This window comes from Blennius ocellaris (genome assembly GCF_963422515.1).
Source record: "Blennius ocellaris genome assembly, chromosome: 5".
NCBI classification, from domain to species: Eukaryota; Metazoa; Chordata; class Actinopteri; order Blenniiformes; family Blenniidae; genus Blennius; species Blennius ocellaris.
In genome coordinates this window covers 2,151,179-2,284,433 of record NC_137654.1, presented here as the reverse complement: position 1 = coordinate 2,284,433, position 133,255 = coordinate 2,151,179, and the positions used below count along the sequence as shown (strand labels likewise).

The following is a 133,255-nucleotide window of genomic DNA, read 5'->3' as shown; positions in this document are numbered from 1 at the left end:
TTATTTACTGGTTGGTATGTATTTACTTACTGGTTGGTATGTATTTACTTACTGGTTGGTCTATGTATTTATTTACTGGTTGGTATGTATTTACTTACTGGTTGGTATGTATTTATTTACTGGTTGGTATGTATTTACTTACTGGTTGGTATGTATTTATTTACTGGTTGGTCTATGTATTTATTTACTGGTTGGTATGTATTTATTTACTGGTTGGTATGTATTTATTTACTGGTTGGTATGTATTTATTTACTGGTTGGTATGTATTTACTTACTGGTTGGTATGTATTTATTTACTGGTTGGTATGTATTTACTTACTGGTTGGTATGTATTTACTTACTGGTTGGTCTATGTATTTATTTACTGGTTGGTATGTATTTACTTACTGGTTGGTCTATGTATTTACTTACTGGTTGGTCTATGTATTTATTTACTGGTTGGTATGTATTTACTTACTGGTTGGTCTATGTATTTATTTACTGGTTGGTCTATGTATTTACTTACTGATTGGTATGTATTTACTTACTGGTTGGTATGTATTTACTTACTGGTTGGTATGTATGTACATATGAATATTCACAACTTTTTGCAAAAAGTTAACGACCAGAACTCCAGGAGATCTTCTTTAGGGACCGATCCATCTGATCCTGGGCTGGACCAGCTCCCGGAGAGGAAATCTAGAATCTTTCCTGAGTGACGGAGGTCCTGGTCCAGGGTCAGAAGAATCAGAAGCAAAGACGGTGAAAAGTACTGGTGAAAGTACTGGTGAAATTCCAGTGGGCCAAAGAGTCCGGGAAAGGGAGGTGGGAGGAGGGGAGGAAGGCCAGGTGCGGGGGGGGGAGAGGATACATTCCACACTCACATCCAGGAGAGATGAAGACAAAACACAGCCTTGGCGACTGGGTGTCTGGAGTCCGAAATGTAGATTAGCTTTGTTGTCGTTCAGGCGCTTCAGCTTTATCTGTCGACCTTGAGTGTCTCTGGTCTCCGTGCTGCTCCACTTGTGGCAAGATTTTAGCTTCCCAACCGAGTGCGAATATCCTCCAAGATCGATCCAATTTCGCGTAAACGTTCAAGAATCGTACTCTTGAGTTCGTTTATCGCTTGAGTCTGAGCGTTCAAAGCTCGGCACAGTCCCTCAGTGACGACAGGCAGCCTTCCCAATGCGGCTTCCCTCGTCTTCTCAACTTTGATAGATCAGAAAACTGCCAGCTCCAATCAGCAGCATACCTGCTATCATGAATCCCAATATGTAGAGGTCCTCCACATCCTCCATGGAAACAATGGACAAACACAGTTGCCTCCAGGAACCTCCAGGAACCTCCAGGACCTCCAGGAACCTCCAATAACCCCAGGAATCCAGCATGTATCCGGCTGCAAACGTCCCATCAGGACATGCAGGCTCTCCTTTGCTGATCGTCGTGTCCTAAAAATTTGGTCGATCGCATTGAGAGACCAGCTGATCAATTCCATGGTTCCGGTTAAATTCGGATGCGGGTCTGAAGAGATTCTCTTGATAGATCAGACACAAGACAGTACAGGACGAAGCAGCAAGCAAGCAGGGAGGGCAAGTGGGAGAGGAGAGGAGAAAAAAAGCGTCCGCCTTCGCTGAGAGCTGAACTGAGAAAAGTCCTGGTCCCTTCAGTCACTGCATGGTGGTCTGCCTGCTCCAGGGTCCTGGTTCCTTCAGTCATGGTGGTCTGCCTGCTCCAGGGTCCTGGTCCCTTCAGTCATGGTGGTCTGCCTGCTCCAGGGTCCTGGTCCCTTCAGTCATGGTGGTCTGCCTGCTCCAGGGTCCTAGTCCCTTCAGTCATGGTGGTCTGCCTGCTCCAGGGTCCTGGTCCCTTTGGAGCTGACAGAGCAGGACACACCTGAAGTGGACGAGGGCAGCCAGTACCTCAGGACCGGGATCCAGGACCTGAGGACCGGGACCCAGGCCCTCAGGACCCTACCGGACCCCGAGAAGCCCCTCCAGCCTCTTGTTCACGTTGCTTCACTTTGGGTTTGGAAGCAGCAGAGTGTCCTGACCTCTGTCCGTCCTCCCTGCAGTCCCACTCTGTCCTGCTGGGACGATCCCGTCTCCATGACGACCACCTCCACTCCTACCACCCCGATCCCGTCTCCATGACGACTACCTCCAGTCCTACCACCCCGATCCCGTCTCCATGACGACCACCTCCAGTCCTACCACCCCGATCCCGTCTCCATGACGACCACCTCCAGTCCTACCACCCCGATCCCGTCTCCATGACGACCACCTCCAGTCCTACCACCCAATCCCGTCTCCATGACGACCACCTCCAGTCCTACCACCCCGATCCCGTCTCCATGACGACCACCTCCAGTCCTACCACCCCGATCCCGTCTCCATGACGACCACCTCCAGTCCTACCACCCCGATCCCGTCTCCATGACGACCACCTCCAGTCCAACCACCCCGATCCCGTCTCCATGACGACCACCTCCAGTCCTACCACCCCGATCCCATCTCCATGACGACCTCCTCCACTCCTACCACCCCGATCCCGTCTCCATGACGACCTCCTCCACTCCTACCACCCCGATCCCTGATGGCAGTCAGGGTTCCTCTGGCTAGAACATGGGGGACTGTGGGTCCTCCTGGTCCCTGATGGCAGTCAGGGTTCCTCTGGCTAGAACATGGGGGACTGTGGGTCCTCCTGGTACCTGATGGCAGTCAGGGTTCCTCTGGCTAGAACATGGGGGACTGTGGGTCCTCCTGGTACCTGATGGCAGTCAGGGTTCCTCTGGCTAGAACATGGGGGACTGTGGGTCCTCCTGGTACCTGATGGCAGTCAGGGTTCCTCTGGCTAGAACATGGGGGACTGTGGGTCCTCCTGGTACCTGATGGCAGTCAGGGTTCCTCTGGCTAGAACATGGGGGACTGTGGGCCATCCTGGTACCTGATGGCAGTCAGGGTTCCTCTGGCTAGAACATGGGGGACTGTGGGCCATCCTGGCACCTGATGGCAGTCAGGGTTCCTCTGGCTAGAACATGGGGGACTGTGGGTCCTCCTGGTACCTGATGGCAGTCAGGGTTCCTCTGGCTAGAACATGGGGGACTGTGGGTCCTCCTGGTACCTGATGGCAGTCAGGGTTCCTCTGGCTAGAACATGGGGGACTGTGGGTCATCCTGGCACCTGATGGCAGTCAGGGTTCCTCTGGCTAGAACATGGGGGACTGTGGGCCATCCTGGTACCTGATGGCAGTCGGGGTTCCTCTGGCTAGAACATGGGGGACTGTGGGTCATCCTGGCACCTGATGGCAGTCAGGGTTCCTCTGGCTAGAACATGGGGCACTGTGGGCCATCCTGGTACCTGATGGCAGTCGGGGTTCCTCTGGCTAGAACATGGGGGACTGTTGGTCCTCCTGGTACCTGATGGCAGTCAGGGTTCCTCTGGCTAGAACATGGGGGACTGTGGGTCATCCTGGTACCTGATGGCAGTCAGGGTTCCTCTGGCTAGAACATGGGGGACTGTTGGTCCTCCTGGTACCTGATGGCAGTCGGGGTTCCTCTGGCTAGAACATGGGGGACTGTTGGTCCTCCTGGTACCTGATGGCAGTCAGGGTTCCTCTAGCTAGAACATGGGGGACTGTTGGCCATCCTGGTCCCTGATGGCAGTCAGGGTTCCTCTGGCTAGAACATGGGGGACTGTGGGTCCTCCTGGTCCCTGATGGCAGTCAGGGTTCCTCTGGCTAGAACGTGGGGGACTGTGGGTCCTCCTGGTACCTGATGGCAGTCAGGGTTCCTCTGGCTAGAACGTGGGGGACTGTGGGTCCTCCTGGTACCTGATGGCAGTCAGGGTTCCTCTGGCTAGAACGTGGGGGACTGTGGGTCCTCCTGGTACCTGATGGCAGTCAGGGTTCCTCTGGCTAGAACGTGGGGGACTGTGGGCCATCCTGGCACCTGATGGCAGTCAGGGTTCCTCTGGCTAGAACATGGGGGACTGTTGGTCCTCCTGGTACCTGATGGCAGTCAGGGTTCCTCTGGCTAGAACATGGGGGACTGTGGGTCCTCCTGGTACCTGATGGCAGTCAGGGTTCCTCTGGCTAGAACATGGGGGACTGTTGGCCATCCTGGTACCTGATGGCAGTCAGGGTTCCTCTGGCTAGAACATGGGGGACTGTGGGTCCTCCTGGTACCTGATGGCAGTCAGGGTTCCTCTGGCTAGAACATGGGGGACTGTGGGTCCTCCTGGTACCTGATGGCAGTCAGGGTTCCTCTGGCTAGAACATGGGGGACTGTGGGTCCTCCTGGTACCTGATGGCAGTCAGGGTTCCTCTGGCTAGAACATGGGGGACTGTGGGTCCTCCTGGTACCTGATGGCAGTCAGGGTTCCTCTGGCTAGAACATGGGGGACTGTTGGCCATCCTGGTACCTGATGGCAGTCAGGGTTCCTCTGGCTAGAACATGGGGGACTGTGGGTCCTCCTGGTACCTGATGACAGTCAGGGTTCCTCTGGCTAGAACATGGGGGACTGTTGGCCATCCTGGTACCTGATGGCAGTCAGGGTTCCTCTGGCTAGAACATGGGGGACTGTGGGTCCTCCTGGTACCTGATGGCAGTCAGGGTTCCTCTGGCTAGAACATGGGGGACTGTGGGTCCTCCTGGTACCTGATGGCAGTCAGGGTTCCTCTGGCTAGAACATGGGGGACTGTGGGTCCTCCTGGTACCTGATGGCAGTCAGGGTTCCTCTGGCTAGAACATGGGGGACTGTGGGTCCTCCTGGTACCTGATGGCAGTCAGGGTTCCTCTGGCTAGAACATGGGGGACTGTGGGTCCTCCTGGTACCTGATGGCAGTCAGGGTTCCTCTGGCTAGAACATGGGGGACTGTTGGTCCTCCTGGTACCTGATGGCAGTCAGGGTTCCTCTGGCTAGAACATGGGGGACTGTGGGTCCTCCTGGTACCTGATGGCAGTCAGGGTTCCTCTGGCTAGAACATGGGGGACTGTGGGTCCTCCTGGTACCTGATGGCAGTCAGGGTTCCTCTGGCTAGAACATGGGGGACTGTGGGTCCTCCTGGTACCTGATGGCAGTCAGGGTTCCTCTGGCTAGAACATGGGGGACTGTTGGTCCTCCTGGTACCTGATGGCAGTCAGGGTTCCTCTGGCTAGAACATGGGGGACTGTGGGTCCTCCTGGTACCTGATGGCAGTCAGGGTTCCTCTGGCTAGAACATGGGGGACTGTGGGCCATCCTGGCACCTGATGGCAGTCAGGGTTCCTCTGGCTAGAACATGGGGGACTGTGGGTCCTCCTGGTACCTGATGGCAGTCAGGGTTCCTCTGGCTAGAACATGGGGGACTGTGGGTCCTCCTGGTACCTGATGGCAGTCAGGGTTCCTCTGGCTAGAACATGGGGGACTGTTGGTCCTCCTGGTACCTGATGGCAGTCAGGGTTCCTCTGGCTAGAACATGGGGGACTGTGGGTCCTCCTGGTACCTGATGGCAGTCAGGGTTCCTCTGGCTAGAACATGGGGGACTGTGGGCCGCCCAAAGAAATATCTCCTTCCACCATTACTGACCCAATCCGCTCATGCTGGAGGATGTAGCTGCAGTGGAACGTTCTCCATGTAGCTGCAGTGGAACGTTCTCCATGGTGCTGCAGTGGAACATTCTCCATGGTGCTGCAGTGGAACGTTCTCCATGGTGCTGCAGTGGAACGTTCTCCATGGTGCTGCAGTGGAACGTTCTCCATGGTGCTGGAGGATGTAGCTGCAGCAGAACGTTCTCCGTGGTGCTGCAGCGGAACGTTCTCCACTGTGTTGGAGGATGTAGCTGCAGCAGAACATTCTCCATGTTGCTGCAGTAGAACGTTCTCTGTAGTGTTGGAGGATGTAGCTGCAGCAGAACGTTCTCCATGTTTCTGCAGCAGAACGGGTTGTGTTGTGTTGTTTACAGGTTCCTGTAGCTTTTGGAACCGTGTAAATGTGAAGTTGTAAAACTGTTTGAAGGAACAGAAGACGTAGTGTTGTGGAGGAGAACTGCTCTGGCTACGTTCTTTCAGCTTGTGCAGGAGTACAAACAGAACTGCAGTTACAGAACTACAAGGAACAAACGTAACCTTCTTCACAGCGCCCCCTGCCCCCTGCCCACAGTACACATCAACACATCTGGAGCATCATGTGGGTCTTGATACGTTCTGATGGATCTACTTTCAACGATGTGATCCAGAACCCATGTGATCTCTTCCTTCTTGGTCTGGAGTCAATCATTCCATCACATTCAAATGAATGTCCTTCAGCCTCACAGCCAGAAGGTCGTGGGTTCAAGTCCGGCCTGGAGCCTTTCTGTGTTGGCATGTTCTCCCGTTGTGCGTAGGGTTCCTCTTGGTTCTCCGGTTTCCCCCCAGTAAACCTGCACCAAGGTTCCTCAAGCAAGACCACATATATCCATACCTATTGGAGTGAAAACTAGATGTATTTCATCAAATACATTCCAGCCTTGTGCTCCAGGTGGCGTGGAACTCTGAAGTAGCAGGTGTGGAGGACCTGGTTCAGAACTCCCACAGTGCACTGGAGGACCTGGAGGACCTGGAGGACCTGGAGGAAGAGGAGGACCTGAAGGAACTGGAGGACCTGGAGGAACAGGAGGACCTGGAGGACCTGGAGGACCTGGAGGAAGAGGAGGACCTGGAGGACCTGGAGGACCTGAAGGAACTGGAGGACCTGGAGGAAGAGGAGGAAGAGGAGGAAGAGGAGGACCTGGAGGACCTGGAGGAAGAGGAGGAAGAGGAGGAAGAGGAGGACCTGGAGGACCTGGAGGACCTGGAGGAAGAGGAGGACCTGGAGGACCTGGAGGACCTGAAGGAACTGGAGGACCTGGAGGAACAGGAGGAACAGGAGGACCTGGAGGAAGAGGAGGAAGAGGAGGACCTGGAGGAACTGGAGGACCTGGAGGACCTGGAGGACCTGAAGGAACAGGAGGAACAGGAGGACCTGGAGGAACAGGAGGTCCTGGAGGAAGAGGAGGAAGAGGAGGACCTGGAGGAACTGGAGGACCTGGAGGAACAGAAGGAACTGGAGGACCTGGAGGAACAGGAGGACCTGGAGGAAGAGGAGGAACAGGAGGACCTGGAGGAACAGGAGGTCCTGGAGGAAGAGGAGGAAGAGGAGGACCTGAAGGAACTGGAGGACCTGGAGGACCTGGAGGAAGAGGAGGACCTGGAGGAAGAGGAGGACCTGGTTCGGAACTCCCACAGTGCACTGGAGGACCTGGAGGACCTGGAGGAAGAGGAGGACCTGGAGGACCTGGAGGACCTGAAGGAACTGGAGGACCTGGAGGAACAGGAGGAACAGGAGGACCTGGAGGAAGAGGAGGAACAGGAGGACCTGGAGGAACAGGAGGTCCTGGAGGAAGAGGAGGAACAGGAGGACCTGGAGGAACAGGAGGTCCTGGAGGAAGAGGAGGAAGAGGAGGACCTAGAGGAACTGGAGGCCCTGGAGGAACAGGAGGACCTGGAGGACCTGGAGGAAGAGGAGGAACAGGAGGACCTGGAGGAAGAGGAGGAACAGGAGGACCTGGAGGACCTGGAGGAACAGGAGGAACAGGAGGACCTGGAGGAACAGGAGGACCTGGAGGAAGAGGAGGAAGAGGAGGACCTGAAGGAACTGGAGGACCTGGAGGACCTGGAGGAAGAGGAGGACCTGGAGGAAGAGGAGGACCTGGTTCGGAACTCCCACAGTGCACTGGAGGACCTGGAGGACCTGGAGGAAGAGGAGGACCTGGAGGACCTGGAGGACCTGAAGGAACTGGAGGACCTGGAGGAACAGGAGGAACAGGAGGACCTGGAGGAACAGGAGGTCCTGGAGGAACAGGAGGTCCTGGAGGAAGAGGAGGAAGAGGAGGAACTGGAGGACCTGGAGGAACAGGAGGAAGAGGAGGAAGAGGAGGAACTGGAGGACCTGGAGGAACAGGAGGACCTGGAGGACCTGGAGGAAGAGGAGGAACAGGAGGACCTGGAGGAAGAGGAGGAACAGGAGGACCTGGAGGACCTGGAGGACCTGGAGGAACAGGAGGAACAGGAGGACCTGGAGGACCTGGAGGAACAGGAGGAACAGGAGGACCTGGAGGAAGAGGAGGAAGAGGAGGACCTGAAGGAACTGGAGGACCTGGAGGACCTGGAGGAAGAGGAGGACCTGGAGGAAGAGGAGGACCTGGTTCGGAACTCCCACAGTGCACTGGAGGACCTGGAGGACCTGGAGGAAGAGGAGGACCTGGAGGACCTGGAGGACCTGAAGGAACTGGAGGACCTGGAGGAACAGGAGGAACAGGAGGACCTGGAGGAACAGGAGGACCTGGAGGAAGAGGTGGAACAGGAGGACCTGGAGGAACAGGAGGACCTGGAGGAACTGGAGGACCTGGAGGACCTGGAGGAACAGGAGGAAGAGGAGGAACAGGAGGACCTGGAGGAACAGGAGGACCTGGAGGAACTGGAGGACCTGGAGGAACAGGAGGACCTGGAGGACCAGGAGGAACAGGAGGACCTGGAGGAAGAGGAGGACCTGGAGGAAGAGGAGGACCTGGAGGAACAGGAGGACCTGGAGGAAGAGGAGGAACTGGAGGACCTGGAGGACCTGGAGGAACAGGAGGACCTGGAGGAACAGGAGGTCCTGGAGGAAGAGGAGGACCTGGAGGAACAGGAGGTCCTGGAGGAAGAGGAGGAAGAGGAGGACCTAGAGGAACTGGAGGACCTGGAGGAAGAGGTGGAACAGGAGGACCTGGAGGAACAGGAGGACCTGGAGGAACTGGAGGACCTGGAGGACCTGGAGGAACAGGAGGAAGAGGAGGAACAGGAGGACCTGGAGGAACAGGAGGACCTGGAGGAACTGGAGGACCTGGAGGACCTGGAGGAACAGGAGGAACAGGAGGACCTGGAGGAACAGGAGGACCTGGAGGAACAGGAGGAACAGGAGGACCTGGAGGAAGAGGAGGACCTGGAGGAAGAGGAGGACCTGGAGGAAGAGGAGGACCTGGAGGAACAGGAGGACCTGGAGGAAGAGGAGGAACTGGAGGACCTGGAGGACCTGGAGGAACAGAAGGAACTGGAGGACCTGGAGGAACAGAAGGACCTGGAGGACCTGGAGGACCTGGAGGAACAGAAGGAACTGGAGGACCTGGAGGAACAGAAGGACCTGGAGGACCTGGAGGAACAGAAGGAACTGGAGGACCTGGAGGACCTGGAGGAACAGAAGGAACTGGAGGAACAGAAGGACCTGGAGGACCTGGAGGACCTGGAGGAACTGGAGGACCTGGAGGACCTGGAGGAACAGAAGGACCTGGAGGAACTGGAGGACCTGGAGGAACAGAAGGACCTGGGGGACCTGGAGGACCTGGAGGAACAGAAGGAACTGGAGGACCTGGAGGAACAGAAGGAACTGGAGGACCTGGAGGACCTGGAGGAACAGAAGGAACTGGAGGACCTGGAGGACCTGGAGGAACAGAAGGACCTGGAGGACCTGGAGGAACAGAAGGAACTGGAGGAACAGAAGGAACTGGAGGACCTGGAGGAACAGAAGGACCTGGAGGACCTGGAGGACCTGGAGGAACAGAAGGAACTGGAGGACCTGGAGGACCTGGAGGAACAGAAGGACCTGGAGGACCTGGAGGAACAGAAGGAACTGGAGGACCTGGAGGACCTGGAGGAACAGAAGGAACTGGAGGAACAGAAGGACCTGGAGGACCTGGAGGAACTGGAGGACCTGGAGGACCTGGAGGAACAGAAGGACCTGGAGGAACTGGAGGACCTGGAGGAACAGAAGGACCTGGGGGACCTGGAGGAACAGAAGGACCTGGAGGAACTGGAGGACCTGGAGGAACAGAAGGACCTGGGGGACCTGGAGGAACAGAAGGAACTGGAGGAACTGGGGGACCTGGAGGAACAGAAGGACCTGGAGGACCTGGAGGAACAGAAGGACCTGGAGGACCTGGAGGATTCTGTCCCTGACGGCGTTCAGCTGAGCTGCTGTCCCCCTCCTCCTCCTTGACGGTTCCAGTGGGTTCCACTGCAGGCCTGCAGGTTCAGCCTGTACGTTTCCCCACTGAGTGAATACAAACGATGCTACATGGACATTTAGCATCCAGCTAATGGGAATGTTCCCATTAGCTGGATGCTACATGGACATTTAGCATCCAGCTAATGGGAATGTTCCCATGAAGCGTTGTGGAACTCCCGGACTCGGCTCAAGCGGGGATCTGACCGGAGGGTGTGTTTCAGCCTCCCGACCGGAAGAGGGCGACGGTGGCATATGTGTCAGGGAGGAGAAAGACTGACGCTGAGGCCGGCATAGACATAAGAAAGAGTAGACGCCACAGAGGCTACCGCGGAGCAGGAAATACGGCGGCCATCTTGGCCCGGTCGTCCAGTACGTAATAAACACATCCCGCAGCAGCAGAGAATCAAGATACCGGAACCGTGTGAAGTGTTTCTGGACAAATCCACGGACTGTAGGAAGCAGGACTCGGGGGATTACTTTTCACAGGTAAGATGGAACGTTATTACTGTTTGAATTTTGTGAATATAAACTTATTGTACAGTATTTATGTCCGCTAGTGAACTGGTCGCAGCGGTCATGGGCTGTTTACAGATAGTTCATCTGCTATTAGTCCAACTGAGACTTTGTAAATCACATGTTCCACAATACAGACTGAGATTACAACTGACTCAAGAATGCTATTGTAGAAATTAACCAAATATTGTAGGTATAACATGGACCAACCCATTTTACCAGGTGACACAGGCTGGATTGTTCACATGTAATTGTTTCACTCTATAGAAGTAAGATTCTTCTCATGTCTCCTCCTCCACTCTGAGAAACACTGACAACATGTGACTGTAGTTTACTCACACTTTCAGCAGCTTTGGTTTACTATCAACATTTATGCATTCAAATAAGAGTTTTGTTGAACAAAGGTTGTAAGAAACTAGAAGGAAGAAAGAAGGAAATAATAAGCTTAATCTTTTTAAAAAGTTTTTGTTTTAACTCTCAAATCTCCCGTTTTCATTTTTTCAAGGTTTCTCAAAGATGACGATTTGAGGAAGAAGACGGAGGAGGCTTTGAGGAGGAAGGATTCACTGAGTGAGTTCTTTGTGGTTTGCAGGGAGCATTTTAAACTGGATGACTTCGTCCTCCATCTTCATCTTCACCTTCATCTTCACCTCCAAAGAACAGGTGTATCATCAATAGGATATTAGCATTTGTGAATGGAAATATTCTATTGCCAACCACAGGGCAGGTGAAATATTTATCTCTATATACTGTGTGTGTGTGTGTGTGTGTGTGTGTGTGTGTGTGTGTGTGTGTGTGTGTGTGTGTGTGTGTGTGTGTGTGTGTGTGTTGTGTTTTATAAATGACCTATCATAGATCACAAATCAGAACATTGTATTATTATTTATTCCACTGTGAACATCAAAATACACCAAACCATGTGTCCAGTATCAGAAGTACATGTATGAAGTTTGCAGGAAGCGAAACGAGGAGAAGATCAGTTCAGTATTCAGCGAGTTCTGATTGGTTAAACACTCCACTGCTCCTGTCAAGCAGACGAGACTGAGCGGAGCGGCGACCGGACCAAGATGGCTGCGCCACGGCTCGCCAGCGCCAATGGGGAGTAGCGGTCGATGCGGCGTCTACTCTTAATTATGTCTATGGAGGCCGGCATCCGCACAAGAAGAAGTCGCAGGAAGTAAAAAAAAAGAAAAAAAAGTTGAGTTTGGAAGAAAACCGAGAAAAAGTTCCCTCCATCAACACGGCGTGCGGCCCTCGGGGAGGCGAGCAGCGGCGGTCCGAGTGTTTCCTCACGGCTCGGGCTCAGGTGAGACTCCGTACCTGGAACACACACGCGCGCGCGCGTGCGCACACGCACACACAGAGTTTGCGGTCAGTGGGAGTGGGACATGTGCGGTTGCGAGTTGAATCGTTGCCGCTGCCCGTCGTACTTCGTGTGAGAGAGGAGTACCAGGGGCTTGTTTTGGTAAACTGGATAAAACCTCCCAGGTTAAACCTCCCAGATTAAACCTCCCAGATTAAACCTCCCAGATTAAACCTCCCAGGTTAAACCTCCCAGGTTGAACCTCTCAGATTAAACCTCCCAGGTTAAACCTCTCATATGAACCAGCAGTGACTGTTCTCACAGGTTGCTCTCTGGCTCGTGGACAAAGAAAAATACAATCAACTCTGTGTGTGTGTGTGTGTGTGTGTGTGTGTGTGTGTGTGTGTGTGTGTGTGTGTGTGTGTGTGTGAGGCTGCAGGATGGAGGCGTCCACCCGGCTGGCCCTGCTGCAGCACCTCGCCCTGAGCTGTGGCTGGAGCTCGGTGGACCAGAGTCTGCAGCAGCTCTGGAGTCTGCTGCTCCTCTGCCTGGCCTGTCGCCTGCTGTTCAGACTGGGTGAGCTGCACTCTGCACTGCCTCGGAGCCGCTGAGCAACATGGATCCTGAGTGAAGCAGTGACATGTGGGGCTGGAGGAGCTTCATGGTGTCAGTCCAGAGGGAAACCATGAGCAGAGCTGCAGCTCAGACCTCCCCTGCACACTTGAGTTCTTGTGATTGCACTCATGACAGTGAAGTGTGTGACCCTTCCTCTGCTCTCACACTGCTGGGTGGACTGAGAGAGCTGGACCCGGGGCTTCGTCACAAACCTGGACACGAGAGCCTAAATGTTCAATTGATGAAAAACTGATTGGTCACGGTTCAGCCTGATGGTCAACACTGTGGTAGTGGTTGACGTGGTAGTGGTTCATGTGGTAGTGGTTGACGTGGTAGTGGTTGACGTGGTAGTGGTTCATGTGGTAGTGGTTCATGTGGTAGTGGTTGACGTGGTAGTGGTTCACGTGGTAGTGGTTCACGTGGTAGTGGTTGACGTGGTAGTGGTGGACGTGGTAGTGATTCATGTGGTAGTGGTTGACGTGGTAGTGGTTCACGTGGTAGTGGTTGACGTGGTAGTGGTTCACATGGTAGTGGTTGACGTGGTAGTGGTTGACGTGGTAGTGGTTGACGTGGTAGTGGTTGACGTGGTAGTGGTTCATGTGGTAGTGGTTGACGTGGCAGTGGTTGACGTGGTAGTGGTTGACGTGGTAGTGGTTGACGTGGTAGTGGTTGACGTGGTAGTGGTTGACGTGGTAGTGGTTGACGTGGTAGTGGTTCATGTGGTAGTGGATGACGTGGCAGTGGTTGACGTGGTAGTGGTTGACGTGGTAGTGGTTGACGTGGTAGTGGTTGACGTGGTAGTGGTTGACGTGGTAGTGGTTGACGTGGTAGTGGTTGACGTGGTAGTGGTTGACGTGGTAGTGGTTCATGTGGTAGTGGTTGACGTGGTAGTGGTTGACGTGGTAGTGGTTGACGTGGTAGTGGTTCATGTGGTAGTGGTTGACGTGGTAGTGGTTGACGTGGTAGTGGTTGACGTGGTAGTGGTTCATGTGGTAGTGGATGACGTGGCAGTGGTTGACGTGGTAGTGGTTGACATGGTAGTGGTTCATGTGGTAGTGGTTGACGTGGTAGTGGTTGACGTGGTAGTGGTTCATGTGGTAGTGGTTCATGTGGTAGTGGTTGACGTGGTAGTGGTTCACGTGGTAGTGGTTGACGTGGTAGTGGTTGACGTGGTAGTGGTGGACGTGGTAGTGATTCATGTGGTAGTGGTTGACGTGGTAGTGGTTCACGTGGTAGTGGTTGACGTGGTAGTGGTTCACATGGTAGTGGTTGACGTGGTAGTGGTTGACGTGGTAGTGGTTGACGTGGTAGTGGTTGACGTGGTAGTGGTTCATGTGGTAGTGGTTGACGTGGCAGTGGTTGACGTGGTAGTGGTTGACGTGGTAGTGGTTGACGTGGTAGTGGTTGACGTGGTAGTGGTTGACGTGGTAGTGGTTGACGTGGTAGTGGTTCATGTGGTAGTGGATGACGTGGCAGTGGTTGACGTGGTAGTGGTTGACGTGGTAGTGGTTGACGTGGTAGTGGTTGACGTGGTAGTGGTTGACGTGGTAGTGGTTGACGTGGTAGTGGTTGACGTGGTAGTGGTTGACGTGGTAGTGGTTCATGTGGTAGTGGTTGACGTGGTAGTGGTTGACGTGGTAGTGGTTGACGTGGTAGTGGTTCATGTGGTAGTGGTTGACGTGGTAGTGGTTGACGTGGTAGTGGTTGACGTGGTAGTGGTTCATGTGGTAGTGGATGACGTGGCAGTGGTTGACGTGGTAGTGGTTGACGTGGTAGTGGTTCATGTGGTAGTGGTTGACGTGGTAGTGGTTGACGTGGTAGTGGTTGACGTGGTAGTGGTTGACGTGGTAGTGGTTCATGTGGTAGTGGATGACGTGGCAGTGGTTGACGTGGTAGTGGTTGACGTGGTAGTGGTTCATGTGGTAGTGGATGACGTGGCAGTGGTTGACGTGGTAGTGGTTGACGTGGTAGTGGTTCATGTGGTAGTGGTTGACGTGGTAGTGGTTGACGTGGTAGTGGTTCATGTGGTAGTGGTTCACGTGGTAGTGGTTCACGTGGTAGTGGTTCACGTGGTAGTGGTGGACGTGGTAGTGGTTGACGTGGTAGTGGTTCATGTGGTAGTGGTTGACGTGGTAGTGGTTGACGTGGTAGTGGTTGACGTGGTAGTGGTTGACGTGGTAGTGGTTGACGTGGTAGTGGTTCATGTGGTAGTGGTTGACGTGGTAGTGGTTGACGTGGTAGTGGTTCATGTGGTAGTGGTTCATGTGGTAGTGGTTCATGTGGTAGTGGTTGACGTGGTAGTGGTTCACGTGGTAGTGGTTCACGTGGTAGTGGTTGACGTGGTAGTGGTTGACGTGGTAGTGGTTGACGTGGTAGTGGTTGACATGGTAGTGGTTCATGTGGTAGTGGTTGACGTGGTAGTGGTTGACGTGGTAGTGGTTCATGTGGTAGTGGTTCATGTGGTAGTGGTTGACGTGGTAGTGGTTCACGTGGTAGTGGTTCACGTGGTAGTGGTTGACGTGGTAGTGGTGGACGTAGTAGTGATTCATGTGGTAGTGGTTGACGTGGTAGTGGTTGACGTGGTAGTGGTTGACGTGGTAGTGGTTCACATGGTAGTGGTTGACGTGGTAGTGGTTGACGTGGTAGTGGTTGACGTGGTAGTGGTTGACGTGGTAGTGGTTGACGTGGTAGTGGTTGACGTGGTAGTGGTTCATGTGGTAGTGGTTCACATGGTAGTGGTTGACGTGGTAGTGGTTGACGTGGTAGTGGTTGACGTGGTAGTGGTTGACGTGGCAGTGGTTCACGTGGTAGTGGTTGACGTGGCAGTGGTTGACGTGGTAGTGGTTGACGTGGTAGTGGTTGACGTGGTAGTGGTTCATGTGGTAGTGGTTGACGTGGTAGTGGTTGACGTGGTAGTGGTTCATGTGGTAGTGGATGACGTGGCAGTGGTTGACGTGGTAGTGGTTGACGTGGTAGTGGTTGACGTGGTAGAGGTTGACGTGGTAGTGGTTGACGTGGTAGTGGTTGACGTGGTAGTGGTTGACGTGGTAGTGGTTGACGTGGTAGTGGTTCATGTGGTAGTGGTTGACGTGGTAGTGGTTGACGTGGTAGTGGTTGACGTGGTAGTGGTTGACGTGGTAGTGGTTGACGTGGTAGTGGTTCATGTGGTAGTGGATGACGTGGCAGTGGTTGACGTGGTAGTGGTTGACGTGGTAGTGGTTCATGTGGTAGTGGTTGACGTGGTAGTGGTTGACGTGGTAGTGGTTGACGTGGTAGTGGTTCATGTGGTAGTGGATGACGTGGCAGTGGTTGACGTGGCAGTGGTTGACGTGGTAGTGGTTCATGTGGTAGTGGATGACGTGGCAGTGGTTGACGTGGTAGTGGTTGACGTGGTAGTGGTTCATGTGGTAGTGGTTGACGTGGTAGTGGTTGACGTGGTAGTGGTTCATGTGGTAGTGGTTCACGTGGTAGTGGTTCACGTGGTAGTGGTGGACGTGGTAGTGGTGGACGTGGTAGTGGTGGACATGGTAGTGATTCATGTGGTAGTGGTTGACGTGGTAGTGGTTGACGTGGTAGTGGTTGACGTGGTAGTGGTTCACGTGGTAGTGGTTCACGTGGTAGTGGTTGACGTGGTAGTGGTTCATGTGGTAGTGGTTGACGTGGTAGTGGTTGACGTGGTAGTGGTTGACGTGGTAGTGGTTGACGTGGTAGTGGTTGACGTGGTAGTGGTTGACGTGGTAGTGGTTGACGTGGTAGTGGTTGACGTGGTAGTGGTTCATGTGGTAGTGGTTGACGTGGTAGTGGTTCACGTGGTAGTGGTTGACGTGGTAGTGGTTCACGTGGTAGTGGTTGACGTGGTAGTGGTTGACGTGGTAGTGGTTGACGTGGTAGTGGTTGACGTGGTAGTGGTTCATGTGGTAGTGGTTGACGTGGCAGTGGTTGACGTGGTAGTGGTTGACGTGGTAGTGGTTGACGTGGTAGTGGTTCATGTGGTAGTGGTTGACGTGGTAGTGGTTGACGTGGTAGTGGTTGACGTGGTAGTGGTTCATGTGGTAGTGGTTGACGTGGCAGTGGTTGACGTGGTAGTGGTTGACGTGGTAGTGGTTGACGTGGTAGTGGTTCATGTGGTAGTGGTTGACGTGGTAGTGGTTGACGTGGTAGTGGTTCATGTGGTAGTGGATGACGTGGCAGTGGTTGACGTGGTAGTGGTTGACGTGGTAGTGGTTGACGTGGTAGTGGTTGACGTGGTAGTGGTTGACGTGGTAGTGGTTGACGTGGTAGTGGTTGACGTGGTAGTGGTTGACGTGGTAGTGGTTGACGTGGTAGTGGTTCATGTGGTAGTGGTTGACGTGGTAGTGGTTGACGTGGTAGTGGTTGACGTGGTAGTGGTTCATGTGGTAGTGGATGACGTGGCAGTGGTTGACGTGGTAGTGGTTGACGTGGTAGTGGTTCATGTGGTAGTGGTTGACGTGGTAGTGGTTGACGTGGTAGTGGTTGACGTGGTAGTGGTTGACGTGGTAGTGGTTCATGTGGTAGTGGATGACGTGGCAGTGGTTGACGTGGTAGTGGTTGACGTGGTAGTGGTTGACGTGGTAGTGGTTCATGTGGCAGTGGTTGACGTGGTAGTGGTTGACGTGGTAGTGGTTCATGTGGTAGTGGTTGACGTGGTAGTGGTTGACGTGGTAGTGGTTCATGTGGTAGTGGTTCATGTGGTAGTGGTTCACGTGGTAGTGGTTCACGTGGTAGTGGTGGACGTGGTAGTGGTGGACGTGGTAGTGGTGGACGTGGTAGTGATTCATGTGGTAGTGGTTGACGTGGTAGTGGTTCAAGTGGTAGTGGTTCACGTGGTAGTGGTTCACGTGGTAGTGGTTCACGTGGTAGTGGTTGACGTGGTCGTGGTTGACGTGGTAGTGGTTGACGTGGTAGTGGTTGACGTGGTAGTGGTTGACGTGGTAGTGGTTGACGTGGTAGTGGTTCATGTGGTAGTGGATGACGTGGCAGTGGTTGACGTGGCAGTGGTTGACGTGGTAGTGGTTGACGTGGTAGTGGTTGACGTGGTAGTGGTTGACGTGGTAGTGGTTCATGTGGTAGTGGTTGACGTGGTAGTGGTTGACGTGGTAGTGGTTCATGTGGTAGTGGATGACGTGGCAGTGGTTGACGTGGCAGTGGTTGACGTGGTAGTGGTTGACGTGGTAGTGGTTGACGTGGTAGTGGTTGACGTGGTAGTGGTTCATGTGGTAGTGGTTGACGTGGTAGTGGTTGACGTGGTAGTGGTTCATGTGGTAGTGGTTGACGTGGTAGTGGTTGACGTGGTAGTGGTTGACGTGGTAGTGGTTGACGTGGTAGTGGTTCATGTGGTAGTGGTTGACGTGGTAGTGGTTGACGTGGTAGTGGTTGACGTGGTAGTGGTTCATGTGGTAGTGGATGACGTGGCAGTGGTTGACGTGGTAGTGGTTGACGTGGTAGTGGTTCATGTGGTAGTGGTTGACGTGGTAGTGGTTGACGTGGTAGTGGTTCATGTGGTAGTGGTTCACGTGGTAGTGGTTCACGTGGTAGTGGTTCACGTGGTAGTGGTGGACGTGGTAGTGGTTGACGTGGTAGTGGTTCATGTGGTAGTGGTTGACGTGGTAGTGGTTGACGTGGTAGTGGTTGACGTGGTAGTGGTTGACGTGGTAGTGGTTGACGTGGTAGTGGTTCATGTGGTAGTGGTTGACGTGGTAGTGGTTGACGTGGTAGTGGTTCATGTGGTAGTGGTTCATGTGGTAGTGGTTCATGTGGTAGTGGTTGACGTGGTAGTGGTTCACGTGGTAGTGGTTCACGTGGTAGTGGTTGACGTGGTAGTGGTTGACGTGGTAGTGGTTGACGTGGTAGTGGTTGACATGGTAGTGGTTCATGTGGTAGTGGTTGACGTGGTAGTGGTTGACGTGGTAGTGGTTCATGTGGTAGTGGTTCATGTGGTAGTGGTTGACGTGGTAGTGGTTCACGTGGTAGTGGTTCACGTGGTAGTGGTTGACGTGGTAGTGGTGGACGTAGTAGTGATTCATGTGGTAGTGGTTGACGTGGTAGTGGTTGACGTGGTAGTGGTTGACGTGGTAGTGGTTCACATGGTAGTGGTTGACGTGGTAGTGGTTGACGTGGTAGTGGTTGACGTGGTAGTGGTTGACGTGGTAGTGGTTGACGTGGTAGTGGTTGACGTGGTAGTGGTTCATGTGGTAGTGGTTCACATGGTAGTGGTTGACGTGGTAGTGGTTGACGTGGTAGTGGTTGACGTGGTAGTGGTTGACGTGGCAGTGGTTCACGTGGTAGTGGTTGACGTGGCAGTGGTTGACGTGGTAGTGGTTGACGTGGTAGTGGTTGACGTGGTAGTGGTTCATGTGGTAGTGGTTGACGTGGTAGTGGTTGACGTGGTAGTGGTTCATGTGGTAGTGGATGACGTGGCAGTGGTTGACGTGGTAGTGGTTGACGTGGTAGTGGTTGACGTGGTAGAGGTTGACGTGGTAGTGGTTGACGTGGTAGTGGTTGACGTGGTAGTGGTTGACGTGGTAGTGGTTGACGTGGTAGTGGTTCATGTGGTAGTGGTTGACGTGGTAGTGGTTGACGTGGTAGTGGTTGACGTGGTAGTGGTTGACGTGGTAGTGGTTGACGTGGTAGTGGTTCATGTGGTAGTGGATGACGTGGCAGTGGTTGACGTGGTAGTGGTTGACGTGGTAGTGGTTCATGTGGTAGTGGTTGACGTGGTAGTGGTTGACGTGGTAGTGGTTGACGTGGTAGTGGTTCATGTGGTAGTGGATGACGTGGCAGTGGTTGACGTGGCAGTGGTTGACGTGGTAGTGGTTCATGTGGTAGTGGATGACGTGGCAGTGGTTGACGTGGTAGTGGTTGACGTGGTAGTGGTTCATGTGGTAGTGGTTGACGTGGTAGTGGTTGACGTGGTAGTGGTTCATGTGGTAGTGGTTCACGTGGTAGTGGTTCACGTGGTAGTGGTGGACGTGGTAGTGGTGGACGTGGTAGTGGTGGACATGGTAGTGATTCATGTGGTAGTGGTTGACGTGGTAGTGGTTGACGTGGTAGTGGTTGACGTGGTAGTGGTTCACGTGGTAGTGGTTCACGTGGTAGTGGTTGACGTGGTAGTGGTTCATGTGGTAGTGGTTGACGTGGTAGTGGTTGACGTGGTAGTGGTTGACGTGGTAGTGGTTGACGTGGTAGTGGTTGACGTGGTAGTGGTTGACGTGGTAGTGGTTGACGTGGTAGTGGTTGACGTGGTAGTGGTTCATGTGGTAGTGGTTGACGTGGTAGTGGTTCACGTGGTAGTGGTTGACGTGGTAGTGGTTCACGTGGTAGTGGTTGACGTGGTAGTGGTTGACGTGGTAGTGGTTGACGTGGTAGTGGTTGACGTGGTAGTGGTTCATGTGGTAGTGGTTGACGTGGCAGTGGTTGACGTGGTAGTGGTTGACGTGGTAGTGGTTGACGTGGTAGTGGTTCATGTGGTAGTGGTTGACGTGGTAGTGGTTGACGTGGTAGTGGTTGACGTGGTAGTGGTTCATGTGGTAGTGGTTGACGTGGCAGTGGTTGACGTGGTAGTGGTTGACGTGGTAGTGGTTGACGTGGTAGTGGTTCATGTGGTAGTGGTTGACGTGGTAGTGGTTGACGTGGTAGTGGTTCATGTGGTAGTGGATGACGTGGCAGTGGTTGACGTGGTAGTGGTTGACGTGGTAGTGGTTGACGTGGTAGTGGTTGACGTGGTAGTGGTTGACGTGGTAGTGGTTGACGTGGTAGTGGTTGACGTGGTAGTGGTTGACGTGGTAGTGGTTGACGTGGTAGTGGTTCATGTGGTAGTGGTTGACGTGGTAGTGGTTGACGTGGTAGTGGTTGACGTGGTAGTGGTTCATGTGGTAGTGGATGACGTGGCAGTGGTTGACGTGGTAGTGGTTGACGTGGTAGTGGTTCATGTGGTAGTGGTTGACGTGGTAGTGGTTGACGTGGTAGTGGTTGACGTGGTAGTGGTTGACGTGGTAGTGGTTCATGTGGTAGTGGATGACGTGGCAGTGGTTGACGTGGTAGTGGTTGACGTGGTAGTGGTTGACGTGGCAGTGGTTCATGTGGCAGTGGTTGACGTGGTAGTGGTTGACGTGGTAGTGGTTCATGTGGTAGTGGTTGACGTGGTAGTGGTTGACGTGGTAGTGGTTCATGTGGTAGTGGTTCATGTGGTAGTGGTTCACGTGGTAGTGGTTCACGTGGTAGTGGTGGACGTGGTAGTGGTGGACGTGGTAGTGGTGGACGTGGTAGTGATTCATGTGGTAGTGGTTGACGTGGTAGTGGTTCAAGTGGTAGTGGTTCACGTGGTAGTGGTTCACGTGGTAGTGGTTCACGTGGTAGTGGTTGACGTGGTCGTGGTTGACGTGGTAGTGGTTGACGTGGTAGTGGTTGACGTGGTAGTGGTTGACGTGGTAGTGGTTGACGTGGTAGTGGTTCATGTGGTAGTGGATGACGTGGCAGTGGTTGACGTGGCAGTGGTTGACGTGGTAGTGGTTGACGTGGTAGTGGTTGACGTGGTAGTGGTTGACGTGGTAGTGGTTCATGTGGTAGTGGTTGACGTGGTAGTGGTTGACGTGGTAGTGGTTCATGTGGTAGTGGATGACGTGGCAGTGGTTGACGTGGCAGTGGTTGACGTGGTAGTGGTTGACGTGGTAGTGGTTGACGTGGTAGTGGTTGACGTGGTAGTGGTTCATGTGGTAGTGGTTGACGTGGTAGTGGTTGACGTGGTAGTGGTTCATGTGGTAGTGGTTGACGTGGTAGTGGTTGACGTGGTAGTGGTTGACGTGGTAGTGGTTGACGTGGTAGTGGTTCATGTGGTAGTGGTTGACGTGGTAGTGGTTGACGTGGTAGTGGTTGACGTGGTAGTGGTTCATGTGGTAGTGGTTGACGTGGTAGTGGTTGACGTGGTAGTGGTTCATGTGGTAGTGGATGACGTGGCAGTGGTTGACGTGGTAGTGGTTGACGTGGTAGTGGTTCACGTGGTAGTGGTTGACGTGGTAGTGGTTGACGTGGTAGTGGTTCATGTGGTAGTGGTTGACGTGGTAGTGGTTGACGTGGTAGTGGTTGACGTGGTAGTGGTTGACGTGGTAGTGGTTGACGTGGTAGTGGTTCATGTGGTAGTGGTTCATGTGGTAGTGGTTCATGTGGTAGTGGTTGACGTGGTAGTGGTTCACGTGGTAGTGGTTCACGTGGTAGTGGTGGACGTGGTAGTGGTGGACGTGGTAGTGATTCATGTGGTAGTGGTTGACGTGGTAGTGGTTCACGTGGTAGTGGTTGACGTGGTAGTGGTTGACGTGGTAGTGGTTCACGTGGTAGTGGTTCACGTGGTAGTGGTTGACGTGGTAGTGGTTGACGTGGTAGTGGTTCATGTGGTAGTGGTTGACGTGGTAGTGGTTGACGTGGTAGTGGTTGACGTGGTAGTGGTTCATGTGGTAGTGGATGACGTGGCAGTGGATGACGTGGCAGTGGTTGACGTGGTAGTGGTTGACGTGGTAGTGGTTGACGTGGTAGCGGTTGACGTGGTAGTGGTTCATGTGGTAGTGGTTGACGTGGTAGTGGTTCATGTGGTAGTGGATGACGTGGCAGTGGTTTACGTGGTAGTGGTTGACGTGGTAGTGGTTGACGTGGTAGTGGTTCATGTGGTAGTGGTTGACGTGGTAGTGGTTGACGTGGTAGTGGTTCATGTGGTAGTGGTTGACGTGGTAGTGGTTGACGTGGTAGTGGTTCACGTGGTAGTGGTTGACGTGGTAGTGGTTGACGTGGTAGTGGTTGACGTGGTAGTGGTTCATGTGGTAGTGGTTGACGTGGTAGTGGTTGACGTGGTAGTGGTTCACGTGGTAGTGGTTGACGTGGTAGTGGTTCATGTGGTAGTGGATGACGTGGCAGTGGTTGACGTGGTAGTGGTTGACGTGGTAGTGGTTGACGTGGTAGTGGTTGACGTGGTAGTGGTTGACGTGGTAGTGGTTCATGTGGTAGTGGTTGACGTGGTAGTGGTTGACGTGGTAGTGGTTGACGTGGTAGTGGTTGACGTGGTAGTGGTTGACGTGGTAGTGGTTCATGTGGTAGTGGTTGACGTGGTAGTGGTTGACGTGGTAGTGGTTCATGTGGTAGTGGTTGACGTGGTAGTGGTTCACGTGGTAGTGGTTGACGTGGTAGTGGTTGACGTGGTAGTGGTTCATGTGGTAGTGGTTCATGTGGTAGTGGTTGACGTGGTAGTGGTTGACGTGGTAGTGGTTCATGTGGTAGTGGTTCATGTGGTAGTGGTTGACGTGGTAGTGGTTGACGTGGTAGTGGTTCATGTGGTAGTGGTTGACGTGGTAGTGGTTGACGTGGTAGTGGTTGACGTGGTAGTGGTTGACGTGGTAGTGGTTCATGTGGTAGTGGTTGACGTGGTAGTGGTTGACGTGGCAGTGGTTGACGTGGTAGTGGTTGACGTGGTAGTGGTTGACGTGGTAGTGGTTGACGTGGTAGTGGTTCACGTAGTAGTGGTTGACGTGGTAGTGGTTGACGTGGTAGTGGTTGACGTGGTAGTGGTTGACGTGGTAGTGGTTGACGTGGTAGTGGTTGACGTGGTAGTGGTTCATGTGGTAGTGGTTGACGTGGTAGTGGTTGACGTGGTAGTGGTTCATGTGGTAGTGGTTGACGTGGTAGTGGTTGACGTGGTAGTGGTTGACGTGGTAGTGGTTCATGTGGTAGTGGATGACGTGGCAGTGGTTGACGTGGTAGTGGTTGACGTGGTAGTGGTTGACGTGGTAGTGGTTGACGTGGTAGTGGTTGACGTGGTAGTGGTTCATGTGGTAGTGGTTGACGTGGTAGTGGTTGACGTGGTAGTGGTTCATGTGGTAGTGGATGACGTGGCAGTGGTTGACGTGGTAGTGGTTGACGTGGTAGTGGTTGACGTGGTAGTGGTTCATGTGGTAGTGGATGACGTGGCAGTGGTTGACGTGGTAGTGGTTGACGTGGTAGTGGTTGACGTGGTAGTGGTTCATGTGGTAGTGGTTGACGTGGTAGTGGTTGACGTGGTAGTGGTTCATGTGGTAGTGGTTCATGTGGTAGTGGTTGACGTGGTAGTGGTTGACGTGGTAGTGGTTCATGTGGTAGTGGTTGACGTGGTAGTGGTTGACGTGGTAGTGGTTCATGTGGTAGTGGATGACGTGGCAGTGGTTGACGTGGTAGTGGTTGACGTGGTAGTGGTTGACGTGGTAGTGGTTGACGTGGTAGTGGTTGACGTGGTAGTGGTTGAATGTGGGATGTTTCCCTCCCTCTACAATGAGTGTTGTGCTCTTCTTCCATGCTCGTGGCGGACGGACCTGTGGCCTGTGACCTGTGGCCGGTGACCTGTGGCCGGTGACCTGTGACCTGTGGCCGGTGACCTGTGGCCGGTGGCGTGCTCAGACGTGGCGTCTCCTCTGAAGCACCTGCTGTCGGTGCTGACGGGGCTCTGGGGGCTCTTCTGCTTCTTTGAGCAGCTCACGCTCTGGATGCTGCTGCTGGCTGTGGGCTGCTACCTGCTGCTGCTGCTCAGCCCTCACTCCCGCTGCAGAGGCCTCTTCCTGTCGGCTGGCATCCTGCTCTACCTCCTCGTAGGGTGAGAACAATTCATCACACACACACACCTGTAACCTGTTTATTATACAACACATTCTTCATGTACTCATCCTGTGGAATATTCCAATTGAATGGTTTTTCATTTGCCTTTTGAGCTTTTCCAGTGTTTTCTGTCCTGCATGTTGTGGATAAAGGAACAGAAACAATCCACATGCAGTCCTCTGCCGCTCTCTAACATTCTTTTAGTTTAGTCCAAAAACACATTTTCACTGCTGACACTTTCCTCGCTACTTTGGCTTTTTTTGCCACTTCAGAATGAAACAATTTCTATGTAGTTTGTGCTTCTGTGCTTAATTCAATGTCTGCAATGTGAGTTGTTCTTTCATTTCAGAGAGTTGCATTTAATCGACATGGTGTCGTGGCATAAAATAAGAGGTAAATATCACAAATGACCTTTTTCTTCAGGATTTCCTCTCTTGATTTTCGTGGTACTGCTGACTTCTCACTCTCTGTTTGAGTGGTAACGAGGTGATAGTCAGTCAGTCAATTAGTCGGACGATAAATGAAATGAACTCAATAGATAGACAGATAGACAGATAGATAGATGGATAGATGGATAGATAGATAGATGGATAGATAGATAGATGGATAGATAGATAGATGGATAGATAGATAGATGGATAGATAGATAGATAGATAGATAGATAGATGGATAGATAGATAGATAGATAGATAGATAGATGGATGGATGGATAGATAGATAGATAGATAGATAGATAGATAGATAGATAGATAGATAGATAGATAGATAGATAGATAGATAGATAGATAGATAGATAGATAGATAGATAGATAGATAGATGCTTGCCTCTTGGAGCCATAGCGATAAATCCAATGTAAACATTGGCACATGGTACCACGAGAGTAAGGCAGATGGTAGCGCAGTGCAGGCGGAGACCGACAGGCAGATTTCTATAGAGCTTGAAAGGATCCACAGTTCAAATGGCTGAAAGTCAATGGTGTGTGTGTGTGTGTGTGTGTGTGTGTGTGTGTGTGTGTGTGTGTGTGTGTGTGTGTGTGTGTGTGTGTGTGTGTGTGTGTGTGTGTGTGTGTGTGTGTGTGTGTGTGTGTGTGTGTGTGTGTGTGTGTGTGTGTGTGTGTGTGTGTGTGTGTGTGTGAGGCTCTCAGATGGTGATTGCTATGAAGGCCATCTCTGTGGCCTTCGACCTGGACCGGGGCTCCCTGGGCAGCCTCCCGTCGGCAGCGGAGTTCCTGGGCTACCTGCTGTTCGTGGGCACTGCCGTCTTTGGTCCCTGGATCAGCTTCTCCTCTTATGTCAATGCAGTGAATGGCACAAAGCTGGTGAGTGGTGGGCTTCCTCCTGGTGTGTTTGAGCCCTGCCGTGCGTTAACGTGGAGGTGTGCTCGTCAGACCTGGGCGTGGCTGTGGACCTGCTCCCTCTGCCTCCTGAAGAGTCACCTGTGCCTGCTGGTGTCCACCTGCATCGCCCCCTACTTCTTCTCCGTCTTCATCCCCATCCAGGGGAACTCGGCCACACAAAAGTAAGATTCCCTCTCATGGAAGTCCAGCTTCTATCCAGTGGGTGTTTGAGCGAAGCCGCTGCATTGACCACATACTATCTACTGTCTCTGTCCTTTAGCGGAGATCCTTCGTGACCTCAGGCTTCCACTCTTTCCTTCAGGGTTTGGCTGGCACAACGCTAAACAGCTTCTTTTTTAACAATGTGCTCACTTGATCTAGTTTGTCTTTTAGACTAGTTGTCTATTCAGACTTGAGTCGGCTGCTGTAGGGTTGCAGGTTTATCAACATGATGGTTGGTTGGTTGGTCACTTTCCAGATTATACACCTCAACCATTTTACCCCAATTATTCAATATTTGTATCATTTCATTTTGACTTCCTTGATGTAATTTGGTCCCTTTTCTCTAAATTGTGTTAATTTTCTATATTGTTCTCAACAACTGTCCACCTTCCCTGACATGGGGGACAACCTGAAGTATTGTCTTGCATTACAGGGTTGGGTTAGTCGCCCTCCTCTTGATCTAGTCGAAGTGTTTTCAACTCAGCCTTGGTCTCTTGCTTGCCCAAATCCAGCCACTGTATATATTTATCTCCGGACCTGAATTGTGCTTAAGGGATCATGTTTGTGAGGGATTGAAAGAAATACCAAAGTCTTGATCGCACATTAATTTTGATCACCTTGTTGGGCCTTGAGCTGCTTCATGTCTTCAGACGCCTCGAGCCACCTGAGCAGCAGGGTTAGGGTTAGGGTTAGCCACCTGAGCAACAGGGTTAGGGTTAGGGTTAGGGTTAGCCACCTGAGCAGCAGGGTTAGGGTTAGGGTTAGCCACCTGAGCAGTAGGGTTAGGGTTAGGGTTAGCCACCTGAGCAGTAGGGTTAGGGTTAGGGTTAGCCACCTGAGCAGCAGGGTTAGGGTTAGGGTTAGCCACCTGAGCAGCAGGGTTAGGGTTAGGGTTAGCCACCTGAGCAGCAGGGTTAGGGTTAGGGTTAGGATTAGCCACCTGAGCAGCAGGGTTAGGGTTAGGGTTAGCCACCTGAGCAGCAGGGTTAGGGTTAGGGTTAGCCACCTGAGCAGCAGGGTTAGGGTTAGGGTTAGGGTTAGCCACCTGAGCAGCAGGGTTAGGGTTAGGGTTAGCCACCTGAGCAGCAGGGTTAGGGTTAGGATTAGCCACCTGAGCAGCAGGGTTAGGGTTAGGGTTAGCCACCTGAGCAGCAGGGTTAGGGTTAGGGTTAGCCACCTGAGCAGCAGGGTTAGGGTTAGGGTTAGGGTTAGCCACCTGAGCAGCAGGGTTAGGGTTAGGGTTAGCCACCTGAGCAGCAGGGTTAGGGTTAGGGTTAGGGTTAGGGTTAGCCACCTGAGCAGCAGGGTTAGGGTTAGGGTTAGGGTTAGCCACCTGAGCAGCAGGGTTAGGGTTAGGGTTAGCCACCTGAGCAGCAGGGTTAGGGTTAGGGTTAGGGTTAGGATTAGCCACCTGAGCAGCAGGGTTAGGGTTAGGGTTAGCCACCTGAGCAGCAGGGTTAGGGTTAGGGTTAGGATTAGCCACCTGAGCAGCAGGGTTAGGGTTAGCCACCTGAGCAGCAGGGTTAGGGTTAGGGTTAGGGTTAGCCACCTGACCAGCAGGGTTAGGGTTAGGGTTAGCCACCTGAGCAGCAGGGTTAGGGTTAGGATTAGCCACCTGAGCAGCAGGGTTAGGGTTAGGGTTAGGATTAGGATTAGCCACCTGAGCAGCAGGGTTAGGGTTAGGATTAGCCACCTGAGCAGCAGGGTTAGGGTTAGGGTTAGCCACCTGAGCAGCAGGGTTAGGGTTAGGGTTAGGGTTAGGATTAGCCACCTGAGCAGCAGGGTTAGGGTTAGGGTTAGCCACCTGAGCAGCAGGGTTAGGGTTAGGGTTAGGGTTAGGATTAGCCACCTGAGCAGCAGGGTTAGGGTTAGGGTTAGCCACCTGAGCAGCAGGTTTCCCTCACAACAACAAGGATCTTCAAACAAAGACCAAATCACACATTCTGTGCATTCTGTGAATCAGCCGGAGTCCTGGGAACCGGATCGGAGCCTGCTCCTCCCAGCCTGGTCCCAGTGTCAGAAGCTGGTGGAGGAAGTGGGCTCCGGTGACGGAGAACATGTGGAACCACAGAACAGAACCGAAGATTCATCTCGTTGTTACGAGCAGAACACGGTCTGGATTAGTCCCTTGAACCTTCCTGGATCCTTGGAGGATTCCTCACAGCCTCATTGGGCCAGGGGGGCCGCCTGGAGCCTCTGGGGGGCGCTGCTGGCCTGGGGGACAGGATTCACTCCACTGCAGGTTCACAGTGAAGCTCTCAGCCTGCTGGTAGAACCGTCAGACCTTAGTGGAACATACAGTGAGAACTGGGATCTGGTAGAACCATGGGGGGATTCCCTAACGTACAGTCCTGCACACACACACACACACACACACACTTGGTCTCCATCCAGTTGGAAGCTTGTGTGTTCGCGGCTCACAGCTCCGGCCTCCGTTGTGTTGCAGATGGCTGGACGCCTACGAGAACGCAGTGTCCTTCCACTTCAGTAACTACTTCGTGGGCCACCTGAGTGAAGGGACCAGCATGCTGGCTGGAGCCGGCTTCACTGAGGACAAAGACCAGGTCCTGTGGTGAGTTGGTGAAGGATGTGGCTCCACAGCTGCACACATCATCTAGTGTTGGTCAAACACTGACATTGGTCAAGTTCTATGGATGCACATTGTTTTAGAACAAGACGTTCTAAAGTTACACTTTGTAATGGCGCATCACCGACACAGCAAGAATAACATCAGTCTGCATGAAGTTCTTTTCACTAACCTCTGTTCCAGGAAGCAAGGGCCCTCGGACAGTATTACTGCAGTACAGTACACGTGTGTGTGTGATGTTCTGATACCGTGATGTGTGTCAGTGCATCAGTGTGTCAACGTGTCCTGCAGGGACCTGAGAGTGGTGAAGCCTCTCAGTGTGGAAGCTCCCCGCTCCATGGTGCTGGTGGTGACGTCCTGGAACATCCCCATGTCCCAATGGCTGAAGACCTGTGAGCTCCGTCCCTCAGCACCTAGCTCTCACACTAGCAGGTCCAGATGTTCAACCGTGTGGCTTGATCACTGTGTGCTCTGCCTCTTTCACCAGATGTTTTTAAAAATGCCATCAAACTGGGAACCTTGTCAGGAATCCTGGTGACGTACACAGCCAGCGCCTTGCTGCATGTCAGTGAGAGTATTGCTTCTTCTATTCAGGATGCTTGTTGAAGCAGAGTGTGTGTGAGCTGCTGACGGCCTGCTGACTGTTCACAGGGCCTGAGTTTCCATCTGGGAGCCGTTCTGCTCTCTCTGGGATTCATCACGTATGTGGAACATGGTGAGGAACGACTGATCCGATTGGATCTCAATGTCTCTGATCAAGCTGAGGGTTAATGTTGCCTGATGTGGAAAAAAATAATAATTCTGATCTTATTGCATGTGCACATCAGATTATCCGGGCCAAAGCGGACTGATAAAGAGGAACACATAACATTTGTTCAGTTGCTGGACTTTTAAGACGCCTTTAAGGATAAAAAGCTGAAATGGCTGAAAACTGATAAAGTCGCTGAAACTTGAGAACTGGAAGATCCTTGACAAGTTCTGTGGACCACATGTGGCTGCAGAGCCGCATTGACCACCGTCTCCAGGCTACAGGCTGGACTGTCCAGGCTGGACTGTCTAGGCTGGACTGTCCAGGCTGGACTGTAGAGGCTGGACAGTCCAGGCTGGACTGTCCAGGCTGGACTGTCGAGGCTGGACTGTAGAGACTGGACTGTAGAGGCTGGACTGTCTAGGCTGGACTGTCTAGGCTGGACTGTCTAGGCTGGACTGTCTAGGCTGGACTGTCTAGGCTGGACTGTCCAGGCTGGACTGTCTAGGCTGGACTGTAGAGGCTGGACTGTCCAGGCTGGACTGTCCAGGCTGGACTGTCTAGGCTGGACTGTAGAGGCTGGACTGTAGAGGCTGGACTGTAGAGGCTGGACTGTCCAGGCTGGACTGTAGAGGCTGGACTGTCCAGGCTGGACTGTCCAAGCTGGACTGTCCAGGCTGGACTGTAGAGGCTGGACTGTAGAGGCTGGACTGTCCAGGCTGGACTGTAGAGGCTGGACTGTCCAGGCTGGACTGTCCAAGCTGGACTGTCCAGGCTGGACTGTAGAGGCTGGACTGTAGAGGCTGGACTGTCCAGGCTGGACTGTCCAGGCTGGACTGTAGAGGCTGGACTGTAGAGGCTGGACTGTAGAGGCTGGACTGTAGAGGCTGGACTGTCCAGGCTGGACTGTCCAGGCTGGACTGTCTAGGCTGGACTGTCCAGGCTGGACTGTCTAGGCTGGACTGTAGAGGCTGGACTGTAGAGGCTGGACTGTAGAGGCTGGACTATAGAGGCTGGACTGTAGAGGCTGGACTGTAGAGGCTGGACTGTCCAGGCTAGACTGTAGAGGCTGGACTGTAGAGGCTGGACTGTAGAGGCTGGACTGTAGAGACTGGACTGTCCAAACTGGACTGTCCAAACTGGACTGTAGAGGCTGGACTGTAGAGGCTGGACTGTAGAGGCTGGACTGTAGAGGCTGGACTGTCCAGGCTGGACTGTAGAGGCTGGACTGTAGAGACTGGACTATAGAGGCTGGACTGTAGAGGCTGGACTGTCCAGGCTGGACTGTAGAGGCTGGACTGTAGAGGCTGGACTGTCCAGGCTGGACTGTAGAGGCTGGACTGTAGAGGCTGGACTGTCCAGGCTGGACTGTAGAGGCTGGACTGTAGAGGCTGGACTGTCCAGGCTGGACTGTAGAGGCTGGACTGTAGAGACTGGACTATAGAGGCTGGACTGTAGAGGCTGGACTGTAGAGGCTGGACTGTAGAGGCTGGACTGTAGAGACTGGACTGTAGAGGCTGGACTGTCCAGGCTGGACTGTAGAGGCTGGACTGTAGAGACTGGACTATAGAGGCTGGACTGTAGAGGCTGGACTGTACAGGCTGGACTGTCCAGGCTGGACTGTAGAGGCTGGACTGTAGAGGCTGGACTGTAGAGGCTGGACTGTCCAGGCTGGACTGTAGAGACTGGACTGTAGAGGCTGGACTGTAGAGGCTGGACTGTAGAGGCTGGATTATATAGACTGTAATGTAGAGACTGGATTGTAGAGACTGTAATGTAGAGACTGGATTGTAGAGGCTAGATTATAGAGGCTGGATTATAGAGACTGGACTGTAGAGGCTGGATTATAGAGACTGGACTGTAGAGGCTAGATTATAGAGGCTGGATTAAAGAGGCTAGATTATAGAGGCTGGATTATAGAGACTGGACTGTAGAGGCTAGATTATAGAGGTTGGATTAAAGAGGCTAGATTATAGAGGCTGGATTAAAGAGGCTAGATTATAGAGGCTGGATTATAGAGACTGGACTGTAGAGGCTAGATTATAGAGGTTGGATTTAAGAGGCTAGATTATAGAGGCTGGATTAAAGAGGCTAGATTATAGAGGCTGGATTAAAGAGGCTAGATTATAGAGGCAGGATTTTAGAGACTGGATTTTAGAGGCAGGATTTTAGAGACTGGATTATAGAGGCAGGATTATAGAGGCTGGATTATAGAGACTGGATTATAGAGGCAGGATTATAGAGACTGGATTATAGAGGCTGGATTATAGAGACTGGATTATAGAGGCTGGATTATAGAGACTGGATTATAGAGGCAGGATTTTAGAGACTGGACTGTAGAGGCTGGATTAAAGAGGCTGGATTAAAGAGGCTGGATTAAAGAGGCTGGATTTTAGAGACTGGATTTTAGAGGCAGGATTTTAGAGACTGGATTATAGAGGCAGGATTATAGAGACTGGATTATAGAGGCAGGATTATAGAGACTGGATTATAGAGGCTGGATTAAAGAGGCTAGATTATAGAGGCAGGATTTTAGAGACTGGATTATAGAGGCTGGATTATAGAGGCTGGATTATAGAGGCTGGATTATAGAGGCTGGATTATAGAGGCAGGATTTTAGAGACTGGATTATAGAGGCAGGATTATAGAGGCTGGATTATAGAGACTGGATTATAGAGGCAGGATTATAGAGGCTGGATTTTAGAGACTGGATTATAGAGGCTGGGTTATAGAGGCTGGATTATAGAGGCAGGATTTTAGAGACTGGATTATAGAGGCTGGATTATAGAGGCAGGATTATAGAGGCAGGATTTTAGAGACTGGATTATAGAGGCAGGATTATAGAGACTGGATTATAGAGACTGGATTATAGAGGCAGGATTATAGAGACTGGATTATAGAGGCAGGATTTTAGAGACTGGATTATAGAGGCAGGATTATAGAGGCTGGATTATAGAGGCTGTCGCCTCCTCACGGCTCCGTGTGCTCCTTTGGAAACTTCAGGACATGTGACCTCATCTCATCAACAATCGCAGCACAATCCTGACTTCATGCATCATGAGTTTACCACAGCTTGTTTACATACAGTGTATGCATACACACACATTATATATATATATATATTTATTTTATTATGATTTTTTTTTTAACATTTTTAATTGGCTACAGTTTCCTGTTTCCATTTAACATTTCCGTTATGTGTGTGTGAAGTGTGTTGTGTTCTGTTGTTTGTGGCCACGTTAAAGAACTGCCAGCACAGTCGGTCTCATCTCATTTGGTCTTCATGCTTCTCATGTTGTTTCCAGTTCTGAGGAAGAAGCTTGCTTCAATCCTCAGCGCCTGCATCCTGTCTCGGCCCTGCAATCCTGACTGTGGCCATCAGCACAAGAAGGTACAGCCTCCGCTCACTGGCGGGGTTTGACAGCCTGTTTTAATGTACTTTTAGCCTTTTTGGCAAAATGCTTAGTAGTTGTTCTTGATCATTTGACTGTTGTTTTAGCCAACGGAGACCAAGGGTTGTAGTCCAGCTGTGGTCATTCACTTTAGTGAAAAACCAATGACGTTAAAAAATTAAGCTTGGCAAAAATAGACTTATGAAATTGTAATTGAGGTTGACAGGTTGTGTTGTAATTCATAAAGCAACACTCCTAAAACTTTTGTATAAATAGCAAGATTCCTTAGCAGTTTGATAGCGAGAACCTCAACTTTCCTGTTCATGAAGGTGCATGTCTGTCGTTCTCTACCTGCTGATGTTCTAAGAACAATACTTCAAACACAAAGTGGTCGCAGTGAGTGGAATCAATGTGGATCCCATCAGTGAAGAAACAAAACATTCTTTTTGGCTTAACTTTCCTTCATTTTTGAATGTGTGAATTCATAACGGTAAAATTAACATATATATATATATATATATATGTATATATATATATATATACAGTACAGACCAAAAGTTTGGACACACCTTCTCATTCAAAGAGTTTTCTTTATTTTCATGACTATGAAAATTGTAGACTCACACTGAAGGCATCACAACTATGAATTAACACATGTGGAATTATATACTTAACAAAAAAGTGTGAAACTGAAAATACGCCTTATATTCTAGGTTCTTCAAAGTAGCCACCTTTTGCTTTGATCACTGCTTTGCACACACTCTGCATTCTCTTGATGAGCTTCAAGAGGTCGTCACCTGAAATGTTCTTCCAACCGTCTTAAAGGAGTTCCCAGACATGCTCAGCACTTGTTGGCCCTTTTGCCTTCACTCTGCAGTCCAGCTCAGCCCAAACATCTGGATTGGGTTCAGGTCCGGTCCAGCTCACCCCAAACATCTGGATTGGGTTCAGGTCCGGTGCAGCTCAGCCCAAACATCTGGATTGGGTTCAGGTCCGGTGCAGCTCAGCCCAAACATCTGGATTGGGTTCAGGTCCGGTGCAGCTCAGCCCAAACATCTGGATTGGGTTCAGGTCCGGTCCAGCTCAGCCCAAACATCTGGATTGGGTTCAGGTCCGGTGACTGTGGAGGCCAGGTCATCTGGCACAGCACCCCATCACCCTCCTTCTTGGTCAAATAGCCCTGACACAGCCTGGAGGTGTTTGAGGTCATTGTCCTGTTGAAAAATAAATGATGGTCCAACTAAATGCAAACCGGATGGAATAGCATGCCGCTGCAAGATGCTGTGGCGCCATGCTGGTTCAGTAGGCCTTCACTTTTGAATAAATCCCCAACAGTGTGACCAGCAAAGCCCCCCCACACCATCACACCTCCCCTCCATGCTTCACGGTGGGAACCAGGCATGTAGAGTCCATCGTTCACCTTTTCCGTGTCACACAAAGACACGGTGGTTGGAACTAAAGATCTCAGATTTGGACTCATCAGACCAAAGCACAGATTTCCACTGGTCTAATGTCCATTCCTTGTGTTCTTTAGCCCAAACAAGTCTCTTCTGCTTGTTGCCTGTCCTTAGCAGTGGTTTCCTAGCAGCTATTCTTCCATGAAGGCCTGATTCACACAGTCTCCTCTTAACAGTTGTTCTAGAGACGTGTCTGCTGCTAGAACTGTGTGTGGCTTTGACCTGCTCTCTAATCTGAGCTGCTGTTAACCTGCCATTCCTGAGGCTGGTGACTGATGAACTGATCCTCCACAGCAGAGGTGACTCTTGGTCTTCTTTCCTGGGCCGGTCCTCATGTGAGCCACTTTCTTTGTAGCACTTGATGGTCTTTGCGACTGCACTTGGGGACACTTTCACAGTTTTCCCAGTTTTTCGGACTGACTGACCTTCATTTCTTAAAGTAATGACGGCCACTCATTTTTCTTTACTTAGCTGCTTTTTTCTTGCCATAATACAAATTCTAACAGTCTATTCAGTGGGACTATCAGCTGTGTGTCCACCTGACTTCTGCACAACACAACTTATGGTCCCAACCCCATTAATAAGGCAAGAAATCCCACTTATTAAACCTGACAGGGCACAACCTGTGAAGTGAAGACCATTTCAGGTGACGACCTCTTGAAGCTCATCAAGAGAATGCAGAGTGTGTGAAGCAGTGATCGGAGCAAAAGGTGGCGACTTTGAAGAAACTAGAATTTAAGGCGTATTTTCAGTTGTTTTACACTTTTTTGTTAAGTACATATTTCCACATGTGTTAATTCATAGTTGTGATGCCTTCAGTGTCAATCTACAATGTCAATAGTCATGAAAATAAAGGAAACTCATTGAATGAGAAGGTGTGTCCAAACTTTTGGTCTGTACTGTATATATATATACAAAAATGTAAATGCAACATTTGTTTTTGCTTCCATTTTTCATGAGCTAAACTCAAAGATGTAAAACATTTTCTATACATACAAAACACCCATTTCTCTCAAATATTGTTCATAAATGTCTAAATGTGTTAGTGAGCACTTGTGCTTGCCGAGAGAATCCGTCCCAGCTCACAGGTGAGGCCGATCCAGATGCTGACTCAGCAGCATGATTATTGACCAGGTGTGTCTCAGCGTGGCCTCGATAAAACACACTCTGAAATGTGCAGTTTGATCCCACAGCACAGATGTTGAACATTTGGAGGGAGCGTCCGATCGGCCTGCTGACTGCAGGAACGTCCACCAGAGCTGCTGTCGTCAATTGAATGTTCATTTCTCCACCATAAGTCGTCTCCAAAGGCCTTTCAGAGAATTGAGCTGGACATCTAACAGCCTCACAACCACAGACCAGGACCTCCACCTCCAGCATGTCCCCCTCCATGATGGCCTGAGACCAGCCCCCCAGCATGTCCCCCTCCATGATGGCCTGAGACCAGCCCCCCAGCATGTCCCCCTCCATGATGGTCTGAGACCAGCCCCCCAGCATGTCCCCCTCCATGATGGTCTGAGACCAGCCCCCCAGCATGTCCCCCTCCATGATGGTCTGAGACCAATCCCCCAGCATGTCCCCCTCCATGATGGTCTGAGACCAGCCCCCCAGCATGTCCCCCTCCATGATGGTCTGAGACCAGTCCCCCAGCATGTCCCCCTCCATGATGGTCTGAGACCAGTCCCCCAGCACGTCCCCCTCCATGATGGCCTGAGACCAGCTACCAGGACAGCTGCTGCAACAATCACTTTGCAGAACCAAAGAATTTCTGTACAAAGACTCCTCCTCGTCCTCATCAGGGTCTCCACCTGACTGCTCCTCCTCGTCCTCATCAGGGTCTCCACCTGACTGCTCCTCCTCGTCCTCATCAGGGTCTCCACCTGACTGCTCCTCCTCGTCCTCATCAGGGTCTCCACCTGACTGCTCCTCCTCGTCCTCATCAGGGTCTCCACCTGACTGCTCCTCCTCGTCCTCATCAGGGTCTCCACCTGACTGCTCCTCCTCGTCCTCATCAGGGTCTCCACCTGACTGCTCCTCCTCGTCCTCATCAGGGTCTCCACCTGACTGCTCCTCCTCGTCCTCATCAGGGTCTCCACCTGACTGCTCCTCGTCCTCATCAGGGTCTCCACCTGACTGCTCCTCCTCGTCCTCATCAGGGTCTCCACCTGACTGCTCCTCCTCGTCCTCATCAGGGTCTCCACCTGACTGCTCCTCCTCGTCCTCATCAGGGTCTCCACCTGACTGCTGCTCCTCGTCCTCATCAGGGTCTCCACCTGACTGCTCCTCCTCGTCCTCATCAGGGTCTCCACCTGACTGCTCCTCCTCGTCCTCATCAGGGTCTCCACCTGACTGCTCCTCCTCGTCCTCATCAGGGTCTCCACCTGACTGCTCCTCCTCGTCCTCATCAGGGTCTCCACCTGACTGCTCCTCCTCGTCCTCATCAGGGTCTCCACCTGACTGCTCCTCCTCGTCCTCATCAGGGTCTCCACCTGACTGCTCCTCCTCGTCCTCATCAGGGTCTCCACCTGACTGCTCCTCCTCGTCCTCATCAGGGTCTCCACCTGACTCCTCCTCGTCCTCATCAGGGTCTCCACCTGACTGCTCCTCCTCGTCTGAACCGACTTGACTGGACAAATGCTCACATTGGACGGCGTCTGGCACGTTGGACAAGTGTTCTCTTCAAGGATGAATCCAGGTTTTCACTGTTCAGGGCAGATGGCAGACAGACTGTGTGGCGTCGTGCGGGTGAGCGCTTTGCTGGTGTTGTGGATGGAGTGGTCCATGGTGGAGGTGGGGTTATGGTATGGATGGAGTGGCCCATGGTGGAGGTGGGGTTATGGTATGGATGGAGTGGCCCATGGTGGAGGTGGGGTTATGGTGTGGATGGAGTGGCCCATGGTGGAGGTGGGGTTATGGTGTGGATGGAGTGGCCCATGGTGGAGGTGGGGTTATGGTGTGGATGGAGTGGCCCATGGTGGAGGTGGGGTTATGGTGTGGATGGAGTGGCCCATGGTGGAGGTGGGGTTATGGTGTGGATGGAGTGGCCCATGGTGGAGGTGGGGTTATGGTGTGGATGGAGTGGCCCATGGTGGAGGTGGGGTTATGGTGTGGATGGAGTGGCCCATGGTGGAGGTGGGGTTATGGTGTGGATGGAGTGGCCCATGGTGGAGGTGGGGTTATGGTGTGGATGGAGTGGTCCATGGTGGAGGTGGGGTTATGTTGTGGATGGAGTGGCCCGTGGTGGAGGTGGAGTTATGGTGTGGATGGAGTGGTCCATGGTGGAGGTGGAGTTATGGTGTGGATGGAGTGGCCCATGGTGGAGGTGGGGTTATGGTGTGGATGGAGTGGCCCATGGTGGAGGTGGGGTTATGGTGTGGATGGAGTGGCCCATGGTGGAGGTGGGGTTATGGTGTGGATGGAGTGGCCCATGGTGGAGGTGGAGTTATGGTGTGGATGGAGTGGCCCATGGTGGAGGTGGAGTTATGGTGTGGATGGAGTGGCCCATGGTGGAGGTGGGGTTATGGTATGGATGGAGTGGCCCATGGTGGAGGTGGGGTTATGGTGTGGATGGAGTGGCCCATGGTGGAGGTGGGGTTATGGTGTGGATGGAGTGGCCCATGGTGGAGGTGGAGTTATGGTGTGGATGGAGTGGCCCGTGGTGGAGGTGGGGTTATGGTGTGGATGGAGTGGCCCGTGGTGGAGGTGGTGGAGGTGGGGTTATGGTGTGGATGGAGTGGCCCGTGGTGGAGGTGGGGTTATGGTATGGATGGAGTGGCCCATGGTGGAGGTGGGGTTATGGTGTGGATGGAGTGGCCCATGGTGGAGGTGGGGTTATGGTATGGATGGAGTGGCCCATGGTGGAGGTGGGGTTATGGTGTGGATGGAGTGGCCCATGGTGGAGGTGGGGTTATGGTATGGATGGAGTGGCCCATGGTGGAGGTGGGGTTATGGTGTGGATGGAGTGGCCCATGGTGGAGGTGGGGTTATGGTGTGGATGGAGTGGCCCATGGTGGAGGTGGGGTTATGGTGTGGATGGAGTGGCCCGTGGTGGAGGTGGGGTTATGGTGTGGATGGAGTGGCCCGTGGTGGAGGTGGTGGAGGTGGGGTTATGGTGTGGATGGAGCGGCCCATACACCTGCCCAGACCATTATGGTATGGGTATGGATAAAGCGCCACTGACCGCGGTTGAACAGAACGCTGACCGCCTCTGGGAAGCGGAGCTGCCGGAGCGCGGTCAGCGCCGGAGACCAAAGCTCCAGACTCCGGTGTCCCGGACGCACATCAGCGCCACGGCGAGCGCTATGCTAACAGGAAGCTCCAACGCCATGCAAAGTCCCTCCCCCCGGTCTCCCCCTGCCTCAAGTCGCTCTTTCACCACAAACACTAAAGTTGAGCAGCAAAGAAAATAAAATGAAAATTAAAGCTGCAAGCAGCATTGGTCGGGACCTCGAGACTGCCCGTCGGGGGGGTGGCTATGAACGGTTAATTAAAAAAAATATTATTTAAGCAAATAAAAAAAAAAAAAAAAATTTGTACTTTTATTTTGAAAAAACGGCGTCGGAACCAGCTAATTAGCTAGTGATTTGTGACCGCAGCACCCCCATTAGGCCACCTACCAAATTTCAGCTCAATCGAACAATGTTTACAAGCATGCTAACGGGCATGCTATGCCGCAAGCTAGCGGATACACCGGAAAATCTCAGTGTGGTACTCCCCAGGTTGCCCCGATCCCAAATCTGGTCTTACTTCAATTCTAGTGTGAATGACACTGCACTAATGGAACAATAAAGGTTTTTCAAAAACTTCCACCGACATGAATTATATGGCCTCAGGCCAGGCCTCCTACGGAGGTCAGTGTGTGACATGAGAGTGACCTGGTGGAGTGCCGGGCCTAGGAGGCCCGGCCTTTGTCGGCGGTGTGCGAAGGTGTGAATGATGCCATAAAGGTTTTTCACAAACTTCCACCGACATGAATGTGAGGGCCTCAGGCCAGGTCTCGTACAGGTTTTGCATGTCCTCATGACAGGAGAACATGAGACATGAGAGTGAGGTCAGGTCACATGAGAGTAACCTGACCTGAGAATGATTGGTGAGGTCACTCTCAGGTCAAACTGCAGGATATGACAGGCTGTCAATCACACAGCAGTGATGAGCCTGAAGCTACAGGAAGCTGCCCATATATGGAGTGATGCACTGACCAATCACAGTGGAGAATTTCACAGCTGCGCCGAGCGCGGACACTCTGACGTCAGAGTGAGGCAGAGAGGATTATATTAGAAGATTTTGCGAACAACTGCTCTTAATCTATACTTATCGGGGGAGTATGTGGACAAAAATACCATACTTTTGTAGGAATTTTTGTCCTCTTTAATACTGTGTGGGTTTGGAAGCAGTCAGAGGTAAACTTTGGACACCAGGGGGCGCTGTTTGGCAGGAACGGCAGATTTGGCTCCATCCGCTATAGTGTTAAGATTTCGGACGAGAAAAATGTTACTGTGTCGCTTTAACTCGTCATTCTGGGGACTTGTTTTGGAATTTTCCCCACATATGTTACATCCTCTTGTTCGGCAGGGTCTCGTGTACGTGGCGATGCCCTCGGTTTGTGGCTGAGAGTCACGGTTTGCAAACAGTTAAGAGTAGTTCGGGGAGTTCAAAATCGTTGATTTTGGGGGAGAAATTTCCGTCTCCCCATGTTAATGGATGACAGGAGCCAAAAAGGCGATTAGGGGGTGGGGAGCTTGGACGGCTAATAAAAATTAAACTGGACTAGGTAAGAAAATTTCCCTCTAGAGTTCAGTAGTAAACAATCTCCTCTATTTTTGTACATCTCAATTTAACCGATGCGACCTTCGCCCTATGAGGAGTTAAATTTTCCGTTTCTGCCTTTTTTTCCCTTTTTTGGGCGAATACCTTACATTGAAAGGCAAATAGCCGGCTTCCTGTTGTAGTTAGGTCAAAAGTTAGAGCGCGTGAGTCGTAGGGGTCGAGTAGACGAAGAAGTTTCGTATTCGCTATTTTTCTCTACGACATTCTTACGGACCGTGGCGGGTGATTGCAATTTTCTAGGTGGCGCTAGAGAGCCATTTTTGGATTTTTGGGGAATTTTTTGACGTGAGATTGTGGAGTGCCACACTTTTGACGAGTCTCCCAAATTTGGTGAGTTTTTGAGCGTGTTTAGGGGGTTCGGAGGGCCCGCACTTTTGGCGACGACGAAATCCAAAAGAGACCTGCCGTTGGCTGGGCCTAGGGCCCACCCGTTGGCGAGGTCCCTAATAAAAACAACCAGAGCGCAGCTGACCACACTGACAGCAGAGGCTTCAGCCGGCACATTAGCATATTGAGGGCGTGTCGTAAATCACTGACCAAGCAGCTCCTCAACCTCAGACCCGTTCCGTGGTCCTGTTACCCCAACGGAAGGGGAGCGGAAAAGCGGTGGCCTTTGGAGCGGTCTGGAGCGGTTTAGACCGCATTCCTGTCCTGACACGTGAACCGGAGCGGTTCAGACCGGTCTAGGCCGGCACTTTTTGTGCGGTGGAGACGGGGCTTATGTGAAGGAGATGTGTTGCACTGCAGGAGGCAGCTGGTGGTCACACTGGAGACTGACTGGTGTTCTAACCCCCTCCCCCCCCCCCCCCCCCCCCCCCCCTCAATAAAGCAAAACTGGCCTTTTATTGTGGCCATTCTAAGGGACACCTGGTCAATATTCATACTGTCTAATCAGCATCTGGATGTGCCTCACCTGTGAGCTGGGACGGATTATCTCGACAAAGGAGAAGAGCTCACCAACAGATTTGTGAACAATATTTGAGAAAAATAGGTCTTTTGTGTATATAGAAAATGTTTTACATCTTTGAGTTCAGCTCATGAAAAATGGAAGCAAAAACAAGTGTTCCATTAATATGTTTGTTCATTGTATATATATATATATGATATAAATAATTGGTTGAGCTTTAGCTCCAGCACAACTTCAACTGTGACTCCCCTCAGTTCCAGCTCCAACATTAGCTTCAGCTCCACCGACGCTGCTGAGATGGTGAAGGATACGTGTGTGCGAGGGAGTTATTTGAGTCTGGAGCTGGACTGGTGATGGTTCAACACCTGGATGTTGTGGGGCTGTTGCCTCTGTGCGGTTGGCGCTCAGGTTGAGAGAACTGAAGTGTGCAGAATGGTACCGAGTAGCGTCAGTATAATGCACAAGGCCACTGCTGTGGAAGATCTGGTTCAAGGTAGATGCTTTGTGCTTTGTCTCCTCTGGGGCTTCTCATCTTCATGGACTAGATGTCCAGGAGGCACCAGGTAGGAGGCTGGCGAGTGGAGGAACAATCTGAATGCTTCCAGAGTGCCATGAAGTGGTTCTGTGCTGAGTGAGAAGCAACTAGGAGGCAGATCCACCTCAAGCCTTCAGGTGTGGCTGGTACATTCAGCTGCTCCCTCAGATGAAAGGGAAAACTGCTCTCAGTCCATCCACTGGGCGTGTTGCTGGTTTCTGCTACATCATCCTGTGATGATGGTCTGTCTCAGCTTATGTCTTCACTGCAGACATCAGGATGCTCTTCATCGTTTCTCTCTTCAAGGCCTCCTCAGCGCCCCCTTCAGGTTGTCCTCCTCCATACATGGAGGTGTTGAGCGTCTTCACATGAAGCTGATTCCGTTTGGCTTCATGTTCCCTCGCAGCAATAAGGATTGTGTTTGTTCCACGGAAGTGGACAAAATAACTGAAATGCATCATCCAGGCATGTTCAAGATGTTTTCGTTGTGTGATTTTCAGGAGGTCTGGGTGACGGTCCTGAAGTTGGTTTTCAGTGTCGTGACAATCTTCCATCTCACGTACCTGGGCTCCATGTTCGATCCTGGACTGGATGAGCACAATGTAGAAGAGGTGAGCGCCTGGCACCGTCTACACCGGTTTCTCCAAGGTTTACAGTCAAACCTGGAACTGTAGAAGTGAGTGGGATGAAGTTGTTGGCCATCTCTGGGCAACATTTACAAATCTATAGAGTGGACAACATGGAGGTGTACATACAGTTTACACGTAGCAGTCAGACAATACAACACATGTATTTACTGTGTAGAAGCAACTGTAGTAAATATCACAAGTTCATATACCACCCCCAAAAAATGACTTATTCTGAGGCGGGTGATGGAAGTTAATGAGTCTACAATAGATAAAAATGAAAGAAAGTCTGGGCTTCCATGAGAAGGGAGGTTGTGGTTCTGCAGCTGACCTTGTCCTCCCGGTTCCAGGGGTACTCGGCCCTCCACACCATCCAGAGGTGGTCCCATCTCAACTGGGCCAGCCACTGGCTCACGTTGGCCTGCTGGATTCTCTACCTGATCATATAGCCAGTCTCTGTGGACCTGGTATGACGGGGGTTCACGGGAGTCCAGGAGAGGCTGAGTCGTGCTCGGGGTTCTGGCCTCAGGTTCTGGATGTGAAGAAGGAGGAGCTCAAGAAGTTCAGGAGGAAAACATCACAGGCTTCCTGCAACATGTGGAACAATCCTGCAAGACGAGCCAAAATGAACTGGAGAAGAAGAAATGGAAGGCAGACCTGACCAGAACAGACCTGACCAGAACAGACCTGACCAGAACAGACCAGACCTGACCAGACCTGACCAGAACAGACCAGACCTGACCAGACCTGACCTGACCTGACCTGACCTGACCAGACCTGACCTGACCTGACCTGACCTGACCTGACCTGACCAGACCTGACCTGACCAGACCAGACCAGACCTGACCAGACCAGACCTGACCAGACCTGACCAGACCTGACCAGACCTGACCTGACCTGACCTGACCTGACCAGAACAGAACAGACCTGACCAGAACAGACCTGACCAGAACAGACCTGACCAGAACAGACCAGAACAAACCTGACCAGACCAGACCTGAACAGACCTGAGCAGAACAGACCTGACCAGAACAGACCTGACCAGACCAGACCTGACCTGACCAGAACAGAACAGACCTGACCAGAACAGACCTGACCAGAACAGACCAGAACAAACCTGACCAGACCTGACCAGAACAGACCTGAGCAAAACAGACCTGACCAGAACAGACCTGACCTGACCTGACCCGACTGGACTGGACTGGACTGGACCGGACTGGACCTGACCTGACCCGACTGGACTGGACCAGACCGGACCGGACTGGACCTGACCTGACCTGACCTGACCTGACCCGACCGGACCTGACCCGACCGGACCGGACCGGACTGGACTTGACCTGACCGGATCAGAACAGACCTGACCTGACCGGACCGGACCGGACCGGACCGGACTGGACTGGACTTGACCTGACCGGATCAGAACAGACCTGACCTGACCTGACCTGACCGGACCGGACCGGACCGGACCGGACCGGACCGGACTGGACTTGACCTGACCGGATCAGAACAGACCTGATCTGACCTGACCCGACTGGACTGGACCTGACCTGACCAGAACGGACCAGAACAGACCAGAACAAACCAGACCAGACCTGAACAGACCTGACCTGACCAGAACAGACCTGAGCAAAACAGACCTGACCAGAACAGACCTGGCCAGAACAGACCTGATCTGACCTGACCTGACCTGACTGGACTGGACCAGACCGGACCGGACCAGACCGGACCTGACCCGACTGGACCGGACCGGACCGGACTGGACTTGACCTGACCGGATCAGAACAGACCTGATCTGACCTGACCCGACTGGACTGGACCAGACCAGACCGGACTGGCCCTGACCTGACTGGACTGGACCTGACCTGACCAGAACAAACCAGAACAGACCTGATCTGACCTGACCCGACTGGACCAGACCAGACCGGACTGGACCTGACCCGACTGGACCTGACCTGACCTGACCAGAACAGACCTGACCTGACCTGACCAGACCCGACTGGACCGGACCGGACTGGACCTGACCTGACCTGACCTGACCTGAACGGATCAGACTGAACCCCACTGGACCTGACCAGGCCTGACCGGAATTGACCAGACCGGAATAGACCTGACTGGACCTAAAGGGACCTGGCAAGCTTAATGCTGCTTGTATTTACTCCGAGGTCATAGGGGCCCCATGATGTTGGGAACATGGGGCCCCATGAGGAGCATTTCAAAGACAGTCAATCAGTTCTTCTCTTGTTTCACACTTTGAGCTAACAAATGTGAGCAATAAAACAATGTTCAGCAGTTTGTCACTTAAAGTATGAATCCCATCTGGTTCAGGTGTTGGGAACGTGGGGCTCCATCATGTTGGGAACGTGGGGCTCCATCATGTTGGGAACGTGGGAACGTGGGGCTTCATGGTGTTGGGAACGTGGGGCTCCATCATGTTGGGAACGTGGGGCTCCATCATGTTGGGAACGTGGGGCTCCATCATGTTGGGAACGTGGGGCTCCATCATGTTGGGAACACTGGTAGCACATCGAGCAGTTTGTCTATCAATAATGATTAAAAACTGATATATCATTATCTATAGAACTCAATCAGTGTAACAGAACCAACACCTCTTCATGCAGTGAAACAGTTCTCGGTGCTTTCAGAAGTCGCAGCACGGCTGATTTAACAGGGCGACCAAAGTGGGTCATGTGATATTTATACAGATGTTTGAGTAGCATCTTGTGTTTTCCTCCCTGCAGCTGGACGCTGGAGGAAGAATGATTAAACGAGTTAATGAACGTGATGACTCATGAGTCACCATTCAGTAGGCAAGGCAAGGCAAGGCAAATTTATTTGTATAGAACATTTCATACAAGGTAACTCGATGTGCTTTACATGATCGCCGTTTAAAATAACAGCTTAAAAATCAATAAGAACTTTAAAATTGACAGCAAAAACATTTACAATCAGCATTAAAAATGTTAGAATCATCAAGAAACACATTACATCAAAAACATGAGCAGAAATCTCCTTCAATCATACCCAGTAGAGAAAAGGCTTTAACTCTGATTTAAAATGTTCACATTGGATGCTGGTAGTTTGTTCCACTTCTTTGCAGCGTCAGTGTTTTGACTGTAAACTCTGGGCTCCACTATCTGACCTGAGATCTGAGGCCTGCTGGTTGAGACCGGACCACCGGCGTGTTCTGGACAAACCCATTCACGCCTTTATGACACTTCTTCTAAGCGTCTGGCTGGAATGGTTGTTGCTTCAGCCCACTCCTTTTGAGCAGAATGTGTACTGCTCAAATAAATAAATAAATAAAATAAAAAACCATCTATCATCTTGATTGAGGACACTGATTGGCTGGTAACAGTTCATCCTTCCCCTCCGTTGGAATAACCCATATAATGGCTTCCCTCCAAGAACAAGGACTTTTCAGCTGTCAGTTTGTCATGATCCTGTTTTCTCTCCCCTCCTGTGTCCCCCTTAGCTCCGCCCCTGTGTCCCCCTTAGCTCCGCCCCTGTGTCCCCCTTAGGCCCGCCCCTGTGTTCCCCTTAGCTCCGCCCCTGTGTCCCCCTTAGCTCCGCCCCGTGCTCTCCTGCTTCCTCCTCCAGGTCTCAGCTGTTTGTAATTGTCATCAGTGTGTATTTAGTTCCTCTCTTGTAGCTCTGGTTGCCAGTTGGTCTGAGTTCTCACACCATTCGTACCCGCCTTCATGAGGTAATCGTGTTGCCTTTGTGTTTTTTGACCTTCTGCCTGCCCGACCTCGCCTCCTGGATTTCCTCCTCTATCGCCTGCTCTGGTTATCCCCCGCCGTGGCCGATAGGCCCCGAAGGGGGATCTTGAAACAGTCTCCGTCCGTACGTCCGTCCGTTCGTACGTTTCTACCTATATCTCGTCAACCCCTGGGCCCACAGTGACCAAACTTCACATGTGGATACATCTCAGAGGGGGAAGGGATACTATGGTGACCTTGACCTAATTTGCATATTAAGTAGGTCACAGGGTCACGAAGTGCTTAAAAACACATTTTGGGCTCTGGAGGCCTAGGTTTTTGAGCTAGGGCTCTGAAATTTTATACACACATGATACACACTCCAGGGATAACCTCCAGTACACCAAGTGACCTGACCTTGACCTTGAAGATTGGTAGGGTCTGAAGTTTGCTCGTCATGGTTGCACAATACATGTATTTTCATATAAACATTTCTCCTCATTTCTCAGCAGTACCTGGGCCCACAGTCACCAAACTTCACACCTCATTTGCATATCAGGTCACAGGGTCACTAAGTGCATAAAAAACACCTTTTGGGCTCTGGAGACGTATTTTGACATAGCTTATGAAGAAGCCCTTTCAGATTCTACATAATTATCTACTAGGACCCATGGAACACCCTCTAGTGTACCAAGTGTGCTGCCTTAGAGCTGCTTTGTGAGAAAATAGAAAGCCCTCCGGCGGGGGATTAGCCCAGCAACGGCCTTCTTGTTTTGTTCTTGGACTGCCTGACTTTGCTTCTGCTGTGTTTTTGAGAATAGAACACTGTTGAACTGAGCTTCTTGTCTGCCGTGCAGTTGAGTTCACGAACCCTGACACAGTTCATGGCCCTCTGCAGAATCGGGGTTAAAGTGACCTGACATGTTTTAAACCATTCTTCAATGTACAGTCCTGCTCCTGGGGACTTGCCGGGCTTGAGATTCAAAATGGCCTTAATTATTTCCTTTCTGTTATTAAAGCAGTGTTCATCTGTTACTATTGGCAAATTTAATTCCTTTAAATCTTTAATCTTTATTACTTGTTCTCAGTTGAGCATATAGTTTTGTATTAGGCTTCAAATGATTTAGTTCTGGTCTTGTGTTTTGATCCATGTTGCTCTTGTGCGAGGATCTTCTTCACGTTGTTGGAAGTCTGGTTTCCTCGGTTCTCCAGGTCTTTGGTTTTGGCCTCCAGAACACAGATTAGTTTTGATGGCCGCCCTCAGGGCCGTTTCAGTTTCTTCTTGTGCTGTTTCCCCACAATGGGGTGTCAGCCTGGTGGGTGCAGGCCGACCCCCCATGGTGACCCTGACTACTGGACCTGGCCGGAAGGTTTCCACAGCTTTGGGAGCGTCGGAGGAAGTCGGAGTTAGTCGGGGGTTTCATCACCACCTGGAGCTTCAGACGTGCTCTTCAAGTTCCACCAAGTGGAAACATGACGAGTCCACCAGCACTGATGTTCTGGTGCTTCCTGAACGTGGCTGAATGACGAGTCTCTGGTGAGGACGTCCTCCTCTCAGGGTCCAGTGTCGTCCCATGTGACCAAGAAAGGGAGGGGTTGCCATTCACATCAAAAACACGTTTCCCTCCATTCTGCTGCCTCCCTGTCGGTTCACAAACCATTGCAAAGTCTTGTCCTGTACCTTGCTGGTTGTGAAGGTCGGGCTCAGAGGTGTGGTCTGCTCCACAGCGCCCTCTGCCTGCAGTGACTCTCACTTCCCTGCACAATCATGTCGGATTAAATTCAATGAATTTGTGGTCACGGGACTGGAATCCAGACTGGTTGACTGAACTTCAAACCTCCCAATAGATCATCCTTCATTGATCTACTCTTGACTAATGCTGATTAATGACCTGAGCGATCATTGTGCAGCTGCAGCTACAAATGTTCAATTGACAAAAACAAAAATGAAGCATTTCTAGCTTTTGTGAAATAATCTGTCTCATTTTGTTTGGTCCAGAGCCTCTTTCTTTTTTCTTTCTTTCTTTTTACTTTTTTTTGCTTCTTTTTTAAAAGGTCCAGAGCCGCCTCCTTTTTTCTTTCTTTCTTTCTGTTGCTTCTTTTTAAAAAGGTCCCGAGCCTCTCTATAATAATGAATTCGCATGGCAGCACTTTGTTGAGTTCTTTGGGCTCATGAACAAATATTGTCTGTTAACCTGCAGGGCAAAGAGATGAAACAATCCACGCTTCTCACCTGAGACTGTGACTGTTTAAAGACAGGGATGCTGCTTTTATACAGCTCAGGAACAAAAGCACCTCCTTAATGAAACAAGCCAAATTTAAATTATATCTTTCCAAACTGAACAAGAGCTTGAATGATCCTAAAAGGTTTTAGAAAACTCAAATCTATGAATGAACTGACAATCATGTCAACTTCCAAATGATTTGACCAGAGATGGACAGAATCTAAAGGAAAAGGCATCTATGTCACATTGCCTTAACTAGCAGCTGCTTGTCTTTTTGAAACAATCAATCCAAACTTCACAGACAAAATCACAACTCCTGAGGCCTGAAATCCCTGAAACTTGCAGAGATCTACTGTAAATATGCCTTCATTTAATTTGAGCCCTATTACAGCTCTCTGGGTTCACAGAGCATGAAACAGTAGGAAGCCAGGAAAGCAGCTGGTTCACACACGTTCAATTAATTGTTTTTAAATCTGGCTGCTGATTTTATTGCTGAACTTTTATCTCGTGTTTAACTTAAGTCTTTGTTGTAACAGAATTCCTAAAGTCTGTAAAATGACCTTTGTATTTCCACTTGTTAAAGGAGGACATCTCTCACAGGTAAACAACTACAGACTCATTTCTAAACTGCATACTGGCTAACACTTTGAAAAACTAGTCTATGAACAAATGAAGTTGTTTTTAGAAAACAATTGTATTTTAAACCGTTTTCAGCCGGGCTTCTCTGAAAGTTTAAAATGATTTTATTCATGCATTGAATGTTAAAAAATATTGTTTTGCACTTCCTATTGACGTCAAAGTTGTCTTCACTGATTCAACCATGTCTGTGATCTTTACTTGATGCACCGCGCTGAGATGGACTTCGCCCTTCCTGTGACCGTCACTCATTAACTGCAGCTCCTCAGGCCAATAAGGAAATGAGCAGAGGCTGCTGACAATAAACACAGTCGTCCCCTCACAGTTTCTCCAAACCAGCAGCTCTGATTTATTTGACTATATTTATTTAACATGTTGGAGAGAGAATCCAAATGGAGAAGAGGTGCAAACTGCAGCTGGATGGGGCCTGACGTCCCTCTGTCCTCAGAGTTCTTCAGCGGTGAGTAAAGCTCCTGGCTGAGCTGGTCTGGGTCTTTGCTGTGTGGACGTCTCCGGTGGACGTCTCCGGTGGACGAGTTTGGAAGGGATTCGTTCTTTTTCTGTAACCTGCAGCTGGAGCAGCTCCGGGAAGTTTCATGATTTGTAAATAAGCATTTTTTAATTTTATATATGCACATTCTCTTTCTAAATGACTCTTATCCCACAATTCAAGTTGACAAATGTTCCACCTACAGCCAAGGGAGTCTTCTCCCGCACATGGCCTTTCACTTCAGCTGAGAAATGAAGAGTTTCCAACTTCTCCTCTTTGTAAGATAATAGGAAAAAATCCAAATAATGGAGAGAAACAACTTGAAGTTATTGAAAACTCTAAAATGACAAAGTGCTGAACGGATACAGAAAGTCAAAAAACAAAAACCAGACAGTTTAAATAGGAGTCGTCCCCTGGTGTTCTCACAGATTCAATCCCCCTTAGATTGTCTTTAAATCAAATTTTAAAATGTATTAGGAAGGGGAGGGGCAGACCACAGTTAAGTGGCCTGGACCCCCCCCCCACCCTAGGCCCCGTCCACTGGCCCCTATTGTTGAATGAGGTAAGGTAAGGTAAGGTAGGAGGGGCTGAGAGGGAGAAGGTGGTGGGACCTCACTAGGACTTGGCCCAGCTGGACCCCCCCACCCCACCCCCAAGTGGCCGGCCTGGAACACGGGGACCAACACCCACCCCAACAAGGCACCACAAGAGGACCCGGGCAGGAAGCCCCCCCCACCCCACCCGACGGCCGAAGAGCAGAGTCTAGACCAGCATGGCCCAGCACGAGCCGGGCCGGAGGCCAGCGGCTAGGGAGCGTAGACCCCCCCCACCCTCACATACTCACACAAGACGACACCCATACTTATATATAGAACGCACACACACCCCCACACACACTTCCTGGCTTCCTGGTTTTTAAAGGTGCCATAGTTTCCAACATTGACAGACCCAGGAATTACACTAATTTGCCGAGATGCTGCAAAGAACTGATTAGAAGTGGAGGAATGAGCTGTAGTATGGTAAACTGTGCTAAACTGTGTTAAAGGTAAGATCAACTTCAAATAAGACAAGTTTACGATCAGAGAAAACTGCATCACCGATTGCAAATGAATAAATCATAAACCATATGACAAAGATCAAGTGTGTCCAGACACAGACTGCACAAGATTAAAAGTCCTTGAGATTTAAAAACTGCCTCGTCATGTGATCAACGGGGCAGCAGATGTGGAAATTATAATCTGCAACTATAAAGACACGTCGTATTTTAATCTGAGCCAGGAAGTCAGAAAAGGAATTGAAGAAGTTGTTGCTGTATGTGGGAGGTCAGTAGACCAGCACACCCCCCACTGTGAGAGCAGCCCAGCACACCTCACTTCAAACTCTGTGAACACATGAGAGTGATCATTGTCTGCATTTGGCGTTTTTATGAAGCACGGGGGCGAATCCTCCTCCACCACCTGATGTCCGCTTCTGCTCCTTCATAAGGCTGATGGTCTGACTTTTCTCTCTGGAGGACCATCAAAAGTCGAGAAACAGGAAGCCAACTGCTAACTGAGAGGAGCTGAAGGGACAGTCGGAACAGAAGGAGCTGAGCAGGTTTGACAGCGTTCACGTGTGATGATGGTAAAGATCTGTGGTCTCTGTGGTCTCAGCCATCCGGGGCGAGCTGTGGCTCTTCCTGATCCCGGCTGGGCTGGTCCTGATCCTACTGGGGGTCTTCCTGGAGGAGGTGGGCTTCTTCCTGCGCCAGATTCCGTCCTTCAGGCGGAAACGCCTCTACCTGTGGATCTTGGGGATGTACCCGGTAACCTGACACACAGGATGGCCTCAGCACATTGGGCCAGCAGCTTCCAGGTCTGATCTGAGGGTGTTTCCTTCCAGGTGTTTGCAGTGACCTCCCTCATCGCGCTGTACATCCCACGCTCCTCCTCCTTCTGTAACTTCCTGGCCTCTCTGTGAGTCTGCCTCTAATGGCTGCTGCAGTCACATGTTGTGTTGCTGCTGTCTGAAGGTGTGTGTCTGTGTAGGTATCACTCAATCACTCTGCTGAAGTTCATGGGACTAATCACTGATTTCTTTGGAGGAAAGGCTCGGATGCTTTCTACACTGTCTGGAAAGCAGGTGTCCCCGGATCCTTTCCCCTGCTGCTGCTGCTGCTGCCTGCCCATGGTGGCCATCACCAGGTACCCAGCAGCCACCTTGCTCTGCTGAAGGACCTTCTTCCACAACGTCCTGATGAGGATGTTGGTGTCTTTGTTCAGGATGCGACTACCTGGCATGTCAGACATGTAGACTCATGGCTCAGGTGCTCTGAAGCTGTGTGTTCCAGTTCAGATGAGGAAAGGCTGAGAAATGTTCAAATAACACAAACATCTGCAACCTGCAGCTCCTCTAGAGCTCCAGTGACCCTACAGGTCCTCCAACCAGGTTTTTCACCCACGTGACCACGTGATGTCATAAATCCATGTGCCACCATTGTGTACGTACGTGGTAGCAGTAAAGACAATCAATCAAATGCTAACACTATCATTAAACAGCAGTTAGCGGGAGTGATAAATGATTTTTTTCAGAGTGTAAATATTCAATTTAATTCAACTTTATTTATGTAGCACCAAATACAACACTGTCATTTCTAGGTGCTTTTGACAGAGAGAAAGTCAACAGATCCACGTGAGCAGTGTGAACGACGGTGGAGAGAAAAAGTCCTAACAAGGGGAGGAGAGGAGAGGGGAGAGGAGAGGAGAGGGGAGAGGAGAGGAGAGGAGAGGAGAGGAGAGGAGAGGAGAGGAGAGGAGAGGAGAGGAGAGGAGAGGAGAGGAGAGGAGAGGAGAGGAGAGGAGAGGGGAGGGGAGGGGAGGGGAGGGGAGGGGAGGGGAGGGGAGGGGAGGGGAGAACACTAGTTCATCGTTCCTCTATACGCCTGTTAGGTAAAAAACCTGCAAGAATGAAAAGAGAGACAATCCCAGTATGGAGAGCAATAAAGAGTCAAAACAACAAGTCAGCTTGTACAAGGAAGAGAAATGAATCACCTCAGGAGCTGAAGTTCACCGATCTGCCCCCATCTTCATTTCTCTGCCCCGTTTTATTCAAAGTAGGAGGTTACATTTTCATACACAGACAAAGCAGGTTAACACTGGCCTGTGTGTGTGTGTGTGTGTGTGTGTGTGTGTGTGTGTGTGTGTGTGTGTGTGTGTGTGTGTGTGTGTGTGTGTGTGTGTGTGTGTGTGTGTGTGTGTGTGTGTGTGTGTGTGTGTGTGTGTGTGTGTGTGTGTGTGTGTGTGTGTGTGTGTGTGTGTGTGTGTGTGTGTGTGCTTCCACTTCTATATGGTTCACACAGTTGAAGCAGGAGTCTCAGATAAGACGTCCCCCGGCCCAGAGGCCAGAGACCTTGAAGAGTCTCAGAGTGGTACAGTTTCAATAATACAAAGACTCGTGGCCTTGCAGGTGTGAAACAGTGAACAGTGGTTATAATAGACATGCATGAAACAACGATAACTTACATAATGTTAATTCCCATTATATCAAGTACTAATAATAAACATAAAGTACAAATTTACCTAACAACGCCTGACGGGTGGTAGTGATGACGGGCGGTAGTGATGACGGGCGGTAGTGATGACGGGCGGTCGTGATGACGGGCGGTCGTGATGACGGGTGGTAGTGATGACGGGCGGTCGTGATGACGGGCGGTCGTGATGACGGGCGGTCGTGATGACGGGCGGTCGTGATGACGGGCGGTCGTGATGACGGGCGGTCGTGATGACGGGCGGTAGTGATGACGGGCGGTAGTGATGACGGGCGGTAGTGATGACGGGCGGTCGTGATGACGGGCGGTAGTGATGACGGGCGGTCGTGATGACGGGCGGTCGTGATGACGGGCGGTCGTGATGACGGGCGGTAGTGATGACGGGCGGTCGTGATGACGGGCGGTCGTGATGACGGGCGGTAGTGATGACGGGCGGTAGTGATGACGGGCGGTCGTGATGACGGGCGGTAGTGATGACGGGCGGTAGTGATGACGGGCGGTCGTGATGACGGGTGGTAGTGATGACGGGCGGTCGTGATGACGGGCGGTCGTGATGACGGGCGGTCGTGATGACGGGCGGTAGTGATGACGGGCGGTCGTGATGACGGGCGGTCGTGATGACGGGCGGTCGTGATGACGGGCGGTCGTGATGACGGGCGGTAGTGATGACGGGCGGTCGTGATGACGGGCGGTCGTGATGACGGGCGGTAGTGATGACGGGCGGTAGTGATGACGGGCGGTCGTGATGACGGGCGGTAGTGATGACGGGCGGTAGTGATGACGGGCGGTAGTGATGACGGGCGGTCGTGATGACGGGCGGTAGTGATGACGGGCGGTAGTGATGACGGGCGGTCGTGATGACGGGCGGTCGTGATGACGGGCGGTAGTGATGACGGGCGGTAGTGATGACGGGCGGTCGTGATGACGGGCGGTCGTGATGACGGGCGGTAGTGATGACGGGCGGTCGTGATGACGGGCGGTAGTGATGACGGGCGGTCGTGATGACGGGCGGTCGTGATGACGGGCGGTAGTGATGACGGGCGGTAGTGATGACGGGCGGTCGTGATGACGGGTGGTAGTGATGACGGGTGGTCGTGATGACGGGTGGTCGTGATGACGGGCGGTAGTGATGACGGGCGGTAGTGATGACGGGCGGTCGTGATGACGGGCGGTCGTGATGACGGGCGGTCGTGATGACGGGCGGTAGTGATGACGGGCGGTCGTGATGACGGGTGGTCGTGATGACGGGCGGTCGTGATGACGGGTGGTAGTGATGATGGTCACTCTCAACAAGTCCACAATATTAAAATATCTCATCTGTGGTAAACACTCCGTTATTGTTGACGTACGCTGCTTTGCAAACTCTGGTTGTTTGTTGACTCAATGTATTGAAACGTCTTGTGATGAGGTTCAGACTCTTCTCTCAGGAAGAGGAGAGGAAACGGTCCAGCTGAGCAGCAGGAGCACAGAGAAAACAAGCTTTCGGCTTCGCGGAGCTGCAGCAACAACTTCTGCGTTCTTCCAGCCATGATTTTTGCGTCATGATTTTACATTTCTACGTGGTTACATGGCATTCACAACCCCTACATTTGACCGCGCTCTCTGTAGTGGGGCCGCGCAACACAGTTGGGTCTGGGTGCACTTTGCCTTACTGTTTGGAAGTGGGTCATTCCCAAACCTTGCCGTCCTATGCAAGGCGCTCCAATGTTGTCCTTGAGCTTCAGGTTCTCTTCAGCCCTGATCCAGAGATACAGATTCTCCCACTTTCGCCCAGACCTTGTTGTTATTCCAGCTCCTCTGACTTTGCTGTCTTTAGAGTCTCTGAAGGTCATGGTCAACCTGCACTGGGCTACTTGAAATTCCTCAACCAGAGAAGAGAGGGGCAGTTGTAGTTGTCCAGACCTAATGTACAGCCTGACTGATGTGAAACAAGGTGGGCTTCCCAGCCACTTCCAGAGGTGTGAGTGAATGTTGAGCTCCGCTCCTTCCACCACCAGTGGGACGGCGTAAACAGTCAGCAGCCACGTCAATCTACGAAGTAGGCCATGTTGATATAGCCAAGCTTTGAACTTCCCTGGGAGGCCTGCCTTATTGATTTTCTTCAGCCAGACCGCCACTTGATTCTCAGTGGTGCGGACATTGTTGTGGTTCTTGAGCGATTCATCGTACCACTTGCTCAGATGTATAATGGGATTGTGTTTGATGGAGGGTGTGAGCTCACCGTGAATGGCCAGGTTATACTCAACGGAGATGTTGCCCTTTCTAATAATCAAGCTTCTTGATTTCCTCAGCTTGAATGTCATTCTTGCCCATGTGACCATCTCTTCAAGCTTTGATCAGACCCATCGAGCTTGGACATGGGATGATGTTGTAATCGTGAGGTCATCCCTGTACCCTCTGATGGCTGGCTGCCTAATCCCAGTGTCCATCATGGGTCCTCTTGTTCCCTTCTCTCCTGCCTGGAGCAGAAGGTTCATACCCATGACAAACCAGATGGAGGACACAGTGCATCCTGTGGCATCCAGAGAAACCTGGAATACCCCCTTTTCGATGGAGGTGTTAACATATCCGTTTTCGATCATGTATGCTGACAGCCTCTTTGACACAACTGAGAAGAAGATTTTGCATTCAGTACTGAGTATTAAATAATGAATTACGCTTTGCACATTTTTAACTTGAATGTTTTCAAAAGTCTGACACACTTTAACACTTTCACTGCTCCTCTAACAACTGACTGATCTTTGACTCTGCAGCAGTAGCCGTGGTTGGATGATGGCCGCGGTCCTGCAGCTCTCTGTGGTGCGCAGCATCCTCTTCTTCATCACTCTGGTTCTGTGGACCGATGAGCAGTATGACTACGGAGACGTGAGTCCTGTAATACTCATCCACCGGAACTCTTTCTCCACCAGAGATCATCTCCCACACCCAATCCTCAAGTTAAATCTTACTGAGAACTGCAACCTGTGTCCAAAGGTTTTTATCCTTTTACACAAAGGAAACTCATCTGAGGCCACAAAACATGTTCAGCCGTCCCAGAATCTCAGCTTAATAACATTTGAAAAACAACTTTGAACAGTTTATTTATCATCCCTTTGAGATGTAATGAAACTTTCAGCCTGTTTATCACTTTTTGCAGGGTCAGATGTGAGTCAGTAATTTGTGTATTTTGTTCCTGTCAGGAGAACATTCTAGTAAAACTTCAGGAAACAAAGTACACAGGAATCAGACTGAAAGCAACTGAAAAGTTTATTCTTACGATGAGTCAATGAGAGTCAAATGTCCCAGTAAAACCGTGTGTCCAGGAATCTTGCCTAATTATTCCTTCGGCAGATCAGCCTTCAGACTTCATTCTTTATGAGACAAAACAACTTTCTAATAACGCCCCCTCCTGTTTGAACTTGAATTGAAGAAAAAAGATGAAAACTTCCAAGCCGCCTGAACTGTGAAGGTGAAAAACCTGTCAGAGTGACTGATGTCACGTAACAGGAACATTCCCCCAGGCTCCCTGAGCACCCATCCAACCCCAGTGATGCAACACGAACGCCCCGTTTCCACCGCACAACAAGTGTGGGCATAGACCGGTATAGTCCGGTATAGACCGGTATAGTCCGGTATAGTCCGGTATAGACCGGTATAGACCGGTATAGTCCGGTATAGACCGGTATAGTCCGGTATAGACCGGTATAGTCCAGTATAGTCCGGTATAGACCGGTATAGTCCGGTATAGTCCGGTATAGACCGGTATAGTCCGGTATAGACCGGTATAGTCCGGTATAGACCGGTATAGTCCGGTATAGTCCGGTATAGACCGGTATAGTCCGGTATAGTCCAGCATAGTCCGGTATAGTCCGGTATAGTCCGGTATAGACCGGTATAGTCCGGTATAGTCCGGTATAGACCGGTATAGTCTGGTATAGTCCGGTATAGACCGGTATAGTCTGGTATAGACTGGTATAGTCCGGTATAGTTCGGTATAGTCCGGTATAGACCGGTATAGTCCGGTATAGACCGGTATAGTCTGGTATAGTCCGGTATAGTCTGGTATAGACTGGTATAGTCCGGTATAGACCGGTATAGACCGGTATAGTCCGGTATAGTTCAGTATAGACCGGTATAGACCGGTATAGTCTGGTATAGTCCGGTATAGTCTGGTATAGACTGGTATAGTCCGGTATAGACCGGTATAGACCGGTATAGACCGTTACGGTTCGCATTTCCAGGAATTTGTGATTTTCCGGAAACAACCACTCCAAAGGCGGTGCTTTTCCTTTCTTTTTCTTTTTTTTTTTTTTTGTTAAAACATTTTTTAAATACAGTCATTCCTAGGTGCTTTTATGGAGAAAATAGAAAAACCCAACATATCCACATGAGCAGCAGGTTTGTTTGCGACTGTGGAAAGAAAAAGTCCTCCAACAGGAAGAACCTTTGTAGAAACCAGAGTCAGAATGTTTCCTAGGTTTATAGAAACAACGTGTCTTCAGCTCTGTGAACCTTCATGTTGCTTTCAGGTGGATTCGGTCAATCCCAATCTGTACGTGAACGCCATCATTGGTGTGTCCACCATGGTGTCCTTCTACGGCCACCTTCTGTTCTACAAAGCCACCAAGAACACCCTGCACGGCTTCGGGCTGCGAGCCAAGTTCATATGTGTGGTGCTGGTTCTGGTTCTCTGTGGCCTGCAGAGCAGCATCCTGGAGACTCTGGGCGCCCTGGAGGTTTTCCCATGCTCGCCTCCATTTTCTGTCCTGACCAGGTCCCAGCGTGAGTATGACTGTCCAGACACACAGCAGCCTGACACCTGAGTTTACTCACCAAGATCTTTGCTGTCCAACATTACCTTTGCGAAATAGTAAAGAATAAAGAATGTGACATATCTTTCTACGTGAGAGAGAAACAAAGGTAATAACATCACATGGTAAATACATACATAGAGGCTGTCACACATTTGCTGAAAAAATTGTCTCTCATCCTCTTGTTCTGTCCCCTCTGTCCACTCCTGGGTGAGACAGTGTCTCCAGAGGTGAGGTCAAAAGCACATATCTTAAATCAACAGAGTGATGATACTTTTAATCGCCTCTGAACAGCTTTGATTTTGGTGATTATCAACCCATAAACCATCCTAATGTAATATATTACATATTATTAGTTACTGTTATTTGAAAGTAATCATTTGCATTACAATATTACTGTATCTGAATTGCAATGTGTTATACTACTTTTGCATTATGTTTGACGAAAGTAATGAAATAACCACAGAAATATAAAAACATAGTTGATTGCAGCTGATCCTACATTCAGTGGAGAGTGATGGAGCCTCCTGACTGTGGGCCCCTAAAGCTCTTTACCACTTCATATAGTAGACACGGTAAAGGCTCCATGGCACGTTACAACAACCATCAGAATCAACCAGCAGACAAAAGGAACATGGTCTGGTGAGTTAGTCTGGGCTGAATCATATAAACACCACATGTGGGATGTAACCTGCAGCCTGATGACATGGCAAGACACAAGAGCTCTTCATCTGTTCCTTTATTCTCTTTTAATTCAAGCTAACAGCACAAACATGACCTGCACTGAACAGACTTAACAACTCAACTCAAAACAGCCATAGAAAGGAAAAGCAGCTAAAAATAGTTTAAATAGATCAAATCACCAAAAAAGGCCAAAATAGCTGTACAAGTTGTACTTCTGAAACTCCAGGGATGCAACTTGCAATACAGGGTTTGAATGTAAAAGTCATATTAAAAGTCAAACATGTTGTTAAGAGTGTTTAAAATGTTTTCTGAGTAATAAAGGTTGTCGAAAATCTAAATATTTTCTGTGCCGTTTCAAATGAGGAACTGCAGAATAATCTGATATGTGAGCGACAGGTCGACACAACTTATCAGCAAAAAATGTTTAAAGGTCCTGAAATCATCTGTGTCTTGCTGCATTGTCAGCAGTCAAGCCCAGTTTCCCCGATACCGACTCCTGTGTGTTGTGTGTTGGCCTCAGTCATATATCACTACAGTGTCATTGTGGAGATGTTCTGCATCGGCCTGTACGCTCGACACACTTTCCGGAAGGTGGAGCCCGGTCAGCTGGCGGATGTGGAGGAGCCGGTCTGTGAGCTGCAGATGGAGAAGGCCGTTCAGACAGAAGACGTTCAGCTGCCTCACCTGAAACCATCAGAGGAGGGCTGGTCTGCTTCCAATCCTGCTTACAGCAGCGACAGCGAGGACAGCCTCTGCAAGATCGAGCACAAACCTCTGGATGGGTTCTTCTTCCCTCAGACTACAGGAGGTCAGCGCACACACACAGTCCACACCGAGGAGCTGCAGCCTGCAGAGGGACGCCATTGTCACATCACAGCTGAGAGCGAGAAGCAGGATTTCAACAGTGTGACTGTGGTGTGACGTGGTGTGACGTAGTGTGACTGTGGTGTGACGTGGTGTGACGTGGTGTGACTGTGGTGTGACGTGGTGTGACTGTGGTGTGACGTGGTGTGACTGTGGTGTGACTGTGGTGTGACGTGGTGTGACTGTGGTGTGACTGTGGTGTGACGTAGTGTGACGTGGTATGATGTAGTGTGACGGTGGTGTGACTGTGGTGTGACTGTGGTGTGACTGTGGTGTGACGTAGTGTGACGTGGTATGACGTAGTGTGACGTGGTGTGACTGTAGTGTGACTGTGGTGTGACTGTGGTGTGACTGTGGTGTGACGTGATGTGACTGTGGTGTGACGTGGTGTGACTGTGGTGTGACGTGGTGTGACTGTGGTGTGACATGGTGTGACTGTGGTGTGACGTGGTGTGACGGTGGTGTGACTGTGGTGTGACGTGGTCTGACTGTGGTGTGACGTGGTGTGACTGTGGTGTGACTGTGGTGTGACGTGGTGTGACTGTGGTGTGACGTGGTGTGACTGTGGTGTGACGTGGTGTGACGGTGGTGTGACGTGGTGTGACTGTGGTGTGACGTGGTGTGACTGTGGTGTGACGGTGGTGTGACGTAGTGTGACGGTGGTGTGACGTGGTGTGACTGTGGTGTGACGTGGTGTGACGTAGTGTGACTGTGGTGTGACGTAGTGTGACGGTGGTGTGACTGTGGTGTGACGTAGTGTGACTGTGGTGTGACGTAGTGTGACGTGGTGTGACTGTGGTGTGACGTAGTGTGACTGTGGTGTGACGTGGTGTGACTGTGGTGTGACGGTGGTGTGACGGTGGTGTGACGTGGTGTGACGGTGGTGTGACTGTGGTGTGACTGTGGTGTGACTGTGGTGTGACGGTGGTGTGACGTGGTGTGACTGTGGTGTGACTGTAGTGTGACTGTGGTGTGACGTGGTGTGACGTAGTGTGACTGTGGTGTGACTGTGGTGTGACGGTGGTGTGACGTGGTGTGACTGTGGTGTGACGGTGGTGTGACGTAGTGTGACTGTGGTGTGACGTAGTGTGACTGTGGTGTGACTGTGGTGTGACGGTGGTGTGACGTGGTGTGACTGTGGTGTGACGGTGGTGTGACGGTGGTGTGACGTAGTGTGACGGTGGTGTGACTGTGGTGTGACGTAGTGTGACTGTGGTGTGACTGTGGTGTGACTGTGGTGTGACGTGGTGTGACTGTGGTGTGACGGTGGTGTGACGTAGTGTGACGGTGGTGTGACTGTGGTGTGACGTAGTGTGACTGTGGTGTGACGTAGTGTGACGTGGTGTGACTGTGGTGTGACGTAGTGTGACGTGGTGTGACTGTGGTGTGACGTAGTGTGACTGTGGTGTGACTGTGGTGTGACGTGGTGTGACGGTGGTGTGACTGTGGTGTGATGTGGTGTGACTGTGGTGTGACTGTGGTGTGACTGTAGTGTGACTGTGGTGTGACTGTGGTGTGACGGTGGTGTGACGGTGGTGTGACTGTGGTGTGACGTGGTGTGACTGTGGTGTGACGGTGGTGTGACGGTGGTGTGATGTGGTGTGACTGTGGTGTGACTGTAGTGTGACTGTGGTGTGACTGTGGTGTGACGGTGGTGTGACGGTGGTGTGATGTGGTGTGACTGTGGTGTGACTGTGGTGTGACTGTAGTGTGACTGTGGTGTGACTGTGGTGTGACTGTGGTGTGACGTGGTGTGACTGTGGTGTGACGGTGGTGTGACGGTGGTGTGATGTGGTGTGACTGTGGTGTGACTGTGGTGTGACTGTAGTGTGACTGTGGTGTGACGGTGGTGTGACGTGGTGTGACTGTGGTGTGACTGTAGTGTGACTGTGGTGTGACGTGGTGTGACGTAGTGTGACTGTGGTGTGACTGTGGTGTGACGGTGGTGTGACGTGGTGTGACTGTGGTGTGACGGTGGTGTGACGGTGGTGTGACGTGGTGTGACTGTGGTGTGACTGTGGTGTGACTGTAGTGTGACTGTGGTGTGACTGTGGTGTGACGGTGGTGTGACGGTGGTGTGACGTGGTGTGACTGTGGTGTGACGGTGGTGTGACGTGGTGTGACGGTGGTGTGACTGTGGTGTGACTGTAGTGTGACTGTGGTGTGACTGTGGTGTGACGGTGGTGTGACGTGGTGTGACTGTAGTGTGACTGTGGTGTGACGAGGTGTGACGGTGGTGTGACGTGGTGTGACGTGGTGTGACGTAGTGTGACGGTGGTGTTCTTCTCTTTTCCAAGTCCAGTTGATTTGCTGTAACCCCCCAATACCTTGGATGACTTCCTCCACAAACACACCAGATTCCTTTTTTACAGCCTGAGCATTGAAAGAGCAAGGACAATATTGTACCTGAAGGAATTGTAATTGGGACTGAGCCTGAAACGTAAGGACTCCTCTTGAAGCAAGGATCCAGTCCTCCTGTGTTTGCCTACGTCTGTCAACCCCGTGGAGGAGATCTTGTGATAATTAACCGCGAGAAGTGGAAAGTCTCACCGGTGCCTGGACATGTCTATAATAGTAGATCGTTAGAATCCACCGTCTGTGAGCTGTGTGGTCCGAGTCCCCCCCCCCTCCCCCGACCAATCCTGAAAGGCAAGGCCTCCTTTGGAGGCATGTGTTGTAATATTTGTTTCTTATCAGTTTTCTGCTGTGTAAATTAACTCCTATTTGACCCAATAAACAAACCCTAGACACCCATCACTACTGCCATGCATGCCATGACTGGTGAACTATTCAATAAAGTGTAACATTTCACCCCCAGTGTGCCCAGATGTGTTCTCTCGCGCCACCTAGGAACATTAAAACAGCCAACATGGCTCATAAGAATGAGAGATTAAACCAAAACTCAGTTGTTCGTGTCATTAAGACCTACAAACCATCTGCTGACAGCCTGGACCTAAACCCAAAAGGAAGTCTGCACTTTGCCTTTAAAAACAAGATATTTATTGTGTTTATTGTATGGGTTTCCAAACTTTATTCGATGATGAAGGAGACCCTGCTGATGGAAACATCTGAACAAATGTGTTGTACCACCAACATTAGCTGGGGGAGGGTGATCCCTGCTGAGTGCTGTGTGAGCCACAGCACAACATTATTACCACTTTAACAGAATATTGAGCCCACATTTCTATCGCACTCTGACCCCAAAGCTCAGCATGCACCACGTTCCAGCAGGGTCGGTGTGCCAGGACCCGCAAAGCTTGCAGCTTTAGTTCATTTTAAATCTCTGGGATGCGGCGTGGATGTTTGTAGACGGCTCCACGATTGTTTCTTAGTTTTGTTTCAGCCACTCTGTTGGCAGCGTAGGACCTTTGAACCCAGGAATCATCATGATTGACAGTTCCTGCAGCCAATCATGCGCCCCAAACATCCTTACCAGTCAGAGTCTTGCATGTACAAGAGGAAGCTGCGGTATAAAGAAGTCAGAACAAGACCTGTTTTCCTTTCCCTAATACATTTTAAGAATTGATTTAAAAACAATTGAAGGGAGATCTAATCTATCGATCTATCTATCCCATAATAAGCTCAACTGTGGTGACACAGACCTTGACACGTTCATGATGAAGAAAATGGGAACTGATCACAAGACGTGTCTGCACCTGCTCAGCAAATCACAGTGTTTGTTCATGACAATCCAAGGGTTTCTATCTCAGCTGCACATGATCCAGTTGCCCCCAGACTTCATCTGACGGAGGCCAGGCCAGACTGGGCCTGGCGAGGAGCTCCACACACATTCAAAAGAGTAATAGCACCACCTACTGAGAAGAGAACGTTTACGGCAGGCCTATTCAACTGGCGGCCCACGGGCGATGACGTCCGACCGGCCGCGGATCACTTCTGTTTACTTTTTTTTTTTATTAAAAAAAAGAGACATTTTAAAATGCTTGAAAGAAAGGGATTTGAACTACAAGTAGAGATGTCAGAATTTACACAATTATACAGAAAGACATACATAATCTTTCAGATGTTTCAAATATGTGTTTATGGGGCTGAAACAGCCTTTGTTCCAAAACAAAAACAGTATGATGTGTATAAAGTCAGTGATTTGTACTTTTTTGCCATGTACCAAAATAAAAGACTTTTGAATGTGTCAGGTTGAGATCAGGAAGAATAGCTCAGGGAATTGTCCGGCCCCCGGGGCCTTAGCTTTCTGAAAATGTGGCCCTCCCAAAAATAGAGTTGAATAGTCCTGGTTTACGGCATTATGCTTTCATGTACCATGGCCTCAATATATATTTTTATATTTATTCACTTTTAAGAAGCCAACCTGGGGTTAATTCATTTTATCCTGGAAATAATCACAGGGAGGAAAGATGGGCTGAGATCAGAATAATGTAGAACTCAGATTTCCCACCAATATTGAGATTGAATTATTCTGAAATGTTGATTATAGCTTCATTTGACATGTGTGGACAAGGTTTTAAAGTGTGATATGGATTCATTGTAAATATTCCACTGCCATGTCCCTCTGATTGTCAGTGAGATCACTAGTCAGCCTTTGTAAGTGTGTGTATGAGTGTAGAACTACTATGACTTATGTTATTCATGCAACACCTAAACGCTTAAATACACAATAAAAACAATGGAGTTCCATGCAAACATTTTTAACAATATAGGAAAACTCAAAACAATATTTAAAGTTTTTATAATAAAGGCTTATAATAAACATAAAAGGTGCTAGAAAAATGTTTCACACGAGAATATTTTGATAGAAAACTCAAAAACAATACTTAAACTATTAGAAAAATAGATAAAACTACAATAAATTAGAGAAGAAATGGGCATTCAGCCCACTAGTACTCCTAATACAAACTGTACAATAGACTAGTGAACTGTCCTGAGGTGCATGTTGTTGCGTTGTAAACATATAAATAAATACAAATAGCGCTAAGACTGAGGACTAAACTGTCCTTGATGAACAGTAGCCTCTACCTCACCTACAGAAACACGATCAGTCCCTTTGCTCTGAACCAAAACCAAGAACTAAATAAAGGGTCAACAAAATAAATGACATTCACAAAATAATACAGCAGTTCCATGTTTTATGGCCTCTCCTTCTTTTCCTTCTGCAAATTGAGCAAAGTCAGCAAAAACAATCATCTGTGGGAAAAACACCTGGCCACCATCCGGTGAAAATATTGTCTGACATTAAACCGGTCCGCGGCGCCAAAAAGGTTGGGACCGTTGTTCTATAATATATATCGCTCAGGTTCTATACATGTATGTCTATGCTGTGATGCGTCACGTCCTGCTCGACCCGCCGCAACGCTCACAGACCAATCGGAAGCAGCCTGCAGCCCCTCGACCAATCAGAAGCGGCCCTTTCGAAGTCCCACCGACCCATCAGATGCTCGCCCTTTTGGCGGCTGTGCAGAAAACATGGCGGAAAATTTGAAAGGTAATTCCTGTAATCTGAAATTTGTCACGTTTTCTTACATTGTACATGTTCTGCAGTGAAGAGGCTGTGTCGGTTCACCACTGCGAACACTTACACACGGTTTTGTGGGTCGTGTTGGGATTTTAGAACGCAGTTGGAGGGTTTCAGTGACGGAGCTGCGGAGCGACCGTCAGCAGCACGACTCACGCTGGATCCTCGAACAACATTCATTCTGTTCACACGAACCTGGAATAAGTTTCAGCGTCACTGCACACTTTAGGAAACACTATGGAACACATTTAGAGACTATTGTAACAGAGATAAGCTGCTGTGAGGTGACCAGGAACTACCGTGTTGTCGCCGTGGCGAGAGACGAGTCGCTTTAAAAGGCAGTCCGAGTTTAATCCTCCGATTGTAACGTTACGTACGGAACAAAACTGAGCTTTTAAATGGAGCAGGGCACCTCATAAGACACCTGCGCAGTTATACTTACTTCTGATCAGATCTGTATTATTGAAGCGACACAGACAGGGGTCAGAGGTCATGGACTGTTAGAAACTTCCAGACAAACAAAGTGATCAATTTGCTATCAGCTTGTCGGGAGCAGTGAAAGGGCTCCACAACAGAACAGGGAAAAATGAATAAAAATAGCAAAGTTCATACGTTACTACCTGCAAATGCAGCTGCACAGTGGTGAGAGCTCAGCTCACAGCAGGAAGTGTGGGGTTGAAATACTGGCCGGGCCGTTCTGTGTGGAGCATGTTCTCCCTGTGTGCATGGGTTTTCCTCCAAAGTCCCCACAGTTGCAGAGGTTAACTGGTGACGCTGAATTGCCTCGTGGTGTGAATGTCAGTGTGTGGCTGTTTGGCCTCCCGGCCCTCACCCTACACCAGGGGTGTCAAACTCAGATCCTGGAGGGCCGAAGCTCTGCATGTTTTCCACGTCTCCCTCCACTGGATGTCCTGATGCTTCATCAGCACCTTCAGCACGAAGCCAGATAACCAGCTGCTCATTGCCATCAGCTGTGTGGAAGCAGGGACACATGGAGAACATGCAGGGCTGCGGCCCTCCAGGACCGGAGTTCCACACACGTGCCCTAAAGGATTCGCTCCAGTGCCACCCTGGACGGGACAAAGTAGTATGGAACATGGATGGAATAACTGGAAACTCCATTTTTCCTTTTGTTACAAGGAAAAAATACATTAGGTGAATTGATTTCTAAAGCGTGAACCTGTTTTCTCTTCAGACATGTACAGAAACTTCCATTCATACTGCATCCTCCAGACACAACAGGATATACAGTGGAAAAACTCTAGTAGTACGAACAGCACGAATACAATCCCTGTACAGAGGGTGAACAAAGTGTTACATTCAAGGTGTGGCACTGGAAAAGACCACGGAATATTAAAGCTGTAAGCAGCCTCTATGGGGACCTTGCACTTTGGACTGTGGCCCGTGGGGGTCAGCCCAATGATGGCCCCTGGCCCATCATGGCCCCTGGCCCATCATGGTCTCTGGCCCATCATGGTCTCTGGCCCATCATGGCCCCTGGCCCATCATGGTCTCTGGCCCATCATGGTCTCTGGCCCATCATGGCCCCTGGCCCATCATGGTCTCTGGCCCATCATGGCCCCTGGCCCATCATGGTCTCTGGCCCATCATGCCCCCTGGCCCATCATGGCCCCTGGCCCAAGGAAATATTGATCAAATGTAAATGTTGAAGGTTTTCACAAAAAAGGACTTTTATTTTGAAAGCCAACCAACCACTAATTGCCTAATATATATTTTTTAAGATTTAGGGGCATTTTTAATCAAATAAGGGCTTTTATTTGGAAAGCCATGACCAGCAGATTAGTGGCCACAGTTTGATTTCCATGGTCTTGTGTAATACTGGCTGTGAATGATGCAACAGGGTTTTGAGCACCTGCAGTGGATGATGGCGTCAGAGGGGGAGAGATGACGGGTTCCATCCACATGTTTTGGCTTTGGAAGCAGTGGGATGTAAACTTTAGACACTAGGAAGCTCAGTTTGATGCAGACTGGTGATTTTGCTCTGTCTGACTCTGATAAATGTCATTTGGAATTGCGGGAACAAAAAAATGACAGCATTGATTTGTCTGGTCACAAAGGTCATGTTTTATGGAATTTTGCCCACATGTCCCATCGTCTTGTTCGGCAGGTTGTTGTCACGCGTCTGGTCTGCTCGTTCTGTGGCTCAGAGTCCCGGTTTAGCCTCAGAGGGTTCTGTCCTGGCGGTTGTTCAGGAGGCGTTTTGGTTTCCCCGTGTGTTTGAACGAGAAGAGGGAGGAGGCGGGACTTGGACGGGACATGAAAACAAAACCGTTCGACGAGTCAAAACGTTGAACTGAGTTTTTGAGCAGGAGAGTCTCCGCTGTCATTGAATTGTGTTTTGAAGCCGATACGATGTTCGCCCTCAGAGGAGATATGGTTTGCGTGAGGGCCTTTTTTTGGCCGAAAATCTTACTTTGAAAGGCAAATTGTGGACTTCCTGTTGAATTTAGGTCAGCGGTGTTGGCATGTGATTTTTGTGTCTTGATGAGACGAACACTTGAGTTTTGGTTTCCTCCAGGCCGTGGGGGCCGGCTGAGTGCTTCTAGGTGGCAGTAGGAAACACAGTTTGACATTCTTTCTACATTTCCTGAAATGTTTCCACAGTCCTGATGAGCGTTCCAAATGTGCTGAGTTGCTGAGCATGTTCAGGGTCAAATTTGGGCTTAATGAGGCGTCGGGAGTAAGAAGAAACAATGAGAACATAACAAATACAATCGGGTCCTGGCCTTCCGGGCTCGGTCCCTAATAGCAGTCTGATCATAACAAAATGTCATTCATGATAATACAAAATCAGTTCTTTTCATCATTGTTATAAAGTTCTTACTATTGGTAAAATCAAAGGACACATATTTGACAAGTATATACAAAATGTGACACTAAGAGAAGTAATGGGACAATCCAGGGGAATTAAAATGTCATATTGAAAAGACCAAAGAAACAATATATAAACTGCTGCAGTTTGCTATAATTCCTCTTCAGTTCTAATAGTCTGTTTTCTGTTATCTTGCCTCTCGGGCAGAATTCAGGAACAGCAGCTTTTATTGGCCTGCTTTTTCTTTGTTGTCTGGACGGGACCGTGTGCTGGTCTTATTGTAGCCAGTGAGTTGCAGGTTTGAATCCTCCCACACGTTTAATCCACTCCACTGGAACGCCGTGCACATGGTGCTGTTTGGTGTGGTGCTGAGTGTGTGTTTGTCAGGTTGCAGCGTGGCCTGCAAGATGTCCTGGGAGGAGCTGGAGGCCCTGTGTCGCACAGAGAAGCTCTACTGTCCACAGCTCGGCGTCAGCAGAACCAATATCAATGACTATGAGGTGGAGTTCCTCTGTGACTACAAGAAGATCAAGGTACGCCCTGCTTGGGATCCTCATACTTCACAGCCTTTTGTACACAAGTAGTTTGATTTAACCCTTGCATTATAATGCCCAGAAACATTTATGGAATTGTCCTATGATTTCTATGGTCTTCTGGAAATCTTTGCATCCTATTTGTTTAACGTTCCACTTAATGTTTTGGGTAAAATGGGGCCGCATTTACTTTTTCCTTTGTAATAAAACACATCTTAGATTCCCTGAAATGATAGACATACCAGACAGTTCGGGGTGTAACGGTACACAGAAGTCACTGTTCGATATAGGACTGGGCCACTGGATGTTCTTACGCCATATGTATATACTATACATGATATACTGCATGTCATACTGCAATCACTGGTGTGATTCTATGTCCACAATAAAATATTCCTTTCACACTACATGAATATATGCTCATATTTAACTTGGAGGCAATAAGGGGGAAATCACAACAAAGGGAATCAGGAGGGTTCTCCTGCCATTAATTTATTCTGTTCATCAGGCAACTTACTTTAAATTAGTAACTCAGTTACAGCTACGAGGTACTACTTTCAAATGTAACTCATTTACTTTAAGTTACTCGTTACTAGGGAAAGTAACTTAATCTTTTGAACCTGGTGCCTCCTGCCAGTCCTCTGGCAATGCGCCACCTAGAGGCTTGAACGTGCAATGGCAGTGTAGTGTGACTGAGTGAAGGATGAAATGTCAACTTCTAATGTCTGTTTTACTCTTTACATGTATTTCTATTGTCTCCAACCTTCTACACACGTTACTTTGTCTTGTTATGGCAGAGTACTCGAGTAAACAACTGACACATGTGCTCATTGTCCCCAGTGTCACTACGGTGAAGCAGTGGGTCAACAAAACACAACGTACAGTATGGTGAAACTTTTGCTGGGCATATTTATTGTAGCCATTGAAACAGGCAGTATAGAAAATAAACTGGCTCAGAACATTTAGCAGGAATCATCAATAAAAGTGCAAACTGCACGTGTGCTTCACGGTTACCACGGTAACTGCAGTTGAGTTATGCACGTGAAGTAACGAGTAACGAGCCTGTTTAAGTCGCAGTGATGATGAACGCCTTACTGATTCAGACAAAGTAACTAGTTACTGTGATGTGTTACCTAATAAGGCGTTAGTCCCAACACTGCTGTTCATACAGGGGGAAAGAGAAAACACAGCTTCTTGTCGGGGGAAACGTACAAGCCGATTGTTTCTGTGACGTCTTTGGTTTGTGTTCATGTCAAGCGGCTGCTTCTAGCCAACCAGGAACTAGTTGTTGTCTCATGCTCCAGGGACGGACAGACATGGGGACGATGCAGGCGCCATGTTTCAGTGTTTCTCCTGCTCGCGGCCGTTCTGTCACACGTGACCTTGCAGTGACCTTGATGCCCTTGCTTCTGATGAACACAGCTCTTGATTTCATGCAAAGTGTGAGATCTGAAATGGATCAATGATGTGTGTGTCCTCCAGGAGGAGGAGTTCTACTTGGTGAAGTGGAGGGGCTTCAAAGAGTCAGAGAACACATGGGAACCCAAGAGGAACCTCAAATGCCCCAAACTGATCAAGCAGTTCCACCAGGACCTGGACCACGTCCGCAGGCGCTACAAGAGGACCCCCAAATGCATCCCCAAGAAGCTGGACAAAGAAGTGTCCTCCTTCCTGGTCCACAAAGCCAAAGCCCGTCAGAGCCTGCAGCGCTGGGAGGCCCATTTGAATTACACCTGCGACCATCCGGGTCGCATCTTTGTGGTGAACGAGGTGGACCTGGAGGGCCCCCCAAAGAACTTCACCTACATCAACAACTACGAGGTGGGGCCGGGCATCGTGCTGGACGAGATGGCCGTGGGCTGCGAGTGCAAGAACTGCTTCCAGGACCCGGTGAAGGGCTGCTGCCCCGGGGCCTCGCAGCACCGCGTGGCCTACAACGACAGGGGGCAGGTCCGGATCCGGCCCGGGAAGCCCATCTACGAGTGCAACTCCCAGTGCCGCTGCCCCCCCGGCTGCCCCAACAGGGTGGTGCAGCACGGCATCCAGATCGACCTGTGCATCTTCAAGACGGGGAACGGCCGGGGCTGGGGCGTCCGCACGCTGCAGCACATCAAGAAGAACACCTTCGTCATGGAGTACGTGGGCGAGGTAAGAACCACAACCACAACCTCCAGGGCTGATCCTGGATCCCTCCATGTGAGGCAGCGCCACTTCACTGACCACGTTCAAGAACCTTTCCTCCACACTAAGCGCCGTAGATTCTTCACTTGTATTCAACTTTGTCCATGTGGAGCAGAGAGCTTCACTCCTCCCAGGGGAAACACAAACACCACACACAACACTACGTTCTTTTAACAGACAGACCACGCTCCTTGTGTAGGATTTGTGTTCATGGTGGAAAAACATGACGTTGAGCTTTAAGCCTTAGTTAAAGCTGACATGTTTTGCTATATAAAAGCACCTCTTACTTCCAGCTCCTGATTTATGCTCCCATTTTAAAAAGCTGTGACATCATATTTAATGACAGTAACAAACACTGGACATATCTATTTGTCAAATTGTCTTGTAAACAACTCCTCACATATGACCATTAAATGAGATTTTCTAACATTTAGATATATTTCAAAGCGATGTATCATGAAGCAGGTGCCATTTCACATTATTTACACTCCCCTGCAAATATTTGCTTTAAATAAATGGCACTTTTTTTTTAAACTCTTGCAGCATTGAGATACATCTGGCAAACCTTGACCCTTTAACAGGCCCACTGTCCTATCAGAGGTCAAACATCAAGTCCCAATATCGGCCATCAAGCTCGGTTGGGTTTTCACAAGAAGCAGGAGAAAATGTCTGCAGACACACAGAGAAGGGACAAACTCCAGGTTCAAACCTGCCAACAGCCACGTCCACATGTTTTCATTTAGACATGGAGTCACAGAAGGATTGGTCCTTTATGGTGATTTCTAGTAAAGCTGATTATTACATGAAAAACAAGTCACCACTCTCTAACTCAACAAATACAAGCGAAGCTGCTTCATTTCTCAGTGGATGAGCCGTTGAAGGTGCTGCAGCTCACTCAGCTGTCCAGATCTAGTTCTGCTTCACACTGATGCTTTGTGTTTGTGAAGTTTCATACAGTGTACAGGAGATACATTACATTTTTAGTTTGTTTCAGGGATTTTAACCACACTTTGTGAGTTTGTTCTCCAGGTTTAACCTGCTTTAGGGATTTCAGATAAAGCAGCAGGTCATCAGGGAAATGTATTTAACTGAGTAGGGATATAAGCAAACAAAACTACCTTGATTAGTTTTTAATACCCCGTAACAGTATTCTGACGATATTGTATAAAATGAGATTTCTTTATTTAAAAAACTCTTCAAATGTTTCCTGCTTTTTCCTTGTTTCTTGCTTGTGTCCCTCCACAGATGGTCACACAGTCTCAGAACAGCAGCGAGTGTTTACTTTCTTCAAACGTGCATTTAAGACGGTGCTTGAATGTCATTTTCCAAAATGATTGGTGGCGGAGGGGAAATCTTCTCCTTTGTCCCTCAGCTACATCTGTGGCTCCTCTTCTCTCTATTCTCTAGTCTTTCCTCTGCTTCACCTGCTTTCTCCAGCTGAGCAAGGAGGTGAAGCTGCAGCATGTTTGTGACCCTGGAAGGTTTTGAAGGACATGATCCTCTTTGTGATGTTAACCAACGTCCCCTCAGATTGATGCATTCTATGCTCTGTTGGCACTCTGTGAATTAGATACAACATCGCTGCAATTTAGTTTTTTGTCTTTGTCTCCATCCCCCTGATCTGAGTTGTCAGCTCCGTCTCTTTCAGACTCTCAAACTGCACGAGGAAGATCAGATCGTAGGAATGTGTTGGGCTTTGTTCACAGTTCTTGGGTGTCTGAGGTGTCGGTCATGAGCTGCAGCCACCATCCCACTGAGTCTGGTGTTTGGGACGTCATCACTGTTTCAGAGCCACCACATGTTTTTCTGTTCTGTCCATGTTTAGCGCCTTATGTTTCCTGAACGCTTATGACGTTTTATTCTTGTGTAATCACATCAACTCACGTCCGGTTGGCACGGCTTCAGCTCCAACAGTCTGCAAAAACCAGGATTTCAATCTGTCTTGTACAGCAGTGAGCAGTGTGAACACTTTGACGACTGACAACTGAAAATCACGGCTTGCGGAGCCTCGAAAAACAACAACTTCTACTTTTTTTCCCCCACTCTCGCTTGTATCTGTGCTGTTTTCAGCACCTCTACTTCTCAAAAGCGTAAAAATCACGTCTTCCTGACCTCGTTAGGACAAGGATTTTATACTGTAGTCATCGTGTGCTGCTTTGTGCACGATGCTCCGTGGCACGGAGGCTGTGTTCAATACTCGGGTTTTTCTTTCTTTTTCTTTGTTTTTAAATAAGAAAAAGATGAGGAAATCTAGCCGCGCCCACAGATGTTGTTGCTCCTCCATGTGGAGCTGTGGCTGGTTGTATTCAGGGCTTACAGGTTGAACTGGGTGTTTGTGCAGCAGGCGCTCGGCCCCATGTGCAGGACTTCCCCTCGTTATGAAGGAGAGATTATCTGCAATTCCTGAACATATGCCCAGATTCCTGTACATTTTCTCAGACGCCTGCAGAGGCACCATAAGGAAAGGTAAGCCGTCACCGCCAGTGTCCCTCTACTTCATCTGTGGTAGGATGAAGTAGAAAAAGGCCTGGGCGAGGCTGCGGGTGCTTCTTGGCACTGGACACCAAGGTTCCAGGAGGGCTTTCTGCAGTGCAGTGGGGTGCTGGTGTCAAGTAGGTTATAAGGCGCACCTACATTGATTGACATAATTTACAACTTCATTCATATATAAGGCGCACCGCCCTATAAGGCGCATGGAATAGACCAGTGATCAGCAACCTTTAAGCTCAAAGCCATTAAGTTACATTTTCCACTGATTCTAACACCCAGAGAGGTGCACACACTTTATTTTGATAGTCCTACCTGCAGCCTATGCCAGGAGGACACTACACACAAAACCTTCTTCACTGCTGGTTGACAACTTACAACTACCGGTAATAAACTAAACTACATGAACTAAGCAACAAAAACACAACACAACACAATCATTACCGACACCACAAACCAAATAGAACCCCCAATAATTGCATTTAAAACACCACAAACAGCTGCAATGAATTATGGGAGTTTCTATCGGCTGCACTGAGGAGCTCAGGTTGAATTTGTCGCTGCAAGGCATGATGTCCCATCATGCCTTGCAGCGACAAATTCATGTTTTGTGTTGTTGGAGGTTATTGTGGGTTGTTGTTGGGCTTGGTGTTGTGTTGATTGTGTTTATGTGTTTTTGTTCCCCAGTTTAGGGAGTCATTATTTCATCTAGTTTATTTTGGTTTGTTAGAATGTTGGTGTGCAACCATGAGTGATGAAGGTGTTGTGTGGAGTGTCGTCCGCTCTGAAGATCCGGTTGCAAAGTTAGAGTTGTCAAAATAAAAGCTTCTGGTTGTTCAGCTGTCAAATAGAAGTCTCGAGTAGAACAATCGTCCATATATAAGGCGCACCGGGTTATAAGGCGCACTGGCAGCTTTTGAGAAAATTTGAGGTATTTAGGTGCCTTATAGTACGGAAAATACGGTAATATACATGTCAGATATATACCTGTTGTAGGAGGCAACGGCAGAACCTGGCAGCAGGTTGTCCTCACTTCTGGAGGAGTTGTAATGCCTCTGTTCTGTGCATTGTTTGTTCAAAAGGTTGTGCCGTGTGTGTGCTGTCCATGTGTCCTGCACGTCTGCAGGAGTTACAGTGTTGTGTGGCCTTGTTTCCTCCAGATCATCACGACAGACGAAGCGGAGAGGAGGGGTCAGGTGTATGACCGCCAGGGCTCCACGTACCTGTTCGACCTGGACTACGTGGAAGACGTGTACACAGTGGACGCGGCTCACATGGGGAACATCTCACACTTTGTCAACCACAGTGTGAGTGTCTGCACTTAATCCACACAGCGGGTAGCATTTCCCCAGTGTGTTGTAGCGCAAGTACGGAGCCCCTCTGGTGACGTTGGTGGAAAAAACAAAATATTGCTTAATAACGCGTGGCCACGCGTTATTAAGCAATATTTTGTTTTTCCACCAACGTCACCAGAGGGGCTCCGTACGCAAGTGAGAATAAGAGGGGAAATCTGCGAAGATTGTGAGGAGGAAGGGCTTTTGGAGAGGTTGTGGTACAGTATAATCTCAATATACAGTAACTGTGGTAACGTAGTCGAGTGCACCTGTTGTGATACGGCTTGAAATGAACAGTGAACTTTATCATGTGGATGATTTGCAGTTCTTATTTTGTTTGATATTTTATTGCACTGTGTTAATCCCCTCGGGGAAATTCCTTTTACCACACGGGTCTCGGCATGGGGGGGGGGCAAGGTGCATGTGTGTGTGTGGTACCGTGGAGAACGTACACACCACAACCTGGCTGTATAAATAAAGTTGAATTGAATTGAATCTGTGAGAGAAAAGAGGAGGTCTAGGAGGTGACTAGTTCCCGCCCAGTCAGGAGAGGGAGGTGACTAGTTCCCGCCCAGCCAGGAGAGGGAGGTGACTAGTTCCCGCCCAGCCAGGAGAGGGAGGTGACTAGTTCCCGCCCAGCCAAGAGAGGGAGGTGACTAGTTCCCGCCCAGCCAGGAGGAGGGAGGTGACTAGTTCCCGCCCAGCCAGGAGGAGGGAGGTGACTAGTTCCCGCCCAGCCAGGAGAGGGAGGTGACTAGTTCCCGCCCAGCCAGGAGAGGGAGGTGACTAGTTCCCGCCCAGCCAGGAGGAGGGAGGTGACTAGTTCCCGCCCAGCCAGGAGAGGGAGGTGACTAGTTCCCGCCCAGCCAGGAGGAGGGAGGTGACTAGTTCCCGCCCAGCCAGGAGGAGGGAGGTGACTAGTTCCCGCCCAGCCAGGAGAGGGAGGTGACTAGTTCCCGCCCAGCCAGGAGAGGGAGGTGACTAGTTCCCGCCCAGCCAGGAGAGGGAGGTGACTAGTTCCTGCCCAGTTTAGTTTTATTTAAATCATAAGAAGAATGGCATTCTGGAAGTTTGTCTCTGTATGAACCGGAGAGTGACGAGGAAACTGTAACCCACCATGGGCGGTGTTGAACCACTGCACCACCCTGGGCGGTGTTTGAACCACTGCACTACCCTGGGCGGTGTTGAACCACTGCACCACCCTGGGTGGTGTTTAACCACTGCACCACCCTGGGTGGTGTTGAACCACTGCACCACCTTGGGCGGTGTTGAACCACTGCACCACCCTGGGCGGTGTTTGGACCACTGCACCACCCTGGGCGGTGTTGTACCACTGCACCACCCTGGGCGGTGTTGAACCACTGCACCACCCTGGGCGGTGTTGAACCACTGCACCACCCTGGGCGGTGTTGTACCACTGCACCACCATGGGCGGTGTTGAACCACTGCACCACCCTGGGCAGTGTTGAACCACTGCACCACCCTGGGCGGTGTTGAACCACTGCACCACCATACAGCCGTCTGTTCTTGGTCTCTGTGCTCCGGACTGCCTCCTCTCTAACTGTGTGTTTCCTGCAGTGCACCCCCAACCTGCAGGTGTTCAACGTGTTCATCGAGAACATCGATGAAAGGCTTCCAAGAATCGCTCTGTTCTCCACGCGATCCATCCGTTCTGGAGAGGAGCTCACCTTCGACTACAGGATGCACAGTACGTTTAGCAACTCACACACACACCTGATAATGTACATTCTCTGTACGGAGTGGGGTCCAGATCAAATAATGACAATATGTGAGGAGAGCAGAGTTCACTGTAGGGTCGGAGGTCGGGGGAGGTCTGGGGTGACGGATCTGGATCCTCCAACCCTCAAAGACAAAGGGGATGTAGAGGTCCGATAGGTCACAAGCAGCTGATTTGTTGAGTTTAATAATGAACTTGATCCATGTTTTTTCAATGCACATTCTTTTGGATGCCATGTAGTTATTGTAGAGATTTCTTCACTCATAAGGAGCAACAATTACGTTCAGTACTCTGTGGGCTTTTCCTCTGGAAAGAACCAGGTTCTAGTTCTGGTCCAGGGCCAGAGAAGCCGGTTCTGAACAGGAGCTATGCTGGTCCTCTTCTTTCCTGGACCAGAGAGGAACCAGGCCGGGGCCAGATGGGTCATCAGGGGGGGCGGAGTTATCTCTGGAGTTACCTCTGGAGTTACCTCTGGAGTTACCTCTGGAGTTACCTCTGGAGTTACCTCTGGAGTTATCTCTGGAGTTACCTCTGGAGTTACCTCTGGAGTTACCTCTGGAGTTATCTCTGGAGTTACCTCTGGAGTTACCTCTGGAGTTATCTCTGGAGTTACCTCTGGAGTTATCTCTGGAGTTACCTCTGGAGTTATCCGGAGTTACCTCTGGAGTTACCTCTGGAGTTACCTCTGGAGCTACCTCTGGAGTTACCTCTGGAGTTATCTCTGGAGTTATCTCTGGAGTTACCTCTGGAGTTACCTCTGGAGTTACCTCTGGAGATACCTCTGGAGTTACCTCTGGAGTTACCTCTGGAGTTACCTCTGGAGTTACCTCTGGAGTTACCTCTGGAGTTACCTCTGGAGTTACCTCTGGAGTTACCTCTGGAGTTATCCGGAGTTACCTCTGGAGTTATCCGGAGTTACCTCTGGAGTTATCTCTGGAGTTACCTCTGGAGTTACCTCTGGAGCTACCTCTGGAGTTACCTCTGGAGTTACCTCTGGAGTTACCTCTGGAGTTACCTCTGGAGTTACCTCTGGAGTTTCCTCTGGAGTTATCTCTGGAGTTACCTCTGGAGTTACCTCTGGAGCTACCTCTGGAGTTATCTCTGGAGTTACCTCTGGAGTTACCTCTGGAGTTACCTCTGGATTTACCTCTGGTGCTACCTCTGGAGTTACCTCTGGAGTTACCTCTGGAGCTACCTCTGGAGTTATCTCTGGAGTTACCTCTGGAGTTATCTCTGGAGTTATCTCTGGAGTTATCTCTGGAGTTACCTCTGGAGTTACCTCTGGAGTTACCTCTGCAGTTATCTCTGGAGTTATCCGGAGTTATCTCTGGAGTTATCCGGAGTTACCTCTGGAGTTATCTCTGGAGTTACCTCTGGAGTTATCTCTGGAGTTACCTCTGGAGTTATCTCTGGAGTTACCTCTGGAGCTACCTCTGGAGTTACCTCTGGAGTTACCTCTGGAGTTACCTCTGGAGTTATCTCTGGAGTTACCTCTGGAGTTACCTCTGGAGTTACCTCTGGAGATACCTCTGGAGTTACCTCTGGAGTTACCTCTGGAGTTATCCGGAGTTACCTCTGGAGTTACCTCTGGAGTTATCTCTGGAGTTATCCGGAGTTACCTCTGGAGTTACCTCTGGAGTTACCTCTGGAGCTACCTCTGGAGTTACCTCTGGAGCTACCTCTGGAGTTACCTCTGGAGCTACCTCTGGAGTTACCTCTGGAGTTACCTCTGGAGTTATCTCTGGAGTTACCTCTGGAGTTACCTCTGGAGTTACCTCTGGAGTTACCTCTGGAGTTATCTCTGGAGTTACCTCTGGAGTTACCTCTGGAGTTACCTCTGGAGTTACCTCTGGAGTTACCTCTGGAGTTATCTCTGGAGTTACCTCTGGAGTTATCTCTGGAGTTACCTCTGGAGTTATCCGGAGTTACCTCTGGAGTTATCTCTGGAGTTATCTCTGGAGTTACCTCTGGAGTTACCTCTGGAGTTACCTCTGGAGCTACCTCTGGAGTTACCTCTGGAGTTATCTCTGGAGTTATCTCTGGAGTTACCTCTGGAGTTACCTCTGGAGTTACCTCTGGAGATACCTCTGGAGTTACCTCTGGAGTTACCTCTGGAGTTATCCGGAGTTACCTCTGGAGTTATCCGGAGTTACCTCTGGAGTTACCTCTGGAGTTACCTCTGGAGTTACCTCTGGAGTTACCTCTGGAGTTACCTCTGGAGTTACCTCTGGAGTTACCTCTGGAGTTATCCGGAGTTACCTCTGGAGTTATCTCTGGAGTTACCTCTGGAGTTATCTCTGGAATTACCTCTGGAGCTACCTCTGGAGCTACCTCTGGAGTTACCTCTGGAGTTACCTCTGGAGTTTCCTCTGGAGTTATCTCTGGAGTTACCTCTGGAGTTACCTCTGGAGCTACCTCTGGAGTTATCTCTGGAGTTACCTCTGGAGTTACCTCTGGAGTTACCTCTGGAGTTATCTCTGGAGTTACCTCTGGAGTTATCTCTGGATTTACCTCTGGTGCTACCTCTGGAGTTACCTCTGGAGTTACCTCTGGAGCTACCTCTGGAGTTATCTCTGGAGTTACCTCTGGAGTTATCTCTGGAGTTACCTCTGGAGTTACCTCTGGAGTTACCTCTGGAGTTACCTCTGGAGTTACCTCTGGAGTTATCTCTGGAGTTACCTCTGGAGTTATCTCTGGAGTTACCTCTGGAGTTATCTCTGGAGTTACCTCTGGAGATACCTCTGGAGTTACCTCTGGAGTTACCTCTGGAGTTATCTCTGGAGATACCTCTGGAGTTACCTCTGGAGATACCTCTGGAGTTACCTCTGGAGTTATCCGGAGTTACCTCTGGAGTTACCTCTGGAGTTACCTCTGGAGTTATCTCTGGAGTTACCTCTGGAGTTATCTCTGGAGTTACCTCTGGAGTTACCTCTGGAGTTACCTCTGGAGTTATCTCTGGAGTTACCTCTGGAGTTATCTCTGGAGTTATCTCTGGAGTTATCTCTGGAGTTATCTCTGGAGTTACCTCTGGAGTTACCTCTGGAGTTATCTCTGGAGTTACCTCTGGAGATACCTCTGGAGTTACCTCTGGAGTTACCTCTGGAGTTATCTCTGGAGATACCTCTGGAGTTACCTCTGGAGATACCTCTGGAGTTACCTCTGGAGTTATCCGGAGTTACCTCTGGAGTTACCTCTGGAGTTACCTCTGGAGTTATCTCTGGAGTTACCTCTGGAGTTATCTCTGGAGCTACCTCTGGAGTTACCTCTGGAGTTACCTCTGGAGTTACCTCTGGAGTTATCTCTGGAGCTACCTCTGGAGTTACCTCTGGAGTTACCTCTGGAGTTACCTCTGGAGTTATCTCTGGAGTTACCTCTGGAGTTACCTCTGGAGTTACCTCTGGAGTTATCTCTGGAGTTACCTCTGGAGTTACCTCTGGAGTTATCTCTGGAGTTATCTCTGGAGTTACCTCTGGAGTTATCTCTGGAGTTACCTCTGGAGTTATCTCTGGAGTTACCTCTGGAGTTATCTCTGGAGCTACCTCTGGAGTTACCTCTGGAGTTACCTCTGGAGTTACCTCTGGAGCTACCTCTGGAGTTACCTCTGGAGTTACCTCTGGAGCTACCTCTGGAGCTACCTCTGGAGTTATCTCTGGAGTTATCTCTGGAGCTACCTCTGGAGTTACCTCTGGAGTTATCTCTGGAGTTACCTCTGGAGTTATCTCTGGAGTTACCTCTGGAGTTATCTCTGGAGTTACCTCTGGAGTTACCTCTGGAGTTACCTCTGGAGTTACCTCTGGAGCTACCTCTGGAGTTATCTCTGGAGTTACCTCTGGAGCTACCTCTGGAGTTACCTCTGGAGTTATCACTACTTACAAGGTTGAGTCCAGAATACAGTACTAAAGGGTGAAAGATGACTTTGTTGATACCGTAGGTAGGGTAGGTAGGGTAGGTAGGGTTGTGTGCAGCAGGAGGCAGAACATCAGAGACATGGAGACAGCAGGACAACACACACTGACCGTTAAACAGTGAATAAGTACTGGAACTACTAATAAATACTAGTTTAGATAAGAATCAGGATTATATTCATCTCTTAAAGGTATAGTAGAGGATTTTCTTCTTCCGGGTGGATCATCAAAATAACTGGTCCTCCCAATTGTCAATCATTGTGGTGATATATGACGTAAGGCCGTCGTACGTGCTCGTCCCTGCAGCTCACTCCACACGGTTCTCATCATGCCGCTGGCCGACCCCACGCATTATTCTCCCACATTTTTACACAGTTTCACCCCCTCTGGTGCAAATCTTCTTGTAAAGTGAGCTTATGTGAGCGATGGCGACTTGTGACTTGTAAACAGAGCGTGCACGAGGAGAACTGGGCTCGTCACGTCTCTCTACACGTTTTAGTAGGCGTTCCGTCTCGGGAGCAGGTACAGCGTTGCGCATGTGCATTTTTTTCAAAAGGTGGAGAGGGCGGTTCTTTCCTAAAATTCCTGAAAATCCTCCTGTATACCTTTAAACATTGTGATTTGAATTCATGGAACCAGTTATTTGAGCCGGTTTCCTTTGATGAAGTTATTGATATTTTTCCTTTTCCAATAAAATAGTTGAAGATAGTAAAACAGCTGTTTAGAGAAAAGCTGCTGGCTCTGCAAAATATTCTCAAACTGCTAAATGTTTTAAAGTAGTGCTAGAATGAGATGTGGAGTCAGTGGGGCTTGAGGACAGGAAGTGGAGATCTGAGCTTCCTGCTTTGTGTCTCCAGTCGATCCCGTGGACACGGAGAGCACCAAGATGGACTCCAGCTTCAGCGTGGCCGGGCTCCCCGGCTCCCCCAAGAAGAGGCTCCGAGTGGAGTGTCGCTGTGGCTCAGACTCCTGTCGAAAGTACCTGTTCTGACCTCGGCCTGCAGGGGGCGCACCTCGCCTGGAGGGGTGACCTCGGCCTGCAGGGGGCGCACCTCGCCTGGAGGAGTGACCTCGGCCTGCAGGGGGCGCACCTCGCCTGGAGGGGTGACCTCGGCCTGCAGGGGGCGCACCTCGCCTGGAGGGGTGACCCCGGCCTGCAGGGGGCGCACCTCGCCTGGAGGAGTGACCTCGGCCTGCAGGGGGCGCACCTCGCCTGGAGGGGTGACCTCGGCCTGCAGGGGGCGCACCTCGCCTGGAGGGGTGACCCCGGCCTGCTGGGGGCGCACCTCGCCTGGAGGAAGGACCCCGGCCTGCAGGGGGCGCACCTCGCCTGGAGGGGTGACCCCGGCCTGGAGGGGTGACCCCGGCCTGCAGGGGGCGCACCTCGCCTGGAGGAAGGACCCCGGCCTGCAGGGGGCGCACCTCGCCTGGAGGAAGGACCCCGGCCTGCAGGGGGCGCACCTCGCCTGGAGGAAGGAACACTGTACAGACGCTGTGGAACCTTTTCTTCTTCTTTGTGTCCACCACTCCAGGGGTTTTTAGACTGTGTGTGTGTGTGTGTGTGTGTGTGTGTGTGTGTGTGTGTGTGTGTGTGTGTGTGTGTGTGTGTGTGTGTGTGTGTGTGTGTGTGTGTGTGTGTGTGTGTGTGTGTGTGTGTGTGTGTGTGTGTGTGTGCAGCAGTGAGGGCAGCAGGTCTAGTTTAGGTACAAAAAGCTGTACATGTATAGAGTTAATGTAAATAAATGCTTCTGCTGCTGAGCAGGAAACAGTCCTGTGTCCCGGAGGAGAGGAGGAGGAGGAGGAGAGGAGGAGGAGGAGGAGAGGAGGAGAGGAACTTTTCTCTGTTTGGAGGTGGAAACGGGGAAAGAAGTGACGGATGCTACTGTTTTTCAGTTTTGCTTCAGAGTTAGTTGATCAATGTTCCTGAGACACGTCTTGTGAAGGTTCCTGTGCCGTCGACTCCACGGTGGCTCAATACAGAGCTCTGCTCTAATTGGCTGCAGTACAAAATACCCTCTTCTGATTGGCTGTGAACTCAGACCATCTCAGAGAAGCGCTGCCTTTTTCTCCGGTGCCTGAAGACGCAGGTATCTGGGACTCAAGAAGAAGAAGTTCACAGGGAGTTTCACTGCAACCAGTGGAGGACAAATGAGAGCAAGACAGTTTTATGTTTTTAATCTGTGACTAGTAAAACAGGATTTGTGAACCTAGTGTTGTATTTGTGGAGAGAACAAACTCAGGTACACAAGTACCAGTTCCACTTTTACCAGTGCTGGAACCTTTTCCACCAGTGATGCTTCCATAGTCACTGGTTCTTCCTGGTCCTCTTCACCTGGTCCTCTTCCCCCAGCTGGTCCTCTTCACCTGGTCCTCTTCCCCCAGCTGGTCCTCTCACCTGGTCCTCTTCCCCCAGCTGGTCCTCTCACCTGGCCCTCTTCCCCCAGCTGGTCCTCTTCACCTGGTCCTCTCACCTGGTCCTCTTCCCCCAGCTGGTCCTCTCACCTGGCCCTCTTCCCCCAGCTGGTCCTCTTCACCTGGTCCTCTCACCTGGTCCTCTTCCCCCAGCTGGTCCTCTCACCTGGTCCTCTTCCCCCAGCTGGTCCTCTCACCTGGTCCTCTTCCCCCAGCTGGTCCTCTTCACCTGGTCCTCTTCCCCCAGCTGGTCCTCTCACCTGGTCCTCTTCCCCCAGCTGGTCCTCTCACCTGGTCCTCTTCCCCCAGCTATTCCTCTCACCTGGTCCTCTTCCCCCAGCTGGTCCTCTTCACCTGGTCCTCTTCCCCCAGCTGGTCCTCTCACCTGGCCCTCTTCCCCCAGCTGGTCCTCTTAACCTGGTCCTCTTCCCCCAGCTGGTCCTCTTCCCCCAGCTATTCCTCTCACCTGGTCCTCTTCCCCCAGCTGGTCCTCTCACCTGGTCCTCTTCCCCCAGCTGGTCCTCTCACCTGGTCCTCTTCCCCCAGCCTGAGCAGGTCCTCCAGGTGGTTAATGTTACCCAGTGGGAGTGTTGGCCCTGGGCCTGGTGAGCTCGCTGGCTCTGTCCCCCCTCTGTCCCCTCCACCTGGCTCTGTCCCCTCCACCTGGCTCTGTCCCCTCCACCTGGCTCTGTCCCCCCTCCACCTGGGTCTGTCCCCCTCCACCTGGCTCTGTCCCCCCTCCACCTGGGTCTGTCCCCTCCACCTGGCTCTGTCCCCTCCACCTGGCTCTGTCCCCCTCCACCTGGCTCTGTCCCCTCCACCTGGCTCTGTCCCCCTCCACCTGGCTCTGTCCCCTCCACCTGGCTCTGTCCCCCTCCACCTGGCTCTGTCCCCTCCACCTGGCTCTGTCCCCCCTCTCCCCTCCACCTGGCTCTGTCCCCCTCCACCCTCCACCTGGCTCTGTCCCCCTCCACCTGGCTCTGTCCCCCCTCTGTCCCCTCCACCTGGCTCTGTCCCCCTCCACCTGGCTCTGTCCCCCTCCACCTGGCTCTGTCCCCCTCCAGCTGGCTCTGTCCCCTCCACCTGGCTCTGTCCCCCTCCAGCTGGCTCTGTCCCCCCTCCACCTGGCTCTGTCCCCCTCCACCTGGCTCTGTCCCCTCCACCTGGCTCTGTCCCCCTCCACCTGGCTCTGTCCCCTCCACCTGGCTCTGTCCCCCCTCCACCTGGGTCTGTCCCCCTCCACCTGGCTCTGTCCCCCCTCCACCTGGGTCTGTCCCCTCCACCTGGCTCTGTCCCCCCTCTGTCCCCTCCACCTGGCTCTGTCCCCCTCCACCTGGCTCTGTCCCCTCCACCTGGCTCTGTCCCCCTCCAGCTGGCTCTGTCCCCCTCCACCTGGCTCTGTCCCCCTCCACCTGGCTCTGTCCCCCCTCTGTCCCCTCCACCTGGCTCTGTCCCCTCCACCTGGCTCTGTCCCCCTCCAGCTGGCTCTGTCCCCCTCCACCTGGCTCTGTCCCCCCTCCACCTGGCTCTGTCCCCTCCACCTGGCTCTGTCCCCTCCACCTGGCTCTGTCCCCCTCCAGCTGGCTCTGTCCCCCTCCACCTGGCTCTGTCCCCCTCCAGCTGGCTCTGTCCCCCTCCACCTGGCTCTGTCCCCCTCCACCTGGCTCTGTCCCCCCTCTGTCCCCTCCACCTGGCTCTGTCCCCTCCACCTGGCTCTGTCCCCCTCCAGCTGGCTCTGTCCCCCTCCACCTGGCTCTGTCCCCCTCCAGCTGGCTCTGTCCCCCCTCCACCTGGCTCTGTCCCCCTCCACCTGGCTCTGTCCCCCCTCCACCTGGCTCTGTCCCCCCTCCACCTGGCTCTGTCCCCTCCACCTGGCTCTGTCCCCTCCACCTGGCTCTGTCCCCCTCCAGCTGGCTCTGTCCCCTCCAGCTGGCAGGAGCACCACTGTCTCCCACAACCATTGTCTTTTAGTCCAAGTCTCTAAGGTGTGGTTCCAGTCCTGCGTTGTGGTTCCTCACCAGACGTCGGTCAGAACCGCTGTCCTCCAGCTGTCTTCCAGCTGTCCTCCAGCTGTCTGGCTCGCTAGTAAGAGTTCAACAACCGTATGCTAGCCAGGAGCCGCTGCGTACTCCGCCCTACACGCCATTGTGTACGGCTGTGTTAATGAAACTGCACACAAACGTTTCCTGGTCACTGGTAATGACTGCTCAACAGGAAGTGGACTGCTTAAACACTCATTTTGTTCTTTTGCATGCGAGTCCCAAAATGCTACATTGCTAATCACAGTCACACCAATGCAAGGTGCCGTCAGTCCACTGGGAGCAATTTGGGATTCAGTGTCTTGCTCAAGGACCCTTTGGAATGTGGAACAGTGGAGCTGGGAAGTGAACCTGCCACCCTCCGATACCTAGGGCACAACGAGGTGAAGACATGGAGGTGAAAACACATTTTCTCCAGTGGACATGAAGGTGAAAACACATTTTCTCCAGTGGACATGAAGGTGAAAACACATTTTCTCCAGTGGACATGAAGGTGAAAACACATTTTCTCCAAGTGGACATGAAGGTGAAAACACATTTTCTCCAGTGGACATGATGGTGAAAACACATTTTCTCCAGTGGACATGAAGGTGAAAACACATTTTCTCCAGTGGACATGAAGGTGAAAACACATTTTCTCCAAGTGGACATGATGGTGAAAACACATTTTCTCCAAGTGGACATGAAGGTGAAAACACATTTTCTCCAGTGGACATGAAGGTGAAAACACATTTTCTCCAGTGGACATGAAGGTGAAAACACATTTTCTCCAGTGGACATGATGGTGAAAACACATTTTCTCCAGTGGACATGAAGGTGAAAACACATTTTCTCCAGTGGACATGATGGTGAAAACCCATTTTCTCCAGTGGACATGATGGTGAAAACACATTTTCTCCAAGTGGACATGAAGGTGAAAACACATTTTCTCCAAGTGGACATGAAGGTGAAAACACATTTTCTCCAGTGGACATGAAGGTGAAAACACATTTTCTCCAGTGGACATGAAGGTGAAAACACATTTTCTCCAAGTGGACATGAAGGTGAAAACACATTTTCTCCAAGTGGACATGAAGGTGAAAACACATTTTCTCCAAGTGGACATGAAGGTGAAAACACATTTTCTCCAGTGGACATGAAGGTGAAAACACATTTTCTCCAGTGGACATGAAGGTGAAAACACATTTTCTCCAAGTGGACATGAAGGTGAAAACACATTTTCTCCAGTGGACATGAAGGTGAAAACACATTTTCTCCAGTGGACATGAAGGTGAAAACACATTTTCTCCAGTGGACATGAAGGTGAAAACACATTTTCTCCAGTGGACATGAAGGTGAAAACACATTTTCTCCAGTGGACATGAAGGTGAAAACACATTTTCTCCAGTGGACATGATGGCGAAAACACATTTTCTCCAGTGGACATGAAGGTGAAAACACATTTTCTCCAGTGGACATGAAGGTGAAAACACATTTTCTCCAGTGGACATGAAGGTGAAAACACATTTTCTCCAGTGGACATGAAGGTGAAAACACATTTTCTCCAAGTGGACATGAAGGTGAAAACACATTTTCTCCAGTGGACATGAAGGTGAAAACACATTTTCTCCAGTGGACATGATGGTGAAAACACATTTTCTCCAGTGGACATGAAGGTGAAAACACATTTTCTCCAGTGGACATGATGGTGAAAACGGTTGTGGAACAACAAAAACTGTCACACCCACAAAGCTTTGAGCCATCCTGACAGCAGGGGACAGAGTCTCTGACTTGCTCCAGCACCACTGGGTGGCGCTGTCCTTGGGGGGCCGGGGCTCACACTGCTCCGGGGCCAGTTTGTCTGGGCGGTGCAGCTGTCAGACGGTAAGGCCGGAGTCCTACGGAGACTCAGGGAGGACAGAAACCTCCCGGAGAGCCGAAGGGCAAAAGCTCCCTCGATCTTGATTTTCAGAATGAAAAGACGGTGAACCTGACGTTCCTTCTGACTTGCTGGTTCAACCGCAGGTGTCAGAGACGTGACCACTGGGAGAACTGGGAGAACTGGCTCTATGGCAGCCAAGCGTTTGTAGCAACGTCACTTTCTGATCCTTCAATGTCGACTCTTCCTCCCTCCTGAAGCAGAATTCACCAAGCGTTGGTTGACTCTTCCTCTCTACCTCTCTCTCTTCACCACTCTACCTCTCTCTCTACCTCTCTCTCTTCACCACTCTACCTCTCTCTCTACCTCTCTCTCTTCACCACTCTACCTCTCTCTTCACCACTCTACCTCTCTCTCTTCACCACTCTACCTCTCTCTTCACCACTCTACCTCTCTCTCTTCACCTCTCTCTACCTCTCTCTCTTCACCTATCTCTCTCTACCTCTCTCTTCACCTCTCTCTACCTCTCTCTCTACACCTCTCTCTACACCTCACCCTACATCTCTCTCTACCTATCTCTCTTCACCTCTCTCTACCTCTCTCTCTCTGCCTCTCTCTCTTCACCTCTCTCTCTCTTTCTACCTCTATCTCTTCATCTCTCTCTACCTCTCTCTCTGTTTCTACCTCTCTCTACCTCTCTCTCTCTTTCTACCTCTCTCTACCCGGACCAGGGTTTGTTTCTTGCCAATTACCCAAATCAAGGTTTTTAACTCCCCACCCAATCTATCTCTCTGTCTCTCCTCTCCCCTCCCCTCCCCTCCTCTCCTCCTCTCCACTCCCCTCCACTCCCCTCCCCTCCCCTCCTCTCCACTCCCCTCCCCTCCTCTCCCCTCCTCTCCTCCTCTCCACTCCCCTCCACTCCCCTCCCCTCCCCTCCTCTCCACTCCCCTCCACTCCCCTCCTCTCCCTCCCCTCCTCTCCCCTCCCCTCCCCTCCTCTCCACTCCCCTCCACTCCTCTCCTCTCCTCCCTCCTCCACCCCCCTCCCCTCCCCTCCTCTCCTCTCCCCTCCTCTCCTCTCCCTCCTCTCCTCCTCTCCTCTCCTCTCCCTCCCCTCCCCTCCTCTCCCCTCCTCTCCTCTCCCCTCCCCTCCTCCCCTCCCCCACTCCTCTCCCCTCCCCTCCTCTCCACTCCTCCCCTCCACTCCCCTCCACTCCTCCCCTCCACTCCCCTCCACTCCTCTCCTCTCCTCCCCTCCACTCCTCTCCACTCCCCTCCCCTCCTCTCCTCTCCCCTCCCCTCCTCCCCTCCCCTCCACTCCTCTCCACTCCCCTCCTCTCCTCTCCCCTCCCCTCCTCTCCTCTCCTCTCCACTCCTCTCCACTCCCCTCCTCTCCCCTCCCCTCCCCTCCTCTCCTCTCCTCTCCTCTCCTCTCCTCTCCACTCCCCTCCCCTCCTCTCCCCTCCCCTCCCCTCCTCTCCCCTCCCCTCCTCTCCACTCCTCCCCTCCCCTCCACTCCCCTCCCCTCCTCTCCCCTCCCCTCCTCCCCTCCTCTCCTCTCCACTCCTCTCCTCTCCCCTCCCCTCCTCTCCCCTCCCCTCCTCTCCCCTCCCCTCCTCTCCTCTCCTCTCCCCTCCCCTCCACTCCTCTCCCCTCCACTCCCCTCCCCTCCTCCCCTCCTCTCCTCTCCCCTCCCCTCCTCTCCACTCCTCCCCTCCACTCCCCTCCACTCCTCTCCTCTCCTCCCCTCCACTCCTCTCCACTCCCCTCCCCTCCACTCCTCTCCACTCCCCTCCCCTCCTCTCCTCTCCCCTCCCCTCCTCCCCTCCCCTCCACTCCTCTCCACTCCCCTCCTCTCCTCTCCCCTCCCCTCCTCTCCTCTCCACTCCTCTCCTCTCCTCTCCACTCCCCTCCTCTCCCCTCCCCTCCCCTCCTCTCCTCTCCTCTCCTCTCCTCTCCTCTCCACTCCCCTCCCCTCCTCTCCCCTCCCCTCCCCTCCTCTCCCCTCCCCTCCTCTCCACTCCTCCCCTCCCCTCCACTCCCCTCCCCTCCTCTCCCCTCCCCTCCTCCCCTCCTCTCCTCTCCACTCCTCTCCTCTCCCCTCCCCTCCTCTCCCCTCCCCTCCTCTCCCCTCCCCTCCTCTCCTCTCCTCTCCCCTCCCCTCCACTCCTCTCCCCTCCACTCCCCTCCCCTCCTCCCCTCCTCTCCTCTCCCCTCCCCTCCTCTCCTCTCCTCTCCCCTCCCCTCCTCTCCTCTCCTCTCCCCTCCCCTCCCCTCCACTCCCCTCCCCTCCTCCCCTCCTCTCCTCTCCTCTCCCCTCCTCTCCTCTCCTCTCCTCTCCTCTCCTCTCCTCTCCTCTCCTCTCCCCTCCCCTCCTCTCCTCTCCCCTCCACTCCCCTCCACTCCTCTCCTCTCCTCCCCTCCACTCCTCTCCCCTCCACTCCTCTCCCCTCCACTCCTCTCCACTCCCCTCCCCTCCTCTCCACTCCCCTCCTCTCCTCTCCTCTCCACTCCTCTCCCCTCCACTCCTCTCCACTCCCCTCCCCTCCTCTCCACTCCCCTCCTCTCCTCTCCTCTCCTCTCCTCTCCCCTCCACTCCTCTCCACTCCCCTCCCCTCCTCTCCACTCCCCTCCTCTCCTCTCCTCTCCACTCCTCTCCTCTCCACTCCCCTCCCCCCTCCAATTAATTGAATTAATTTGCTACTAAAAAAATGACTTTATGTTCTTGACACCATGATGACTGTTCAGCTGAATGTCAGAAGTTTGACAGTAAAATAAAAAATGGATTGATGATTGTTTGTTGTACCTTTCGGTTTCACATGTACAGATGTTATTCGTGAAGGTTTGATAAATGTGGACAGACGTGTCAGGTGGGGGGAGCAGTAGTGTGGCCATGGACACTGCTAAACCCCCAGGAAACTGCGATCATTTGTGTTTTCTGCTCAGTTTCTAGCCTCTTTATGGTCCGGCTGCAGACTGATGAGGAGCTTCTTCCTGCTTCCTCACAACCACTGACCTGCTCAAAGTTTGATCGTTTAGCTAATAGCAAACTATCTGAAGTTCACACATAGAAGATATTCATGGTCATCTGACATGGAAAAACAGCTTTCATGAACGAATTCAGTACAAGTTGTCTCTGTTTTACTTCTTTAGTTCCCTGGAGTCAAGCTCTGCGGAATATTTAGACACATGTCAAACGTATTGTTCCTCATGTGTCCATCTGGACCGTCCCCTTGGTCCCTGATCCACACAACCACAACACCCAGACTGTCAGCAGGGGGCGTGTGTTTCCTGTCACACGATGACGTCACCATCCTGACTCCTGAACTCTTAAAGGGCCAGGCGCCTTCATTTGACGTCAACAGGACTTAAAACCAGCCAGTATGTTTCATACCGCTCTGATAAAGTGGTTTAAAAAACGAGACACATAAAGTCACCTCTTTTAATGTCAGAATGTGAAATGATGTAACGTTGAAGACTTTAAAATAAGTCACTTAGGGTCTGATTGACTGAAGCTTTCAGTGTATAGAAACAGAAGCAGACTCCATATCGTTGTAGGGACACACACACACACACACACACACACACACACACACACACACACACACACACACACACACACACACACACACACACACACACACACACACACACACTGATTTCCTAACAGGACACTGAAGACTGAGTCGAACATACACTGCTGATTTATTGTGTTTGCCTGCATTCATGTGAAATATCAGTGGTGTTCCTGAAAAGCACCTGTGAGGTGTAGAATTGTGTCCCGCTGGTTCGCTGGTTTGTAAAGCAGCTCCGCCTTCAGCAGATGTGACTCATTGTCCTGATCAGCCTCGTGACTCTTAACCTAGTGTTTATTGTGAAACGCTTTCTGTGATGACAGTCCAGAGCTAACAAATTGTGTTGTTTATTTTAGCCAAATTCATATTGATCCTCTTCACTATGTTTGGTCATTTTTCTTACAGCTGTGTTTATATATTCTATTTTTTGTTTCCGTTGGTTCAAAGCTTTTTCTAAAAAACATTTCTCACGGATTGTTTTCATGTAAACAGGCTCTACATTGGTTTGCATCTTTCTCATGGTGTGATTCTTCGTCCATCACCTGGAAAACTGTCCAGGACATCAGTAAATCAGACACTAAGTGTTCCAGGACACTTGGCAAATAAATCATGTGATTGATCTTTAAGAACTATTGGCGATGGACAGTTGGATCTCCCATTACTGACTAGAGCATCTTCCTTCTTCTCCTCTGTCTGCTTCTCTGTCCAGAAGGTTCTGAATTTCCACCAGCAGGTTCCTGTGGGCCGCTGACTTAAAAGAAACAAAAAGGTAAAAGAGGTGAAGCAGCTCATGGTGATCGGTTGTCATCTATGTGGCTTGATTCCCACAGCGACGCTTTGTTATTGGCTCATGTGGCTATTTGATAAACTCGGGGTGAACGACGGACACTCAGCAGACTACATCCACTGCTCAGCAGCATGGCTGAACTACTGCAGTAACTCTGGCCAATACCACGAAGAACACAAGTACTGGCTGCCTCTCGGTATGGCTCCTTGCTGGACGGTTGTGACGCTACAGAACACAGTAAGGCTCTGGTGGCGGAGGAGGTTTAGTCCTGCAGCAGGCTGGCAGGTGGGAAAGAAGCCCTTTCTTCAAGTCTTTGTTCAGGAAGAAACAGACAATGGGGTTGACCCCGGCTTGGGCCAAACTCATCCACACCGTGGTGGACAGGTAGCGCTGTGGTATTGTGCACGCCTTGACAAACACCCTCCAGTAGCAGGCCACGATGTAGGGCGCCCACAGCGCCAGGAACAGCAGCGTGATCACGTAAAACATCCGGCCCAGCCGCTTCTCCGCCTTGAACTCCTCCACGCCCAGCAGGCGCCGGTTCTGGTTGTGCAGGTTCTGCCGGATCCCCAGGAGCGTGGGGGGGCACGGGGCCCCGGCCGAAGCCCGCCGTCCAGTTGGCGGCCGCCTGTCCGGTGGCCCCGGGGCCGTGGAAAGTCCAGTTCTGGCTGATGGCCGGCACCATTTGCAGCGGCTTCATCTTGCGGTGTTTGTACTCAAACAGGAGCAGCTTGACGTACACGGCGTGCGTGGCGAGGACGAGCGCCGCCAGCATCAGCATGAACCCCAGCGTGTCGTTAGCCTTGAAATAGCGATGCTCAAAGATACACTGGTCCTCCTCCCGGACGAGCTTGTAGGTGCCCACGTGGAAAACGGGCGGGAAGGCCATGGCCACGGACAGCGTCCACACCACGCACACCACCGCCACACACGTCCAGAACGTCACGCGCTTGGAGTAGAAGCGATGGTGCGCGACGGCCATGTAGCGCGTGACGCCGATGCAGAAGAGCATGAAGGCGGCGTGGAAGCAGAAGAGCACCGCCATGAAGGCCGCCGCCTTGCAGCTCAGCGCGCTGTAGGTCCAGGCCGAGCCGCTCTGGACGGACGCCAGGACGAAGGGGAAGCAGACGGCGGAGCGGACGGCGTCCGCCAGCGACAGGTCCAGCAGGAAGTAGTAGGGCGTGGCGTGCAGCGCCCGGTCCCTCAGCACCAGCAGCGAGACCAGCAGGTTCCCCAGCAGGCTGGTGCAGATGATGAGGCCCAGCAGCCCCAGCTTCACGGCCGAGGAGGCGCCCCCGGCCACCGGGCCTCCTGCGGGGGCCGCCATGGGCCCCCCCGACCCCTCGCCGCTCTCACTGCCATTCGCCATCCCGAAGGCCGCCCACGCCGGGCCCGCCGTTGCTGGAAGCACCACAGCCACTGCTCCGTGGGCGCCACCTTGTCCACTCGCCACCTTGTCAAAATAAAACCACCAAGTTGGATTGTTATTACAGTGACTGTCAAAATAAAACCACCAAGTTGGATTTTTTCATTGTGACTGTCAAAACAAAACTACCAGGTTGGATTGTTATCATGGTGTTTGTCAAAATAAAACTACCAAGTTGAATTGTTATTACAGTAACTGTCAAAATAAAACTACCAATTTGGATTGTTATTACAGTGACTGTCAAAATAAAACCACCAAGTTGGATGGTTATTACAGTGACTGTCAAAATAAAACTACCAAGTTGGATTGTTAATACAGTGACTGTCAAAATAAAACCACTAAGTTGGATTGTTATTACAGTGACTGTCAAAATAAAACCACCAAGTTGGATTGTTATTACAGTGACTGTCAAAATAAAACTACCAAGTTCGATTGTTATTACAGTGTCTGCCAAAATAAAACCACCAAGTTGGATTGTTTTCATTGTGACTGTCAAAATAAAACTACCAGGTTGGAGTGTTATTACGGTGCCTGTAAAAATAAAACCACCAAGTTGGATTGTTATTACAGTGACTGTCAAAATAAAACTACCAAGTTGGATTGTTATTATAGTGACTGTCAAAATAAAACCACCGAGTTCGATTGTTGTTACGGAGACTGTCAAAATAAAACTACCAAGTTGGATTGTTATTATGGGGACTGTCAAAATAAAACTACCAAGTTGGATTGTTATTATGGTGTTTGTCAAAATAAAACTACCAAGTTGGATTGTTAATACAGTGACTGTCAAAATAAAACCACCAAGTTGGATTGTTATTACAACGACTGTCAAAATAAAACCACCAAGTTGGATTGTTATAACAGTGACTGTCAAAATAAAACCACCAAGTTGGGTTGTTATTACAGTGACTGTCAAAATAAAACCACCAAGTTGGATTGTTATTACAGCGACTGTCAAAATAAAACCACCAAGTTGGATTGTTATTACAGTGACTGTCAAAATAAAACCACCAAGTTGGATTGTTATTACAATGACTGTCAAAATAAAACCACCAAGTTGGATTGTTATAACAGTGACTGTCAAAATAAAACTACCAAGTTGGATTGTTAATACAGTGACTGTCAAAATAAAACCACCAAGTTGGATTGTTATTACAATGACTGTCAAAATAAAACTACCAAGTCTGATTGTAATCACTGTGACTGTCAAAATAAAACTACCAGGTTAGATTGTTATTACGGGGACTGTCAAAATAAAACTACCAAGTTGGATTGTTATTATGGTGTTTGTCAAAATAAAACTACCAAGTTGGATTGTTAATACAGTGACTGTCAAAATAAAACCACCAAGTTGGATTGTTATTACAATGACTGTCAAAATAAAACCACCAAGTTGGATTGTTATAACAGTGACTGTCAAAATAAAACCACCAAGTTAGGTTGTTATTACAGTGACTGTCAAAATAAAACCACCAAGTTGGATTGTTATTACAGTGACTGTCAAAATAAAACCACCAAGTTGGATTGTTATTACAGTGACTGTCAAAATAAAACTACCAAGTTGGATTGTTGTTATAGTGACTGTATAAATAAAACCATCAAGTTCGATTGTTATTACAGTGTCTGCCAAAACAAAACTACCAAGTCTGATTGTAATCACTGTGACTGTCAAAATAAAACTACCAGGTTAGATTGTTATTACGGGGACTGTCAAAATAAAACTACTAAGTTGGATTGTTATTCTGGTGTTTGTCAAAATAAAACTACCAAGTTGAATCGTTACCACAGTGACTGTCAAAATAAAACCACCAAGTTGGATTGTTATTACAGTGACTGTCAAAATAAAACCACCAAGTTGGATGGTTATTACAGTGACTGTCAAAATAAAACCACCAAGTGTGATTGTTATTATAGTGACTGTCAAAGTAAAACCACCAAGTTGGATTGTTATTACAGTGACTGTCAAAATAAAACAACCAAGTTCGATTGTTATTACAGTGTCTGCCAAAATAAAACCACCAAGTTGGATTGTTTTCATTGTGACTGTCAAAATAAAACTACCAGGTTGGAGGGTTATTACGGTGCCTGTCAAAGTAAAACCACCAAGTTGGATTGCTATTATGGTGACTGTCAAAATAAAACTACCAGGTTGGATTGTTATCATGGTGCCTGTCAAAATAAAACTACCAGGTTGGATTGTTATCATGGTGCCTGTCAAAATAAAACTACCAAGTTGGATTGTAATCACGATGACTGTCAAAATAAAACCACCAAATTGGATTGTAATCACGATGACTGTCAAAATAAAACCACCAAGGTGGATTGTTATTATAGTGACTGTCAAAATAAAACCACCAAGTTCAATTGTTATTACAGTGTCTGCCAAAATAAAACTACCAAGTCTGATTGTAATCACTGTGACTGTCAAAATAAAACCACCAAGTTGGATTGTTATTACAGTGACTGTCAAAATAAAACCACCAAGTTGGATTGTTATTACAGTGTCTGTCAAAACAAAAATACCAAGTTGGATTGCTATTACAGTGACTGTCAAAATAAAACCACCAAGTTGCATTGTTATTACAGTGACTGTCAAAATAAAACTACCAAGTTGGATTGTTATTATAGTGACTGTCAAAATAAAACGACCAAGTTGGATTGTTATTACAGTGTCTGTCAAAATAAAACTACCAAATTGGAATGTTATTACAGTGACTGTAAAAATAAAACCACCAAGTTGGATTGTTATTACAGTGACTGTCAAAATAAAACCACCAAGTTGGATTGTTATTACAGTGACTGTCAAAATAAAACTACCAAGTTCGATTGTTATTACAGTGTCTGCCAAAATAAAACCACCAATTGGATTGTTTTCATTGTGACTGTCGAAATAAAACCACGAAGTTGGATTGTTATTACAGTGACTGTCAAAATAAAACTACCAAGTTGGATTGTTATTATAGTGACTGTCAAAATAAAACCATCAAGTTCGATTGTTATTACAGTGTCTGCCAAAACAAAACTACCAAGTCTGATTGTAATCACTGTGACTATCAAAATAAAACTACCAGGTTAGATTGTTATTATGGGGACAGTCAAAATAAAACTACCAAGTTGGATTGTTATTATGGTGTTTGTCAAAATAAAACTACCAGGTTGGAGTGTTACTACGGTGCCTGTCAAAATAAAACCACCAAGTTGGATTGCTATTATGGTGACTGTCAAAATAAAACTACCAGGTTGGATTGTTATCATGGTGCCTGTCAAAATAAAACTACCAAGTTGGATTGTAATCACGATGACTGTCAAAATAAAACCACCAAGTTTGATTGTTATTACAGTGACTGTCAAAATACAACCACCAAGTTGGATTGTTATTACAGTGTCTGTCAAAATAAAACTACCAAGTTTGATTGTTAATACAGTGACTGTCATAATAAAACCACCAAGTTGGATTGTTATTACAGTGACTGTCAAAATAAAAACACCTAGTTGGACTGTTATTACAGTGTCTGTCAAAATAAAACTACCAAGTTGGATTGTTATTACAGTGACTGTCATAATAAAACCACCAAGTTGGATTGTTATTACAGTGACTGTCAAAATAAAACCACCAAGTTGGATTGTTATTACATTGACTGTCGAAATAAAACCACCTAGTTGGACTGTTATTACAGTGACTGTCAAAATAAAACTACCAAGTCTGATTGTAATCACTGTGACTGTCAAAATAAAACCACCAAGTTGGATTGTTATTACAGTGACTGTCAAAATAAAACCACCAAGTTGGGTTGTTATTACAGTGACTGTCAAAATAAAACCACCAAGTTGGATTGTTATTACAGTGACTGTCAAAATAAAACCACCAAGTTGGATTGTTATTACAGTGACTGTCAAAATAAAACTACCAAGTTGGATTGTTGTTATAGTGACTGTCAAAATAAAACCATCAAGTTCGATTGTTATTACAGTGTCTGCCAAAACAAAACTACCAAGTCTGATTGTAATCACTGTGACTGTCAAAATAAAACTACCAGGTTAGATTGTTATAACGGGGACTGTCAAAATAAAACTACTAAGTTGGATTGTTATTATGGTGTTTGTCAAAATAAAACTACCAAGTTGAATCGTTACTACAGTGACTGTCAAAATAAAACCACCAAGTTGGATTGTTATTACAGTGACTGTCAAAATAAAACCACCAAGTTGGATGGTTATTACAGTGACTGTCAAAATAAAACCACCAAGTTGGATTGTTATTATAGTGACTGTCAAAATAAAACCACCAAGTTGGATTGTTATTACAGTGACTGTCAAAATAAAACCACCAAGTTGGATTGTTATTACAGTGACTGTCGAAATAAAACTACCAGGTTGGAGTGTTATTACGGTGCCTGTCAAAATAAAACCACCAAGTTGGATTGCTATTATGGTGACTGTCAAAATAAAACTACCAGGTTGGATTGTTATCATGGTGCCTGTCAAAATAAAACTACCAGGTTGGATTGTTATCATGGTGCCTGTCAAAATAAAACCACCAAGTTGGATTGTTATTATAGTGACTGTCAAAATAAAACCACCAAGTTCGATTGTTCATACAGTGTCTGCCAAAATAAAACTACCAAGTCTGATTGTAATCACTGTGACTGTAAAAATAAAACAACCAAGTTGGATTGTTATTACAGTGACTGTCAAAATAAAACCACCAAGTTGGATTGTTATTACAGTGTCTGTCAAAATAAAAATGCCAAGTTGGATTGCTATTACAGTGACTGTCATAATAAAACCACCAAGTTGCATTGTTATTACAGTGACTGTCAAAATAAAACCACCAAGTTGGATTGTTATTACAGTGACTGTCAAAATAAAACCACCAAGTTGGATTGTTATTACAGTGACTGTCGAAATAAAACCACCTAGTTGGACTGTTATTACAGTGACTGTCAAAATAAAACTACCAAGTCTGATTGTAATCACTGTGACTGTCAAAATAAAACCACCAAGTTGGATTGTTATTACAGTGACTGTCAAAATAAAACCACCAAGTTGGATTGTTATTACAGTGTCTGCCAAAACAAAACTACCAAGTCTGATTGTAATCACTGTGACTGTCAAAATAAAACTACCAGGTTAGATTGTTATTACGGGGGCTGTCAAAATAAAACTACTAAGTTGGATTGTTATTATGGTGTTTGTCAAAATAAAACTACCAAGTTGAATCGTTACTACAGTGACTGTCAAAATAAAACCACCAAGTTGGATTGTTATTACAGTGACTGTCAAAATAAAACCACCAAGTTGGATGGTTATTACAGTGACTGTTAAAATAAAACCACCAAGTTGGATTGTTATTATAGTGACTGTCAAAATAAAACCACCAAGTTGGATTGTTATTACAGTGTCTGTCAAAATAAAACTACCAAGTTTGATTGTTATTACAGTGACTGTCATAATAAAACCACCAAGTTGGATTGTTATTACAGTGACTGTCGAAATAAAACCACGAAGTTGGATTGTTATTACAGTGACTGTCAAAATAAAACTACCAAGTTGGATTGTTATTATAGTGACTGTCAAAATAAAACCATCAAGTTCGATTGTTATTACAGTGTCTGCCAAAACAAAACTACCAAGTCTGATTGTAATCACTGTGACTATCAAAATAAAACTACCAGGTTAGATTGTTATTATGGGGACAGTCAAAATAAAACTACCAAGTTGGATTGTTATTATGGTGTTTGTCAAAATAAAACTACCAGGTTGGAGTGTTACTACGGTGCCTGTCAAAATAAAACCACCAAGTTGGATTGCTATTATGGTGACTGTCAAAATAAAACTACCAGGTTGGATTGTTATCATGGTGCCTGTCAAAATAAAACTACCAAGTTGGATTGTAATCACGATGACTGTCAAAATAAAACCACCAAGTTTGATTGTTATTACAGTGACTGTCAAAATACAACCACCAAGTTGGATTGTTATTACAGTGTCTGTCAAAATAAAACTACCAAGTTTGATTGTTAATACAGTGACTGTCATAATAAAACCACCAAGTTGGATTGTTATTACAGTGACTGTCAAAATAAAAACACCTAGTTGGACTGTTATTACAGTGTCTGTCAAAATAAAACTACCAAGTTGGATTGTTATTACAGTGACTGTCATAATAAAACCACCAAGTTGGATTGTTATTACAGTGACTGTCAAAATAAAACCACCAAGTTGGATTGTTATTACAGTGACTGTCGAAATAAAACCACCTAGTTGGACTGTTATTACAGTGACTGTCAAAATAAAACTACCAAGTCTGATTGTAATCACTGTGACTGTCAAAATAAAACCACCAAGTTGGATTGTTATTACAGTGACTGTCAAAATAAAACCACCAAGTTGGGTTGTTATTACAGTGACTGTCAAAATAAAACTACCAAGTTGGATTGTTATTACAGTGACTGTCAAAATAAAACCACCAAGTTGGATTGTTATTACAGTGACTGTCAAAATAAAACTACCAAGTTGGATTGTTGTTATAGTGACTGTCAAAATAAAACCATCAAGTTCGATTGTTATTACAGTGTCTGCCAAAACAAAACTACCAAGTCTGATTGTAATCACTGTGACTGTCAAAATAAAAGTACCAGGTTAGATTGTTATAACGGGGACTGTCAAAATAAAACTACTAAGTTGGATTGTTATTATGGTGTTTGTCAAAATAAAACTACCAAGTTGAATCGTTACTACAGTGACTGTCAAAATAAAACCACCAAGTTGGATTGTTATTACAGTGACTGTCAAAATAAAACCACCAAGTTGGATGGTTATTACAGTGACTGTCAAAATAAAACCACCAAGTTGGATTGTTATTATAGTGACTGTCAAAATAAAACCACCAAGTTGGATTGTTATTACAGTGACTGTCAAAATAAAACCACCAAGTTGGATTGTTATTACAGTGACTGTCGAAATAAAACTACCAGGTTGGAGTGTTATTACGGTGCCTGTCAAAATAAAACCACCAAGTTGGATTGCTATTATGGTGACTGTCAAAATAAAACTACCAGGTTGGATTGTTATCATGGTGCCTGTCAAAATAAAACTACCAGGTTGGATTGTTATCATGGTGCCTGTCAAAATAAAACCACCAAGTTGGATTGTTATTATAGTGACTGTCAAAATAAAACCACCAAGTTCGATTGTTCATACAGTGTCTGCCAAAATAAAACTACCAAGTCTGATTGTAATCACTGTGACTGTAAAAATAAAACAACCAAGTTGGATTGTTATTACAGTGACTGTCAAAATAAAACCACCAAGTTGGATTGTTATTACAGTGTCTGTCAAAATAAAAATGCCAAGTTGGATTGCTATTACAGTGACTGTCATAATAAAACCACCAAGTTGCATTGTTATTACAGTGACTGTCAAAATAAAACCACCAAGTTGGATTGTTATTACAGTGACTGTCAAAATAAAACCACCAAGTTGGATTGTTATTACAGTGACTGTCGAAATAAAACCACCTAGTTGGACTGTTATTACAGTGACTGTCAAAATAAAACTACCAAGTCTGATTGTAATCACTGTGACTGTCAAAATAAAACCACCAAGTTGGATTGTTATTACAGTGACTGTCAAAATAAAACCACCAAGTTGGATTGTTATTACAGTGTCTGCCAAAACAAAACTACCAAGTCTGATTGTAATCACTGTGACTGTCAAAATAAAACTACCAGGTTAGATTGTTATTACGGGGGCTGTCAAAATAAAACTACTAAGTTGGATTGTTATTATGGTGTTTGTCAAAATAAAACTACCAAGTTGAATCGTTACTACAGTGACTGTCAAAATAAAACCACCAAGTTGGATTGTTATTACAGTGACTGTCAAAATAAAACCACCAAGTTGGATGGTTATTACAGTGACTGTCAAAATAAAACCACCAAGTTGGATTGTTATTATAGTGACTGTCAAAATAAAACCACCAAGTTGGATTGTTATTACAGTGTCTGTCAAAATAAAACTACCAAGTTTGATTGTTATTACAGTGACTGTCATAATAAAACCACCAAGTTGGATTGTTATTACAGTGACTGTCGAAATAAAACCACCAAGTTGGATTGTTATTACAGTGACTGTCAAAATAAAACCACTAGTTGGACTGTTATTACAGTGTCTGTCAAAATAAAACTACCAAGTTGGATTGTTATTACAGTGACTGTCATAATAAAACCACCAAGTTGGATTGTTATTACAGTGACTGTCAAAATAAAACCACCAAGTTGGATTGTTATTACAGTGACTGTCGAAATAAAGCCACCTAGTTGGACTGTTATTACAGTGACTGTCAAAATAAAACTACCAAGTCTGATTGTAATCACTGTGACTGTCAAAATAAAACCACCAAGTTGGATTGTTATTACAGTGACTGTCAAAATAAAACCACCAAGTTGGGTTGTTGTTACAGTGACTGTCAAAATAAAACCACCAAGTTGGATTGTAATCACGATGACTGTCAAAATAAAACCACCAAGTTGGATTGTAATCACGATGACTGTCAAAATAAAACCACCAAGTTGGATTGTTATTATAGTGACTGTCAAAATAAAACCACCAAGTTGGATTGTTATTACAGTGACTGTCGAAATAAAGCCACCTAGTTGGACTGTTATTACAGTGACTGTCAAAATAAAACTACCAAGTCTGATTGTAATCACTTTGACTGTCAAAATAAAACCACCAAGTTGGATTGTTATTACAGTGACTGTCAAAATAAAACCACCAAGTTGGATTGTTATTACAGTGTCTGCCAAAACAAAACTACCAAGTCTGATTGTAATCACTGTGACTGTCAAAATAAAACTACCAGGTTAGATTGTTATTACGGGGGCTGTCAAAATAAAACTACTAAGTTGGATTGTTATTATGGTGTTTGTCAAAATAAAACTACCAAGTTGAATCGTTACTACAGTGACTGTCAAAATAAAACCACCAAGTTGGATTGTTATTACAGTGACTGTCAAAATAAAACCACCAAGTTGGATGGTTATTACAGTGACTGTCAAAATAAAACCACCAAGTTGGATTGTTATTATAGTGACTGTCAAAATAAAACCACCAAGTTGGATTGTTATTACAGTGTCTGTCAAAATAAAACTACCAAGTTTGATTGTTATTACAGTGACTGTCATAATAAAACCACCAAGTTGGATTGTTATTACAGTGACTGTCGAAATAAAACCACCAAGTTGGATTGTTATTACAGTGACTGTCAAAATAAAACCACTAGTTGGACTGTTATTACAGTGTCTGTCAAAATAAAACTACCAAGTTGGATTGTTATTACAGTGACTGTCATAATAAAACCACCAAGTTGGATTGTTATTACAGTGACTGTCAAAATAAAACCACCAAGTTGGATTGTTATTACAGTGACTGTCGAAATAAAGCCACCTAGTTGGACTGTTATTACAGTGACTGTCAAAATAAAACTACCAAGTCTGATTGTAATCACTGTGACTGTCAAAATAAAACCACCAAGTTGGATTGTTATTACAGTGACTGTCAAAATAAAACCACCAAGTTGGGTTGTTATTACAGTGACTGTCAAAATAAAACCACCAAGTTGGATTGTAATCACGATGACTGTCAAAATAAAACCACCAAGTTGGATTGTAATCACGATGACTGTCAAAATAAAACCACCAAGTTGGATTGTTATTATAGTGACTGTCAAAATAAAACCACCAAGTTGGATTGTTATTACAGTGACTGTCGAAATAAAGCCACCTAGTTGGACTGTTATTACAGTGACTGTCAAAATAAAACTACCAAGTCTGATTGTAATCACTTTGACTGTCAAAATAAAACCACCAAGTTGGATTGTTATTACAGTGACTGTCAAAATAAAACCACCAAGTTGGGTTGTTATTACAGTGACTGTCAAAATAAAACCACCAAGTTGGATTGTAATCACGATGACTGTCAAAATAAAACCACCAAGTTGGATTGTAATCACGATGACTGTCAAAATAAAACCACCAAGTTGGATTGTTATTATAGTGACTGTCAAAATAAAACCACAAAGTTCAATTGTTATTACAGTGTCTGCCAAAATAAAACTACCAAGTCTGATTGTAATCACTGTGACTGTCAAAATAAAACCACCAAGTTGGATTGTTATTACAGTGACTGTCAAAATAAAACCACCAAGTTGGATTGTTATTATAGTGACTGTCAAAATAAAACCACCAAGTTGGATTGTTATTACAGTGTCTGTCAAAATAAAACTACCAAATTGGAATGTTATTACAGTGACTGTAAAAATAAAACCACCATGTTGGATTGTTATTACAGTGACTGTCAAAATAAAACCACCAAGTTGGATTGTTATTACAGTGACTGTCAAAATAAAACTACCAAGTTCGATTGTTATTACAGTGTCTGCCAAAATAAAACCACCAATTGGATTGTTTTCATTGTGACTGTCGAAATAAAACCACCAAGTTGGATTGTTATTACAGTGACTGTCAAAATAAAACTACCAAGTTGGATTGTTATTATAGTGACTGTCAAAATAAAACCATCAAGTTCGATTGTTATTACAGTGTCTGCCAAAACAAAACTACCAAGTCTGATTGTAATCACTGTGACTATCAAAATAAAACTACCAGGTTAGATTGTTATTATGGGGACAGTCAAAATAAAACTACCAAGTTGGATTGTTATTATGGTGTTTGTCAAAATAAAACTACCAGGTTGGAGTGTTACTACGGTGCCTGTTAAAATAAAACCACCAAGTTGGATTGCTATTATGGTGACTGTCAAAATAAAACTACCAGGTTGGATTGTTATCATGGTGCCTGTCAAAATAAAACTACCAAGTTGGATTGTAATCACGATGACTGTCAAAATAAAACCACCAAGTTTGATTGTTATTACAGTGACTGTCAAAATAAAACCACCAAGTTGGATTGTTATTACAGTGTCTGTCAAAATAAAACTACCAAGTTTGATTGTTATTACAGTGACTGTCATAATAAAACCACCAAGTTGGATTGTTATTACAGTGACTGTCAAAATAAAACCACCAAGTTGGATTGTTATTACAGTGACTGTCGAAATAAAACCACCAAGTTGGATTGTTATTACAGTGACTGTCAAAATAAAAACACCTAGTTGGACTGTTATTACAGTGTCTGTCAAAATAAAACTACCAAGTTGGATTGTTATTACAGTGACTGTCATAATAAAACCACCAAGTTGGATTGTTATTACAGTGACTGTCAAAATAAAACCACCAAGTTGGATTGTTATTACAGTGACTGTCGAAATAAAACCACCTAGTTGGACTGTTATTACAGTGACTGTAAAAATATAACTACCAAGTCTGATTGTAATCACTGTGACTGTCAAAATAAAACCACCAAGTTGGATTGTTATTACAGTGACTGTCAAAATAAAACCACCAAGTTGGGTTGTTATTACAGTGACTGTCAAAATAAAACCACCAAGTTGGATTGTTATTACAGTGACTGTCAAAATAAAACCACCAAGTTGGATTGTTATTACAGTGACTGTCAAAATAAAACTACCAAGTTGGATTGTTGTTATAGTGACTGTCAAAATAAAACCATCAAGTTCGATTGTTATTACAGTGTCTGCCAAAACAAAACTACCAAGTCTGATTGTAATCACTGTGACTATCAAAATAAAACTACCAGGTTAGATTGTTATTACGGGGACTGTCAAAATAAAACTACTAAGTTGGATTGTTATTATGGTGTTTGTCAAAATAAAACTACCAAGTTGAATCGTTACTACAGTGACTGTCAAAATAAAACCACCAAGTTGGATTGTTATTACAGTGACTGTCAAAATAAAACCACCAAGTTGGATGGTTATTACAGTGACTGTCAAAATAAAACCACCAAGTTGGATTGTTATTATAGTGACTGTCAAAATAAAACCACCAAGTTGGATTGTTATTACAGTGTCTGTCAAAATAAAACTACCAAGTTTGATTGTTATTACAGTGACTGTCATAATAAAACCACCAAGTTGGATTGTTATTACAGTGACTGTCGAAATAAAACCACCAAGTTGGATTGTTATTACAGTGACTGTCAAAATAAAACCACTAGTTGGACTGTTATTACAGTGTCTGTCAAAATAAAACTACCAAGTTGGATTGTTATTACAGTGACTGTCATAATAAAACCACCAAGTTGGATTGTTATTACAGTGACTGTCAAAATAAAACCACCAAGTTGGATTGTTATTACAGTGACTGTCGAAATAAAGCCACCTAGTTGGACTGTTATTACAGTGACTGTCAAAATAAAACTACCAAGTCTGATTGTAATCACTGTGACTGTCAAAATAAAACCACCAAGTTGGATTGTTATTACAGTGACTGTCAAAATAAAACCACCAAGTTGGGTTGTTATTACAGTGACTGTCAAAATAAAACCACCAAGTTGGATTGTAATCACGATGACTGTCAAAATAAAACCACCAAGTTGGATTGTAATCACGATGACTGTCAAAATAAAACCACCAAGTTGGATTGTTATTATAGTGACTGTCAAAATAAAACCACCAAGTTGGATTGTTATTACAGTGACTGTCGAAATAAAGCCACCTAGTTGGACTGTTATTACAGTGACTGTCAAAATAAAACTACCAAGTCTGATTGTAATCACTTTGACTGTCAAAATAAAACCACCAAGTTGGATTGTTATTACAGTGACTGTCAAAATAAAACCACCAAGTTGGATTGTTATTACAGTGTCTGCCAAAACAAAACTACCAAGTCTGATTGTAATCACTGTGACTGTCAAAATAAAACTACCAGGTTAGATTGTTATTACGGGGGCTGTCAAAATAAAACTACTAAGTTGGATTGTTATTATGGTGTTTGTCAAAATAAAACTACCAAGTTGAATCGTTACTACAGTGACTGTCAAAATAAAACCACCAAGTTGGATTGTTATTACAGTGACTGTCAAAATAAAACCACCAAGTTGGATGGTTATTACAGTGACTGTCAAAATAAAACCACCAAGTTGGATTGTTATTATAGTGACTGTCAAAATAAAACCACCAAGTTGGATTGTTATTACAGTGTCTGTCAAAATAAAACTACCAAGTTTGATTGTTATTACAGTGACTGTCAAAATAAAACCACCAAGTTGGATTGTTATTACAGTGTCTGTCAAAATAAAACTACCAAGTTTGATTGTTATTACAGTGACTGTCATAATAAAACCACCAAGTTGGATTGTTATTACAGTGACTGTCAAAATAAAACCACCAAGTTGGATTGTTATTACAGTGACTGTCGAAATAAAACCACCAAGTTGGATTGTTATTACAGTGACTGTCAAAATAAAAACACCTAGTTGGACTGTTATTACAGTGTCTGTCAAAATAAAACTACCAAGTTGGATTGTTATTACAGTGACTGTCATAATAAAACCACCAAGTTGGATTGTTATTACAGTGACTGTCAAAATAAAACCACCAAGTTGGATTGTTATTACAGTGACTGTCGAAATAAAACCACCTAGTTGGACTGTTATTACAGTGACTGTAAAAATAAAACTACCAAGTCTGATTGTAATCACAGTGACTGTCAAAATAAAACTACCAAGTTGGATTGTTGTTATAGTGACTGTCAAAATAAAACCATCAAGTTCGATTGTTATTACAGTGTCTGCCAAAACAAAACTACCAAGTCTGATTGTAATCACTGTGACTATCAAAATAAAACTACCAGGTTAGATTGTTATTACGGGGACTGTCAAAATAAAACTACTAAGTTGGATTGTTATTATGGTGTTTGTCAAAATAAAACTACCAAGTTGAATCGTTACTACAGTGACTGTCAAAATAAAACCACCAAGTTGGATTGTTATTACAGTGACTGTCAAAATAAAACCACCAAGTTGGATGGTTATTACAGTGACTGTCAAAATAAAACCACCAAGTTGGATTGTTATTATAGTGACTGTCAAAATAAAACCACCAAGTTGGATTGTTATTACAGTGTCTGTCAAAATAAAACTACCAAGTTTGATTGTTATTACAGTGACTGTCATAATAAAACCACCAAGTTGGATTGTTATTACAGTGACTGTCGAAATAAAACCACCAAGTTGGATTGTTATTACAGTGACTGTCAAAATAAAACCACTAGTTGGACTGTTATTACAGTGTCTGTCAAAATAAAACTACCAAGTTGGATTGTTATTACAGTGACTGTCATAATAAAACCACCAAGTTGGATTGTTATTACAGTGACTGTCAAAATAAAACCACCAAGTTGGATTGTTATTACAGTGACTGTCGAAATAAAGCCACCTAGTTGGACTGTTATTACAGTGACTGTCAAAATAAAACTACCAAGTCTGATTGTAATCACTGTGACTGTCAAAATAAAACCACCAAGTTGGATTGTTATTACAGTGACTGTCAAAATAAAACCACCAAGTTGGGTTGTTATTACAGTGACTGTCAAAATAAAACCACCAAGTTGGATTGTAATCACGATGACTGTCAAAATAAAACCACCAAGTTGGATTGTAATCACGATGACTGTCAAAATAAAACCACCAAGTTGGATTGTTATTATAGTGACTGTCAAAATAAAACCACCAAGTTGGATTGTTATTACAGTGACTGTCGAAATAAAGCCACCTAGTTGGACTGTTATTACAGTGACTGTCAAAATAAAACTACCAAGTCTGATTGTAATCACTTTGACTGTCAAAATAAAACCACCAAGTTGGATTGTTATTACAGTGACTGTCAAAATAAAACCACCAAGTTGGATTGTTATTACAGTGTCTGCCAAAACAAAACTACCAAGTCTGATTGTAATCACTGTGACTGTCAAAATAAAACTACCAGGTTAGATTGTTATTACGGGGGCTGTCAAAATAAAACTACTAAGTTGGATTGTTATTATGGTGTTTGTCAAAATAAAACTACCAAGTTGAATCGTTACTACAGTGACTGTCAAAATAAAACCACCAAGTTGGATTGTTATTACAGTGACTGTCAAAATAAAACCACCAAGTTGGATGGTTATTACAGTGACTGTCAAAATAAAACCACCAAGTTGGATTGTTATTATAGTGACTGTCAAAATAAAACCACCAAGTTGGATTGTTATTACAGTGTCTGTCAAAATAAAACTACCAAGTTTGATTGTTATTACAGTGACTGTCATAATAAAACCACCAAGTTGGATTGTTATTACAGTGACTGTCGAAATAAAACCACCAAGTTGGATTGTTATTACAGTGACTGTCAAAATAAAACCACTAGTTGGACTGTTATTACAGTGTCTGTCAAAATAAAACTACCAAGTTGGATTGTTATTACAGTGACTGTCATAATAAAACCACCAAGTTGGATTGTTATTACAGTGACTGTCAAAATAAAACCACCAAGTTGGATTGTTATTACAGTGACTGTCGAAATAAAGCCACCTAGTTGGACTGTTATTACAGTGACTGTCAAAATAAAACTACCAAGTCTGATTGTAATCACTGTGACTGTCAAAATAAAACCACCAAGTTGGATTGTTATTACAGTGACTGTCAAAATAAAACCACCAAGTTGGGTTGTTATTACAGTGACTGTCAAAATAAAACCACCAAGTTGGATTGTAATCACGATGACTGTCAAAATAAAACCACCAAGTTGGATTGTAATCACGATGACTGTCAAAATAAAACCACCAAGTTGGATTGTTATTATAGTGACTGTCAAAATAAAACCACCAAGTTGGATTGTTATTACAGTGACTGTCGAAATAAAGCCACCTAGTTGGACTGTTATTACAGTGACTGTCAAAATAAAACTACCAAGTCTGATTGTAATCACTTTGACTGTCAAAATAAAACCACCAAGTTGGATTGTTATTACAGTGACTGTCAAAATAAAACCACCAAGTTGGGTTGTTATTACAGTGACTGTCAAAATAAAACCACCAAGTTGGATTGTAATCACGATGACTGTCAAAATAAAACCACCAAGTTGGATTGTAATCACGATGACTGTCAAAATAAAACCACCAAGTTGGATTGTTATTATAGTGACTGTCAAAATAAAACCACCAAGTTCAATTGTTATTACAGTGTCTGCCAAAATAAAACTACCAAGTCTGATTGTAATCACTGTGACTGTCAAAATAAAACCACCAAGTTGGATTGTTATTACAGTGACTGTCAAAATAAAACCACCAAGTTGGATTGTTATTATAGTGACTGTCAAAATAAAACCACCAAGTTGGATTGTTATTACAGTGTCTGTCAAAATAAAACTACCAAATTGGAATGTTATTACAGTGACTGTAAAAATAAAACCACCAAGTTGGATTGTTATTACAGTGACTGTCAAAATAAAACCACCAAGTTGGATTGTTATTACAGTGACTGTCAAAATAAAACTACCAAGTTCGATTGTTATTACAGTGTCTGCCAAAATAAAACCACCAATTGGATTGTTTTCATTGTGACTGTCGAAATAAAACCACCAAGTTGGATTGTTATTACAGTGACTGTCAAAATAAAACTACCAAGTTGGATTGTTATTATAGTGACTGTCAAAATAAAACCATCAAGTTCGATTGTTATTACAGTGTCTGCCAAAACAAAACTACCAAGTCTGATTGTAATCACTGTGACTATCAAAATAAAACTACCAGGTTAGATTGTTATTATGGGGACAGTCAAAATAAAACTACCAAGTTGGATTGTTATTATGGTGTTTGTCAAAATAAAACTACCAGGTTGGAGTGTTACTACGGTGCCTGTTAAAATAAAACCACCAAGTTGGATTGCTATTATGGTGACTGTCAAAATAAAACTACCAGGTTGGATTGTTATCATGGTGCCTGTCAAAATAAAACTACCAAGTTGGATTGTAATCACGATGACTGTCAAAATAAAACCACCAAGTTTGATTGTTATTACAGTGACTGTCAAAATAAAACCACCAAGTTGGATTGTTATTACAGTGTCTGTCAAAATAAAACTACCAAGTTTGATTGTTATTACAGTGACTGTCATAATAAAACCACCAAGTTGGATTGTTATTACAGTGACTGTCAAAATAAAACCACCAAGTTGGATTGTTATTACAGTGACTGTCGAAATAAAACCACCAAGTTGGATTGTTATTACAGTGACTGTCAAAATAAAAACACCTAGTTGGACTGTTATTACAGTGTCTGTCAAAATAAAACTACCAAGTTGGATTGTTATTACAGTGACTGTCATAATAAAACCACCAAGTTGGATTGTTATTACAGTGACTGTCAAAATAAAACCACCAAGTTGGATTGTTATTACAGTGACTGTCGAAATAAAACCACCTAGTTGGACTGTTATTACAGTGACTGTAAAAATAAAACTACCAAGTCTGATTGTAATCACTGTGACTGTCAAAATAAAACCACCAAGTTGGATTGTTATTACAGTGACTGTCAAAATAAAACCACCAAGTTGGGTTGTTATTACAGTGACTGTCAAAATAAAACCACCAAGTTGGATTGTTATTACAGTGACTGTCAAAATAAAACCACCAAGTTGGATTGTTATTACAGTGACTGTCAAAATAAAACTACCAAGTTGGATTGTTGTTATAGTGACTGTCAAAATAAAACCATCAAGTTCGATTGTTATTACAGTGTCTGCCAAAACAAAACTACCAAGTCTGATTGTAATCACTGTGACTATCAAAATAAAACTACCAGGTTAGATTGTTATTACGGGGACTGTCAAAATAAAACTACTAAGTTGGATTGTTATTATGGTGTTTGTCAAAATAAAACTACCAAGTTGAATCGTTACTACAGTGACTGTCAAAATAAAACCACCAAGTTGGATTGTTATTACAGTGACTGTCAAAATAAAACCACCAAGTTGGATGGTTATTACAGTGACTGTCAAAATAAAACCACCAAGTTGGATTGTTATTATAGTGACTGTCAAAATAAAACCACCAAGTTGGATTGTTATTACAGTGACTGTCAAAATAAAACCACCAAGTTGGATTGTTATTACAGTGACTGTCGAAACAAAACTACCAGGTTGGAGTGTTATTACGGTGCCTGTCAAAATAAAACCACCAAGTTGGATTGCTATTATGGTGACTGTCAAAATAAAACTACCAGGTTGGATTGTTATCATGGTGCCTGTCAAAATAAAACTACCAAGTTGGATTGTAATCATGATGACTGTCCAAATAAAACCACCAAGTTGGATTGTTATTATAGTGACTGTCAAAATAAAACCACCAAGTTGGATTGTTATTACAGTGACTGTCGAAATAAAACTACCAGGTTGGAGTGTTATTACGGTGCCTGTCAAAATAAAACCACCAAGTTGGATTGCTATTATGGTGACTGTCAAAATAAAACTACCAGGTTGGATTGTTATCATGGTGCCTGTCAAAATAAAACTACCAAGTTGGATTGTAATCATGATGACTGTCCAAATAAAACCACCAAGTTGGATTGTTATTATAGTGACTGTCAAAATAAAACCACCAAGTTCGATTGTTCATACAGTGTCTGCCAAAATAAAACTACCAAGTCTGATTGTAATCACTGTGACTGTAAAAATAAAACAACCAAGTTGGATTGTTATTACAGTGACTGTCAAAATAAAACCACCAAGTTGGATTATTATTACAGTGTCTGTCAAAATAAAAATGCCAAGTTGGATTGCTATTACAGTGACTGTCATAATAAAACCACCAAGTTGCATTGTTATTACAGTGACTGTCAAAATAAAACCACCAAGTTGGATTGTTATTACAGTGACTGTTAAAATAAAACCACCAAGTTGGATTGTTATTACAGTGACTGTCGAAATAAAACCACCAAGTTGGATTGTTATTACAGTGACTGTCAAAATAAAACCACCTAGTTGGACTGTTATTACAGTGACTGTCAAAATAAAACTACCAAGTCTGATTGTAATCACTGTGACTGTCAAAATAAAACCACCAAGTTGGATTGTTATTACAGTGACTGTCAAAATAAAACCACCAAGTTGGGTTGTTATTACAGTGACTGTCAAAATAAAACCACCAAGTTGGATTGTTATTACAGTGACTGTCAAAATACAACCACCAAGTTGGATTGTTATTACAGTGACTGTCAAAATAAAACTACCAAGTTGGATTGTTGTTATAGTGACTGTCAAAATAAAACCATCAAGTTCGATTGTTATTACAGTGTCTGCCAAAACAAAACTACCAAGTCTGATTGTAATCACTGTGACTGTCAAAATAAAACTACCAGGTTAGATTGTTATTACGGGGGCTGTCAAAATAAAACTACTAAGTTGGATTGTTATTATGGTGTTTGTCAAAATAAAACTACCAAGTTGAATCGTTACTACAGTGACTGTCAAAATAAAACCACCAAGTTGGATTGTTATTACAGTGACTGTCAAAATAAAACCACCAAGTTGGATGGTTATTACAGTGACTGTCAAAATAAAACCACCAAGTTGGATTGTTATTATAGTGACTGTCAAAATAAAACTACCAAGTCTGATTGTAATCACTGTGACTGTCAAAATAAAACTACCAGGTTAGATTGTTATTACGGGGACTGTCAAAATAAAACTACCAAGTTGGATTGTTATTATGGTGTTTGTCAAAATAAAACTACCAAGTTGGATTGTTAATACAGTGACTGTCAAAATAAAACCACCAAGTTGGATTGTTATTACAATGACTGTCAAAATAAAACCACCAAGTTGGATTGTTATAACAGTGACTGTCAAAATAAAACCACCAAGTTAGGTTGTTATTACAGTGACTGTCAAAATAAAACCACCAAGTTGGATTGTTATTACAGTGACTGTCAAAATAAAACCACCAAGTTGGATTGTTATTACAGTGACTGTCAAAATAAAACTACCAAGTTGGATTGTTGTTATAGTGACTGTCAAAATAAAACCATCAAGTTCGATTGTTATTACAGTGTCTGCCAAAACAAAACTACCAAGTCTGATTGTAATCACTGTGACTGTCAAAATAAAACTACCAGGTTAGATTGTTATTACGGGGACTGTCAAAATAAAACTACTAAGTTGGATTGTTATTCTGGTGTTTGTCAAAATAAAACTACCAAGTTGAATCGTTACCACAGTGACTGTCAAAATAAAACCACCAAGTTGGATTGTTATTACAGTGACTGTCAAAATAAAACCACCAAGTTGGATGGTTATTACAGTGACTGTCAAAATAAAACCACCAAGTGTGATTGTTATTATAGTGACTGTCGAAGTAAAACCACCAAGTTGGATTGTTATTACAGTGACTGTCAAAATAAAACAACCAAGTTCGATTGTTATTACAGTGTCTGCCAAAATAAAACCACCAAGTTGGATTGTTTTCATTGTGACTGTCAAAATAAAACTACCAGGTTGGAGGGTTATTACGGTGCCTGTCAAAGTAAAACCCCCAAGTTGGATTGCTATTATGGTGACTGTCAAAATAAAACTACCAGGTTGGATTGTTATCATGGTGCCTGTCAAAATAAAACTACCAGGTTGGATTGTTATCATGGTGCCTGTCAAAATAAAACTACCAAGTTGGATTGTAATCACGATGACTGTCAAAATAAAACCACCAAGTTGGATTGTAATCACGATGACTGTCAAAATAAAACCACCAAGTTGGATTGTTATTATAGTGACTGTCAAAATAAAACCACCAAGTTCAATTGTTATTACAGTGTCTGCCAAAATAAAACTACCAAGTCTGATTGTAATCACTGTGACTGTCAAAATAAAACCACCAAGTTGGATTGTTATTACAGTGACTGTCAAAATAAAACCACCAAGTTGGATTGTTATTACAGTGTCTGTCAAAACAAAAATACCAAGTTGGATTGCTATTACAGTGACTGTCAAAATAAAACCACCAAGTTGCATTGTTATTACAGTGACTGTCAAAATAAAACTACCAAGTTGGATTGTTATTATAGTGACTGTCAAAATAAAACCACCAAGTTGGATTGTTTTACAGTGTCTGTCAAAATAAAACTACCAAATTGGAATGTTATTACAGTGACTGTAAAAATAAAACCACCAAGTTGGATTGTTATTACAGTGACTGTCAAAATAAAACCACCAAGTTGGATTGTTATTACAGTGACTGTCAAAATAAAACTACCAAGTTCGATTGTTATTAGTGTCTGCCAAAATAAAACCACCAATTGGATTGTTTTCATTGTGACTGTCGAAATAAAACCACCAAGTTGGATTGTTATTACAGTGACTGTCAAAATAAAACTACCAAGTTGGATTGTTATTATAGTGACTGTCAAAATAAAACCATCAAGTTCGATTGTTATTACAGTGTCTGCCAAAACAAAACTACCAAGTCTGATTGTAATCACTGTGACTATCAAAATAAAACTACCAGGTTAGATTGTTATTATGGGGACAGTCAAAATAAAACTACCAAGTTGGATTGTTATTATGGTGTTTGTCAAAATAAAACTACCAGGTTGGAGTGTTACTACGGTGCCTGTCAAAATAAAACCACCAAGTTGGATTGCTATTATGGTGACTGTCAAAATAAAACTACCAGGTTGGATTGTTATCATGGTGCCTGTCAAAATAAAACTACCAAGTTGGATTGTAATCACGATGACTGTCAAAATAAAACCACCAAGTTTGATTGTTATTACAGTGACTGTCAAAATACAACCACCAAGTTGGATTGTTATTACAGTGTCTGTCAAAATAAAACTACCAAGTTTGATTGTTAATACAGTGACTGTCATAATAAAACCACCAAGTTGGATTGTTATTACAGTGACTGTCAAAATAAAAACACCTAGTTGGACTGTTATTACAGTGTCTGTCAATATAAAACTACCAAGTTGGATTGTTATTACAGTGACTGTCATAATAAAACCACCAAGTTGGATTGTTATTACAGTGACTGTCAAAATAAAACCACCAAGTTGGATTGTTATTACAGTGACTGTCGAAATAAAACCACCTAGTTGGACTGTTATTACAGTGACTGTCAAAATAAAACTACCAAGTCTGATTGTAATCACTGTGACTGTCAAAATAAAACCACCAAGTTGGATTGTTATTACAGTGACTGTCAAAATAAAACCACCAAGTTGGGTTGTTATTACAGTGACTGTCAAAATAAAACCACCAAGTTGGATTGTTATTACAGTGACTGTCAAAATAAAACCACCAAGTTGGATTGTTATTACAGTGACTGTCAAAATAAAACTACCAAGTTGGATTGTTGTTATAGTGACTGTCAAAATAAAACCATCAAGTTCGATTGTTATTACAGTGTCTGCCAAAACAAAACTACCAAGTCTGATTGTAATCACTGTGACTGTCAAAATAAAACTACCAGGTTAGATTGTTATTACGGGGACTGTCAAAATAAAACTACTAAGTTGGATTGTTATTATGGTGTTTGTCAAAATAAAACTACCAAGTTGAATCGTTACTACAGTGACTGTCAAAATAAAACCACCAAGTTGGATTGTTATTACAGTGACTGTCAAAATAAAACCACCAAGTTGGATGGTTATTACAGTGACTGTCAAAATAAAACCACCAAGTTGGATTGTTATTATAGTGACTGTCAAAATAAAACCACCAAGTTGGATTGTTATTACAGTGACTGTCAAAATAAAACCACCAAGTTGGATTGTTATTATAGTGACTGTCAAAATAAAACCACCAAGTTCAATTGTTATTACAGTGTCTGCCAAAATAAAACTACCAAGTCTGATTGTAATCACTGTGACTGTCAAAATAAAACCACCAAGTTGGATTGTTATTACAGTGACTGTCAAAATAAAACCACCAAGTTGGATTGTTATTACAGTGTCTGTCAAAACAAAAATACCAAGTTGGATTGCTATTACAGTGACTGTCAAAATAAAACCACCAAGTTGCATTGTTATTACAGTGACTGTCAAAATAAAACTACCAAGTTGGATTGTTATTATAGTGACTGTCAAAATAAAACCACCAAGTTGGATTGTTTTACAGTGTCTGTCAAAATAAAACTACCAAATTGGAATGTTATTACAGTGACTGTAAAAATAAAACCACCAAGTTGGATTGTTATTACAGTGACTGTCAAAATAAAACCACCAAGTTGGATTGTTATTACAGTGACTGTCAAAATAAAACTACCAAGTTCGATTGTTATTAGTGTCTGCCAAAATAAAACCACCAATTGGATTGTTTTCATTGTGACTGTCGAAATAAAACCACCAAGTTGGATTGTTATTACAGTGACTGTCAAAATAAAACTACCAAGTTGGATTGTTATTATAGTGACTGTCAAAATAAAACCATCAAGTTCGATTGTTATTACAGTGTCTGCCAAAACAAAACTACCAAGTCTGATTGTAATCACTGTGACTATCAAAATAAAACTACCAGGTTAGATTGTTATTATGGGGACAGTCAAAATAAAACTACCAAGTTGGATTGTTATTATGGTGTTTGTCAAAATAAAACTACCAGGTTGGAGTGTTACTACGGTGCCTGTCAAAATAAAACCACCAAGTTGGATTGCTATTATGGTGACTGTCAAAATAAAACTACCAGGTTGGATTGTTATCATGGTGCCTGTCAAAATAAAACTACCAAGTTGGATTGTAATCACGATGACTGTCAAAATAAAACCACCAAGTTTGATTGTTATTACAGTGACTGTCAAAATACAACCACCAAGTTGGATTGTTATTACAGTGTCTGTCAAAATAAAACTACCAAGTTTGATTGTTAATACAGTGACTGTCATAATAAAACCACCAAGTTGGATTGTTATTACAGTGACTGTCAAAATAAAAACACCTAGTTGGACTGTTATTACAGTGTCTGTCAATATAAAACTACCAAGTTGGATTGTTATTACAGTGACTGTCATAATAAAACCACCAAGTTGGATTGTTATTACAGTGACTGTCAAAATAAAACCACCAAGTTGGATTGTTATTACAGTGACTGTCGAAATAAAACCACCTAGTTGGACTGTTATTACAGTGACTGTCAAAATAAAACTACCAAGTCTGATTGTAATCACTGTGACTGTCAAAATAAAACCACCAAGTTGGATTGTTATTACAGTGACTGTCAAAATAAAACCACCAAGTTGGGTTGTTATTACAGTGACTGTCAAAATAAAACCACCAAGTTGGATTGTTATTACAGTGACTGTCAAAATAAAACCACCAAGTTGGATTGTTATTACAGTGACTGTCAAAATAAAACTACCAAGTTGGATTGTTGTTATAGTGACTGTCAAAATAAAACCATCAAGTTCGATTGTTATTACAGTGTCTGCCAAAACAAAACTACCAAGTCTGATTGTAATCACTGTGACTGTCAAAATAAAACTACCAGGTTAGATTGTTATTACGGGGACTGTCAAAATAAAACTACTAAGTTGGATTGTTATTATGGTGTTTGTCAAAATAAAACTACCAAGTTGAATCGTTACTACAGTGACTGTCAAAATAAAACCACCAAGTTGGATTGTTATTACAGTGACTGTCAAAATAAAACCACCATGTTGGATGGTTATTACAGTGACTGTCAAAATAAAACCACCAAGTTGGATTGTTATTATAGTGACTGTCAAAATAAAACCACCAAGTTGGATTGTTATTACAGTGACTGTCAAAATAAAACCACCAAGTTGGATTGTTATTACAGTGACTGTCGAAATAAAACTACCAGGTTGGAGTGTTATTACGGTGCCTGTCAAAATAAAACCACCAAGTTGGATTGCTATTATGGTGACTATCAAAATAAAACTACCAGGTTGGATTGTTATCATGGTGCCTGTCAAAATAAAACTACCAGGTTGGATTGTTATCATGGTGCCTGTCAAAATAAAACTACCAAGTTGGATTGTAATCATGATGACTGTCAAAATAAAACCACCAAGTTGGATTGTAATCACGATGACTGTCAAAATAAAACCACCAAGTTGGATTGTTATTATAGTGACTGTCAAAATAAAACCACCAAGTTCGATTGTTCATACAGTGTCTGCCAAAATAAAACTACCAAGTCTGTTTGTAATCACTGTGACTGTAAAAATAAAACAACCAAGTTGGATTGTTATTACAGTGACTGTCAAAATAAAACCACCAAGTTTGATTGTTATTACAGTGTCTGTCAAAATAAAAATGCCAAGTTGGATTGTTATTACAGTGACTGTCAAAATAAAACCACCAAGTTGGATTGTTATTACAGTGACTGTCGAAATAAAACCACCTAGTTGGACTGTTATTACAGTGACTGTCAAAATAAAACTACCAAGTCTGATTGTAATCACTGTGACTGTCAAAATAAAACCACCAAGTTGGATTATTATTACAGTGACTGTCAAAATAAAACCACCAAGTTGGATTGTTATTACAGTGTCTGCCAAAACAAAACTACCAAGTCTGATTGTAATCACTGTGACTGTCAAAATAAAACTACCAGGTTAGATTGTTATTACGGGGGCTGTCAAAATAAAACTACTAAGTTGGATTGTTATTATGGTGTTTGTCAAAATAAAACTACCAAGTTTAATCGTTACTACAGTGACTGTCAAAATAAAACCACCAAGTTGGATTGTTATTACAGTGACTGTCAAAATAAAACCACCAAGTTGGATGGTTATTACAGTGACTGTCAAAATAAAACCACCGAGTTGGATTGTTATTATAGTGACTGTCAAAATAAAACCACCAAGTTGGATTGTTATTACAGTGTCTGTCAAAATAAAACTACCAAGTTTGATTGTTATTACAGTGACTGTCATAATAAAACCACCAAGTTGGATTGTTATTACAGTGACTGTCGAAATAAAACCACCAAGTTGGATTGTTATTACAGTGACTGTCAAAATAAAACCACTAGTTGGACTGTTATTACAGTGTCTGTCAAAATAAAACTACCAAGTTGGATTGTTATTACAGTGACTGTCATAATAAAACCACCAAGTTGGATTGTTATTACAGTGACTGTCAAAATAAAACCACCAAGTTGGATTGTTATTACAGTGACTGTCGAAATAAAACCACCTAGTTGGACTGTTATTACAGTGACTGTCAAAATAAAACTACCAAGTCTGATTGTAATCACTGTGACTGTCAAAATAAAACCACCAAGTTGGATTGTTATTACAGTGACTGTCAAAATAAAACCACCAAGTTGGGTTGTTATTACAGTGACTGTCAAAATAAAACCACCAAGTTGGATTGTAATCACGATGACTGTCAAAATAAAACCACCAAGTTGGATTGTAATCACGATGACTGTCAAAATAAAACCACCAAGTTGGATTGTTATTATAGTGACTGTCAAAATAAAACCACCAAGTTCAATTGTTATTACAGTGTCTGCCAAAATAAAACTACCAAGTCTGATTGTAATCACTGTGACTGTCAAAATAAAACCACCAAGTTGGATTGTTATTACAGTGACTGTCAAAATAAAACAACCAAGTTGGATTGTTATTACAGTGTCTGTCAAAACAAAAATACCAAGTTGGATTGCTATTACAGTGACTGTCAAAATAAAACCACCAAGTTGCATTGTTATTACAGTGACTGTCAAAATAAAACTACCAAGTTGGATTGTTATTATAGTGACTGTCAAAATAAAACCACCAAGTTGGATTGTTATTACAGTGTCTGTCAAAATAAAACTACCAAATTGGAATGTTATTACAGTGACTGTAAAAATAAAACCACCAAGTTGGATTGTTATTACAGTGACTGTCAAAATAAAACCACCAAGTTGGATTGTTATTACAGTGACTGTCAAAATAAAACTACCAAGTTCGATTGTTATTACAGTGTCTGCCAAAATAAAAGCACCAATTGGATTGTTTTCATTGTGACTGTCGAAATAAAACCACCAAGTTGGATTGTTATTACAGTGACTGTCAAAATAAAACTACCAGTTGGATTGTTATTATAGTGACTGTCAAAATAAAACCATCAAGTTCGATTGTTATTACAGTGTCTGCCAAAACAAAACTACCAAGTCTGATTGTAATCACTGTGACTATCAAAATAAAACTACCAGGTTAGATTGTTATTATGGGGACAGTCATAATAAAACCACCAAGTTGGATTGTTATTACAGTGACTGTCAAAATAAAACCACCAAGTTGGATTGTTATTACAGTGACTGTCGAAATAAAACCACCAAGTTGGATTGTTATTACAGTGACTGTCAAAATAAAAACACCTAGTTGGACTGTTATTACAGTGTCTGTCAAAATAAAACTACCAAGTCTGATTGTAATCACTGTGACTGTCAAAATAAAACCACCAAGTTGGATTGTTATTACAGTGACTGTCAAAATAAAACCACCAAGTTGGGTTGTTATTACAGTGACTGTCAAAATAAAACCACCAAGTTGGATTGTTATTACAGTGTCTGTCAAAATAAAACTACCAAGTTTGATTGTTATTACAGTGACTGTCATAATAAAACCACCAAGTTGGATTGTTATTACAGTGACTGTCAAAATAAAACCACCAAGTTGGATTGTTATTACAGTGACTGTCGAAATAAAACCACCAAGTTGGATTGTTATTACAGTGACTGTCAAAATAAAACCACCTAGTTGGACTGTTATTACAGTGTCTGTCAAAATAAAACTACCAAGTTGGATTGTTATTACAGTGACTGTCATAATAAAACCACCAAGTTGGATTGTTATTACAGTGACTGTCAAAATAAAACCAACAAGTTGGATTGTTATTACAGTGACTGTCGAAATAAAACCACCTAGTTGGACTGTTATTACAGTGACTGTCAAAATAAAACTACCAAGTCTGATTGTAATCACTGTGACTGTCAAAATAAAACCACCAAGTTGGATTGTTATTACGGGGACTGTCAAAATAAAACTACTAAGTTGGATTGTTATTATGGTGTTTGTCAAAATAAAACTACCAAGTTGAATCGTTACTACAGTGACTGTCAAAATAAAACCACCAAGTTGGATTGTTATTACAGTGACTGTCAAAATAAAACCACCAAGTTGGATGGTTATTACAGTGACTGTCAAAATAAAACCACCAAGTTGGATTGTTATTATAGTGACTGTCAAAATAAAACCACCAAGTTGGATTGTTATTACAGTGACTGTCAAAATAAAACCACCAAGTTGGATTGTTATTACAGTGACTGTCGAAATAAAACCACCAAGTTGGATGGTTATTACAGTGACTGTCAAAATAAAACCACCAAGTTGGATTGTTATTATAGTGACTGACAAAATAAAACCACAAAGTTGGATTATTATTACAGTGACTGTCAAAATAAAACAACCAAGTTCGATTGTTATTACAGTGTCTGCCAAAATAAAACCACCAAGTTGGATTGTTATTACAGTGTCTGCCAAAATAAAACCACCAGGTTGGAGTGTTATTATGGTGCCTGTCAAAATAAAATCACCAAGTTGGATTGCTATTATGGTGACGGTCAAAATAAAACTACCAGGTTGGATTGTTATCATGGTGCCTGTCAAAATAAAACTACCAGGTTGGATTGTTATCATGGTGCCTGTCAAAATAAAACTACCAAGTTGGATTGTAATCACGATGACTGTCAATATAAAACCACCAAATTGGATTGTAATCACGATGACTGTCAAAATAAAACCACCAAGTTGGATTGTTATTATAGTGGCTGTCAAAATAAAACCACCAAGTTCGATTGTTATTACAGTGTCTGCCAAAATAAAACTACCAAGTCTGATTGTAATCACTGTGACTGTCAAAATAAAACCACCAAGTTGGATTGTTTTTACAGTGACTGTCAAAATAAAACCACCAAGTTGGATTGTTATTACAGTGTCTGTCAAAATAAAAATACCAAGTTGGATTGCTATTACAGTGACTGTCAAAATAAAACCACCAAGTTGCATTGTTATTACAGTGACTGTCAAAATAAAACTACCAAGTTGGATTGTTATTATAGTGACTGTCAAAATAAAACCACCAAGTTGGATTGTTATTACAGTGTCTGTCAAAATAAAACTACCAAATTGGAATGTTATTACAGTGACTGTAAAAATAAAACCACCAAGTTGGATTGTTATTACAGTGACTGTCAAAATAAAACCGCCAAGTTGGATTGTTATTACAGTGACTGTCAAAATAAAACTACCAAGTTCGATTGTTATTACAGTGTCTGCCAAAATAAAACCACCAATTGGATTGTTTTCATTGTGACTGTCGAAATAAAACCACCAAGTTGGATTGTTATTACAGTGACTGTCAAAATAAAACTACCAAGTTGGATTGTTATTATAGTGACTGTCAAAATAGAACCATCAAGTTCGATTGTTATTACAGTGTCTGCCAAAACAAAACTACCAAGTCTGATTGTAATCACTGTGACTATCAAAATAAAACTACCAGGTTAGATTGTTATTACAGGGACTGTCATAATAAAACCACCAAGTTGGATTGTTTTTACAGTCACTGTCAAAATAAAACCACCAAGTTGGACTGTTATTACAGTGACTGTCAAAATAAAACTACCAAGTCTGATTGTAATCACTGTGACTGTCAAAATAAAACCACCAAGTTGGATTGTTATTACAGTGTCTGCCAAAATAAAACTACCAAGTCTGATTGTAATCACTGTGACTGTAAAAATAAAACAACCAAGTTGGATTGTTATTACAGTGACTGTCAAAATAAAACCACCAAGTTGGATTGTTATTACAGTGTCTGTCAAAATAAAAATGCCAAGTTGGATTGCTATTACAGTGACTGTCATAATAAAACCACCAAGTTGCATTGTTATTACAGTGACTGTCAAAATAAAACCACCAAGTTGGATTGTTATTACAGTGACTGTCAAAATAAAACCACCAAGTTGGATTGTTATTACAGTGACTGTCGAAATAAAACCACCAAGTTGGATTGTTATTACAGTGACTGTCAAAATAAAACCACCTAGTTGGACTGTTATTACAGTGACTGTCAAAATAAAACTACCAAGTTGGATTGTTATTACAGTGACTGTCAAAATAAAACTACCAAGTTCGATTGTTATTACAGTGACTGTAAAAATAAAACAACCAAGTTGGATTGTTATTACAGTGACTGTCAAAATAAAACCACCAAGTTGGATTGTTATTACAGTGTCTGTCAAAATAAAACCACCAAGTTGGATTGTTATTACAGTGTCTGTCAAAACAAAAATACCAAGTTGGATTGCTATTACAGTGACTGTCAAAATAAAACCACCAAGTTGCATTGTTATTACAGTGACTGTCAAAATAAAACTACCAAGTTGGATTGTTATTATAGTGACTGTCAAAATAAAACCACCAAGTTGGATTGTTATTACAGTGTCTGTCAAAATAAAACTACCAAATTGGAATGTTATTACAGTGACTGTAAAAATAAAACCACCAAGTTGGATTGTTATTACAGTGACTGTCAAAATAAAACCACCAAGTTGGATTGTTATTACAGTGACTGTCAAAATAAAACTACCAAGTTCGATTGTTATTACAGTGTCTGCCAAAATAAAAGCACCAATTGGATTGTTTTCATTGTGACTGTCGAAATAAAACCACCAAGTTGGATTGTTATTACAGTGACTGTCAAAATAAAACTACCAGTTGGATTGTTATTATAGTGACTGTCAAAATAAAACCATCAAGTTCGATTGTTATTACAGTGTCTGCCAAAACAAAACTACCAAGTCTGATTGTAATCACTGTGACTATCAAAATAAAACTACCAGGTTAGATTGTTATTATGGGGACAGTCATAATAAAACCACCAAGTTGGATTGTTATTACAGTGACTGTCAAAATAAAACCACCAAGTTGGATTGTTATTACAGTGACTGTCGAAATAAAACCACCAAGTTGGATTGTTATTACAGTGACTGTCAAAATAAAAACACCTAGTTGGACTGTTATTACAGTGTCTGTCAAAATAAAACTACCAAGTCTGATTGTAATCACTGTGACTGTCAAAATAAAACCACCAAGTTGGATTGTTATTACAGTGACTGTCAAAATAAAACCACCAAGTTGGGTTGTTATTACAGTGACTGTCAAAATAAAACCACCAAGTTGGATTGTTATTACAGTGTCTGTCAAAATAAAACTACCAAGTTTGATTGTTATTACAGTGACTGTCATAATAAAACCACCAAGTTGGATTGTTATTACAGTGACTGTCAAAATAAAACCACCAAGTTGGATTGTTATTACAGTGACTGTCGAAATAAAACCACCAAGTTGGATTGTTATTACAGTGACTGTCAAAATAAAACCACCTAGTTGGACTGTTATTACAGTGTCTGTCAAAATAAAACTACCAAGTTGGATTGTTATTACAGTGACTGTCATAATAAAACCACCAAGTTGGATTGTTATTACAGTGACTGTCAAAATAAAACCAACAAGTTGGATTGTTATTACAGTGACTGTCGAAATAAAACCACCTAGTTGGACTGTTATTACAGTGACTGTCAAAATAAAACTACCAAGTCTGATTGTAATCACTGTGACTGTCAAAATAAAACCACCAAGTTGGATTGTTATTACGGGGACTGTCAAAATAAAACTACTAAGTTGGATTGTTATTATGGTGTTTGTCAAAATAAAACTACCAAGTTGAATCGTTACTACAGTGACTGTCAAAATAAAACCACCAAGTTGGATTGTTATTACAGTGACTGTCAAAATAAAACCACCAAGTTGGATGGTTATTACAGTGACTGTCAAAATAAAACCACCAAGTTGGATTGTTATTATAGTGACTGTCAAAATAAAACCACCAAGTTGGATTGTTATTACAGTGACTGTCAAAATAAAACCACCAAGTTGGATTGTTATTACAGTGACTGTCGAAATAAAACCACCAAGTTGGATGGTTATTACAGTGACTGTCAAAATAAAACCACCAAGTTGGATTGTTATTATAGTGACTGACAAAATAAAACCACAAAGTTGGATTATTATTACAGTGACTGTCAAAATAAAACAACCAAGTTCGATTGTTATTACAGTGTCTGCCAAAATAAAACCACCAAGTTGGATTGTTATTACAGTGTCTGCCAAAATAAAACCACCAGGTTGGAGTGTTATTATGGTGCCTGTCAAAATAAAATCACCAAGTTGGATTGCTATTATGGTGACGGTCAAAATAAAACTACCAGGTTGGATTGTTATCATGGTGCCTGTCAAAATAAAACTACCAGGTTGGATTGTTATCATGGTGCCTGTCAAAATAAAACTACCAAGTTGGATTGTAATCACGATGACTGTCAATATAAAACCACCAAATTGGATTGTAATCACGATGACTGTCAAAATAAAACCACCAAGTTGGATTGTTATTATAGTGGCTGTCAAAATAAAACCACCAAGTTCGATTGTTATTACAGTGTCTGCCAAAATAAAACTACCAAGTCTGATTGTAATCACTGTGACTGTCAAAATAAAACCACCAAGTTGGATTGTTATTACAGTGACTGTCAAAATAAAACCACCAAGTTGGATTGTTATTACAGTGTCTGTCAAAATAAAAATACCAAGTTGGATTGCTATTACAGTGACTGTCAAAATAAAACCACCAAGTTGCATTGTTATTACAGTGACTGTCAAAATAAAACTACCAAGTTGGATTGTTATTATAGTGACTGTCAAAATAAAACCACCAAGTTGGATTGTTATTACAGTGTCTGTCAAAATAAAACTACCAAATTGGAATGTTATTACAGTGACTGTAAAAATAAAACCACCAAGTTGGATTGTTATTACAGTGACTGTCAAAATAAAACCGCCAAGTTGGATTGTTATTACAGTGACTGTCAAAATAAAACTACCAAGTTCGATTGTTATTACAGTGTCTGCCAAAATAAAACCACCAATTGGATTGTTTTCATTGTGACTGTCGAAATAAAACCACCAAGTTGGATTGTTATTACAGTGACTGTCAAAATAAAACTACCAAGTTGGATTGTTATTATAGTGACTGTCAAAATAGAACCATCAAGTTCGATTGTTATTACAGTGTCTGCCAAAACAAAACTACCAAGTCTGATTGTAATCACTGTGACTATCAAAATAAAACTACCAGGTTAGATTGTTATTACAGGGACTGTCATAATAAAACCACCAAGTTGGATTGTTTTTACAGTCACTGTCAAAATAAAACCACCAAGTTGGACTGTTATTACAGTGACTGTCAAAATAAAACTACCAAGTCTGATTGTAATCACTGTGACTGTCAAAATAAAACCACCAAGTTGGATTGTTATTACAGTGTCTGCCAAAATAAAACTACCAAGTCTGATTGTAATCACTGTGACTGTAAAAATAAAACAACCAAGTTGGATTGTTATTACAGTGACTGTCAAAATAAAACCACCAAGTTGGATTGTTATTACAGTGTCTGTCAAAATAAAAATGCCAAGTTGGATTGCTATTACAGTGACTGTCATAATAAAACCACCAAGTTGCATTGTTATTACAGTGACTGTCAAAATAAAACCACCAAGTTGGATTGTTATTACAGTGACTGTCAAAATAAAACCACCAAGTTGGATTGTTATTACAGTGACTGTCGAAATAAAACCACCAAGTTGGATTGTTATTACAGTGACTGTCAAAATAAAACCACCTAGTTGGACTGTTATTACAGTGACTGTCAAAATAAAACTACCAAGTTGGATTGTTATTACAGTGACTGTCAAAATAAAACTACCAAGTTCGATTGTTATTACAGTGACTGTAAAAATAAAACAACCAAGTTGGATTGTTATTACAGTGACTGTCAAAATAAAACCACCAAGTTGGATTGTTATTACAGTGTCTGTCAAAATAAAACCACCAAGTTGGATTGTTATTACAGTGACTGTCATAATAAAACCACCAAGTTGCATTGTTATTACAGTGACTGTCAAAATAAAACCACCAAGTTGGATTGCTATTACAGTGACTGTCAAAATAAAACCACCAAGTTGCATTGTTATTACAGTGACTGTCAAAATAAAACTACCAAGTTGGATTGTTGTTATAGTGACTGTCAAAATAAAACCACCAAGTTGGATTGTTATTACAGTGTCTGTCAAAATAAAACTACCAAATTGGAATGTTATTACAGTGACTGTAAAAATAAAACCACCAAGTTGGATTGTTATTACAGTGACTGTCAAAATAAAACCACCAAGTTGGATTGTTATTACAGTGACTGTCAAAATAAAACTACCAAGTTCGATTGTTATTACAGTGTCTGCCAAAATAAAACCACCAATTGGATTGTTTTCATTGTGACTGTCGAAATAAAACCACCAAGTTGGATTGTTATTACAGTGACTGTCAAAATAAAACTACCAAGTTGGATTGTTATTATAGTGACTGTCAAAATAGAACCATCAAGTTCGATTGTTATTACAGTGTCTGCCAAAACAAAACTACCAAGTCTGATTGTAATCACTGTGACTATCAAAATAAAACTACCAGGTTAGATTGTTATTACAGGGACTGTCATAATAAAACCACCAAGTTGGATTGTTTTTACAGTGACTGTCAAAATAAAACCACCAAGTTGGATTGTTATTACAGTGACTGTCAAAATAAAACCACCTAGTTGGACTGTTATTACAGTGACTGTCAAAATAAAACTACCAAGTCTGATTGTAATCACTGTGACTGTCAAAATAAAACCACCAAGTTGGATTGTTATTACAGTGACTGTCAAAATAAAACCACCAAGTTGGGTTGTTATTACAGTGACTGTCAAAATAAAACCACCAAGTTGGATTGTAATCACGATGACTGTCAAAATAAAACCACCAAGTTGGATTGTAATCACGATGACTGTCAAAATAAAACCACCAAGTTGGATTGTTATTATAGTGACTGTCAAAATAAAACCACCAAGTTCAATTGTTATTACAGTGTCTGCCAAAATAAAACTACCAAGTCTGATTGTAATCACTGTGACTGTCAAAATAAAACCACCAAGTTGGATTGTTATTACAGTGACTGTCAAAATAAAACTACCAAGTTCGATTGTTATTACAGTGTCTGCCAAAATAAAACCACCAATTGGATTGTTTTCATTGTGACTGTCGAAATAAAACCACCAAGTTGGATTGTTATTACAGTGACTGTCAAAATAAAACTACCAAGTTGGATTGTAATCACTGTGACTATCAAAATAAAACTACCAGGTTAGATTGTTATTATGGGGACAGTCAAAATAAAACTACCAAGTTGGATTGTTATTATGGTGTTTGTCAAAATAAAACTACCAGGTTGGAGTGTTACTACGGTGCCTGTTAAAATAAAACCACCAAGTTGGATTGCTATTATGGTGACTGTCAAAATAAAACTACCAGGTTGGATTGTTATCATGGTGCCTGTCAAAATAAAACTACCAAGTTGGATTGTAATCACGATGACTGTCAAAATAAAACCACCAAGTTTGATTGTTATTACAGTGACTGTCAAAATAAAACCACCAAGTTGGATTGTTATTACAGTGACTGTCGAAATAAAACCACCTAGTTGGACTGTTATTACAGTGACTGTAAAAATAAAACTACCAAGTCTGATTGTAATCACTGTGACTGTCAAAATAAAACCACCAAGTTGGATTGTTATTACAGTGACTGTCAAAATAAAACCACCAAGTTGGGTTGTTATTACAGTGACTGTCAAAATAAAACCACCAAGTTGGATTGTTATTACAGTGACTGTCAAAATAAAACCACCAAGTTGGATTGTTATTACAGTGACTGTCAAAATAAAACTACCAAGTTGGATTGTTGTTATAGTGACTGTCAAAATAAAACCATCAAGTTCGATTGTTATTACAGTGTCTGCCAAAACAAAACTACCAAGTCTGATTGTAATCACTGTGACTATCAAAATAAAACTACCAGGTTAGATTGTTATTACGGGGACTGTCAAAATAAAACTACTAAGTTGGATTGTTATTATGGTGTTTGTCAAAATAAAACTACCAAGTTGAATCGTTACTACAGTGACTGTCAAAATAAAACCACCAAGTTGGATTGTTATTACAGTGACTGTCAAAATAAAACCACCAAGTTGGATGGTTATTACAGTGACTGTCAAAATAAAACCACCAAGTTGGATTGTTATTATAGTGACTGTCAAAATAAAACCACCAAGTTGGATTGTTATTACAGTGACTGTCAAAATAAAACCACCAAGTTGGATTGTTATTACAGTGACTGTCGAAATAAAACTACCAGGTTGGAGTGTTATTACGGTGCCTGTCAAAATAAAACCACCAAGTTGGATTGCTATTATGGTGACTGTCAAAATAAAACTACCAGGTTGGATTGTTATCATGGTGCCTGTCAAAATAAAACTACCAGGTTGGATTGTTATCATGGTGCCTGTCAAAATAAAACTACCAAGTTGGATTGTAATCATGATGACTGTCCAAATAAAACCACCAAGTTGGATTGTTATTATAGTGACTGTCAAAATAAAACCACCAAGTTCGATTGTTCATACAGTGTCTGCCAAAATAAAACTACCAAGTCTGATTGTAATCACTGTGACTGTAAAAATAAAACAACCAAGTTGGATTGTTATTACAGTGACTGTCAAAATAAAACCACCAAGTTGGATTGTTATTACAGTGACTGTTAAAATAAAACCACCAAGTTGGATTGTTATTACAGTGACTGTCGAAATAAAACCACCAAGTTGGATTGTTATTACAGTGACTGTCAAAATAAAACCACCTAGTTGGACTGTTATTACAGTGACTGTCAAAATAAAACTACCAAGTCTGATTGTAATCACTGTGACTGTCAAAATAAAACCACCAAGTTGGATTGTTATTACAGTGACTGTCAAAATAAAACCACCAAGTTGGGTTGTTATTACAGTGACTGTCAAAATAAAACCACCAAGTTGGATTGTTATTACAGTGACTGTCAAAATACAACCACCAAGTTGGATTGTTATTACAGTGACTGTCAAAATAAAACTACCAAGTTGGATTGTTGTTATAGTGACTGTCAAAATAAAACCATCAAGTTCGATTGTTATTACAGTGTCTGCCAAAACAAAACTACCAAGTCTGATTGTAATCACTGTGACTGTCAAAATAAAACTACCAGGTTAGATTGTTATTACGGGGGCTGTCAAAATAAAACTACTAAGTTGGATTGTTATTATGGTGTTTGTCAAAATAAAACTACCAAGTTGAATCGTTACTACAGTGACTGTCAAAATAAAACCACCAAGTTGGATTGTTATTACAGTGACTGTCAAAATAAAACCACCAAGTTGGATGGTTATTACAGTGACTGTCAAAATAAAACCACCAAGTTGGATTGTTATTATAGTGACTGTCAAAATAAAACTACCAAGTCTGATTGTAATCACTGTGACTGTCAAAATAAAACTACCAGGTTAGATTGTTATTACGGGGACTGTCAAAATAAAACTACCAAGTTGGATTGTTATTATGGTGTTTGTCAAAATAAAACTACCAAGTTGGATTGTTAATACAGTGACTGTCAAAATAAAACCACCAAGTTGGATTGTTATTACAATGACTGTCAAAATAAAACCACCAAGTTGGATTGTTATAACAGTGACTGTCAAAATAAAACCACCAAGTTAGGTTGTTATTACAGTGACTGTCAAAATAAAACCACCAAGTTGGATTGTTATTACAGTGACTGTCAAAATAAAACCACCAAGTTGGATTGTTATTACAGTGACTGTCAAAATAAAACTACCAAGTTGGATTGTTGTTATAGTGACTGTCAAAATAAAACCATCAAGTTCGATTGTTATTACAGTGTCTGCCAAAACAAAACTACCAAGTCTGATTGTAATCACTGTGACTGTCAAAATAAAACTACCAGGTTAGATTGTTATTACGGGGACTGTCAAAATAAAACTACTAAGTTGGATTGTTATTCTGGTGTTTGTCAAAATAAAACTACCAAGTTGAATCGTTACCACAGTGACTGTCAAAATAAAACCACCAAGTTGGATTGTTATTACAGTGACTGTCAAAATAAAACCACCAAGTTGGATGGTTATTACAGTGACTGTCAAAATAAAACCACCAAGTGTGATTGTTATTATAGTGACTGTCGAAGTAAAACCACCAAGTTGGATTGTTATTACAGTGACTGTCAAAATAAAACAACCAAGTTCGATTGTTATTACAGTGTCTGCCAAAATAAAACCACCAAGTTGGATTGTTTTCATTGTGACTGTCAAAATAAAACTACCAGGTTGGAGGGTTATTACGGTGCCTGTCAAAGTAAAACCCCCAAGTTGGATTGCTATTATGGTGACTGTCAAAATAAAACTACCAGGTTGGATTGTTATCATGGTGCCTGTCAAAATAAAACTACCAGGTTGGATTGTTATCATGGTGCCTGTCAAAATAAAACTACCAAGTTGGATTGTAATCACGATGACTGTCAAAATAAAACCACCAAGTTGGATTGTAATCACGATGACTGTCAAAATAAAACCACCAAGTTGGATTGTTATTATAGTGACTGTCAAAATAAAACCACCAAGTTCAATTGTTATTACAGTGTCTGCCAAAATAAAACTACCAAGTCTGATTGTAATCACTGTGACTGTCAAAATAAAACCACCAAGTTGGATTGTTATTACAGTGACTGTCAAAATAAAACCACCAAGTTGGATTGTTATTACAGTGTCTGTCAAAACAAAAATACCAAGTTGGATTGCTATTACAGTGACTGTCAAAATAAAACCACCAAGTTGCATTGTTATTACAGTGACTGTCAAAATAAAACTACCAAGTTGGATTGTTATTATAGTGACTGTCAAAATAAAACCACCAAGTTGGATTGTTTTACAGTGTCTGTCAAAATAAAACTACCAAATTGGAATGTTATTACAGTGACTGTAAAAATAAAACCACCAAGTTGGATTGTTATTACAGTGACTGTCAAAATAAAACCACCAAGTTGGATTGTTATTACAGTGACTGTCAAAATAAAACTACCAAGTTCGATTGTTATTACAGTGTCTGCCAAAATAAAACCACCAATTGGATTGTTTTCATTGTGACTGTCGAAATAAAACCACCAAGTTGGATTGTTATTACAGTGACTGTCAAAATAAAACTACCAAGTTGGATTGTTATTATAGTGACTGTCAAAATAAAACCATCAAGTTCGATTGTTATTACAGTGTCTGCCAAAACAAAACTACCAAGTCTGATTGTAATCACTGTGACTATCAAAATAAAACTACCAGGTTAGATTGTTATTATGGGGACAGTCAAAATAAAACTACCAAGTTGGATTGTTATTATGGTGTTTGTCAAAATAAAACTACCAGGTTGGAGTGTTACTACGGTGCCTGTCAAAATAAAACCACCAAGTTGGATTGCTATTATGGTGACTGTCAAAATAAAACTACCAGGTTGGATTGTTATCATGGTGCCTGTCAAAATAAAACTACCAAGTTGGATTGTAATCACGATGACTGTCAAAATAAAACCACCAAGTTTGATTGTTATTACAGTGACTGTCAAAATACAACCACCAAGTTGGATTGTTATTACAGTGTCTGTCAAAATAAAACTACCAAGTTTGATTGTTAATACAGTGACTGTCATAATAAAACCACCAAGTTGGATTGTTATTACAGTGACTGTCAAAATAAAAACACCTAGTTGGACTGTTATTACAGTGTCTGTCAATATAAAACTACCAAGTTGGATTGTTATTACAGTGACTGTCATAATAAAACCACCAAGTTGGATTGTTATTACAGTGACTGTCAAAATAAAACCACCAAGTTGGATTGTTATTACAGTGACTGTCGAAATAAAACCACCTAGTTGGACTGTTATTACAGTGACTGTCAAAATAAAACTACCAAGTCTGATTGTAATCACTGTGACTGTCAAAATAAAACCACCAAGTTGGATTGTTATTACAGTGACTGTCAAAATAAAACCACCAAGTTGGGTTGTTATTACAGTGACTGTCAAAATAAAACCACCAAGTTGGATTGTTATTACAGTGACTGTCAAAATAAAACCACCAAGTTGGATTGTTATTACAGTGACTGTCAAAATAAAACTACCAAGTTGGATTGTTGTTATAGTGACTGTCAAAATAAAACCATCAAGTTCGATTGTTATTACAGTGTCTGCCAAAACAAAACTACCAAGTCTGATTGTAATCACTGTGACTGTCAAAATAAAACTACCAGGTTAGATTGTTATTACGGGGACTGTCAAAATAAAACTACTAAGTTGGATTGTTATTATGGTGTTTGTCAAAATAAAACTACCAAGTTGAATCGTTACTACAGTGACTGTCAAAATAAAACCACCAAGTTGGATTGTTATTACAGTGACTGTCAAAATAAAACCACCAAGTTGGATGGTTATTACAGTGACTGTCAAAATAAAACCACCAAGTTGGATTGTTATTATAGTGACTGTCAAAATAAAACCACCAAGTTGGATTGTTATTACAGTGACTGTCAAAATAAAACCACCAAGTTGGATTGTTATTACAGTGACTGTCGAAATAAAACCACCAAGTTGGATGGTTATTACAGTGACTGTCAAAATAAAACCACCAAGTTGGATTGTTATTATAGTGACTGACAAAATAAAACCACAAAGTTGGATTATTATTACAGTGACTGTCAAAATAAAACAACCAAGTTCGATTGTTATTACAGTGTCTGCCAAAATAAAACCACCAAGTTGGATTGTTATTACAGTGTCTGCCAAAATAAAACCAGCAGGTTGGAGTGTTATTATGGTGCCTGTCAAAATAAAATCACCAAGTTGGATTGCTATTATGGTGACGGTCAAAATAAAACTACCAGGTTGGATTGTTATCATGGTGCCTGTCAAAATAAAACTACCAGGTTGGATTGTTATCATGGTGCCTGTCAAAATAAAACTACCAAGTTGGATTGTAATCACGATGACTGTCAATATAAAACCACCAAATTGGATTGTAATCACGATGACTGTAAAAATAAAACAACCAAGTTGGATTGTTATTACAGTGACTGTCAAAATAAAACCACCAAGTTGGATTGTTATTACAGTGTCTGTCAAAATAAAAATGCCAAGTTGGATTGCTATTACAGTGACTGTCATAATAAAACCACCAAGTTGCATTGTTATTACAGTGACTGTCAAAATAAAACCACCAAGTTGGATTGTTATTACAGTGACTGTCAAAATAAAACCACCAAGTTGGATTGTTATTACAGTGACTGTCGAAATAAAACCACCAAGTTGGATTGTTATTACAGTGACTGTCAAAATAAAACCACCTAGTTGGACTGTTATTACAGTGACTGTCAAAATAAAACTACCAAGTTGGATTGTTATTACAGTGACTGTCAAAATAAAACTACCAAGTTCGATTGTTATTACAGTGACTGTAAAAATAAAACAACCAAGTTGGATTGTTATTACAGTGACTGTCAAAATAAAACCACCAAGTTGGATTGTTATTACAGTGTCTGTCAAAATAAAACCACCAAGTTGGATTGTTATTACAGTGACTGTCATAATAAAACCACCAAGTTGCATTGTTATTACAGTGACTGTCAAAATAAAACCACCAAGTTGGATTGCTATTACAGTGACTGTCAAAATAAAACCACCAAGTTGCATTGTTATTACAGTGACTGTCAAAATAAAACTACCAAGTTGGATTGTTATTATAGTGACTGTCAAAATAAAACCACCAAGTTGGATTGTTATTACAGTGTCTGTCAAAATAAAACTACCAAATTGGAATGTTATTACAGTGACTGTAAAAATAAAACCACCAAGTTGGATTGTTATTACAGTGACTGTCAAAATAAAACCACCAAGTTGGATTGTTATTACAGTGACTGTCAAAATAAAACTACCAAGTTCGATTGTTATTACAGTGTCTGCCAAAATAAAACCACCAATTGGATTGTTTTCATTGTGACT

General features: G+C 45.5%; 4 protein-coding genes across 5 annotated transcripts; 3 read left to right on the top strand and 1 right to left on the bottom strand.

Moving 5' to 3' along the window:
• Positions 1 to 11,708: 11,708 nt before the first annotated feature.
• Positions 11,709 to 44,001, top strand: LOC308130677 (protein-serine O-palmitoleoyltransferase porcupine-like). 2 transcript variants are annotated; one of them, XM_080497102.1, is made up of 13 exons: positions 11,709 to 11,832; positions 12,269 to 12,405; positions 23,875 to 24,067; positions 24,419 to 24,462; positions 25,208 to 25,389; positions 25,459 to 25,589; positions 28,076 to 28,201; positions 28,508 to 28,608; positions 28,704 to 28,780; positions 28,868 to 28,931; positions 32,270 to 32,355; positions 41,582 to 41,692; positions 42,058 to 44,001. In XM_080497102.1, the coding sequence occupies exons 2-13, from the start codon at positions 12,270 to 12,272 to the stop codon at positions 42,154 to 42,156; spliced, it is 1,350 nt and encodes a 449-aa protein (XP_080353228.1). In that variant the 5' UTR covers positions 11,709 to 11,832; position 12,269; the 3' UTR covers positions 42,157 to 44,001. The 2 variants fall into 2 exon arrangements, with proteins under 2 accessions (XP_080353228.1, XP_080353229.1); XM_080497103.1 differs by having other exon boundaries at positions 11,715 to 11,832; positions 12,262 to 12,405.
• A 4,637-nt stretch (positions 44,002 to 48,638) lies between these two features.
• On the top strand, positions 48,639 to 58,677 carry LOC308130130 (organic solute transporter subunit alpha; the record flags this gene model as incomplete). The annotated part of the gene is made up of 7 exons (XM_080496330.1): positions 48,639 to 48,726; positions 50,409 to 50,560; positions 50,638 to 50,711; positions 50,784 to 50,939; positions 55,036 to 55,147; positions 56,791 to 57,043; positions 58,277 to 58,677. The coding sequence occupies 7 exons, from the start codon at positions 48,639 to 48,641 to the stop codon at positions 58,675 to 58,677; spliced, it is 1,236 nt and encodes a 411-aa protein (XP_080352456.1).
• Positions 58,678 to 61,489: 2,812 nt separating this feature from the next.
• Positions 61,490 to 80,107, top strand: LOC308130129 (histone-lysine N-methyltransferase SUV39H1-like; the record flags this gene model as incomplete). The annotated part of the gene is made up of 7 exons (XM_080496329.1): positions 61,490 to 61,589; positions 63,953 to 64,075; positions 67,326 to 67,471; positions 68,954 to 69,619; positions 73,300 to 73,446; positions 75,052 to 75,181; positions 79,974 to 80,107. The coding sequence occupies 7 exons, from the start codon at positions 61,490 to 61,492 to the stop codon at positions 80,105 to 80,107; spliced, it is 1,446 nt and encodes a 481-aa protein (XP_080352455.1).
• A 9,904-nt stretch (positions 80,108 to 90,011) lies between these two features.
• gpr173 (G protein-coupled receptor 173) lies at positions 90,012 to 91,158 on the bottom strand (the record flags this gene model as incomplete). Its single annotated transcript, XM_080496328.1, is given in 2 exon segments — positions 90,012 to 90,371; positions 90,373 to 91,158. Coding segments are annotated over 2 exon segments (1,143 nt in total). The 5' UTR covers positions 91,156 to 91,158.
• Between the last annotated feature and the right edge of the window lie 42,097 nt (positions 91,159 to 133,255).

What these genes read in the sequence shown, in the direction of transcription:
- LOC308130677 (XM_080497102.1), top strand. Translation starts at nt 12,270, where the DNA reads ATGGAGGCGTCCACCCGGCTGGCCCTGCTGCAGCACCTCGCCCTGAGC. An exon ending in GTCGTGGCATAAAATAAGAG is followed by an intron (nt 24,463 to 25,207) that starts GTAAATATCACA and finishes TGTGTGTGTGAG; the next exon opens with GCTCTCAGATGGTGATTGCT. An exon ending in GTGGCCATCAGCACAAGAAG is followed by an intron (nt 32,356 to 41,581) that starts GTACAGCCTCCG and finishes TGTGATTTTCAG; the next exon opens with GAGGTCTGGGTGACGGTCCT.